The sequence below is a fragment of the Trachypithecus francoisi genome, unplaced genomic scaffold (genome assembly GCF_009764315.1).
Source record: "Trachypithecus francoisi isolate TF-2019V2 unplaced genomic scaffold, Tfra_2.0 Lachesis_group6, whole genome shotgun sequence".
NCBI lineage: Eukaryota > Metazoa > Chordata > Mammalia > Primates > Cercopithecidae > Trachypithecus > Trachypithecus francoisi.
The window spans coordinates 27,890,911-28,030,645 of record NW_022681471.1 but is presented as its reverse complement, the minus strand read 5'-3'; the positions used below and the strand labels follow the sequence as shown (position 1 = coordinate 28,030,645).

Here is a 139,735-nt window from a genome sequence, read left to right as displayed (position 1 = left end):
ACCTTGCCCAGAAGTATTTAAACTAAATTCTCAGTTTGAGGAGTTTATGGCCTATCTAGGTGTTGTAAATCCCAGCTGCAAAGCCACGTGGTGCTGGCTTGTGAGTACAAATACTCAAGAGGAGGTATTTTCCCCTCTCCCTCATGCCACGCTTGGAAATGAGCAATTCTCCTTGAGGCCTGGTGATGAAGAGGTAGTGGTCGACATTTCCAGTTCATCCTGATGATGATAACACCTTTTATGGCCCCACCTTCATGCAGATGGTGGTAAGGGGGGGTGGTTCCTTTTAGACTTCTCATTTTGCAAGTCTTGGGCCTTGTCTTCTGTCCCCATAATCCATGAGGCCATGAAAATGAAGCCCAAAGTCATCAGGGTCTGCAAATGCCCAAGGGTGACAGTTAGCCTCATTTTTGGTTACCTCTCGGAGTTCCTGCTTTGACTTCATTTTTGGACTCTGGGAATTCCTTACTTCTTTGCCATATCACTGGTGCATTAAAAAAAATGATTTTAAGGTCAGGCACGGTGGCTCATGCCTATAATCCCAGCACTTTTGGAGGCCGAGGCAGGAGGATCACTTGAGCCCAGGAGTTCGAGACCAGCCTAGGCAACAGAGTGAGACCCCCATCTCTATAAAAAATTAGCCAGGCGTGGTGGCACCTGTAGTCTCAGCTACTCGGAAGGCTGACGTGGGAGGTGGGAGGATGACTTGAGCCCAGGAGGTTAAGGCTGCAGTGAGGCAAGATCATGCCACTGCACTCCACTCTGAGCAACGGAGCCAGACTCTGTCTCAAAAAACAGAGAGATGATTTTAAAATATTTTCTTTTCTTTAGCATATTTAGTTTGTCATCTGTGTACCCGAATCTCTCATCCTAACTGATAGAAGAGAGAACCAAACAGATGTGGTCTTGTTATTTGTAATGAAAACAGAAATCAGTTTTTACCTTTTGAAATGTCACAAAACTGACATGCATGCTCACATAAAAACAACTTCTTTCTTGGTTTTCTCATTGCGAAAATCTGGATACATTCACCAAAGATGATCTCTCTCTCTCTCTCTCTCGGTTTTTGTTGAGGAGGTGGCCTTGTATTTTTCTTTCATAGATATTTTTGCAATAATAATTACACATTTATTTACATGTGTCATTAAATGACTATCCCCCCACTGATAATAACAAGACCACATCTGTTTGGTTCTCTCTTCTATCAGTTAGGATGAGACATTCGAGTACACAGATGACCAATATATATATATATGCATATGAATGGGGAGAGGGGAGAAGGGAAGGAGTCCTACAGACCTACAAGGATAGGGATTATTTGTAATAGCAAAGTACTGGAAACGACGCCACCATCCATCAGCTGGGCTTGTTGTGACCGCTGGGGCTGACCTGCGTGTTGGAATACTATGCAGCTAGAGTCAGCATGCTGCCTGGGGCGCCCCCAGCATACCAAGATACACCCAACAGTGAGGCACACAATATATGCCATTTTTTTGTATAAAAATGTGGGGATATGAATGCCATATGTTGTTTAATGAAAAATGTTTTCCATGATATAAAAAATTAGAAAGAAAGATCACTGCCATCCCCAAGAATCAAAACAAACAGAAACAGATGAACCAAACAATATAAAAGTTGGCGGCATAATCATATGTAGAAGTATTTCAAGTGTCTTGAAAACACAGTATTTTGGTTGACTGGACACGATGGCTCATACCTGTACTCCCAGCACTTTGGGAGGCCGAGGGGGCAGATCACCTGAGGTCAGGAGTTCAAAACCAACCTGACCAACATGGTGAAACCCATCTCTACTAAAAATACAAAAACTAGCTGGGTGTGGTGGTGCACACCTGTAATCCCATTTACTCAGGACCTGAGGCAGGAAAATTGCCTGACCTGGGAGGCAGAAGTTGCAGTGAACCAGATTGTACCACTGTACTCTAGCCTAGGCAACAGAGCAAGACTCTTGTCTCAGAAAAAAAAAAAAGAAAGAAAAAAGAAAGAAAAGAAAAGACGGGAAAAGCAGTATTTGTATTGTCCACACCTGGCGGGATACATGTGGTTTTTTTGAAACATGATCTTGCTTTGTCACCCAGCCTGGAGGGCAGTGGTATGATTACAGCTCACTATAGCCTTGACCTCTTGGGCTCAAGTGACCCTCTTACCTCAGCCTTCTGAGTAGCTGGGACTACAGGTGCACACCACCACACCCAGCTAATTTTTAAAAAATTTTTGTAGAGATGGGGGTTTCACTCTGTTGCCCAGGCTGATCTTGAATTCCCGGGCTCAAGTGATCCTTCCGCCTTGGCCTCCCAAAGTGCGAAGATTACAGGCATGAGCCACTGTGCCCTGCCCCTAATGGGATAAGAATGAAAAAAATTACAAAGAAATCTGAAATGGTATTCAGTAATGCCTAAGTGTGGTCTCTCTGAATACATTTCCCCTAAAAGGACCTGGGTTCCTTGGAGTGATGTGTATATGCAGGTCTGGAGTGGAGAGTGAGAAGATGAGACCAGGACATCCTGCGGGACTGCAGCAAGCGACATGGAAGCCCCCTCCAAGCACCCCACTGGCCAAGAGCACCAAGAAGAGGAGGATGGGCATGGAATAAGCATGTGACATATGCCAAAGTCAGAATAGGGATTCTTTGTTTTCTTTTGTTTTGTTGTGCTGTGTTTTGTTTTGTTTTGTTTTTTGACAAAGTCTTGTTCTGTCGCTCAGGCTGGAGTAAAGTGGTACGATCTCGGCTCACTGCAACCTCCACCTCCCAGGTTCAAGCAATTCTCCTGCCTCAGCCTCCCAAGTAGCTGGGACTATAGGCATGCACCACCACGCCTGGCTAATTTTTTTTTGTATTTTTAATAGAGACGGGGTTTCACCACGTTGGTCAGGCTGGTCTCGAACTCCTGACCTCAAATGATCTGCCCGCCTCGGCCTCCCAAAGTGCTGGAATCACAGGCATGAGCCACCGCACCCAGCCCAGAGTCAGAATATTCTTAACAATGGGTCACTTGCAGAAATTGTTGGGACTGGCCTATGACTCTGAACGGTGATGTATAGAAAGAACACTCACATGGCTATCTGGCTTTTCCTGCCTCACCTGTTTGTGGTGTGTGTGTGTGTGTGTGTGTGTGTGTGTGTGTTTTATACTTTAAGTTCTAGGGTACATGTGCACAATGTGCAGGTTTGTTACATATGTATACATGTGCCATGTTGGTGTGCTGCACCCATCAACTCGTCATTTACACTAAGTATATCTCCTAATACTATCTGTCCCCCCCCCACAATAGGACCTGTTGTGTGATGCTCCCCTTCCTGTGTCCAAGTGATCTCATTGTTCAATTCCCACCTATGAGTGAGAACATGTGGTATTTGGTTTTCTGTTCTTGTGATAGTTTGCTGAGAATGATGTTTCCAGCTGCATCCATGTCCCTACAAAGGACACGAACTCATCCTTTTTTATGGCTGCATAGTATTCCGCCTCACCTGTTTTTTTTTTTTTTTTTTTTTTTTTTTTTTTTTTTTTTTTTTTTATGGTGACCAAGCAGTCAATGAAGGAAAGCTCTTCTGTTACAGAATTCCAACTAGGAAATGCCGGAATAATTATATAATCGAAAAATCACCATTTTTAACCCTAAGTAATGGATAGGTGCTAAAAACACTGGGCAAAGGGATACTAGAGAATTCTATAAAGGCCAGATCAGGCTGACACCACCTGAATCTCCTGATCAGTCTTACCATCGTCAAGAGGTACATGAAAAGGGGGTCAGCATCACCAGCCATTAGGGAGACGCAAATCAAAACCACCGTGCAGTGCCATCACACACCTATCCCATGGCTGAACTAAACCACAGCAGATGTCGGAGTGGGTGTGGAGACACCAGTGCTCACCCATTGCTGGTGGATATGACAAACCGGGCAGCCACTCGGGAAAACAGTTGGCAGTTTCTTACAAAAACACTCATCTATAAAGGGGTAGCACAGGGGGCTTTGTGGTGAGGAAACCGTTCTGTAATTTGATTGCACTGGCAGTTACATGAATGTACACAGTGATGAAGTTGCATAGAGACGTACATACACGAATGCACGCACACAGGAGACACCTGAGCATGGACATCGCATCCGGTTCCGGTCATGCCTCGGGCGTTCAAGTAGCCAATGTCAGAGGGACCTGTGGGGAGGGGCCACAGCTTCCCAGGCACTTCTCGCCGAAGTCCTCGTGAATCTAACGGTTTAAAAAGAACAAGTTAAAAAATATTCCAGCAGAAAAAAGAAAAGTATACATGAAAAATATGGGCAAACTATTGATGCCAGTTGATGGATCCACAGGGTTTCATGAACTCTTTGTTTATGTTTGAACTTTTCCATGATAACCATTTTCTTAAGAGTCACTGCTAAACAAGTGTCTGTTGAATACATGAAGCATTCGTGAATAACTGCAGTCCAACTCTGTCCTTCCAGAGATAATGCGAGCAAGATCCCGCAAGGGGAGATGACTGCTCAAGGTCACGCGGAACAGTCAAGGCTACTGAGATCCCGTCTAGCTCTCTTAATGTGTGTTTTTAACTTTATACAAGCAGTACATTATTTTTAAAGGAAAAGTGACCATAAACTGAGGGCTGTTACATAGGAGGGGGGAAGGGCAGAGGGACACCCAGGATGCCAGCTTTGCCCAGGGGCAGGGGCAAGGCCGACAGCCTGGGGAGGTTAGAGGCTCCGCTGTGAAAGGGTTTCTGCGAGATGAAATCACTCGAACGCCGGCTGTGTTTGGACATCTTGAGAGAACATTTCCAACACGGATGGGGTCTAGGGTTGAGTTCGTGATACATGCAAACAGCAAACCCAAAGGACAATGATTAACTCCTGGGAAAACAAAATGCAGCTTGCATGGCCCCACCACGAGCGGCATTTATGTGGCCGCATAATTTCCAAGCATGGGGATGGGAAGGGGTAGAACAGCAAAGGTTTGGGGGATGGGACTCATGGAAGCCTTTGAGGAGGCCCCCAAGACGTGGGCGGACCTTTGTCTTGGCACACTCCTGCCCCCACATCCTTCGGGCCCCAGCGCTCCCTGACACCACTGCACCCGCTGCCCCCACCACTCTGCTTCCTGCCAGCCCTCCAGATGGCCTGTCCTTGCCCTCTGTGTTTGCTCCCTCCTGAGGTCAGCCCTTCTGCAAAGACACTGGCCTCTCCCCTCTGGCTAGGTTAGGTCAAGGACTTGGCCTCTCCAACGCCCACTCCTCTCATTCACAAACAGGGGCACCCCAGGCATCAACCTGTACGCAAGCTCAGCCACAGACACATCCGGGCCCCCAGAAGGGCCCTCAGCTCTCCAGAGCCAAAGCAGGCAAGGGTGACAGAGCGTGTGGCTTTGGCGGCTGGGCCGGGAGGAGGGAGGGGTCCCCACTGCAGGGCTTAGCCCTGTCACACTTCAGCAGAGAGCAGCTGCCCCGTCAGCATCCACATGCTGCTGTCCTCAGAAATGGGGTGCCTGTCAGGGTGTGCTGGTCCTCAAAAGATGTGTCCACGTTCTGGAGCCTGTGAGTGGGACCCTGTTAGGAAAGAGGGTATCTGCAGATGTGATGACAGTCAGGCTCTCGAGATAAGCTCAGTCTACATGATGGGGGCAGGGGGTGCCAAATCTCATGACAGGCATCCTTCTGAGACACAGGAGAGACAGAGAGGAGAAGGCCATGTGGAGATGGAGGCGGAAATTGGGGTGATGCAGCCATGAGCCAAGGAAGCCTGGAGCCCCCAGGAGCTGGAAGAAGCAGGAAGGATCCCCCCAGAGACTCGGCTCTGCGCACGCCTAGATCTCACACTTCTGGCTTCCAGAGCGTGAGGGAATCGATTGCTGCTGTTTGAAGTCCCAGGGTCCATGGTCATTTCTTGTGGCAACCATGGGACACTCGTTTGGTGAGAAAAAGCCCCTTGAAGGACACGAGTGGTGGGTGCCATGGATCAAGGGCCGCCAACGAGTCAAGCCCCAGGGCCACTGGCTGGGCAGACTGGACCCCACAGAACCAAGCCACATGGAACAGCCCCTGACCTGAAGGACAGGTCCCTGTCAGAACTGGCTCAGGAGGAACTCACCGACTGCGAACACCAGGCCGGGCTGGGAGGAAAGCTGGGGACACAGCCAAGGTTGGGGAGGGGCAGGCAGACTGGAGCCCCCTCCAGCTACACCCTCTTGCTCACAAGACCGCGCCTCCTAGCCAGACTGCTGGAAAGCCTGGTCCCACTTGACAGTCACCCGCCCCAACCAGGTGTCACTCCCTTCTCCTTCACCCCCTTTAGACAGTTCCCGCTGTCTCCCATGACCCTCCTCCAGGGCCTGGAGCTTCAGCTCCATGACCTCTGGCTTCAAGCAAGGGGGAGGGGCAGGAGGGACTGGGACGGCCCAGAAACCTGTTCTCAGAGGCTGGCACCGTGAGCAGGAGAAACAAAGGACAAAGCCAGGAGACACCAAATGTAGGTTAACTGCAAGGAAGGAGGGAAGGGAAGGCCATGACGGAGACATGGAGCCTGCAGACCGTGGGCCAGACATTCCGTTGTGCAGACCCACCCCACTGAAGGCTGCAGGCTGGCCAGAGCCCCAACGCCTCACAGGCCTAGGGAGCCCAGGCTCACCATGAAGCCCAGTAGCCACAGTTTCTGGGCCCCAGGGAGGTCTCATGGCTGCACAGGGACTGCCACCCAGGACCCCCCAGGTGCCACGGGACAAGAGGTTGGCGAGTCAGGAACCTGCCACAGCCATGCTCATGCTGAGGGGCTCAGAGGATGCCTGGGCCCAGGTGCACCCTGGCTTGGAATAACCTGACCTTCATTCAGGTAACCTTCCGGCTCCCCAGCTAGGTTGTCAAAGTCATGGGGACAGCCACTTGGTCGAGTCCACTCTTCTATCACCAGCACAGGTGCTTCAATATGTGTTGAATGAATGAATGAATGAATATATGAACAGGTCCAGTATTTCCTGCAGGGGGCAGAGAGTGCTCTGGGCAGCCTCTGAAATGAACGACTGTTGCTGAGGCATGACTGGTGTACCCTCCCCTCTTTGAAGGGTAGATGGGGTACCTGGGGGAAAGAGCCTTCTACTCACTGCCCTGGAGCCATATCTCTTCCTCATGGTCGGTCTTCTCACGCCACCCCTCCGGGCAATGGCCCAGAAGCCACTTGCAAAGCGGCCACTGCCCGGCAGGTCAAAAGTCCAGGGAGTGAGACAGCCCCTGGCAGAGCCAAGGGAGGAGAAAGAGCTGGAGTGTGAGGTGGGTGAGGAGGGGCTGGGGAGGAAGAGTGGGGGTCTGGGAGTGGGGAGATCCCCTCTCCTCCCTGAGTCCTCGCCACCCCCTCCCAGTCTGGCTGGGCTGGCTGCTCCCCAGCTCCAGTCTCCCATTCTCCTCTTGTCCCAGGCTGGTCCACGACAGGCAGGCGAGGTATCCGGGGCACAGGGGAGCAGTGGGAGAAGACCAGGCCAAAGGGGGCTGTGGGCCACCTTCACGGCAGGGCAGGGGCCAAGGCGGCACCTTCCCCCAGGGCTAACTGTGGAGCTACATGGTCTGAAGGAGGTAGAAGGAGAGTTGGCGGGGGGGCCCTCCTCTGCCTTGGGCTGGCTCAGCTGACCCAGCTGGCTGCGGGATCCTGGGGGCAGAGGCCTTTCCCACATGTGCATCTAGTTGAAAAAGGAGGTTCAATGAGTTTAAGTGTCCTGATCTGGAGGACAGAGACATTAGGAATCTGCATTTACCAGATGCCAGTGTCCCCTTCACATACTGAGGGCTCAGCGCTCCCATGTCCCAGCCTTGCCCACCCAGCCCTGGCTGCTGGGAGCTGAGCATGAGTTAGGAGCCCCCTCGGCCCCTGAGAAACCAGAGCTCAGGGGTTTCTTTTCGTCAGAGACCCTGGGCCCTGGCAGGAGCACTTAGCCCGCAGCAAGGATCCCTCAGCAGGCCTGTGCTCCCAGGATGAAAGCCGTCCATCCGGGGCTTAGGGGAAGGGTGGGGACACCGCTCAGGGAACCTCCGGCTGCAGGGAGCAGGGCCCCCAGGGGGCCTAGTGCAGGGACAGCTTCGGAGCCCCTTTTCCCGAGCAGAGGCAGGGAGGTGCCCAGTAGCCTTCGGCTGTGTGTCCTGGTGCCCACCAAGCTTGTCCCTTCACCAGGGCGCTGTGGCTGGGGCCTGGGCTGTTGACACGTTGTGGGGTGACTGGTAGGTGCCCCCACCAAAAGATACATCCACATCTTAACACCCGGGCCCTGTGATCAGGGCCTTATATGCAAAAAAAAGGATGTCTGCAGATGTCATTAAATTGAGGATGCGGAGATGAGAGCAACCTAGAGGATCCAGGGGGACCCAAATCCAAGGACAGTTTCCTTAGAAGAGACAGGAGAGACACAGAGAAGACCATGTGGAGGCAAAGGTGGGGAGTGCCCGGGGCCCCCAGAAGCTGGAAGAGGCGGAAGGATCCTCCCCCAGAGCCTGCGGAAGGATACTTCCCCAGAGCCCCCGGAGGAAGCGCTCGATTGTGGACTCCGGCCTCCAAAACTGGAGAGTCAATTCCTGTTGGCTGAATGAAGCCGGACAGTTTATGGTCATTTGCTGCGGCAGCCCAGGCCACTCCAACACGAGGGAATGGGCTGAGCCCAGAGTCTTCCTGGGCCGTGGAGGCGGGGGATGGGGGGACCTTCGCACCTGCATCGTCCAGTAACCTGGTGGGGGCTGGGGCGACCTTGGGAAGGCAGGCTCCCGTTGTCCTTGGCTCATTTCCAGACAGCGTGAGCGCCCAACCTTCATGGAGGCTGGGGATTGAGCCCTTAGGCCGGGGGCCCCTGGGAGTGCACCCCACTTCCACTGCAGGAGGAAGAGTCATGTGCACTGGGCTGCGGGTCCCACACAAGCCTAGAAATGGGGGAGCAGGGCCGCCGTGTGCACCATTGCCCGCACTGCGTGTGCGGACACATTGGTGGTGGAGGCAGCACTGCGGTCAGCTGAAGAGCACGATGCCTAGAGCAAGTGAAGACGACCTTGACAAGTCCGTGATCCTGTCAGGAGATCAATCTCCCTTCCAGCATGTTTTCAGTTTTTTACTGTAAAGAATTGCAAACACACGCCCAACCTACAGAGGATGACAGGGCACACCGGCCCCTCCGGCGGTCCTCACACGGCCCTCTCTCTCTCCACTCCCCTTACTGTGGCCTCGAGGCCTGGGGCCTCCTGAGAGAGGCATCTCCATCTGCCTTAAGTAGGGACAGGGCCTCCTAGGCAGCAAGCCCGGATTCAGAACCTGGACGCTTGTCTACACCAGCCAGGGCTGGAGGTTGGCCCTCTCAGCCCGGGGACTCACAGGGGTGCCCCAAACTCCAAGAATCAGCCCCCTAGACCTCCACCGGGTCGGGTCAAAGTCAGTATGGGTGGGAGGTATTCGCAAGATCGCCATGCAGGAAGTAGGGTCCCAGAGAGAGGACAGGCCCAGACAGCCATGGCCGCAGGCATCTGCCCACATGGAAAGCAAGGCGGTAAGCAGAGGCGATGGAATGTGTGTCAACACCGTGCAAAGGCCAATGTGGCCGGGGCTGGGGCAGCGAGGGCGGCAGCGGGGGCCTCAAGGGGCGGGCAAGAGGCCCGGGAGGCTGGGACTGCCAGGAAGTAAGCCAGCTGCTCAGCCTGGGGCGCCCTCCCCGAGGCCTGCCTGCTCCCTACCAGCCAGACTTCTAGCCAAGCTCCAGACCTAGGAACCCAGCTGCCCACCTAGCATCTCACGGGGATGGCCTTGCACACCACGCACCTCCACCCAAGTGTACATGCCAAGCACTTGAGCAATTTCTGATGCCGGGCTCCCCTGCCCCACCACATCTATAGTGGTTCCAGGTGCGGTTGCCTCTTCTCTTCACACCCCTCCCGGGAGCACACACGCAGGCAAGTAGGCTGTTCCGAGGGATTCTGGAAGGCTCTGGCCCTTTCTCCTTCAGCAACCCCCTAAGGGGCTGGGTGAGGGGTGAGCAGCCAACACACATACATGCATACACGCGCACACACACACACACACACACTGGTCTCTGCATTTCATGTACATGTGAAAATCGTTTGCTCCCCAATGCAGGTAACATGGGAGGCTGGGGCCTGCAGCCCTGAGGCTCTCTACACAAACAGATCCTGAGACAGGACAGCCTCAAGGGGCTTGTCAGCCTGTGGCCAAGTCAGATGGTCACGTCCTGTTTGCCCTGGGAGGTGACTGGTCCAGAAGTGGCCTCCCCGTGAGGACTCAACTGGTAGGGCCAGCAACAGGCACTGAATGCTTGTAGGCCCAGTTGTGGGCCAGGGGACCTCCCTCCCTCCCCCAGCAGGCCTGCCCCGGCAGGCTCCTCTCACTCACACTCTGGAGGGTACAGAGGGCCAGGAGCAGGGGGGAGGGGCAAGGGAAGGGATTAGTTCCAGGCAGCCAGCTAAAGAGGGGTCCAGGAGCAAGGCGGCACTGAGGGGCGCCTCCAAGGGCCAGCAGCATCAGGCTGACAAGGAAGCATACGTGAGCACACATTCAGAACACGCGGGAGTGCCTGCCTGTGTGCCTGCAGGCAGGAGTGTGCAGGAGGCCATGTGAGAGCCTGGGGAGGGCTGCGCCAGTGAACAAGGCAGGCCTGTGTGTGTGTGTGTGTGTGCGCGCGCGCTTGTGTCTGCCTACCTGTGCATGTCTGTGTCTGTGTACACACGTGAGTGCATTTGTGCATGACCCAGGGGAGCAAGTGCGCTCTGCCTCAGGGACTCCAGGAGCCGAGCTGGCATTCAGGAAGCATCTTTAGGCTCTTGAACAAAAGGGCAGCCTCTGCTGTCTCCCTCCCCGCAGCTCCCTCTTCTGATGCAGCAGCCGTGTGGCACATCCAGGCTCTTCGGCCTTCAGCCTCATTTTTATCCTGAATATCTACACACTTGCGTGCACACGCACATGAGCACACGCACAGACGCCCTGTGGTACAGTACACTCCAGGAATACTATGGACCCTCTTTCTTTCTTTCTTTTGAGATGGAGTCTTGCTCTTGTCGCCCAGGCTGGAGTGCAACGACGCGATCTTGGCTCACTGCAACCTCTGCCTCCCAGGTTCAATCAATTATCCTGACTCAGCCTCCTGAGTAGCTGCGATCACAGGCGTGCACCACTACACCTGGCTAATTTTTGTATTTTTAATAGAGACGGGGTTTTACCATGTTGGCCAGGCTTCTCTCGAACTCCTGACCTCAACTGATCCAGCCGCCTCAGCCTCCCAAAGTGCTGGGACTACAGGCGAGAGCCACCGCACCCGGCCTACGGACCCTCTTTCTAGGTCCCTGAGCAGGGGAAGCATTTCCGTGCCTCCATGCCCTTGCCCATACTGTGCCCCCAGCCTGCTATGACTTGCTTTCCAGAGCCACCTGGTGAACTCCTACTTTGAGTGGCAGCTCAGTGGCCTGCCTTCTTCCTCTGCAGAACCAGTGGCTTTCCCTGGTCCTGTCTTACCTGTGGGTCTTACAAGCTACTTGTTAAAAGTGGATCACTTGCTCCTGATACCTCAGCCACCATCCCAGTAACTATCCCAGACCTAGATTGTACCCAGAATCCAGCTGAATTGGTTCATCCATTCACTCCACAGGCACGGATTGGGAGCTTACTGCATCATGCATCTCCCTAAAGATAAGCTCTTAGTTAACATCACCAACCATCAATTACTATACCGGAATACACACTCAGGAAAAACCATAATGTAGACCAGGATTTAAAGAAATGCCATTAATTAAGAAAAAACTAAGGACCTTGTTTCAATATCAGCCATGAACTCCCACTGCTTGTTAAATATGAGTCTGCGTCAGAGGCAGAATTAACAATTCACCAAACACCTCCTTCAGGAGTTACAAGTTTCTTATCGAAACCTCCAGCCCCATTTGTGCTTCTGCTATATTGGCATTTCCAAGCGGATGAGAATGTTCACTGGTAGCTTTGTCCCTTTCCATGGTGAGGGGCAGAGGGAAGTGCAGGCTGTCCTTCCTCTTCCTCAGTCTGGGCCTAGAATAGCTAAAGAAAGCAAAACCACCTCCTCTGAGTTGAGTCGTTTTTCACTGAGACCCTCTTCTGTTGCCAGGCCCCAAATATCATGAAAACTGCAACTGGTTAAAAAAAAAATCACCTGCATAAAAATCTTTAAAATTCATTTTGACAACAAAAGTGTATATGATAAAGGGTCGTTCCAGCAAGAAAACATAGCAATCTTAAATGCATATACACCAAACAACAGAGCTACAAAATATGTGAAGCAAAAACTAAGAAAACTGGAGGGCTAGGTGCAGTGACTCATGCCTGTAACCCCAGCACTTTGGAAGACTGAGGCAGGCAGATTGCTTGGGCTTAGGAGTTCAAGACCAGCCTGGGCAACATGGCAAAACCCCATCTCTACAAAAAAAAATTTTAAAAACTAGCCGGGTGTGGTGGTGTGTACCTGTGGTCCCCAGCTACTTGGGAGGCTGAAGTGGGAGGATCACCTGGGCCTGGGAGGTTGAGGCTGCAGCGAGCTGTGATTATCCTACTGCACTCCAGTCTGGGCAACAGAACCAGATCCTGTCTCAACAACAAACAACTCTAACAAAACTGGAAGGGGAAATAGACAAATCCACAATTACAGTTGGAAATTTTAACACACTTCTCTCAAAAATTGACAAAACAACTAGACAGAAAATCAGCAAATTATAAAATAACTCAACATCACCATCTATATTGGGCACATCCCAATATAGATTATATCCCAGGCAAACCTCAACGAATTTAACAGAGCTAAAATCATACAGTGTGTTCTCTGACCACAATAGAATCAAATTCCAAATGAATCACAGAAAAATCTCCAAAAACACCAGGAAAGTAAGCAACACGCTTCTAAATAACCCATGGGTCCAAGAGGAAGTCTAAAGGAAAAACTTTTTAAATACAGCAAAATAGTCAAAAACAAAACTACAAAACAGGAAAATTTGTAAGATGCAGCTAAAGCAGTGCCTGGGGGACATTTATAGCACAAAAAGAAAGGCAATTGTTTCTCTCCCTAAAAAGGAATCAATTTCTCAGAGGCAGGTTGGTACATGGGAGAGGGTTGACTTGGACAAACACCAGGAAAGTAAGCAACATGCTTCTAAATAACCCATGGGTCCAAGAGGAAGTCTAAAGGAAAAACTTTTTAAATACAGCAAAATAGTCAAAAACAAAACTACAAAACAGGAAAATTTGTAAGATGCAGCTAAAGCAGTGCCCTGGGGGACATTTATAGCACAAAAAGAAAGGCAATTGTTTCTCTCCCTAAAAAGGAATCAATTTCTCAGAGGCAGGTTGGTACATGGGAGAGGGTTGACTTGGACAATATCTGAAGAGCCCAAAGCTTTCAAAAAACATTAAAACTTGAATATATCGGGAAGCTGGAAGATGTTAGAGCACTTACATTTACTTTCCTGGATCAGACTTCACATTGAAGAGCTGAATTGAACTCTGGGTCTACCTCCAGCTGGCTGAATTAGTCTGAACAAGTCATTCAGACGTTCAGAGTCTTCATTTCCTCATCTGTGAAATGCTAAGGCCCTCAGCTTCACAGGGATCTTTTCGAGTTAAATGATAGAGCACTTCAGAAAACTTCCTGAAACTCCCAAAGCATTGCATTCATTTGCTAGAGCTGCTGTCACAAAATCCTGCACATGGTGTGTGTGAAAACAGCACACATTTATTCTCTCCCAGCTCTGGAGGCCAGAAGTTCAAAATCAGGGTTTGGGCAGGGCTGTGGTCCCTCGAAGGCTGGAGGGAAAGGTCCGTCCAGGCCTCTCTCGTGGCTTCTGTCAGGTTGTGGCTGATCTTTGGTGCTCTCTGGCTTGTGGATCTCTGCCTCCACAGCAAGCTCTATACTAAACTATACTAAGGCTCTACTAGAAAACGTTAGCCTTGTCTCTATTGGAACCTTTGAGATACACACACACACACACACACACACACACACACACACACACGTATATAGCTCAACCTTGGTTGCGTCCTTGCCAGTCGGCCTACGTGGCTGAGAGGCATTCTGCTGTCCCTGTTCATGTGAAGGTATATGCACAGCTATGCGTGGACGCAGCGTGGCTGCTCTGGCTCTGGACAGGGCCAGCTTGGTCACTGCCTCCAGCCCCATCTCACCCAGGGCATCTGCAGTCCTGGGAGCAGCCAGGCTCTCAGCGCACATCTCGGGCCTGCCAGGAGGATTCGGGCAGTTGCCGGAGCACCTGGTCCCTCACAGAGGCGCACTCTGCCCGAATCCCTCCTCCCAGATGACGAGCACTCACACAAGACTTCGGTTTCATCAGTAACGAAGGCCTGCAGCTGACTGGTCACAGAATTCGAGGCAGAGGTGTCCCAGGGACCACCATTGTGATGACATGGCAGTTGGCCCTCCTCCTGCCCCTGCCCCCACTTATTCCTCTAGCGCATGCCTAGCCAGCGCCTGGGGGGTAGCCAGCCCGCCTCGGGCCAGGCCAGCTGAGGGAGACTGGGAGGCCTGTGGCCAGCCTGGCCCTGGCAGCCACACTCTTTGCTCTCTGAGATGGCGCACAGCCACCTGGAGCATCATGAAGCCATGAAGGGTGCCCGGGTGCCAGAAGAAGGGAGCAGGGCTAGGCCGGGACTGGGCTGGGAAGGCCGGAGGGGCCTCCGACAGAGGTCAGGGTGCATTTACAGAAGGGGAATGGCATTCCATTTAGAGAAGGGGACTCAGAAGGGACTCAGCGGGCTCCCTGGAGCGGAAGTGGGGACAGGTGGGCAGGTGAGGGACAGCGGGAGAAAAGGCTCGGTGCCCTCAAGTTTTGGGGCACACCAGTGCACAGGAGAAAGGGATTCCACAGCAGGCCCATGAGCCTCACCCGGAATTCCAGTCTTTCCAAGACAGGACAAGGCCACAGAAAGAACGAGGGCCACATGGTACACACCAAGATGAGGGTATGGGGAGGACCTGTGCAGGGAGGGGACTGTGGGGTATGCCTCGAGTGCCACCTGCGGGCATGGGCCTCTCTGGGCCCCAGTAGCCTAGCCAGGCAGAGAGCCGCCCCAGCTCGCCATGCTCCACTCAGAACTCGGTGCCCAGTGCAGTGGCTCGCACCTGCAATCCCAGCACTTTAGGAGGCCCAGGCAGGAGGATCGCTTGAGCCCAGGAGTTCCAGACCAGCCTGGACAACATAGAAAGACCCTGTCTCTACAAAAAAAAAATAATAATAATTAGCCAGTGGGTGGTGCGTACCTGTTATCCCAACTACTTGGAGGGCTGAGGTGGGAGGATCGCTTGAGCCCAGTGGGTTGAGGCTGCAGTGAACCGTGATTCATCCATTGCCTTCCAGCCTGGGTGACAGAGTGAGACCCTGTCTCAAAAATAAATAAATAATAACCCACCAGAAATCTGTGCCCAGGCCCAATGCCAGGCACACTGGTGCACAGAGGCATCTGCAGCGCCCATGCCCTCACCAGCCGGCTGATGCCACAGGGGAGGGAAGCAGGGCACCTGAGGGGCATGCCAGCACTGTAGGGCCAACGGGAAGGAGGAGAGGACCCTGCACGCAGGGAACATGGTGCCAGGACACCGAGCCAAGAAGCGACCTGCTGAGGGGGGTAAGGACCATGCCCACTGCAGGCCAAGGGGTGCCTGGAGGGAGTGGGGCATCTTGCAAAGGTGGGAGGGCCCTCTCAGGCCAGGACATGACACTAATGTGGGGTTCCGCATCTCCTCTCAGCGCGCCCCACAGCCCATCAGAGGCCATGCCCAGCTGCTCCTCCAGGCCCCAAGCCTCTCTCATCGTCATCTGTCATCGGCGGCATTCCCCTCCTCCGTGGATTCTGTGCTCATGGACAGATGCCCACTCTCTCCACCGAGAAAGCATTGGGAGAGCATGGCCGGGCTCTCAACCTGGAGGGGTTGATTTCTGCTTTGCGTGCTCACCCCCTCCCCTCCTCCTTTGGGGGGCACCCCAACCCTGCCCATCTCCATCACAGGCACCCCCTCCATGACTGTGCTATAGCCCGGCTTCCTCCTTCAGTGAAGGGTGGAGGGAGCGCAGGGAGCCAGGCAGTGGCCAGGAGCCCTGACCCACTCCCCACCCACTGCCCCATCCTACAGACACAGCCACACAGGGCCACCAGAGCAGGGAATCTCAGGCTCTTTAATTCCTTCCTTCTGGTGTCTACACACATTGCTACGGCCCCATCCCAGAGCCAGGGCGGGGGCAAAGCCCTGGAGACAGATGCCGCTCCTCCATATGTCCTGTCTGCTCCGCAGCCAAGGACACCAGTGGTCCGGGGCAAGTGGGACACAGGCATTCTGTGTTGGGTGGTCCTAGAAAGGAAAGAAAGGACTTTCACGCCAGCACCAGCGTCAGGCAGATGTGGGGGCAGCAGCACAGCAGGAGGGTGCAGGCACACAGGCACAGATGTGGGCAAATGCACTTTGCACATGTGATGGACATGAAGTGGGGGAACAGAGAGAGGACTGCAGTAGGCTAAACAGTGGCCCCCCAAAATATCTGTCCACCTGGAGCCTCAGCATGTGACCTTCGTTAGAATAAGGCAAGGGAACACGCGACATCCTGCTTCATTCTGGCAACTGCAAGGCACGAGTTGGGGCTGGAATGTGGGCCTGGAGGAAGTGGGGGAGAGGACGCTGGGGAAGGGAGCAGGAGCCAGATGGCTCAGGGCCGTGGAGCTGGACTTTGTCCTTGAGGCCACGAGGGGCCACTGAAGGGGGCTGAGAGGAGGAGTGGCCAGGCATCTGGGCAAGGACACTTCCTCCGGCCTTGACGTGGAGGATGGGTGTGAGGCTGGGGCCGTCATCCAGCCGAGAAGGGACAGGGCCTGGGTCAGGAGAAAATCTGGCAATGTGAGGGGTGATTATGGAGAGAGAGGAATCAAGGGCACCCCTGAGTTTGGGGTGTGGAGAGAAGAACTTTGGGACATCCAGGTGGCAATGGAGCTACAGTCATGGAACCCAGGAGACACTGATGTCACAGTTGTCCCCCAGAAGAGGGACATGAGAAAGAGACTTGGGACAAGTGGCAGAGTTGGGGGAAGAAAACCAGGAGGGGGTGGGTATAAGGAGGGAGGCCTTCGGAGGGGACCCGAGCAAGCAGGGGCAGGTGGTGAAAGAGCCTTAGAGGCCTTGGAGTTTGACAGGAGGCAGATGAGTCCCGTCTGGAAGCCACCACTTCTCAAGGAAGGCAATGCCAGCTGGCCTGGGCTCTGGGGAGGCGGGTGGAAGAATGCACAGCACCACCAGCTGCAGCTCAGGAGAAACCAGACCAAAGGGGGCTCTCGACTTGGAAGCCACGGGGTAGCATGGAACAATTTTGAGATACTCAGGCCTTTTAGGGAGGTCAGGATGGGCAGGCTCAAGGCTGGTGGCCAGGGGATGAGGGCCAGAGGATGGAGGACACGGGGATAGGAGGACCCTGGGGGATGGGTGGACTTGGCTAAGGAGAGGACGTTCTGGGCTCTACAGATCCCCTTTTCCTGAAGACACCTCTGGACTCTTCTCTCCCTTGCGGCCTACAGAGCCTGCCCAGGCAGAGCCGATGTGGCTGTCACTGACAGAAGAGCCCTAGGCTTGAGTCTGGGACATGTGAGTTTGAGGAGCCTGGAGGTCACCCAAGGGAACCCACCTGGGGGCAGCTGGGCCCAGGAGCCTGGGGCAGAGACCTGGTGTCACAGGCCAGTGTATGAGCACTGGAGTGACGTCAGCCAGGCGGTGGGCTAGGAGGTCCCAACACTCATCCCTCCCTCAAAACAACAATCAATAAATGACACACCCAGAGAAACAGGACAGCAGTGTGCTGAGGATCACCAGCTCCTGCTCCTACAGGTCTTCGGGCAACATGAGAAGTGTCAAGCAACAGGTAGCACTGACCCAAATTGTGAGGACACAAAAGACCCTTCAGAGGCCGAGCAAGGGCCTTCACTGTGGCTCCCTTGAGGCCCTTGAGGTCCTGGCTGGGCTGGGCCAAGAAGAGGGAAGTGAGCATGCATCAGAGATGCCGCCGGCCAGGAGATCCAGCCCAGAGCTCCCAGGCAGACCTCCCTGCCTTGCCTGTGCTGAGCTCCAAGGAAATATCCACCATCCACTGTAGGGCAATTCTGACCACAGCCAGCCAGGGAGCAGGGCCGGGAGCAGGCCAATCCTCAGATGCCAAGGAGCCAGCCTCAGCGCCAGCCATCTGTGACACCTCCTCTGGCTGGGCTCACCACTGCAGCGGGTAGCGCAAGAAAGGCAGCAGCCCTGCGGCTTCTGCTTGGGTCCTCTAGAGACGGGACGCTCACCCCTCCAGGAAGCCAGTCTCAAGCTGGCTGCCCTGCTAACTGGGAAGTCTTCCTAGGCTCATGGTCCTAGGGATCCCATCCTCAGCCTCCCCTGCTTTCCCCTTTAGGGCTGAGAAGAACAGGCAGCCATGGTCCTCATGGTTCTGGCCAGCTCTCCAACCGTGCGTCCTGAGAGCTGAGCCTTACAGGCTGACAGACTGGACCCTGGGTCACCGTCATGGTCCTAGCCCATGTCAGCCACAGCCGTTCTTCCTGGGGTTCAAGAGGCAGTGAAAAAGGAGTCTCAGGCCCTGTTCCAGGTGGTGACAGCAGTGGCCAGGACTGATGACTAACTCCCAGAGCCCCCTGTGTGCACCCTCCTTTTCTCGGTGTAACATTGACATGGCAGTGGGGATGCAGTGTGCAGTGGTAGAAGGGAGATGGCTGTGGAGATGGTTACCCTGTCGTTGCAAGCAGGGCAGTAAGAAGCCCTGGAAGGGGCTCAGTGACCTGCCACAGCCTCCCACCGGGAAGGCCAGGCTGTGTGCCTGATCCCACACAAGGAGCCTTGGCTGTCCCCTTCCCACCCATGGCATCTCTCAGGCAGAGGCCCACTGGCCCTCTCCACATGGATGCGGTTGATCCCTGGGACGTGGCTGCCACCTTCCTCACCTTCCCCCTCCTCTCCACCTTCTCTCTGCCCAGGAGCTGGTCCTGAGGTGTGAGAAGGTCACGTGGCACCGCATCTGCACTGATCTCCTCTCCGGGGCTCTCGGGACCCAAATCAGCCACTGATGGGGAAGCAGGTATTGAGGGGTAATCGCTGCTCTCTAAATTTAGATGGGAGAACTCCCCAGAGAGCTGGCAGAAATATCCTGAGCCTTCCTGTGGCGAGGCCCTCAGGCAGGAGAATGAGGAGGGGGCAGCGAGAACCCGAGGATAGGGGGCAGCAGGACTAAGAGATGGTGACAGAGGAGCAGGCCCGCACTTGGGCTAGAGTGCACATGCTCTGGACCACAGCCTTGAACTCCACTGTGGCGGGGGCGGCCCACATTCAAGGGCAGGCCAGGTCCTCTCTGCAATTCGGGTCGCACCCGTGGCTCTCCAGCACCCTTCTGCAACCAGGAGGGAGTTGCCTCCTTCCTTGCTCTGGCTGGGTGGGTGGCTTGCCCGGTGACTGAGGCCTGTGGTAGCACCTCCCCTCCTGCCTGTCCCCCAGCCTATGAGAAAGAGCCACCCAAGGGCAGAGGCAGTTCCCTGCAGAGGGGTGCTCTGGCCATGGGGCCCTGGTTGCTAGTCTGTGGACCTGAGTGCATCGCCCAGTCACCGTTCCCCTATTCCATACTTCGGCGTCCTCATCCAGAAGCAAACAAGAAGTGCAGCAAACAGCATGGCTTGTCCGCACAGTCACAGCCCCACTGGTGGGAGGGAGGAGACCCTCATCTGTCCCTGGAGCTGCTGTTACCATTACCCAAGGGGCCTGCACACAAGGTAGAAGCTTCAGGACAGCAGGCGCTTCCAAGGGTAGCCCACCCGGAGCCCCGTCCTGGAGGCTACAAGGCTCCATCAGCTGGGACTCCTTGTTTGGAAGGTGACTTGTGGCACCCACAGCTGTGATTCTGGCTCCAGCTGTGCCCCTGATCACTGCAGGGCCTTGGGCAAGTGGCAGTGGTGGGCAGGAGAGGTGCTGCGAGCTCCCAGACGCCAGAGCAGCAAGGGGCTCAGCAGCCTGAGGGTTGGGATGGGTCTGGGTGCAGGAAGCCAACAGGGCCCACCAGGCTGGGCCTTTCAGTGCTGGGAGGAGATGGGGAGTGGTGGAGGGAGGCAGCCAGACAAGCCAACAGGTGCTATGACAGAGCGCGCAGGGGCAGAGGCCCCCGAGGAGCGAGATGAGAAAAACCCACAGCCTCCAGGAGCCCCTCTCCACTCCTACAGACATCTGAGCCAGGGCAAGCGCTTGCCACAAGCCCCTGCCTGGGCCTGGCCATGGCTGCCTGTCTCGTGTCTTATCTTGTTACCTGTGATGAGACACCCTGACTGAAGAATCATGTTCCTGGCAGGGGGGCGAGGTGGGGGATGCTGAAATGTGGCCAGAAAGGCAGGGGCCTTCCTCCTGAGCCAGCGGGCAAAGCGGGGGAGGGGGGATCTGCAGTAGGGGAGCTGGGTGGACTGGGCATACCCTTGGCACCCCCATCTCCCCAGACGCATCATTTCACCCTTGGTGGTTCCCCTCTCTCCTGGTTCCCTTAGCCCTGGATGTCCCTGGCCATGTGGGAAAGTCACCTGCTGCCCTCTCTCCAGCTCTTCCCCTGCACGAGGTCTGGACAGAGGCCCCTTGTCTCCCCTCACTTCCCTTCCCCTGTCCAGCCCAGGGGTGTGGGTAGCTGGCTCTCCCGCTAAAAGGATTATATCATCTGTAATGTATATCCAGACACACGTGCACTGCTGCTCGGGAGGACTAGACAAGGAGAGGGAGCCTATGCAGCTGGCCAGAGGGGGATTGTATTGAACCTGAACCTGAGCCCTCCCTGAATGGGGGTGTTAATGCTCACCAGGTCTTGGCCCCCAGAAATCAATCGTTGCACAGGCTGACGCTCTACGCTCTGCCCCCCTCCCTTCCCTCTCACCTACCTCCTGTCCCTCCCTGATACTCACACCCCTGGGCACTCAGCTGCCCGACTGACCTGCCTTTGACCTCGTCTGCAAGTGAGATTTCAGAGCCATTTTGTTTCAAATGTCTGGGCATGGCTTCTTTGGGCGCTACTTCGGACAGGTAGGGTGCTTCTGAAGACATGGTAACTGGTAGCGGGATACATCTAGAAGATGCTGGCTGAAGCACAGGCTGGCTGGCCACAGCAGGACCCTCCCAGCTCCCCCACCATGGCTTGAAACTAGGAGGGCCCTTGAAGATCACATGGTCCCATCTCTCTCCCCAAACCTACAGGCCAGGAATGGAGACCCAGATGGGACAAGGACCTGGCTCCAGAGGCAAAGCGCTGCCCTCGTCTCAGATCTGGGAGGGGTGCAGAGGGAGGAGTCGGAGGGTTGGTGCGGGGCGGGGGGATTGTCATGTGAGCAGATGGCTTCAGCTGCAGAAGCCATGTCTGTAGGACCCAATGGCTACCCAGAAATGAAGTTTTTATGTGTGTGCACCTGGCTCCAGGGCCTCTATGTGATCCCGGTTCCATGCAGGGACACAGGCAGGGAGGACCCAGCACTCAGAGGCGGCGGCAGCAGCGCTGAGATATGCTGAGACAAGCCAACAGCAAGGCAGCCTGGGGACCCTGGGCAGGGCCCTGTGGAGGCGCTTAGCTTATGGCAGGAACATGCCTGCCCCTGTGCCAGGTGTGAGGCTTTGATGGCCATCACCTTTCCCACGGTCTCTTCCAAAACCTCATTTGCCTGGAGAGTGGCCCGGAATCGGGCCCTGAACAAACTGCCCCTTAACAGATACGGATGCCTTCAGCCAAAGCCCTCCATGTCAGAGGGTGTCAGTTGGACTGGTTGCCGGAGGCACTGCCAGGCTAAAGACCTCTCTACCCCAAGCAAAGCACAGCTCCCTGGCCCCTCCACCTTGCCAGGGGCTGGCGGTTCCTGTGGCTGCTTTCAAGATCTCTGGGGGGCACCTTTGGGATTTGGGAGGGTGTGCGGTCTGACAGGAAACAAGATGGCCACTTCCCAATGGCCATCCCCAAGGAAGGAACAGGAAGGACGGCAGTGGCCTTGGGGTTCCGGGTGGAATGGAGGGTGAGGGCTGGGGCGGCCCCGTCACCTCACCCTGAGACTCCCGTCAGCAGCAGATGGACCCAGCTGCTTCGGAGTCAGAGGCCCAGCTGTGCCCTCGGTTCTGCAAAGCAAACTTGCACTCACTCAAGTCCCCTTGGGAGCTTTCTGCATTTTCTTCCCCAGCCCTGGGGATGAGGAGGGAACCACTATTTCCTGAGACCAAGCAGGCCTGTGCCTTGAGAGCTCCCCGGGCATCTCCGGGCAGGTCTGGCCTTTGCATGCTCCTCTTCCGGCAATGGTTGGGTCTCGTTGCCTGGAGAGCAGAGGCACCAGGAAGGCTAGAGTGGGAGCTGTGTCAGGGGCGAGTGGCATTCTTTAATCCAAATGTTTCTTCCCCAGCCTCTCAGCCCTGAGTCACTAAAGCACGGAATGGTGGCGGAGGGGGGGATGTTAACCAACCTTGCTAGAAACTCCTCTGAGTCAGCTCACCCACCAAGGCTTTGCTGTGGTCAGCTGGGCACCCAGGCCATGGGCAAAGCTGTCGTCCATCCTCCCCCAACAGGAGGCGCCCTCGGTGGAGGGGGAGTGTGAAAGCCAGCCCCCTGTTTTTAGGGCACAGCTTCTACGGTATATTGATTTATTAGGAAAGGTTCTGTAACTTCAGCACATCTAGCAGTACGGGAACCCGTGGCAGCTGCATGTGCTTGCCTGTGTGGCGTGGCTAGGGTAGGTGCAAGCTCAAGTCAAGGCTGTAGGGGAGAGCCCCAGTGCAGTCCCACGAGGCCCAGCGTTCAGAGCAGCGAGAGGGTTGCAGGGCCAGAGGCCTCCTCCCAGGAGGGACTGTGCTGCTGCCAAAGCTGAAAAGGTGCAGAGGAGCAGTCAGGGCCCAGAGCAGGGTGGGCAGGCCTGGCTGGCCACAGCAGGACCCTCCAGCTCCACCGCCATGGCTTGAAACTGCAGCATAGCTAGGAGGGCCCTTGAAGATCACATGGTCCCACTCTCTCCCCAAACCTACAGGCCAGGAATGGAGACCCAGATGGGACAAGGACCTGGGCTCCAGAGGCAAAGCGCTGCCCTCGTCTCTTCCAGGGTAATGACTCAGGGGAATTCAGCGCTGCCGCAGACACAGCCAAGCGGCCAGCGGAGCTGCTGGCATCCCAGCCCTGCCTGGCCGCACCTTATCCTGCGCTCCCTGGGCGGAGAAGATGGCCCTTGATGCTCACAGCCTCCTGCCGGGTCTCAGGCAATCCCCCACTGAAGGCACGAGGCCAGGCTCATACACGGCTGGCCTGGAAGCCTCAGGAAGGCCAGGTGCACATCCCCGCGGGCTGCCCTTTGCCTCCCCTCCCCACGCAACCTTCCGCACTCACACTTGCTCAGGCTCTAGGCTTCTGAACTCAGCCAGACCAAGCCACATCCTACTCTGCCACTACACTATTGTGCCACCACCAGGGAGCCACGGCCTCAGTTTCCCTGGCTGTAGCATGGGGACAAACTCCTCAGACTTCCAGAACTGCTGTAAGGATAAAATGAGGTCCTCGATGGCAATGCGTGTGACCTTTGGTACAGAGGAGAAAGCTAACGGGACCTAGTGAAAACAGCCGCTCCCTACTCGCTCCAGCCCCCCTCCCCCACCCAAACGTCCTGGCTCCACCTCTTCCAGGCACTGAGGTTCAAATGCTATTACTATTAGCCAGAATCTGACACATGAGAATGAGAGGAGACACTGCAGGGGGACCTGGGGTGGGGGGTGGAATTGGTAGCGCTGTCAGCCGGACTTTACACCTCTCCACTGTGGTCAGAAGGTGGCTCTGGGGGACCAAGCTGTGCCCGGTCCTCAATGGGCCCCTTCGCTGGGGTGCCAGTGCAGATTCTGCGCTGTAACCGTCCCCCTAGCCCAGGCCCAGCTTAGTTCAGGGCCCCCAACCCCACTCCCGCGCCCCAAGCTCAGGAGCCCCCACTCAGTGGCGCCACTGGGGACCGGGGAGCGCAGGGCGCGTCGGACAGGACTGGCCTAGAGGGCAGAGGCTTGCAGGTGGGAGGATGGCGGGCGGGAGCGTGGGAGGTGGAGGGAGACGCCAGGCAGGCTGCGGCCCCTCCCCGCTCCCTCTCTGCGCGCCGCCAGCTACAGTGCCCCCCTGGGCAGGGGGCGGAGAAGACGGCGACGGGAGGGGAGGAGCGGCGGCAGAGGCGGAGGAGGCAGCGGCGGCGGAGGCGGGATTTGGAGTTTCCCTCCGCAGCGGCGGCGGCGGCTGCCCCTCGGCTCCAGGCGAGGCCGCCACCCGGGGTTCCGGTGGCGTTAGGCGGCAGCAGTGGCGCTTCCCGCCGCCCGAGCTTCGGAAACTTCCCGGCCGCGACGCAGGGAACCGGCGCGGAGAACCGAGCAGACCGGAGGTGAGTGGAGCACGCGGCGCCCCGGGGACCCCCACCCCACCCCCACCCACCCCCCCCCCCCACCCACCCGGCCTGGCTGCCCCGCCCCGACGTGCGCTCCTCCATCCTGCAGCCCCAAAGTCCTGACAACGCACACCCCACGAAGCCGGCGCACGCGCCCCCACGAGACCCATTCGGTGCTGCCGCCGCACACCCCCGCACCCCGCCCGTGCACCTCCCGTGTCCCCTGTCACTTACACCGGCTGCACACTCGCGCGCATACAAACCTCGCACCACAGACCCGGGTTCCTGTAGTGCACACACTAGCAGCCCCTGCCCCACCACTCACCACTGTCCCCAACTCATGCCAACCCACCGAGACCCTGCCACGCCCCAGTACACACCCAGGCGCACACGCACGCTTCCAACACATCTCTGCGATACCTGCACTAACATAGCTCCCCCTACCATGCCCCCACCACCTCGAACTCCCCATCTGCCCATTACAGACACCCCACCCACGTTCCCAGCCCAGAGACACTGCAGTCCACCCACCCCGGAGCAAGGTCCCATCAGAAACCCACATCCCAGCGGCTGACACTCCCCACGTCCCAAGCACACACCTCCAGCATCTCCAACGCGCACTCTCATCCACCCCAGCAAGCGCGCACACCTGCTGGATTCACGCTCTCCAGCACCCTGCCCCCCCCCATCACAAATAGCCTTCGACACCCCCCAGCACATCTCTGAGTCCCTCCCTTCCTCCCCCCCAACACCTGGCACGCGGGCTCTAGAGGCTGCAGCATTTGGTGGCATCCCTGCCAGGCACCTCTGGCTCTCCTTCGGCAGCGGCTCAGCAGCCTTGGGCCCCCCAGGTGCCTCCCTAAACAGACCTTGAGACTCCCCAGGGACTGGTTTGGCCTCTTCCCTAAGAGATAAAGAAGGCACTTTGGGGTCCAAGGTAGGGTACTTAGATGTGGAAGCAAGGGGCCCCGGGGAGGGGCGGGGAGGAGGCGGAGAGAGCCCGGCGCTGAAATGGAGGCGGCCCAGGTGGGACCGAAAGGGCGCCAGCTGCCCGGCAAGCACGTAGTAGGTGGGTTCCATGGGGGCTGGCGTCCGCGCGCGCTGTCTGGGTGCCTGCCTGCGTGTGTGTTACGGGGAGGGCTGTGTGTGCACGTGTGCTTGTGCGTGTCGGGGTGGGGGAGGAGTGTGTGATCGGCAGAAGGAAAAGCAGGAGCAGCTCCCTCAGGCAACAATTGGTTTCATTCATTCATGCCTTCTTTGTTAACGAGCATTTCTTCCGCGAGCGCCGGGCGCGTGCCAGGCCCTGCACTGGGGGCTGGGGCCAGCTTGGGGCCGGGCACACACCCGTTCCTGCCTTGGAGGAACTCCCAGTCCCGCGAGGAGACCGACCAGGAAAAGCAGAAAGCCATCCCCAGCAGAAAGTGGATTTGATGGAAAAGACACTGGATTTGGTAGGCTCGCTGTCGCTGGGACTTGTGCTCTTGGCCATGTGACCCGGCCGCGACAGCCGAAATCCTGCCACTCGGCCCGGCGGGAACGATGCATTTCGTGGGGGAAGGCGGCGCGGCGCCGCTCTCGGGAGGCTCCCGGGACCAGAGGGCGCACGCGGCGCGCGCGAGGCCTGCAGGCGGCGGCGTCCCCTCGGCCTCCAGGGGGCGCTGCCCGGCCCGGCGGAGGCCCAGGGCGCCCGGCGGGGGCGGGGGCGGCAGGCGCAGCGCCCACCCTGCGGCGAGCAGCGAGCGCGCGGCCTGGCTCCGCCCGCCGGAGGGGCCAGGCGAGGCCCGGGCGCGCGGCGCGGCCTCCCCCAGCACAGCGCACCCGCGAGCGGCTGTGGGCGGGGCGGCGCCCAGAGCCGGCGCTGCAGGGGGCCTGAGTCGGGGCGGCCCGGCTAGGGTCGCCGGTGAGAGGGGTGTTAGGGGGTTGGCTGCGCTCAGCCCTGCAGTGCGGAGGTGGCAACAGGTTCCCATTTGTCCTGTTGCTGGCGCTGCGGGCTCTGTGGGCCCCAAGCACTGAGCTCTGACTTTGGAAATTGAGCCCCTCGTGGCCTCCTCCCAAATGCTTTCTCCCGGTGGGAGGGCTGGCCAGCAGGGCTCCGCAGTTGGGTGCAGGGGAGTCCCTCGCCAGCATCAGGAGACGTGGACCCTTGGATCCTAGGCTTCCCCTTCCTTCCCATTGCGGGGGTTGCCTCTCCTCGTCCTCATCCCAGCCCAATTCTCTCACCTCTAGGGATCCCTCTCCAGAGAGCGCGTCTGAGCACCTCAGGAGCTCCCTCTCCAGCCAAACTGAGCCCCCACAGCAGGGCGGGCGGGGGAAGTGGCTGTCCAGCTCCCTGCTGGTCACAGCCCTGTGCCACCCCCACTATCCACAACCAGACTGGCACATGGCAGAACCTCCGTGGTGCCTTCAACCCCTGCCCACTCTTAGCTCCCACCCACAGCTACAGTGGGCCTGGAGGCAGCCCCCAGGCTGGGTGCCGGTGTCCACCTCCACCACTGTGGAGCTAGGCTGTGAGACAGGAGAAGGTAGAAGACAGAAGACAAAGTCCCTGCCCCAGGAACACACTGAGAAAGGGGGAAAGTGACCACACTAGGGAGCACAGAGGAGGGAGACTTGTGGCTCCGAGTTGGGAAGGCTGCCTGGAGGAGAGGGCCTGAAGAATGAGCAGAATCTCAGAATCTGGGCAGGGGGCATAGGAGGGAGGCCTGGGCTGAGGCCCATGCCCACTGGGCAAGAGAAGGAAGGACACAGTCCAGTTGCCCAAGGCCCTTAGATGCAGGAATTAGGACTCATGTTAGAGGCAGGGACATGGGGGTGTGGCCAGACAGCAGCCCAGTGCCAGGGTCCTGGGAGTCCCCAGTTAGCAGCCCACTGCCCGAAAGGGAGGAAGAGGGGCAAACTGGAAGCCCCTTAGAGGTGACCCACCTAGCTTCCATCACCTGCCCTCTTACCTAACCATGACCTCAGACATTTTCTCCTCTAACTCCATGGCTCCTGAAAGGAGTCTTTGGACTCGTAGTTTGCTTTGGCATTTTCCACTCGTTAGAAAAATGTTTTGTGGTGCCCATCCTTGTGTGCATAACTTTGCTTTCTTTTACTTTAGTTCCTTAGATTCCCAAAAGTGGTCAAAGGGTTGGATATTTCCTAGCTCTTGATATTGCCAGATTAATTTCCAAAGGGCCGTACCAATATATAACCCTGCAACAGTTAAACAGCACGCTGATTTCACAGCAATCTTGCCAGCACTGCGTGTTCTCAAAAATGAGAACATTTCTAAGGCGGTAGGTGGGAGGTGTTACCTCCTTGGTCGTTGTTACTTGTTTATTGGAGTTGCTTTCCTTCTACGCCTGAAGTTGAACCTTCCCCCAAATATTTGTTAGGCCACCACATTCCCTCCTTCCTGCAGTATGCAGTGTTTTCAGGTTCTTTGCCCATTTATCTACAGGGGTCTTAACCTTTTGGTTGGGTATGAGCTTTATCTTATCTATTGTACATTTTCCTTCAACACTGTTATTTGCTTTTGTTGGGCTTTAAGCAGAGAAGGGACTTTTAGCCAGATCAGCATTATGGACACCTCCCCCTGACCCTGGTCTCCTGCCTCAGTGCTCACCACACCTGAGACCTTGTCCAGTGCGCTTGCTGCCTGTGGATCTGTCCCTCCTGTTGTGCCCATGGAGGAAAGGATGGAGGCTGCCAGCCTTGGTTGAGTGGATGGCATTCTGACATTGGGCAGGGCTGGGCAGGGCAGGGTGGAGGGCAGGTCGTTGCAGGCCCAGAGGCAGGGAGACTGTTGTGCAAGACATGACAGTGACCTGGCCTAAAGCTGATGAATTTGAGCCCTTGGCTAGGGCAGGGGACAGGGGAGAGAGGCGTGGGATGTGAGAGATATTTAGGTAGAAACTACTTCTCTCCACTTTGATCAGCCGAAGGGGGGTTAAGGGAAGAAGGCAGAGGGGGGAGACAGGGTGACTCTTAGGATCAGTAATGTGATAAGACCAGAATGCCCCAGTTTAGGGCTGGGAACTCAGGGCTCCTGGGTGCTTTTGGCCTGTCCTGTGTGAGTGAAGCAGGCTGGGGTTGGGAGGTATCCAGGAGCTGCCCCTGCCTGCCTTGCCCTGCAGCAGAGCTCTGGAACAAAGCTGCACTAAGTTTCTGGTCCTGCTTCCTTCTCCCCTCCGTGATTTCAGTGGCATCCCATGTTTGCCCAAGCTGGTAGCTATGAGCCCATTACAGAGATGCGGCCACTGAGATCCAGGCAGGGGAGAAGATGGTCCAGTATCACCTAGTGAGTTGGGTTGGAGGCAGCTTCCGCGGCAGAGGGGCTGGGCTCTGGTCCCCACCCCTCCCCCTGCCTCCCGAGGCCAGGCTGGCGCCGGCCAGGGGAGCTGCAGCTGGTCCCCTGCTGGGCCCCTGACCTGCCCTTGGCCTCTGCCCCGACCCCGTCCCGCCTCGGTGGAAGCCCCAGCTCAGCCGACTCGCAGGTCCCACCCGACTGCTTCGGCTAGCACCCGTTGGCTCACCGGCCCCCCGGGCCCGCCCCCGGAGCCCCGCCCCGGCCCGCCCCTCGGAGTTGTAACTCCACGTCCGAAGGCAGTTTCCAAGGTGGAAGCTGGGTCCGGCTGCCAGGAAGCGGCCAGTGCGCGGGCTGCGCGGGGCTCGGCTTCCACGTGCAAGCCTGTACCGCCGCCCCGCCTTCTCCTGGCGGCCAGGCCTGGGGACTCCCTGCCCCGGGACGGCGCCCCGCGTTCCGCCGTGGCAGTGACCGTGGCCAGAACGTCCACGCGCGGTCGTCCACCTCCGGATCTCTCTCCAGGTCTCTCTCCTTTTGTTCTCTCCTAGGGGTGGGGGAGATGGGGGACCGGGGGCCAGGTCACCTCTGAGAGGACTCGCTGAGGCCCAGCACCTCGGCGCCTCCTCTGTTCCCCTGGCCCACCTGGCCGTGGGGGAGATCTAGGCCTCGAACTGGCACCCCTCACACGCACACCCCCAACCAGAGTCGGAAGCTCGAACTTGGGGAGCGTTCGCGAGAAGGCCGAGAGAGGAACAGAAAGGCGGTATGGAGGGAGGCGGCTGCGGCCTCAGGGATGAGCCTCGAAGGGGCAGTTAGTCGCTCAGCCCTCTTCTCGAGGACCTTCCCGGGCCGAGCTGCTGCCTGGGGGTTTTCTTGGGGCGCCTTGTTGGGAGTCCTCACGGTGGGGGACCCTGGGCTCCCGCCTTCGGGACGCGGGGCGAGCTTCAAGTCTGAGCTCCCTCGGCCCTCCGGGAGCTCACACTGCGCCTTCTCTCTCTCCGCAGCGCCCGTGGCCCGGCGTGTAGGGAGCCGATCGCCCATGGAGGGTCTGGGCCGCTCGTGCCTGTGGCTGCGCCGGGAGCTGTCGCCCCCGCGGCCGCGGCTCCTGCTCCTGGACTGCCGCAGCCGCGAGCTGTACGAGTCGGCGCGCATCGGTGGGGCGCTGAGCGTGGCCCTGCCGGCGCTGCTGCTGCGCCGCCTGCGAAGGGGCAGCCTGTCGGTGCGGGCGCTCCTGCCCGGGCCGCCGCTGCAGCCGCCCCCGCCTGCCCCCGTGCTCCTGTACGACCAGGGTGGGGGCCGGCGCCGGCGCGGGGAGGCAGAGGCCGAGGCCGAGGAGTGGGAGGCCGAGTCGGTGCTGGGCACGCTGCTGCAGAAGCTGCGAGAGGAAGGCTACCTGGCCTACTACCTTCAGGGTAGGTGCCGCGGGGCCCTCCTTCCAGGGCGTTCGGGATTCATTTGACCTTAGGCCAGCCCCACTTCTTTTTTTCCAAAGCCAGTTGAGGCCCCCCACCCCTGATGACCTGCCAGGCTGCTTTGAGAGGAGGGAAGCCTGAGTGTGACCGTGGCAAGTTCCTCACCCTCGGCAGCCCAGTCTCTGAGCCTGGAAAATGGGGAGAATGGCCTGACCTGAGCTAGTTCTCAGGATGCTCAGAGCGAAGTAGAAAGGTGGGCTCCCCAGGGTCTCGGCAAGGGTATCCCCACCTCTCCCACCTGCTCAGCAAATGCAAGGGAGGCAGAGGTCACACAGCATTGGTGCAGTCACGGCTCACTGAAGCCTCCTGGGCTCAAGCGATCCTCCCACCTTAGCCTCCTGAACAGCATATAAAGTGTCAGGTTTCCAGCCCGGGGAAATAGTATCTGTAAATAGAGATGCTGGCTTCTGGAGACTTTAGAACCATTCTGGTGGAATGTCACATTCTCCCCCAAGTTCCCCACTTCTTGGGGTCCCACTTCATCCCTGAGGGTCAGGATATGCCCAGGCAGACAACTTCCTTTTCTTTAACTGATGGCCACAGTCCTCCCTAAGGCTGGCAGTATATCTCAGCTCTGTTGAGCCCTCACACCTGCCTCAGCTTGACCCTAGGGGTGCAAGATCCTCTCTGGTGGTTCAGCGTGAGCCCAGCTTCTTGCAGCCCCAGCAGCTGCAGTGGGCACTTGCTGTCCAGAGCAGTGGCTGAGAGTGCTGAGTGAGGGTGGCTAGGGCTCCACGTGGCACCAGGACACACCAAGCTGCTGGGTTTTGTGTTCCTTTTAGGAACATTTGCAAACCCTCCGAGTTGTCTAGGGTCAGCTCCCCAGCCCCAGACAGAGGTACTTGGCTGCCCAGGAGGCCAGGTCAGCAGGCCCCATGCCCTCTCCCCCACAGGTGGCTTCAGCAGATTTCAGGCCGAGTGCCCTCACCTGTGTGAGACCAGCCTTAGTGTCCGTGCCGGCTCCAGCATGGCCCCGGTGCCCAGTCCGGTGCCTGTGGTGGGGTTGGGCAGCCTGTGCCTGGGCTCCGACTGCTCTGATGCGGAATCCGAGCTGACCGCGACCCATGAGCTGTGGCCTGGATTCGGAGGGTGCCACACCCCCACCAGTGGGGCTGCGGGCATCCTTCCCTGTCCAGATCCTGCCCAACCTCTATCTGGGCAGTGCCCGGGATTCCGCCAACTTGGAGAGCCTGGCCAAACTGGGCATCCGCTACATCCTCAATGTCACCCCCAACCTCCCAAACTTCTTCGAGAAGAATGGCGACTTTCACTACAAGCAGATCCCCATCTCCGACCACTGGAGCCAGAACCTGTCGCAGTTCTTTCCGGAGGCTATTGAGTTCATCGGTGAGTCCACCCCACCCGCCCTCCCCTCCCTCCTCCCCAAGACCTGCTCTGGCCTCCCCCTTGTGAGCACTCCTCCCAAGCCCAGCTGCCATTCCCAGAGCCAAAAGCCAGGGTGGCACTTCTAGGGGACAGGCAGAGCTAGGGTGGCCCCCAGAGGCCACCAGCGAAAACTCCAGGCCGTGGCCATCTGGCTCAGGGGGCAGGGCGGGGTCTTCAAGGGCCCTTCGGAAGGCCTCGGCCTCACACACGCTTGCCCTCGGGGTCTCCCGGGCCCTGTCCTGCCCCATCTAGATGAGGCCTTGTCCCAGAACTGCGGGGTGCTCGTCCACTGCCTGGCGGGGGTCAGCCGTTCTGTCACCGTCACTGTGGCCTACCTCATGCAGAAGCTCCACCTCTCTCTCAACGATGCCTATGACCTGGTCAAGAGGAAGAAGTCTAACATCTCCCCCAACTTCAACTTCATGGGGCAGTTGCTGGACTTCGAGCGCAGCCTGCGGCTGGAGGAGCGCCGCTCACAGGAGCAGGGCGGTGGGGGGCAGGCATCCATGGCCTCTGACCCGCCCTCCTTCTTCACCACCCCCACCAGTGATGGCGCCTTCGAGCTGGCCCCCACCTAGGGCCCCGTGGCCGGCGGGCCGGCCCCTGCCCCACCCCCACCCACGGGTGACCCTGCCCACTCGTGCGGCAAGGGAGGGGAGGGCGGGAGGGCTCGGCCTGAGCAGGGTGCTGGGGGGGAGAGCGCAATACCTCACGCGGGCTGGCGTCCTAATCAACGTGCCTACGGCAGGGCTCCTCTGAGCCTGCCTTCTGCGACTGTTACTTTTTGCTTTGCGGGATGGGGGTGGGGTTCCCTCTCCGGTGGTTGTCCAAGCCCCGGCCCCGGCCCTGGGTGCTCGGCCAGCTCGGCTGGGCCCTGCACCTCCCTGCGCTTCCCCCTTCAGGAAGGGTGTGTGCCACCTTGTTGCCACAGGGACTGGCTCCCAGTCCCTCCCCTGTCCCCAAATGGTCGCTTGGGGGAGAGGAGTTTGCCATCACTGGTGTTGTCACCTCCCTGTTTCTCCACCAAGGGCTTGGGCCTCTCGGGTTGGGGCCTCCCAGGGAATGGGGACCCAGAGGTGCAGTGGCCGCCTACATCCATGGCCTAGGAGCGACTGGGCAGGTTCCCGGCCACACATCTGGTGGGCTTTTTTTTTTTCCCTCTTCCCCCAGATGTCTTGACGGGATCACTGGGGCTCTTTGTGAGTGAGGGTGGTCAAACTGCCGCCGGAGGAGATGGGGTCTCAGAGCGAGAGCTGGGGAGGGGGAGGGGAAGAAGAAGGCCTCACTTTTGCTGCTGCGGGGCCCACACAGCCGCTGCTACTTTGGGGGTGGGGAAGGGGCCAAGCCGCAGACACACACAGTCATTCATTTCTGTCCACACCCCTGTGGGTGGCGGGTGTGCGTGTGTGTGCGCGCGTGTCGGCACTCACACACACATGCTAGCCCATGGATTCACCCAGCCCAGGGCCACGGGGCCATCTCACCCTGGAGCCTGGAGAGGAGCTATGCTTATTTGTTTTTGTAATCCATATCACAGTTGCTTTCTTTAATTATTCCTTCTGAATAAACAGTTTATTTAAGATACTGAGTAGAGAGGCAAGCTACCTCCTGAGCACCTTGGAGGGTTTGAGGGAAGGTGGGGAAGGAGGCCCTCTTGGTCTCTCTGGACTGCCCATGGTGGAAAGGGGGGTGTGTCGGGCTGGCCAGGGACTCAAGCACCACCCCACTCCCCGCCCCATGTTATCATTTCCCATATTGTGCTTACACTGCCCGCTGGCCCAAGCTCTGAGTTGCACATTCATTCACCTCCATTTGAACCCCTTGTCTGTGCCACACGCTGTCGGGGGGACTGGGTTGCAGCAGTGAGCTCTGCCTGCTCAGAGCAGAGTTTCCAGTGGGGGAAGAAATGATAAATGCAACAGTCACAGCACTGCAGTTATGCCATAGATGTCCACTGCCATGGACAGAGCAGAAAAGCGAGGACCCAGCACTCACAACTGATCCCTGAGACACCGGCCAAGTCAGCCCAGAGCCCTGCCTGGAGCCTCCTGAGGGCTGCCGCGGCTGGGTGGCATCCTGAGAGTGACAGGGAGGGGTGTGGGCAGACTGGCACATGTGACTGTTGTGGTTCTCTGGCTGTGGAATTTGGGCTGCAAAGCCAGGCTAGGGACTAGAAGAACCCCATGGAGAACATGGAGACCAACAGGCCACCTAAAGGGACAGAGGTGAACTCCACCTCTCCTCATCTTGGGACACTGCCAATGCCTTCTCCCACCGTAGCTTCCGTGTCTATAAGGCTGTGACTCTCCACCATGGAGATGTAGCAGAGGGAAAGGGCAGCTGGAGGGTGGCGGGGAGCAAGCGCAGCCCGAGAAAGCTGCGGAGACTTTGGGAGCAATGTGGCCCAGAACCCACAAGATGTTGGGGGCAATCTAAAGGCATTTGTGTGAATGGCTGAGCTGGTAGGAAAGGAAGAGCAAGGCGATGAGGTGAGAAATGATGCGAATCCTCTGGGCCAGCGGAGTCAGCCACCCTGGAGCTAGCCCAGGAGCCAGGACGCAACCCCACCAGCACCTTGACTTCAGTCCACTGAAATCTATTTTGGATGGCTGATCTCCTGAAATGGAAGATATGAAATCTGTGTTACTGTAAGCTACCAACTCTGTGGTAATTTGTTACAGCAGCCACAGAAAACTACTAGAACAGTGACCTAGGAAGATACATCCCAAAGAAAGAAGAGGGTGTGTGCTGATCTTGACCTTGGATCTGGGGGGAAGTGGAATAAAAGGAAAATGTTCCCCCTCCCCTGAGAGCTTATAGCCACAAGCTGAACTGTTCTTTTAGAGTGGTCTCAGCATAGAGTAGTGGACACTCCAGAATCTCTCTCGGAGGGACTTAGAAACAGTGGTTCAGCCAGGCACCGTGGCTCACACCTGTAATCCCAGTACTTTGGGAGGCCAAAGCAGGAGGTCACCTGAGATCGGGCGTTCAATACCAGCCTGGCCAACATGGGAAACCCTGTCTCTACTGAAAATACAAAAAAAAAAAAAAAAAAAAAAAAAACTGAGCTGGGCATGGTGGCACGTGCCTGTAATCCAAGCTACTTGGGAAGTTGAGGCACAAGAATCACTTGAACCCGGGAGGCAGAGGTTGCAGTGAGCTGGGACTGTGCCACTGCACTCCAGCCGGGTGACAGAGTGAGAGAATGATGAGAGAGTGGAGTGAGGCCCTGTCTCAAAACAAAGAAACAAAACAAAACAAAAACAGTGATCTGGCTGCTGGAGAAGGCTCCTGGATTTGTCTCGAAGCTGTATTCGACTATCTTACATACAGGTTTTACTTAGATTGTGACAGCCCAATAAAAATAGCAGTTTAAAACATTAATAAAATATACTTTTAAAGTTTTTTATTTTAGAAACAAGGTCTCAATATAGAACTTAAATAGGCCAGGTGCAGTGCCTCGGCCTCCCAAAGTGCTGAGATTACAGGCATGAGCCACCGCACCTGGCCTATTTAAGTTTTAAATGAAATGGTTCAGAGGTCACATTGCTCCAGAGTGACCAGCAGAAGCAAGCACAAATCCTCTGTGGAGGGAGGGATGTCCTTTAAACACAGGCCTCAAAGCACTCCTATAGAAAATTCCAAAATACGTAATTTTTTTAAATCCTAAAATGTACAAGGAAACAAGCCACCATGAGTTATAGAAACATTTAACATGTGAATTCAAGTATCAGTCCTGCAAAGAGCAGCTTTTGAAATTTATGACAAAGGCTATAAGTATAATTAATATGCTTAAAGAAATAAAAGGAAGTATTGAACTGTAAAAAAAAAAAAAAAAGAGAATATAAAATGACTAGATACACTTGAAAGAAAACCAAAAAAGAGCTCCTAGAAATGAAAAATATGACAATCGAAATTGGACATTTAAGTTTAAACAGCATATTAAACATAGCTGAAGAAAGAAATAGTGAATTGGAAGATGGATTTAAGGAAATTACCCAGAATGCAGCACAGAGAGACAATAAGATAGACAGGTCACATGTATATTTAGTTGGATTTCTAGAAGACAAAAAGGAGAATAGGGAATATAAAATATTTTAATAAACAATGCCTGAGAATTTTCCAAAACTGATGAAAGACACTGTGGAAGAGACTACTAAGTGTCCCTCAGTATCCATTCTCTGCTTCTCCTTTTTAGAAGTAAAACGTCCAAAGGTTAATAGTGTATATGGCTTCACAGCTAGAAACTTTATTTCCCATCCTCCCTTGCGGCTAATTGTGGCCATGTTTTTGCATATTGTCTCCTATTTCCATTACAGCCCTTAGCATTTTAATCATAGTTATTTTAAACTTCTGGTCTGATCGTTCCAACACCCCTGTCATAGCTGAGCCTGCTTCTGGTACTGGCTCTATCTTTTTGAACTGTGTTTTTTGGCCTTTCCCTGCCTTGTTTTTTTTTTTTTTTTTTTTTTGGTCAAAAACCTGGACATGTACTGGGTAAAAGGACCTGCTACGAATAGGCGGCGTAGCAATATATCAGAATGTGGAGGGAGGAAAGCATTCAGTCCTGTGATTAGGTTTCTGTCTTTGGGCGTGCCTGTGCCTCTGGACTGTGAATTTCACCAGTGCTTCTCAGATTGTGCCCTGCTTAGATGGGCCAGAATGGCTACAAAAGACTGAGTTGGGTATTTCGCTTCCCTCAGTTCAGTTAGGCTCCAGCAAAACCCTAAGAGGTTGGGCCTGGTAAGGGTTACTCTTGAGGGCAGGCCTAGTTAAGAACAGAATGCCCTGGGCCTCTTTCAAAATGACCACTTTCCCCTCCCCTGCAGAAGCAGATGAGATTTTTCTCCTGAACCAGGAGGTCGAGGCTGCAGTGAGCCATGATTGTGCCACTGCACTCCAGCCTGGGTGACAAAATGAGACCCTGTCTGGAAGAGAAAGGCAGGACCTCCAGCTATGGCCAATGCAGATATCAGCAAATAACCTCCCCCAAAAAGTAACTTTATATAAAGCTGGACAAACTTGACAAAAACAAGCTTTTTGATCTGGAAGTAACGGACGATGTCTCACAATCTCAGCGCTGGATTTTGAATAAGAACATCAGGAGTCTGTGGCATTCTGGCCCAGGACTGCTCCCATCCCTCCTGGCTTGCTGGGCATGGAGGCTGTGCCAAGGCAGGGAAGGCCATGAAGCTTCTCCCCATAGGCTTGAAGGGCGCTCGCTCATTTGGATTGGTGGGCAACACCTGTGCCCAGCAGTATGCTCAGTGGAAATGACTTCTTGGAGGCAGGCTGGCAGGGAAGATTTTTTCCATTTAAAAATATATATTCTACTTAAAAATGTGAAGCCTGGTTTCCTAGGGGCTACCCTGTATCTGCCTAGCTTGGTGGTCAGCCAATGATTGGATAGAAGCTGTGCTCAAACATCTCAAGCCAGTAAGGCTTGTGCCCTCTGTAGATGGGTCTGGGTGTGGGTAGGGGAGCTTATTCAATGTTCAGGCTACTTTCAGGTCTTCTGGGCTTTCCTTTCCACCGGGCCCTCTCACATCTCTTATATACACGTGCATAGTCCCAGGGCAGTCCAGGAGAGCGTGAGTAGCGTGGGAACCCTCCAGTCTCTGGTCAGCTAGAAATATACTGCCACAAGCACATCCATAGCCTCAGTTGAGTAGAGCTGATCTGTTTGCCCTTCCTGGCCCGCCCACCTCCAAGAAGTCACTTCCACCGATGACACCACTGGGCACAGGTGTTGCCCACCAATCCAAATGAGCGAGCGCAACAGGAGGGATGGGAGCAGCCCTGGGCCAGAATGCCACAGACTCCCGCTGTTCTTATTCAAAATCCAGCCGCTTGGATTATGAGATATCTTCGTTGGCTTCCAGATCAAAAAGCTTGTTTTTGTCATTTGGTCCAGCTTTATGGTTACTATCTTGGGGAGGTTGTTTGCTGATATCCACATTTGGCCACAGCTGGAGGTCCCCGCTTTCTTTTCTTTCTCTCTATTTTTTTTTTTTTTTTTTTTCAGACAGGGTCTCACTCAGTCACCCAGGCTGGAGTACAGTGGCAAAATCACGCTCACAGCAGCCTCAACCTCCTGGTTCAAGTGATCCTCCTGCCTCAGTCTCCCAAGTAGTTGGGACCACAGGTTCGCACCACCATGCCCAACTAAATTTTTTATTTTTTTGTGGAGATGGGGATCTCAGTATGTTGCCTAAACTGGTCTCAAACTCCTGGGCTCAAGTGATCTTCCCGCCTTGGCCTCCCCAAGTGCTGGGATTTCAGGCATGAGCCAGCACTGTGCCCAGCCAGTCCTGCCCTTTCAGCCTTTTTCAGCCCTTTTCAGCCCTATTCTTTTATATGTATCTCTTACAAACAGCTTATAGCTGGATTTTTTTTAAATCCTAACTGGATAATTTAATCTATTTATTTTGCTTAATGCTTTTTGGATCTATTTTTAACATATTATGTTATACTTTCTACTTATTCCAATGTTTCCGTTTCTTTTTTTTTTTTTTTTTTTTTTTTTTTTTTGAGACAGAGTCTCGCTCTGTCGCCCAGGCTGGAGTAGAGTGGCATTATCTCAGCTCACTGCAAGCTCTGCCTCCCGGATTCATGCCATTCTCCTGCCTCAGCCTCCCGAGTAGCTGGGACTACAGGCGCCCGCCACCACGCCCGGCTAATTTTTTTGCATTTTTAGTAGAGACAGGGTTTCACCATATTAGTCAGGATAGTCTCGATCTCCTGACTTCATGATCTGCCCACCTCGGCCTCCCAAAATGCTGGGATTACAGGCACGAGCCACCAGGCCCAGCCTGTTTCCATTTCTTTATTTCCCTTACTTGACCTTTACTTGATTAACTGATATTTTCCTTCATTATCTGCTATTTTCTTCTACTAGTTTGGAAGTAGTACATCCTACTTATATTCTAGTTACTCTAAAAAATGTAACATGCATATTTGTCTTAACAAAACATAAAGCCACTCAGTATCAATACGGCCATGAGGAAATAAGAGGGTCCAGAATTACTGTCTCACCATAAACAGCTAGAAACTGGGCAAAATATATGAAAATCCATTGTTTTCAGATGGGGGACAGTAATCAGTGAAGGACTGTGGTCCCTGAGAGAAAGGAGACAGACTAGGAGAGCTCTACGTCCCGGCTTTCTGACTCAGGTAGAAGAGACATAAAAATGTGACCCATATGGATTGCTTTAGCCCAGGAGTTCAAGACCACTCTGGAAAGTATGGCAAAACCCCATGTCTACAAAAAAAGGATCTACAAAAAAAGGATCTCTACAAAAAACACAAAAAATTAGCCAAGTGTGGTGGTGCACACCTATAGTCCCAGCTACTCGGGAGGCTGCATCAGGAAGATTGCTTATTGCTTGAGCTCAGGAGGTGGAGGTTGTAGTGAGCCGTGATCACAATAGTGCACTCCAGCCTGGGTGACAGAGACTCAAATGATCTGCCTGCCTCAGCCTCCCAAAGTGCTGAGATTACAGGTGTGAACTACTGCACGTAGCCCCCAAACTTTATATCTAGCAAAACTATGCTTTAAAAATTGAAGGTTTAGGCCGGGCGCGGTGGCTCAAGCTGTAATCCCAGCCATTGGGAGGCCGAGACGGGCGGATCACGAGGTCAGGAGATCGAGACCATCCTGGAAACACGGTTGGAAACCCCATCTCTACTTAAAAAACAAAAAAAACTAGCCGGGCGATGAGGCGGGCGCCTGTAGTCCCAGCTACTCGGGAGGCTGAGGCAGGAGAATGGCGTAAACCCGGAGGTGGAGCTTGCAGTGAGCTGAGATCCGGCCACTGCACTCCAGCCTGGTGGCAGAGCGAGACTCCGTCTCAAAAAAAAAAAAAAAAAAAATGAAGGTTTAGCTGGGTGTGGTGGCTCACGCCTGTAATCTCAACACTTGGGAGGCCAAGGCAGCAGGCGGATCACCTTAGGTCAAGAGTTTGAGACCAACCTGACCAACATGGTGAAACCCCGTCTCTACTAAAAATACAGTAATTAGCCAGACGTGGTGGCATGCACCTGTAATCCCAGCTACTCGGGACACTGAGGCACAAGAATCACTTGAACCTGGGAGGCAGAGGTTGCAGTGAGCTGAGATCACGCCACTGCACTCCAGCTGGGGGCGACAGAGAGAGACTCCATCTCAAAAAAAAAAAAAAAAAATTGAAGGTTTCAAAAAGACATTCCCAGATAAACAAAGGCTGACGTAGTTCATTGCTAACATGCCTCCTTACAAGAATACTCAAGGAAGTCCTGCAGGCTGAAAGGAATGACACCAGTTAGTAACTGGAATTCCAAGTAAGAAATGGAAAGCAGCAAAAATGGTTAACAAGTGAGCTAATATAAAAGTCGCTCAACATATTTTTATTCATTTACTTTCTTTTAAAAACATAAGATTGCATTTAAAAAAGGTATTACACTGTATTTCAGGGTTTATAACCTATATAGATGTAATATACATGGCATTACTAGCTCAAAAGAAGTGGGAAAGAATGTAGCCATACTTTGGCAAAGTCTCCATATTCCACCAAAATTAAGTGAGTATTCACCTGAGGTGGATTGTGATTAGTTAAGACTCATAATGTGATCGCTAGAGAAAACCCTAAGAAAATAACTCAAACCTGGAGTGAATGAATGCCTATTTATGTCTAAATTTCTGCTTCAATGTAATTAAAAATCAACAGAGGAAAATTGGCCAGCGCAGTGGCTCACGTCTGTAATCCCAGCACTTTGTGAGGCCAAGGTGGGCAGATCACTTGAGGTCAGGAGTTGGAGACCAGCCTGGCCAACATGGGGAAATCCCGTCTCTACTAAAAATACAAAAGAAAATTCAAATATAACAGATGGACATTTCAATGCTCTATTTTCAATAGTTGATAGGACTAGAAAGAAAAAACGGAAAGGATATATAAAATCTGAACAATACTATCAACAAATTTGACCTAACTGATACCTATAGAACACACCATTCAACAATTGCCAAGTACACACTTTTTTCAAGTGCACATGAAACATTCTCCAGGATAGACCATAACCTAGGTCATAAAACAAGTCTCAATATGTTTAAAGGAACTTAAATAATATAAAATATGTTCTCTGACCGCGACAGAATTAAATTATAAATCCAAAAAGATAGAAACCTAGGCAGTCCAAAATACTTGGAAATTATGCAACACTCTTCTAAATAACTGGCAAGTCAAAGAAAAAAACAAAGGAAATTAGAAAAGCCTGAAGAGAATGAAATGAAAACACAACATAGCCAAATGCATGGATGCAGCTAAAGCAGTACTCAGAGGGAACTTACAGCTTTAAAGGCCTACACCAGCAAAAAAAGAAAGATCTCAAATTAATAACCTTGCATCTACTTGACAAACTAGAAAAAGAAGAGAGAGCATACTAAATCCAAAGCAAGCAGAAGGAAGGAAATAAAGATTAGCACAGAAACTAATGGAATTGAAAACAGGAAAACAATAGAGAAAAATCAATGAAAACAAAAGTCAGCTCTTGGAAAAATCAGCAAAATTGATCTTGGCTAGAGTGACCAAAAAGAAAAGAGAATCAAATTACCAAGATCAAGAAGAGAAAAGGGGGGCATTACTACTGACCTATAGAAATTTAAAGGATTATAAGAGAATGCTTTGATGACTTCATGCCAAAAAAATTGGACAACTCAGATGAAATGGAGAAATTCCTAGAAAGACACATGACCAAAACTGACTTTAAAATAAATTAAAAATCTGAATAGACTCATACCAAGCAAATAAATTGAATTAGTAATTGAAAATATTCCCACAAAGAAAATCCAAGCCCAGATGGCTTCACTGGTGAATTCTATCAAATAACTGAAGAATGATGAACGCCAATCCTTCACAGACTCTTTCAGAAAATAGAGGAGTAGGAACACTTCCTATCTCATTCTATCAGCCCAGTATTACCCTCATACCAAGGATATCACAAGGAAACAACTACATCTCAATATGCTTCATGAACTCCTGGATGCAAAAATCTTTAGCACAATATTTAAAAACTAAATCTAGCAGCATAAGGATTAGACACCATCATCAAGTGGGATTTATACCAAGAATACAAGCTTGATTTAACATCTGAAGCTCAGCGTAATACAACACACTAACAGAAAAAGGACAAAAACCACATGATCCTCTCAATAGGTGCATAAAAAGATTCGACAGAATCTAACATCCATTCATGACTTAAAACAGTCCTTTTGCGGGTGGCGGCGAACGCAGAGGACGCCATGAAGGTCCTAGCGCACTACTAGAGTACAAGGTGTGGGTCGCTGCCTGCCACCCAAATGCCACCACCGCTTCTCTACCGCATGCGAATCTTTGCGCCTAATCATGTCGTTGCCAAGTCCCCCTTCCGGCACTTCGTATCTCAGTTAAAGAAGTTGAAGAAGTCTTCAGGGGAGACTGTCTACTGTGGGCAGGTGGTTGAGAAGCGCCCCCTGCGGGTGTAGAACTTCGGCATCTCGCTGCGCTATGACTCCCGGAGCGGCACCCACAACATGTACCGGAAATACAGGGACCTGACCACTGCGGGGCTGTCACCCAGTGCTACTGAGACATGGGCGCCCGGCACGGCGCCCGGGTCCACTCCATCCAGATCATGAAGGTGAGGGAGATCGCAGCCAGCAAGTGCCGCTGGTCGGCCATTAAGCAGTTCCTCGACTCCAAGATCAAGTTCCCGCTGCCCCACCGGGTCCTGCGCCGTCAGCACAAATCAGGCTTCATCACCAAGAGGCTCAACACCTTCCCTTTCTACAAAGTAGGAACAGGAACAGATGGAAGTTACTCATGACAAAGGGCATCTATGAAAATCCACAGCTAACATGACACTTAATGATGAAAGACTAAATGTTTTCCCTCTAAGATTAGGAACAAGGAAAGGATTCTTTTACCACTTGTATTTAATGTAGTATTGGAGGTTCTTGGTAGTGCAATAAGCGGGAGAAACAAAAAGAAAAAAGAGAGAAAAGGAAGGGAACAAGGAAATAAGCATCCCAATTGGAAAGACTAAGTAAAATTCTCCTTACTTGCAGATGACACGTGCTGTGGTAGAAAATCACAAGAATCCACACAATAAAACCTATTAGAACTAATAAAAAGGACCAGGCATGGTGGCTTATGCCTATAATCCCAGTGCTTTGGGAGGCTGAGGCAGGAGGATTACTTGAGCCCAGGAGTTCAACACCAGCGTGTGCAGCATAGCGAGACTCCATCTCTAAAAATAAAATAAAATAAAGTAAATTAGAACCTAACATGGTGGCCTGCTCCTGTAGTCCCAGCTACTCTGGAGGCTGAGAAGGGAGGATTTGCTTGAGCCTAGGAGTTCAAGACTGCAGTGAGCTGTGATTGCACCACTGCACTCCGGCCTCTAGCCTGGGTGACAGAGCAAGACCCCGGTCCCCCGCCAAAAGAGAGAGACAGAGCAAGAATAAAAAGTTTAGGAAGCCACAGAATACAAGATCAATATATTTTTTAAAATCAATGGTTATTTCTATACACTTTTAATGAACAATTCAAAAATGAAATCATGAAAACAATTCTGTGTACAAGAGCATACAAAGAATAAAATTCACAAATAAATTTAACAACAAAAGAAGTGCGAAATGTGGCCGGGCGCAGTGGCTCAAGCTTGTAATCCCAGCACTTTGGGAGGCCGAGACGGGCGGATCACAAGGTCAGGAGATCAAGACCATCCTGGCTAACATGGTGAAACCCCGTCTCTACTAAAAAATACAAAAAACTAGCCAGGCGAGGTGGCGGGCGCCTGTAGTCCCAGCTACTCGGGAGGCTGAGGCAGGAGAATGGCGGGAACCCGGGAGGCGGAGCTTGCCGTGAGCTGAGATCGCGCCACAGCACTCCAGCCTGGGCGACAGAGCGAGACTGCGTCTCAAAAAAAAAAAAAAAAAAAGAAGTGCGAAATGTATACACTGAAAACTGTAAAACATCATTTAAAAATTAAAGAACAAAATAAGTGGAATGATATTCTGTGTTCATGGATTGGAAAACAATATTGTTTTAGCATAGCAACACTCTCTGGCTGGGCACCGTGGCTCACGCCTGTAACCCCAGCACTTTGGGAGGCTGAGACGGGCAAATCATCTGAGGTCAGAAGTTCGAGACCAGCCTGGCCAACATGGTGAAACCCCGTCTCTACTAAAAATACAAAAAAATTAGCCAGCCATGGTGGCAGGCACCTGCAATCCCAGCTACTTGGGAGACTGAGACAGGAGAATCACTTGAACCCAAGAGGCGAAGGTTGCAGTGAGCCAAGATCGTGCCATTGCACTCCAGCCTGGGTGACAACAATGAAACCCCGTCTCAAAAAAAAACAAAAAAAACAAAAAACAAACAAACAAAAAACCCCATGTGCATCAAAAGACACTATCAAAGAGTGAAAAGATAATCCACAGAATGGGAGAAAATATTTACAAATCGTATGTCTGATAAGGATCTAATATCCAGAATACATAAAGAACCCTTACAGCTCAACAATGAAAAGACGAATTATCCAATTAAAAAATGAACAGAAGTTTTGAATGAACATTTTTCCAAATAAGATATACAAATGACTAATAAGTACATGAAAAGAGGCTCAATATCATTGGTCATTAGAGCAATACAAATCAAAACCACAATGAGATACCATTTCACACACACTAGGATGGCTATTTAAAAATCACACACAATAGCAAGTGTTTGACAAGGATGGAGAGAAATTTGAACCTCGTGCATTGCTGGTGGAATGTAAAATGGTGCTGTTGCTTTGGAAAACGGCTTGGCATTTCCTTCAAAAGTTAAACATGGAGTTATCATATGGCCCAACAATTCTACTCCTAGGTATATGCTCAAGACAATTGAAAATACACATCCACACAAAAACTTGCACACAATTGTTCATAGCAGCATTATTCACAATAGCTAAAAGTGGAAACAACCCAAATGTCCATCAGTGATTAATAAAGTGTGGTCTATCCATACCGTAAAACATTCTTCAGCTGTAAAAAGGAATGAAGTACTGATCCATGCTACAATATGGATGAACCCTGAAAACATCATAGTAAGGGTAAGCCAGACACAAAAGTCCACGTATGATATGATTTCATTAATTTGAAATATTGAAATAAGCAAATCCACAGATAGAAAGTCAATTAGTGGTTGCCAAGCACTGGGTCGGGGGGGGGGTGTAAATGGGGAGCTACTGCAAATGCGTACAGAGTTTCCTTTCGGGGTGATGAAAATGTTCTGGAATTAGATAGTGGTGATGGCTGCAAAACACTGTAAATACACTAAAAACTGCTGAATTGTACATTTTACAGGGTGAATTTTATGGTACGTGAATTGTACCTCAATAAAAAACAAATTTTTAATTTGAACGGAAAAAGGATTAAAAAAATATACAAGTCAAATATTAACCAAAAAAAGTTATAGTTGCTATGTTAATATCAGACCAAGTAGACTAGAAGGGAAAATCATTGCTAGTATTAATGTATATCACTATATTTTGATCAAATATTCCACTTACCTAAAATATATACCAATTCTAAACTCATATATACTGAATAACATAACTTATAAATACATAAAGCAATAATTGAAAGAACTACAAGGAGAAACTGGCAAAAAGCAGTTGAGCCTCTACTCAGGGCATCATGTGAGGAAAGACTTGACTCCCTGGGGTGAGGGAAACTATGGAAATCTCCATGGGGTGTGAGGGAGGAGCTCTGGAGAGATGGGCATGAGCTTTTGGTTTTTCGAAGACCAGCGTGATAGTAAGCCTGGGCTTTTTCTATTTCTCAAAAGGGGGGCAGATAATAGGGTTGAAAAATACTGAAAAGGCCGGGCGCGGTGGCTCAAGCCTGTAATCCCAGCACTTGGGAGGCGAGAGGGGTGGATCACGAGGTCAGGAGATCGAGACCATCCTGGCTAACATGGTGAAACCCCGTCTCTACTAAAAAATACAAAAAACTAGCCGGGCGAGTGGTGCGGGGGGCGCCTGTAGTCCCAGCTACTCGGGAGGCTGAGGCAGGAGAATGGCGGGAACCGGGAGGCGGAGCTTGCAGTGAGCTGAGATCGGCCACTGCACTCCAGCCTGGGCAACAGAATGAGACTCTGTCTCAAAAAAAAGAAAAAAGAAAAGAAAAATACTGAAAAATTCTCTTAAAGCAAAAATCAGATCCTGTCACTTGTTCTGTTTAAAACGTCAGTGGCTCCCAGTGCCCTCTTGAGAAAGTTCACTTTCCAGGCTGATCTCTACCCACCTCCTCTCATAACCTCCCTCAACCAGACAGGATTCTTTGTTATTTCTGAAACATTCCGTACTTCTCATCTTGCCCACCTGGTGTTGGGCTGGTGATAGGGATCCCTGAATGAAGCTGGAGTGGGGTGGAGAACATGGTCACCACATGCCCAGACAGTGCCTGGCAGGAAGAAACATGTGGCTTGTAGTGCCAACTCGGCCACCGCCTGGCCAGGGGGCCTGACTTGGTCACTTCGTCTCTTCAACAGACCTACTGCTCTCCTGGGTTCCCTGGTAGCATCCTCAACTCCCTCACAACTCCCCCCTCCCACTCCCATTGACTCCATGACCAAGCTCCATCCTTCCAGTAGTCCCACGTCTCTTGCCTTGTCCTATACATGGTTCAGGCTTGTCTCCCAGCCACCAGCCCTGCCCTGCCCCACTTCCAGGCCATTGCTCACACCGAACTCCAAAGGGATCTTTGTAGGGCCCAGCTCCCATGCCCCATTTCCACCACTGTGAAAAGACCTCCCTGGTTCCCACTTAACAGGACATAAAATTGAGGCACAGAGGACCTTAAAGGCAACACAAGCCAGGTGGCATGGTGGCTCACACCTGTAGTCCTAGCTACTCGGGAGGTTGAGCATCACTTGAACCCAGGAGTTCTGGGCTGTAGTGTGCTATGTCCATCAGGTGTCCATACTAAGTTCAGCACCAATATTCTGGGAGCAGAGGACCACTAGGTTGCCTATGGAGGGGTGAACCAGCCCAGGTTGGGAACAGCGTAGGTCAAAACTCGTGTGCTGATCAGTAGTAGGATCACACTTGTGAAGTGAATAGCCACTGCACTCCATCCTGGGCAACATAGTGAGACTCCATCTCATAAAAAAAAATTTAAAAATAAAAGAATTTTTTAAAAAAAGGCAACACAAACCATGTGCAAGACCCAAACTCAAATCCAAGGTGGGGTCCCCCAGCCCAGGGTTCTCTTTCCTTCAGACACACAGAGTTTGCATTCACAAAGAGAAGTGGCGAATGAATGCCGCCTTGTTTTCTTCAATTCCCCACACAATTATGTCCCAAGCAAGACCTCACTTGCATGGATGCAAGCAAGAGGATGCAGTGGGAGAGCGTGGGTTCAAATCCTCACTCTGCCATAAGCTGTGTAACTTTGGCTCGCTTAGCCTCTATGCCTCAGTTTCTCCATGTGTGAAGTGGGGATGATGATCATGATAGCAGCTATCTCACAGGTAAGGTTCAAGTTAATACATGGGAAGCTCTTCAATAAAGAGTCGTTACTAGCTTTTTTTTTTCTTTTTTTCTTTTTTTTTTGTAGAGACAGGTTCTCTCCATCTTACCCAGGCTAGTCTCAAACTCCTGGGGTCAAGGGATCAGTGTTCTTTTTATTAAAAGGAATAAACCTTTCAGAACTACTAGATACAATGCTAGACACATATTTGCAAAGAGAAGGGTGAAAAGTAAGTCTACTTTCATACCCCTCAGGCAACTCGAACTCACCACATCCAGAATCAATCTCATCACTCCTCCCCCAAAGTGATGCCCATTGAACTCTTCTTGATGAATGTTCTGCTGCCAGAACCATGACCTACCTGGATCCTCTCGCTTCATTCCCCACTTGCAACCCATCACCAAGACCAGTCCACGTGACTCCCAAAGAGCTCCTAGGACCACCTGCATGTCTCCCTGTCCCTAGGGTGGACCCACAGGTTGAGCTTCCCTTGAAACTCTGCTACCTACAGTTTTGCTTCAAGATAGAGCACGTGACCGACCCTGTGTGGCCCAGAACAGCAGAGACAGCTTCCTTTTGTGATGCCCACCAGGGTCCCCCGACCCTTGATTCTGGTCTGGTTCCAGACACTCCAATTCCCAGCAGCCAGCCCCAGCTCAGCACCTAACCCACACTGGACAAGAATGCTCTCTGGCTAAAAACCCCTTCGATGGCTCCCCACTGCTCCTAGACTACAGCTCCAGCTCCTTCCCCTGCCAGGATTGGTCTGGCCCATTCCTCTTGCTGCCAGCCTCAGCAACGGCCCTGAGCCTGAGAAGCCCTCACAGGGTCCAGCGCAGCTCCCTTGCCATCATTTCACACACACACCACTTTTGCCTTTGGCTAAACCAATCCTTTCTCTCTCCTTGGCTGCCATCCCACTGCCTAAGGGACCCAAACTGCCTTTCTCATATGGGGTCTTGGAGGGATGAAGGAGGGGTGCCACCTCTGCTTGACCTGGGGGTTCCCCCTCTCGCCCCTATCACAGATGGGCAGGACCTCTCCCCCAAGGTTGGACTTCCCCAGGGCAGGATTTGCAGGGTGTGGGGTGGGGGCAGTGGCGGAGAGGAACGGGTTTGAGACGCTGCCCAGGTGCTGAAGGAACTAGGGGAGGCTAATGGACGTCTAAAGATGGGGCCGTGGCTCCCCCTGCTGACGGGAGGCCATATTGCACCCTGTGTCAAGGCAGCCCAGAGCTGGCTTGAGCTCCAAGGGGAAGCGATCTGGCCACGTGCCTGGACTGGAAGAGCTGGCTGTTGCTGAGCAAGTGCCGGTTTCTTCTGGAAGGTTGGCTCTGGCACTCCTGCTCACGCTTCCCAGATCCACAAAGATCATTTTTATCATCCCCGTAAAACCACCCCTCCAATAGAGGGCGTCCTCCTGGAGGGCAGGCACCTATTCAGCGCCCAGCACCTGACACAGAGTAGAGGCTCAGTCAACATCTGACCAACACAAGAGCAAGTAGGTATCGTGGGAGTCCAGTGTGAACAACGGAGAAGATGGGAAGGGGGACCCGCAGCAGGGGTGCCCGCAGGGAACAAGGCCCCGGGTAGGGGTGAGGGCAAGTGGGACAGGTCTTGGAGGTGAGGAGGCCATGGTACTGGCTGACTGAGGCCCCTGTGGGGCCTAGAGCCTGAAGCGAAGGATGGCCTGGGAGTGGCTGTGGGGATGGAGGAGGAGGCTGCCCACCCACCTCCAGCCTGTTCTCCCTGGTGGAAGCCAGGTCCCCTGGCTCCAACCCTGAACCCCACTCCAGCCTTTACCCACAAGGCCCAGGCCAGCCTTGGTTTGACCCTCACCGCCTCCCTTTGGGGCCCAAAGTTCAACAGGGAGAGTAATCTTCTCTACCATTCTCGCCAGTCCAGCCGTGGGTCATCAGGCTTACACTCTGGGGGCTGGCACGGAGCAAGGGTCTCAGAGGGTAGGGAGGGGTGACCAGCTTGCCTGGAACTCTGGCTGGGGCCAAGGAGTGGCTCTAGAGGTCTTCCCCTGATGGGCCCAAGAGAAAGGGCTAGAGGGGCCAGCAGAGGTTTGGGACCCAGCAAGGCAGGGCTCTGGAGCCCTGGCTGCTCCAGAATGGAGGTTGGTGGACCTGGGGCCACTCAGACCAGAGGACAGGCCACGGCTCTTAACTTCAGAAGCCACTGCCAAGCTGCCACTGCTCCCAGAGCCCCAGCTTCCAGCCCAGGTCTACCCCAGCCTGGAGCCTGAGGGTTCCAAAGTCCCCCACACAGCAGAAGGGAAGAGGGCCCCGTGTGGCCCTCTCTTGGACAAGGAGCTCCTCTCACCCCCTAACCCTGGGGTTCCCTATTCTTCTGCTTGACAAGACGGCCTCTGGCCATCAAGAAAGGGAAGGGAGGGAGGGATGGAAGGTGACAGTTCTGGGCTCTGGTCGCCCTCCATGCACCTGTGAGCCCTTCCCAGTCCCAGGCACCTGGCTGAGGCACCCCAGGCCCGGCCCTGCATGGCAGGGGCACTGCAGCCCATCCCTGGGGGTCTGGAGCCAGCACTCAGCCTCCTGCCAGCGCCCCCTGCTGGCAGCCCAGCAGGTGTGTGCTGCCTCCATTTTGTCCCAGGACCCCAAGGCTGGGCAGTTACACCTCTGGGGTAGCAGAGCTGCCTGGCCACACTGCCACTTGTTGGTGCTTTGTGGGGAGGGGACAGGAAGTTTTTGGGCAGTTGGAAACTTGGCTGCCATGATGAGAGGGAGCAGAGGTTCAGGTGGCAGTGGGTAAAGCCGTGTGGGAGGGTCTCATTGGTTTCCTGCCCACAAGTGACCAGGTCCCCTCCACACTCGCCGCACCCCCAGTTCACCACTGGCCCATTGCTGTATCTTTCTTTATTGGGTTGGGGGAAACTGGAGGGGGCTGGAAGGCCATGACCATGACACAAGCAAGACCACCCCTACTCAGCGAAGCACAGAACAGCCGTGCAGGAAAGACAGCCCCGAGACCCGCCTGCCGCACCTCCTCGGCTTTTGGTGGGGTGGGGGGCAGGGGCGGGAGAGGCAACAGGGGAGGGGATCCACTGCCCCCAGGCAGGGCAGAGCCTGAGGACAGACTTGGGGGTGCTCCATTCCAACCCCAGCACCATGCGCCACACCCTCGAATCTCAAACTCCAGCAGAGGCCCCAGGGGTGAAGGGTGGGGGAGGGACCAAAAGCATCCAAGGGAAGGAAATCCAGGGGTCAGTCCACTTGGCCTTGGCATCTGCCTGAGAGGGAGAAGCAGAGGGAAAGGGGATAGTTAGGAGCCGACCTGCCAGCCCTGTGCCCCCACCTCCCACCTCGGTCAAATCCCGGATTTCTTAGAGGCCCTCTCCCCCTCCACTCCCTTGCCCAATCTCGGGCACCCACAGGCCCTCCCTGTCCTTCCACCTCTCCTGGGGCCCTGGCTCCTCCCTCTGCCCTCAGTCCTCTGGCCTGTGGGGGCCACCCCACTTAGCTCTTGGCCACATGGAGTGCCACCACCCCCTAAGCTCTTCAAGGAGCCAGCTCCCGGGGGTGCAGGGTCCACCCAAACACACCTGGAGATCACCACTTGGGGGGCTGGACAGCATGGAGGCCTGAGTGGCTGTGGCGGGCCAGGCCCTGCTCAGAGGCCCCCTCAGCCTCTGGGCTCTGCCCCAGCTTCCGGATGTGGCGCAGGAATGAGGTGGCATTGAAGGCTCGCTGCCAGAAGAGAGGGAGATCAGGCCAGGCCTGGGCCAGGCCCCAGCCCCAAGACTGTGAGGACCGCAGTGGCCACTGGGAAGTCACAGCGATCAGGCTACAGCTGGGACGCGGCGGGTGACCACACTGGGTCTGTCTCCACACTGACCTTCCAGTGCATCCGAGCAAAGTTCTTCTGGATCTGCTCACTGACAGAGCCTAAGATGTCCCTGTCGAAGGCTGTGTCCCCAGAGATCCTGGGGAAAGGCTGAAGGTCGGGGGGGGGCCTCTCTGCAGGTGCAGTCCCCCTGGCCCTGGGGCAGCTCAGCAGGGCTCCCACTCACCAAAGATGCTGCAAGGCCTGCTGGCAGGTGAACCTTTTCTGGGGGTCTCGCTCCAGAAGGTGCCGGATGAAGTCTTTGGCTGGAACAGGGAGGCTGGGTCAGCCCATCGGGTCCCCACTCCCTTGCATCACCCCCAAGCACGGGCCAGCCTGAAGCTCACCTGATTCTGAGATGTCATCCCAGAAAGGAGAGTCAAACTCATAGCTGGCCCTCAGGATCTGGTTGAAGAGTTCAGGGTCGCTCTCGTCGTAGAAAGGGGGATACCCACACAGCCTGGCACCCACAGATGAATCACCCAGCTGTCCCACCCTCCCCAACCCAGCGGGGGCAGGCAGGCAGGAGACAAGCCTTCCCAGCAGTCACTCACAGGATGTAGGAGATGACGCCCAGTGCCCACACATCTACGGCCTTCCCGTAGGGTTTCTGCTCCAAGAGCTCTGGGGCTGGGGGCCAGAGACAGACAGACGCACGCACAGGCATACACGCAGCCATGCCGCTCAGTGTCGCTGGCTCAGCCTACTCAAGCCCAGGAATGGCCCACACAAAGGCAACGGGCACAACAGCCTTCCCGGCTATCTAGGGTCCCCCAGGCCACCCCACTCCCAGCAAGCCTCACCCACATATCCGGGGGTCCCACAGGCGGTGCCTAGCATGTTGCCAGCCTGGATTTTGGAGAGTCCAAAGTCAGAGACCATGATCTTTGAGTCCTCAAAGGGCGTGGCATACAGGAGGTTTTCGGGCTGTGACACACGGACACCGGGAAAAGGGCCAGGTCAGTCCTGATGTGGTGCCGGTGCTGGGACAGGATGAGGACTACACGCTCTCAGGTTCCCCAGAGCCTTGGTGGAGAGGGAGATCAAGAAAGGCCCCAGCCGTGCTCCCGGGAAAACAAAGGCAGGGCCAGGTGGGCAAATGGGAGGGTGGGGCGCAGAGGCCGCAGCCAGGCACCTTGAGGTCCCGGTGCACGATCCCCAGGCTGTGCAGGTATGAGACGGCGCCGAGGACCTGACCCACCAGATGGCTGGCATCCTTCTCTGTGTAGGAGCCGCGCTCCATGATGCGGTCAAACAGCTCGCCACCCGTCACCCTGGGGGTGCCAGGGGTTTGGCTGACCCAGGCACTCAGCCTGGCCTTCAGCCCCACTCACTGCTCAGCCCCTCCCCGGCTCCCACAGCCTGCCCAGGCCCTCCTCACAGTTCCATGGCCAGGTAGAGGTGGGAAGGGCTCTCGTGGACATCTTCCAGAGCGACAATGTTGGGGTGACTGATCCTGCAACGGCAAGGAAGCGCCTGTGGGCCAACAGAGTCAAGGGGTGCTCTGTCCTGAGGCCCTGGGAAAAGCCTCCTCCCTCTTCTCTTCCTCCCACCTCTGTTCCCCATTCCCTACCACATGCCACCCCTGCCGGGTCCAGGAAGACGCAGCTCCAGCCTGAGCCCTGGCCTTCCTTCCAAAGCCCATTTGAAAAGCACACATCAATATCCACTAGCTCCCTCTGGCTGCCACAGGGACGTGCAGGCCCAGAGAGAGCACTGCCCCAGGCTTCCCAAAGGTTGGTGGCCAGGCCTAGACTAGAGCCAGGGACTCCTTGCACCCCTCATCGACCTATGCCACATTCCAGGGCCCCGCGAGGTGCGCACCTACGGAGCACTGCGATCTCGTTCTCCACCAGGGCCTCCTTGCCCCGGAGGGCCTTCTTGGGGATGCACTTGAGGGCCACGAGGTGTGCGGAGCCCCGCTCCTGGGCCAGCACCACCTCGGAGAAGGCACCCCTGCCGCAGACACGAGCGGTGGGAGGTGGGAAGGAAGTGGGAAGAGAAGAGAGGCAGGAGGGAGAGAGAGGGGAGCGGGGAGGGCCTCCTGTGAAGGAGATGGGGAGGACCTACCTGGCCCTGTGCCACCCCCCACGGAACTCAACACATGCCCTCTCACAGACACACTCACATTCACACACCCCTACATATTCACACACACATCATCTCACACCCACTCGCGTAGTCACACACACATGCCATCTCACACGGGCATACACACACACGATCACACGCGCGCACACTCACGAGCCGAGCCTCTCGCGGATCTCATAGACGCTGCTGATGTCCTCCGTGTGTTTCTTCAGCAGCAGCATGTCTGGAGGGGCAGGGGAGAGGTGATGGGGGTCCCTCCTCCCTCCCCCGCACCGGGGGCGAGGGCAGCTTCCTCCTCCACCCCTGTCAGGCAGGCCTCAGCCGTTGCCGCTGCGCTCGATCCTCCCCTCCCCCGTCCAGGTCCACACCCCCAGACGGACGCCTCCCAGCGAGGCCACCGCATACCCGCCTCCACATCCCAGGCCTACAGCTGCCATCCCACGCCCCCACACCCTGCACCCCGGCAGCGACCAGCGCCTGGATGCTGCCTCTCTGCCTCCACACATCCGGCCGCTTTCCAGAAGGCTCCATGCTCACCCACGCCGGTCCCTCCCCCATCCACACATCCACAGCGCCCACGCCCCCACCCCCGCCTAGACCCGCTACCCATGGCACAGCGCCCACAGGCACCCGCTGCCCAAGCCACCAAGCCGCCCGAGATGCACCTGCGATCCCCGCGCGCAGCCACCTGCCAAGACCGCGGCCACCCACGCGGCCGCAGACGCAGCCCGGCCCTCGGCGCCGCGGAGTAGGGGGACCTGGCAGCCTGGGCCGCCCGCGTCCCGAGCTGCGTGGACCGAGCGCGAGCGGGCAGGGGGCGCGCCAGGCGTGACAGGTGTGCTGCGGGCGCGCAGGGCTGTGGCGGCCGTGGGCCGGACCTGGTGCGCCCCCGCCTCTCGCGTCCCCGCGCCCCGAAGCAGGTGTGGACCTGGAGCGGGTGCCGCAGCGTGGTTCCGTGCAGTGGCCGCCTCGCCAAGCCCCCCGCCCGCTTCCCGCCGGCCCCGCCCCCTCCGCGCACGCCCCCGCCGGCCGCCCAAGCACGCAGTGGCCAAGCGCGGCCGCGGCGCCGCAGGGCACCTTGTAAGGCAATCGCCGGGCTCCGACTCGGGCGCCGGCCGCCACCGCCCGGCCCACTGCTCTCTCGCGCCGCCTCCCGGAGCTGCGGCCCGGCTGGGCCGACCCCAGGACCTTTGCACCACCGGTGGCTGTCTCCCAGAGAGCTCTCTTCGGTCACAGGTCGGCAAGGCTCTCTGCCTTCCAGTCTCTGCTTTCACCGCCTCTCCGAGGACAGGCCGACCAGGCCACTTGCCCAAAAACAGCCTCCATCCCTAGCTCCAGGACCCTGCAACCCTGCACCACAGCTCTGCCACCCTGGGCTCCCGGCACTCACTGGGCTCCCTCTGGCTCCACCATTAATCCCTCACCCTCACTCTCTTCTCTACCCAGCAGCCAGAGCATTCCTTTTATTGAGATCATGTCACCGTCCCGCAGCTCTCTATGTCAATCCAAGTCAAAGCATGAGTCCTTAGGGGGTGGCCTAATGACTGCTCTGGCCCCTCCCCACCTTTCCCGGCCACTGGCCTCCTGACTGGCCCTAACCCGCACCACAGTTGCAGCTGCGTCCCAGCCTTTGCTCCCCTGCCTGGAATGTTCTTCGCTCAGATATCTGCCTGGCTTGGCTCCTCACTCCATCAGATCTCAGCTCAAATGTCCCCTCCTCAAACCGGCCTCCCCGGCTCTGCCTCTCCCAATTCTCCCCGCATACCCCGGCCCTGTCTTTAGAACGTCCAACAGCAAAAATCACCTTCTTCGCCTGGTCTTCCTCACCAAAGCGTCTGCTCCCAGAGAGTGTATCTCCGCAAACCCAGCCAAGACTAGCATAGGAAATAAGTGCGGGTGACTGAATTCAATTCTGCATCCAACAGTTACTGGACCCCCCTCGCTGCCCGCCATCCAGTCCCATGAGGTTCTGGTACCCTCCCCAGGGTCTGTGCTCCACATCCCCGCAGGTCAGCATCACAGGGGTTCCATCAAGTGGCAGGGTCCAGTCGTCACAGTGACCCATGGGCCCTGGTATGACACAGTCTTCAAGAGAGTCTGCGGGGCAGGAAGAGTTTTTTTAAAAATCATTTTTCCAGACCTCAACTCCCATATATACTCTGTGTAAAAACTGGGAAATCTGAGAAGGCCCCTGGCAGCTCTTGCCCCCTGGCCTTTCCCAGTCACCCCTCCCAGGGCACTGCAGAAGGCTCCAGGGACCCCGGCACTCAGAAGCTCCAGTCCTACCTGCTCATCTATGTGAACAGGGTTTCCTGGGACCGACATCTAAAACAGAAAAAAAACAGGAATGGAACTGATGCTGAGCCCCTTCTCATGACAGCAGGAAGTGCAATTTGTTCACAGATACCCACAGATAATTCCCCAGAATGTCTAATACACCAATGGTGCTTTGCTCAAGCCAGAAGAAGCGTTAGCAGAGTTCTACAACATGGTCCCGGGTTATAAAAAGAAATAGAAATACACATATTTCTGTGTCCCAGAGAAATATGGTGGTGTAATAAAAAACTGCCCACGTGGACAGAGATGGCACAAAGAGACCTCTCTGAGGGGCAGCAGATGGAAACTGGAGGCCAGAAGGAAAGCATCCACCTCCAAAGTGGGCCTGGGAAAGAAGAGCCAGCGGGCAGGTATGGGTCCACGAGGTGACTCAGATGCCCCTGGCCTCATGTAAAAACTGATGGCACAATTTTTGTTTTAAATCATTGTATCATGGGGTTTTTTGGTTTATTGTTGTTGTTGTTGTTGTCGTTGTTTGAGACAGAGTCTCACTCTGTCGCCCAGCCTGGAGTGCAGTGGTGCAATCTCAGCTCACTACAACCTCTGCCTCCTGGGTTCAAGCAATTCCCCTGCCTCAGCCTCCTGAGTAGGCTGGGACTACAGGTGCACGCCACCACGCCCAGCTAATTTTTGTATTTTTAGTAGAGGCAGGGTTTCACCATGTTGGCCAGGCTGGTCTCGAACTCCTGACCTCAGGTGATCTGCCCGCCTCAGCCTCCCAAAGTGCTGGGACTACAAGTGTGAGCCACTGCACTAGGCCTGTATCATGTGTTACAAGAGAAATTACACCTTCTGGCCTGGCAAGGTGGCTCATACTTGTAATCCCAGCACTTCGGGAGGCTGAGGCTGGAGGATCACTTGAGCCCAGGAGTTCCAGCCTAGCCTGGGCAATATAGCAAGACCCCACTTTCTTTTTTTCTTTTTTGAGATGGAGTATAGAAAGTAAAAAGTTCCTCTTCAAAGTTTCCCTTCTTATTAAAAAATAAATCGTAAGTGTTAGAAATAATAGTTTCTTTTAAAGACTAACTTCCTTCAAGCCTCCTTGCTTGTGCTAGTAACTCTTTGTTAAGCCCTATCCTATGTAGCTGTTAAACATGCTTACAGGCACGTAGTACATTCTATGTCCTTGTACTTTAACCAAGATATCTGTGCTGGACGTGCTCACAGGCATGTCCCAGCTCGCAGCCTATGTCCCTTTCCTGTTTGGGAATATTATTACTTTTCTAAGTCATTTCGTAAGCAACTTCCTCTTTTCCTTTATCCTTCCATTGCTTTTACCTATTTTTAAAAGTTTTAAACTATTAGCCAATCAGGTTTTAGTTTAGATTGTGAGGTCTGGCTCCAGCCAATGGAAACAGGACACAGTAGCACGGACAAACTGCGTAGGGGATAAAAATTGCTTCCCTCCTTTGTTTGGTGCACTTGCGTGGCAAAACTGCTGGCGAGTGTACCCTTTCCGCAGAAAGTTAAAAAACGGCCTTGCTAAGAAAATTAAACTTATGCCAGGTGTGGTGGCTCACGCCTGTAATCCCAGCAGTTTGGGAGGCCGAGGCAGGCAGATCACCTGAGGTCAGGAGTTCAAGACCAGCCGGGCCAACATGGTGAAACCCTGTCTCTACTAAAAATACAAAAATTAGCTGGGCATGGTGATGGGTGCCTGTAATCCCAGCTACTCGGGAGGCTGACGCAGGAGAATCGCTTGAACCCAGGAGGCAGAGGTTGCACTGAGCCGAGATTGTACCACTGCACTCCAGCCTGGGCAACAGAATAAGACTGTGTCTCAAAAAAAGAGAAAAGAAAAGACAAGACAAGACCCAACTCAATAAGAAAACAACCCAGGCCGGGCGCGGGGGCTCAAGCCTGTCATCCCAGCACTTTGGGAGGCCGAGATGGGCGGATCACAAGGTCAGGAGATCGAAACCATCCTGGCTAACCCGGTGAAACCCTGTCTCTATTAAAAAATACAAAAAACTAGCCGGGCGAGGTGGTGGGCGCCTGTAGTCCCAGCTACTCAGGAGGCTGAGGCAGGAGAATGGCGTAAACCCGGGAGGCGGAGCTTGCAGTGAGCTGAGATCCGGCCACTGCACTCCAGCCTGGGTGACAGAGCGAGACTCCGTCTCAAAAAAAAAAAAAAAAGAAAACAACCCAATTTAAAAATGAGCAAAAGATCTGAACAGATGGCCTGGCGCGGTGGCTCATGCCTGTAATCACAGCACTTTGGGAGGCCGAGGTGGGTGGATCACGAGGTCAGGAGATCGAGACCATCCTGGTTAACACGGTGAAACCCCATCTCTACTACAAATACAAAAAATTAGCCGGGTGAGGTGGCGGGCGCCTGTAGTCCCAGCTACTTGGGAGGCTGAGGCAGGTGAATGGCGTGAACCCAGGAGGTGGAGCTTGCAGTGAACCGAGATTGTGCCACTGCACTCCAGTCTGGGTGACAGAGCAAAACTCCGTCTAAAAAAAAAAAAAAAGATCTGAACAGATGCCTCTCCAAAGAAGAAATACCAATGGCAAGTAAGCATATCAGAAGATGTTTAACATCATACATCATTAGGGAATTGCAAATTAAAACCACAAGGAGATACCGCTGCATACCTACTAGATAGCCAAAATCCCAAACACTGACAACCCTAATGCTGGCAAGGACCTGGAGCAGCAGCAAGAACTCCCATTCATTGCTGGTGAGAATGCAACAAGGTACAGCCACCCTGAAAAACGGCTGGCAGTTCCTTCCGAAGCTAAGTATACTCTTACCCTACAATTCAGCAATCATACTCCTTGGTATTTACCCAAATGATTTGAAAACTTATGTCCACACAAAAATCACCACACACATATTTATAGCAGCCTTTTTTTCCTAAAAGACCAATGTGATAGCATTAGCAACTTTATTCGTAATTGGCGAAAACTGGAAGCATTTAAGATGTTCCTCGGTAGGTGAACAAATAAAATGTGGTATATCTGGACAATGGAATACTAGTCAGTGATAAAGAGGGAAAAGCTGTGAACCCATGCAAAGAAATAAGTGAATCTTAAATACATATTGCAGAGTAAAAAGCCTGACAAAGCTGCCTACTCTATGACTCCATTTACCTGACATGACATTCCCGCAAAAGCAAAATAGACGAAAAAAAGACAGAAAACAGATCCACGGTTGCCAGGGGTCTGAGAGAGGGGATCATGCTTGACTAGGGGCAGCACAGGGATCCTGTAGGGCAGGGAAACTTCTGTATGATGCTGTAATGATGGACACGTGACACTCTGAATATGTCAAAACCCACAGAACTTTACGGCAGACAGAGGGAACTTAAATAGGCACCTTTTAAAATAATCTTTTAGAAGGTTGGGAGATCACAAGACGGAATGCAGACTGTGACAAAAGGCAATTAGAAATGTACAGAACAAACAAAAAAGGAACAGAAATGTACAAAACAGCCTTACTGAAGGGGGTCAGGGAGAAAGGGGCTGATCTCAGTCACTCTGGAAATGAGTGGCATCTGTCAGACTAAAAGCAAAAGGAAGCACACATAAGTGCTGTACTCTGATAAGATCACTCCCCACCAGGGTAGGGGTGAATGATCCTGAAACCTCTTCACCTTTATACCACAATTCAAGAACTGTGGCAACGGATGGAAGACGGTGGGAGCCAGGTTTCTCACTTTAATTTGAATTTTTTATTTTATTTTTAGAGACAGGATCTTGCTGTGTAGCCCAGGCTGGAGTGCAGTGGCACAATCATGGCTCACTGCAGTCTTGACCTCCTAGGCTCAAGAGATCCTCCCAACTCAGCCTCCCGAGTAGCTGGGACCACAGGCATGCACCACCATGCCTGGCTAATTTTTCATATTTTTGGTAGATTTGGGGTTTCACCATGTTGGCCAGGCTGGTCTTGAACTCCTGACCTCAGATGACTCACCGGCCTCCACCTCCCAAAGTGCTGGGATTACAGGTATGAGCCACCGTGCCTGGCCTGGGTTTCTCACTTTTAGAGTGGGAGGTTATAGACAAGCAAGGGCAGACAGCTAGAATGACCCAGGTGGTGATGGATTAGAGTTGGAGACATCAGTGTGCACTCGTGTTGAGTTTAATATAGATACTGATGCGCATATGTATCTGTTTATAGATGTTATGCTAGTAACATAACATGAGCTAGTATATATATAAAATGGGTTAGTATATATATGGGTTTATATATATCTCTCTATCTATAGTATATGGGTTAGCATGCATATATATATATATGTTCTTGCTGTCAGCAGAGAGGGCCTAGAAGCAGCAATACTCCAGGAACAATGGGCACACCTAGAGCCCAGATCTTCGTCTCCAACACCATTCTCTCAAAAATGGCTCCTTGGAGAAAATGGCTGGTTCTAGGACTGGTTCAGGAAATGTAAGGGATGAGCACAGAGCCAGAAAGTAAGGAAGTGCTCACACAGACAGCCACAGCCACACCCACACAGGCATGCAGACACACAAGCAGTGATGAAGGGACGTCCAAAGGACATAGGTGGCCGGGTGCAGTGGCTCACTCCTGTAATCCCAGCACTTTGGGAGGCCGAGGAGGGTGGATCATCTGAGGTCAGGAGTTCGAGATCAGCCTGGCCAACATGGAGAAACTCTCTCTACCAAAAAAATACAAAACTGAGCTGGGCGTGGTGGCGGGCGCCTGTAGTCCCAGCTACTTGGGAGGCTGAAGTGGGAGAACCGCTTGAGCCCAGGAGGCGGAGGTTGCAGTGAGCAGAGATCACACAACTGCCCACCAGCCTGGATGACAGAGTGAGAACCTGTCTCAAAAAAAAAAAAAAAAAAAGGGACACAGGAGCCAACTGAAAGAGACCCCAACAGTCCAAGATGGAAATTCTGAGCAAGAAAATAAAGAGTTGTGCTAGATTAAAACCAAATACAAGGTACACATGTACGAGTGCATACGGGTATAAATAAATGATTACATAAATAAATGTGGGAGAACAGACGAAATTCCTGTGCAGAACTCCACATCACTTGTGTAGATATTCCCCCTCCAGGAGGTGGCCCCGCTCCCTAACTGGGCCACACGGAGTAGCTTCCTTCCCAAGAGCACGGTATGGAAAGGGGGAACAATCACTTCCCAGTGGAGAAACCCGACAAACAGGACCCCAGCCGGTCGTTCCAGGTCCACATGGCCCCCGATGAGGCGCCTCGTCCCCGTGGTCTTCCTCCTGATCACCCCGAGAGCCTCCTCGAAGCTGTCAGGGCCACCAAGAACTGTCACAGCCAAGAGGAGCCTCAGGAGACAGGATGACTAAATGCAACATGTGATCCTGACAGAAAAAGGACATTAGGGAAAAGCCAAGAAAACCTGAATAAACTATGGGCTTTAGTTACTGACAATGTTGATTCATTATTTGCAATAACTGATGTTGATTCATTAATTGCAATAAATGAGCTGTCCTACTAAGGTGGGAGATGGGGGTGGGCTGTATGGGAATTCTTGACACCTCTTCACAGTTTGTCTATACATCTAAAACTAGTCTAGAAGGCGAAGGCTGTAAAATTACCTACTGGGTACACGTTCACTATTCAGGTTGTAACCACCTAATGGGTTCATTTTGCCCGCTGCCCAGATAGATAGAGCCGATTTATCAAGGCAGGGTAATTACAAAAAGGAAAGTTTTGTTTTTTTGAGACAGAGTCTCGCGCTGTCACCCAGGCTGGAGTGCAGTGGCGCGAGCTCAGCTCACTGCAACCTCCGCCTCCCAGGTTCAAATGATTCTCCAGCCCCAGCCTCCTGAGTAGCTGGGACTACAGGCGTACACCATCGTGTCCGGCTAATTTTTGTATTTTTAGTAGGGACAGGGTTTCACCATGTTGGCAAGGCTGGTCTCAAACTCCTGACCTCAGGTGATCTGCCTGCCTCGGCCTCCCAAAGTGCTGGGATGACAGGTGTGAGCCCCCGTGCCCGGCCTGTTTTGTTTTGTTTTGAGGCAGGGTGTTGCTCTCTCAGGCTGGAGTGCAGTGGCACAATCACGGCTCACTGCACCCTTCACCTCTTGAGCTCCTCTTGCCTCAGCCTCCCCAGTAGCTGAGACCACAGGTGCATGTCACCACCCCAGCTAATTTTTAAATTTTTTGTAGAGACAATGTCTCGCTATGTTGCCCAGGCTGGTCTCGAACCCCTGGGATCAAGTGATCTGTGTGAGGCCTCTGAGCCCAAGCTAAGCCACCATATCCCCTGTGACCTGCACGTAGACATCCAGATGGCCTGGAGCAACGGAAGATCCATAAAATAAGTGAAAATAGCCTTCACTGATGACCTTCCAGCATTGTAATTTGTTTCTGCCCCACCCTAACTGATCAATGTACTTTGTAATCTCCCCTACTCTTGAGAAGGTTCTTTGGAATTCTCCCCACCCTTGAGAATGTACTTTGTGAGATCTGCCAAACATTGCTCCTAACTCCACCGCCTATCCCAAAACCTATAGCACTAATGATAATCCCATCACCCTTTGCTGACTCTCTTTTCGGACTCAGCCCACCTGCACCCAGGTGAAATAAACAGCCTTGTTGCTCACACAGAGCCTGTTTGGTGGTCTCTTCACATGGACGCGTGAGACAACTGCCCACCTGGTCCTCCCAAAATGCTGGGATCAGAGTTTAATACACGTAGAGGAGACTGGAGTTTTATTATTACTCAAATCAGCTGCCCTGAAATTTTGAAGGCTATGATTTTTTTTTTTTTTTTGAGACGGAGTCTCGCTCTGTCACCCAGGCTGGAGTGCAGTGGCATGATCTGGGCTCACTGCAACCTCCGCCTCCCCCAGGTTCAAGCGATTCTCCTGCCTCAGCCTCCTGAGTAGCTGGAATTACAGGCTCGTGCCACCACACCTGGTTAATTTTTTGTATTTTGTTTGTTTGTTTGTTTTTAGTAGAGACGGGGCTTCACCATGTTAGCCAGGATGGTCTTGATCTTCTGACCTCATGATCCACCCATGTCAGCCTCCAAAGTGTTGGGATTACGGCATGAGCCACCGTGCCCAGCCCCGAAGGCTAGGTTTTTTTTTTTTTTTTTTTTTTTTTGAGACGGAGTGTCACTCTGTTGCCCAGGCTGGAGTGCAGTGGTACAATCTTGGCTCACTGCAACCTCCGCCTCCCGGGTTCAAGCGATTTCTGGCTAACTTTTGTATTTTTAGTAGAGACAGGGGTTTCACCATGTTGGCCAGGCTGCTCTTGAACTCCTGACCTCAGGTGACCTGCCCGCCTCGGCCTCCCAAAGTGCTAGGATTACAGGTGTGAGCCACCCTGCCCAGCCCGAAAGCTAGGATTTTTTAAAGCTAGTTTGGCAGACGGGACTAGGGAATGGGTGCCACTGACTGGTTGGGGGGGGTGATTCTTGTGTGCTGAACTGAGTCTGCTTTTAGATGGGGCCACAGGACTTTGAGTCATCGGTCTATGTGGTCCGGGTGGAGCCATCTGGTAGTGAGAAATGCAAAAATCTGCAAAGACCTCTCCAAAAGCCAACCTTAGGTTCTACAATAGTGATAGTATCTACAGGAGTAATCGGAGAAGTTACAAATCTCTTGACCTCTGAACAATGGCTGGTCATCATTACTGCTTACATCTTAGCAGAATTCAGGCCCCTCTCATCCTCCTAACCTGCTGGTCTTTCATTAGTTTTTCATCTTGGGAAGGTCTATTATCATTTAAACTATAAACTAAATTTCTCCCAAAGTTAGCTTGGCCCATGTCCGGGAAAGACCAAGAGCAGTTTGGAGGGTAAATGCAGATAGGGTTGGTTAGCTCAGATTTCTCACTGGCGTAATTTTGTTACTGTTAGATAGTTTTTGCAAGGCGGCTTTAGGGTGATGGGTCTGCTGAAAGCTTAGACTTCACCACCACGAAATACATGCATGTAACAAAACCACACTTGTACCCTCTCAATCTATAAAACGAATAAAACCAGTCTAATAAAAGTTTATATAAAACGTAAAAAAACCAAAGCCTCCTTTCTGCGGGTCTGTGTAAACGAGCACAGCTGGTGGGAAGGGCGGAGGTGGGGGTTCTGCTGCCCCCCATCCCCTCCCTGCTGCAGGCCCTCGCCCCCAGCCCCATTCTTTCTGTTCTCCGCTTGGCTGCAGCCGCACGTCGGCCCCCTCCCCAGGAGCTGGAAGTACAAAGCCCTTCCAGGTGGACTCTGGCTCCCTCTTTGTTCCCAGCTTATTCTAATTCCGAAGCTCATTGTGCCCGGCTCGCCTCCAGAAGAGGAGGCGCCCCCACCCTGTCTCCAGCTGTCCGTCCTCCCAGGATAACCAGTCACCCCAGGACCGGGTGGCCCCCCCACCCAGCCCCTCCCTTGTCCGCAGCTGCCCCAGACTTGAGTGGGCGCTGGCTCCGATTCCAGGCCTCCCCCAACAACGGGAGCATTCCGGCTAGCCCCCCTCCCCTGCCCTCCCTCCAGCTCCCCTCTCCTCTCTCTCCCTCCTCCAGCTCCTACTCCAACCTCCAGCCCCAGCTGGGGCCTGAAAGGCCGCCCGCTCCCTGGGACACCGTAGGGGGAGGGCGCAGCTCTCCTTCGTCGCCTCTGCCCCCAGAGAACAGTTTGCTTCTCACCCAGGAGCCACCATAAGAGCTCTGGGCTGGGCACAGGTCGCAGGGCACCTCCACCCCCTCCTGCACATGCTTGGAACCCCCTTTCGGTGAGTAGAACACAAGGGCTTGGCAAGACAGGCGGAGGCTTGGACAGGGCTGGTGCGGGAGAGCCACCTGGCCCTCAGCTGGGGGCCTGGAGAGCCCACCCTGCCCCTCCCCAGCAGCTGCTGCCCCCAGGCCGAGCCTGACGTGCCTTGACAAAGCCCGAGAATGCTTTGAAGCCTTCAGACGTGGGAGAGGACCCAGCCAGGGCTGGAAATCGCTTTGGCTTTGTTCCCCCAACTGCTCAGCAGCTCATGGGAGCAGCCTCAGAAGACCCTGTCACTGGCCGCCCAGGTCAGAGCCTGTGACAGAGACCAGAGCTCTGTCCTGGGTTCCCCGGAAACTCCAGCCTCACCAGCCTGAACTTCATGCACTGCTCAAAGAGGCCCAGCTCTCCCTGGCTGGGCAGGGGCGGCTCCCAGGGTAGCTGATGTGGGGAGGATTCCTGAACCTCCCTCAGGAGCCTCCTGGGACAGAGTCCTGGAGGTCAGCAGAGAAAGGGAAGCCCAGGCTGTGGGTCCCGAGTGGAGGGAAAACTCAGGGGGAATGCCCTGAGGCTGGGAGGCCACAGCCCCATCACACTCCATCTTGTAGTGTTGGAGAAAAATGTAGTTCTACCTCCAGGGCACAGAAAAGCCCGAAGGGATGAGACAAAGGAGGGCTGCTTAGATTTGTGCTTCAGGAGGGTTCCTCTGGCTGCTCAGAGAATGCGGTTTGGGGTCTGGCCCAGGCCGTGAAGAGGAGTTCAGTCACTACCAGGTCCAGACCAGCTGGAGGCGGGGAGGCGAGGACCTGGCCCAGGGGCTGGTAGTGGGTGCACCCCAGGCTGGGCTGGCAGGGGGTGGGGAAGAAGGTGGGTGTGGGAAGGGGTGGCTGCCCGGAGAAGAGCCCAGTTCCAGGAGGTAGAGGGAGTCAGGTATGGGGGCCCACTGAACCTCCCCTCAGATGTGGGGGCCCCCACTCCGAGGGTCCATGAAGCAGTGGCAGCCATTCTGGGCAGCCTCTCACCTTTCACTTCTGTCTCCAGTATCCTCCAGCCTGGCCACCTCGCCCTCTGCCTCGGCCACCTCTGATCTCACAGAGGCAGCAGCAGTCAGGGGTGGCAACTTCTCATGATCCTGCCCCTGGCCTCGGAACCCACCAGAGGAGGAACTGCAGCAGTGGTCACTTCCCCAAAGTGCCATCGGCTCTCCTACATCCTTCTCGAGCCTCCACTCTCTCTCCCTTCCACCCCCACCCTCGGACAAGCAAAATCTGAAAGTCTCCCCTGCCCGCGGCTCCCAGAGCTGTCTGGCGGTGGCCTGCGCTCTCCCTCAAAGCGGCCCTCCCCCAGGTCGCTATCCTCCCTTTGCTGACATCAAGCGCCCACCCCGCACTCCTGCTGGGCTGAGGCCCCCTGAGCCTACTTCACTGGGTCCTCTTCTCAGTTCTCTCAAAGGCCATGGGGTTTGCCTGCAGTCCAGCTGGGTCAGCCCTCTTCCCTCTGTCCTGGGTCCTTGAGTGGCCCCGCTTCTTTAGGGCATCTATGAGTCACTTCTCTAACGCCCCTGTCTCCAGACCAGCTTCAGTCAAAAGCTGGGCCAGAGAAGACCCTAGTGAGAAACTTCAGATGAGCAGTGTGACCCTGCCACCTCAGAGGTGCCCACCCACCACCCCTGGTCTAAGCATAGGTAACACCGCCTGTCTCCCCCAATCACACACACCCCTTGAGGCTCCTCCTCCAAGCCTGGGTGGGGACATTGCCCCTCCCTCACCCAGCAAGCTCAATCTGGCTTGGGCCGGAACTGCTTTTCTTCCTAAAGCTGGCCGGATGGCCTCGGGCTTAGCTTAACGGGATGAGCCATCTGGGGACTGCAGTGTCCACGATCAGATCAGGGAGCTTGAGGTTGAGGGGGGCACACCTTACCTCCCAGGCCAGGACAATGACCCCTTCCTTCCCCACCCCACCCCCAGGCTACTCTTAGCCCTAGAAAGTTCTAAACAAGCTGCTCAGCTGGCAGCGGAGAGCAGCCCAACAAGCTGACTCTTGCTGGGGAGGCCTTGAGGGTCCTGGGAGAGGAACACGGGGTGGGTGGGGGGCGGGCAGCCAAGACCTCAGGGCTGAGGCTTTTGGGGAAGGGTCTGTGCACCCACTAGGCACCAGGGGGCAGCCTTGCCTTATTCCCGCTCCAGTCCCCTCAAGTCCGAAGCCCCTACCCACTCTCACGCCAGGCAAGGGGTGGGGGCCGCCGGGGTCATTTACCCAAGCCCCTTCTCTGCCTTGGTGACAAAGTCGAGCCTTGCTCATCAGCCAGGCAGGCTCGCCTCTGCCCACTGTGGAGACACAGAGGCCTGTCACCTGAAGAGCTGGTCCCGACCTCCAGATCCAGGGTAGCCGGGAAGCTTTAGCCCCCAATGGGGCAGCCTTGGACGGAGCTCGAGGAAGGAGGGGACACGAGGCGGAGACGGCTGCAGCCTGCCAGGGGCGGGGAGAAAGGGAGAAAGGGGGAGGCGGAGGGCTGAGGGGGCTCGGGGGACGTCTTCCTGGGCTGGGAGGGGCCGGCCGGCCGGCCGGGAAGCCTGGGCCGCACTAGGGACCGGCGACCCTGGGGCGAGGGGCGGCCCTGGGCCCTGCGGGAGGCGCTGCCGGCCGCCCTAGGTAGCAACCATCCTGCCTCCGGCTGGAGCAGCGTCTCCTCCCAGGGAGGAGGTGGGCGGAGTGTGACGAGGAGGGCGGGAGGGAGGGATGCGGGAGGGGGAGGGGGCCGGCCGGCCGTTGGGGTGGGGCGATAGTGACATCACCCCGGAGTCGGTTTTTAAGCGGCGGCCGGCCGGGGACGGGGAAGAGACGGACAGTCGGAGCGCGGTGGCGTGTTGCTGAGCCCGCCGCGGCCCCGATAGCGGCTGCAGCCGCCGCCGCCGGGAAGGAGGGGGCGAGGCGCGCCCGAGCCGCCGTAGCTGTCGCCGCCGCCGCCGCCGCCGCCGCCACCGGAGTCGCGGGCAAGCCGGGCAGCCGCTGTGGGCCCCGGCCGGGGCGGGGGGCGCGGGCCGCAGGCCCCTGCTCCGGCCGCCGCTTGCAGACCGCCGGCGCCGATGTCGCCCGCGCCCCGCTAGGGTGAGCCTCTGGTGGGGCGAGGAGCCGCCGCAGCCGCCGCCGCCCGAGCCGCGGGCAGGAGCCTCGGGACCGCCGCCGCCGCCGCCCGGCCGGGCCCCGCCGCCGCCCGCGCGCCCCCGGGCCTCCGACACACATGAGATTCTTCAGGCTCACTTTCAAGTGCTTCGTGGACTGCTTCTGACTGCGCCGCCTGCGCCCCACACCCCGCCGCCCGCCCGCCGCCCCGTCCCCCGGCCCGGCCGCCCCCCGGCCCCCGGCGGGCCCGCGCCCTCGGGGTCCTCCCCGGTGCCGCCGGCGCCCCCGCCTGACCGCCGCCCCCCGCGAGGCGCCGCGACCCCGGCCCGGCCGTGCGGCCCGCCGGGGCCATGGCGAAGAAGAGCGCCGAGAACGGCATCTATAGCGTGTCCGGCGACGAGAAGAAGGGCCCCCTCATCGCGCCCGGGCCCGACGGGGCCCCGGCCAAGGGCGACGGCACCGCGGGCCTGGGGACACCCGGCGGCCGCCTGGCTGTGCCGCCGCGCGAGACCTGGACGCGCCAGATGGACTTCATCATGTCGTGCGTGGGCTTCGCCGTGGGCCTGGGCAACGTGTGGCGCTTCCCCTACCTGTGCTACAAGAACGGCGGAGGTGAGCGCCCCCGCCCGCCGCGGCCCCCTCCCCCAGCAGGCCGCCGGCCCCCAAAGCCCGACCCCCCGGGCCGCCGCGGAGAGGTGAAGTCCGAGCAGCGGGTGGCCCCCAGGCACGCGGGGGTCGGGGCCGCCCCTCGTCCGCCGCTGCCGCTTGGTGGCCGGGCCGGGCGCCTCCACCCCCCTAGCAGTCATGTGCCTGGCAGGGTGGGGGGAGGGGGCCGGCGATGCCCGCGGGGCTGCCCCCCAGACTCCCGGGCTGGGAGGAGCGATTGGCCACCGAGGTGGGAAACCAGGCCCGCGCCTTGGGGTCTACGCGAGGTAAGGAGCCCTGGCTGCCCCCGCGGGTCGGGCACACAAGCGGCATATTGTGTGGGCCCCCCACGTGTGCACACACTCGAACACACACACACACAATGGGCCACTCTGTCCCTCCCCTGCCCTCCCCACCCCTCGCGGCCCTCCCGCCCCTCCCGCCCTCCTCTGGCCCGGGCCTGGAACACTGGGTGCCCGAGCCAGGCTGGGAAGCCTGCGGCCTGGCCCGCCTGGCGCCGCCACTGGACAGACTGCATGCACGTCCCATGCCCGCCCGCCCGCCGGGCCCAGCTTAGCAACAGCGATGGGCACGCGTGTGTCCTGTGACTACAAAACAGCACTAGGGTTGCTGGAAGCTGAAGTGACCCGCTGATGGGTGGGAAACAGAGGTCCAGAGCAAAGGCCTTTGCCCAAGGTCAGGAGAAGGATGCTGGGACCTGGAGTCAGGCAAGTTGCAGCCAAGCTCAGCCTCTGAGTAGTGGAGGGAGCCCAGCCAGGGCAAGGGTAGGAGGCCTAGAGAGAAGGGGGCGGTGGCACCCGGCTCTCCCTGCCCTTCTGCCACCCTCACCCCAGCCTGCTGGCCAGGGCCTGTGTCTGGCCTTGCCCATATGCCTATCTCCTGCAGAGCCTGACTACCTGGGCTTGCTAAGGCCGGCCTGGCCCCTCTTCCCACACCTGTCTCCCTCTGTCCTTGCACATCGCCATCCCACCAGCAGGAGACTGCGAGCCACCCATCCTCTGCCTTGGACCTCACATTTGCAGGCAGGCGTCCAAGTGCAGGACAGTCACGCTCCCTGCCTTTGGACAAGCCCCCAGGCCTGATCACCCATCCTTGGCGCACATACCCCACTGTGCTGCCTGAAACTGGGAACTGCGGCACCAGGGACAGCCTGCGTGTCTGAGCGTGTGTCCTCCATGGCCATCGCCCCAAGTGACCATGGGGTTGGAAGCCCTGTGGGCCTAGAGCCCCTCTGCCACCCAGGGAATAGGGCTCCAATGGCTCAGGGGCTACTGTAGCCCCTCTTCAACACACTCAACCCACCCCCACAAGACTCCACCTGGGGCCTGAGTCAGTGGCCACCCCTACACTGACTCACCCAGTGGGAAGTTGTGATGGGGCCTTCGGAGTCTGGGCTGGCCCGCTGGGCCTGGGCAGCCTGGCTGGGGGCCACCCTGAGTCCACCCTGTCCCTCCACCCCCAGGTGTGTTCCTTATTCCCTACGTCCTGATCGCCCTGGTCGGAGGAATCCCCATTTTCTTCTTGGAGATCTCGCTGGGCCAGTTCATGAAGGCCGGCAGCATCAATGTCTGGAACATCTGTCCCCTGTTCAAAGGTGAGCAGCCCTTGCCAGCCTCAGGGACTGCCCCCTTCCCGCTGGCTTCCACTTGAGATATCTTTTTCCTGTCCTGAGTACCAGGCCTGGGGCCACGTGATGGCGCCCCAGTCTCAAGTGGGGAGCCTGGAGATGTTCAGGGGGAAGCGGGGACTAGAGGGGGCATAGGCAGCTCCACAAGGCAAGGCCAGGCCAGGCATATCCGGGCTGGGGGCGGACCCGCCCAGCACACTTGGCTCTCTAGGTAGGCCCTACTATTACTATCCCCAAGGACGCGGGGGCACAGAGAGGTGGAGCAACGCACCGAGGTTGCCCACTGCAGGGGCAACTGTCTCCAACACTACCTTAGGCTACTAGAAACCGCCCCCCGCCACCAACCACCACCACCAGCTGCTGTGGACTGGAGGCTACTGGGTGGCTAGGCAGAGGCTTGGACCTCCTGGAACCGCCATGGTGGCAGTGGGACCCGCAGAAAGGGGCCAGGTGTTGTGAGGCCGGAGACTCAACAGTACTTGGTCAGATGGGGACAGGAGGAGAGGGGCTCGCTCTGCCTTGGGTTTGGGGGGCGGCTGGAGGAGAGGAAACAGGCTGGGGAGTCAGCCCAGTGTTGGAGCTCACACAAGGGGGATTCCAGGGGAGTCAGGAGCACCACAGAGAAGGCTCCAGGAGGACAGACGTTGGGAGCATTGCCAGCCCGGGTCGGGAGATAAAGGGGTGGTGGGGGGAGGTGGCCAGGAAAGAATTCACATGGCAAGGACTTCCCGGCCCCAGGCCTGGGCTACGCCTCCATGGTGATCGTCTTCTACTGCAACACTTACTACATCATGGTGCTGGCCTGGGGCTTCTATTACCTGGTCAAGTCCTTCACCACCACGCTGCCCTGGGCCACATGTGGCCACACCTGGAACACTCCTGACTGTGTGGAGATCTTCCGCCATGAAGATTGTGCCAATGCCAGCCTGGCCAACCTCACCTGTGACCAGCTTGCTGACCGCCGGTCCCCTGTCATTGAGTTCTGGGAGTGAGTCCGGCACCTCTGGGCCAAGCCCATCCCATCCCCTAGGTCTCCCTCATATGGCCTGGCTCCAGGGGAATGGCCCTGGCGGGGGGGCCAGGGTGTTGCCTGGCAGTCCAACCTGGACCCTGCCTGCCCTCAGAGAGTCCTGGGGCCAGCCCCAGGGGCTGGGCCAGGTTGGGCCTCGCTCTTGGGTTCGGCAGCCTATCACTGTCCTGGTCACTCCCACCTGATGGGGGAGCTGGGGCTGCATGTGGGGTGGGATGGGAGTGGTCTCCCAATGGCCAGGGGCTCCTGGGCTCCAGGCCCAGCCCAGATGGACAAAGAGGGACCCGCTGAACCCTGGGCTGTAGGAGAGAAAGGAGCCACGACTCCTGGGGGTGGACCCTGTGGCTCCATCCTCTGCTGGCACAGGCCTCAAGGGACCTCCCTCCCTCCCCTAGGAACAAAGTCTTGAGGCTGTCTGGGGGACTGGAGGTGCCAGGGGCCCTCAACTGGGAGGTGACCCTTTGTCTGCTGGCCTGCTGGGTGCTGGTCTACTTCTGTGTCTGGAAGGGGGTCAAATCCACAGGAAAGGTACCACTAGAGGCATGCAGGGGGGAGGGTGGCTCAGCCCTGGGAGCTGGATGTCTGTGCCAGGCACACCTGTGGCAACAGGAGGTGACCAGACAGGGTCTAGCCCTAAGGAAGGGGGAGGTACTGAAAGCCAGGCAACGTTCCCCACCCTCCACATCCAGGGCCCGGCAGGTACTGCCCCTTCCCTGTGCCCATCACCCCCACCGGTGCCCTCCTGCCAGTCTCTGACTCTTGTGACAGTCTGGGTGGACCTGGTCTGACCATCTGTTACCTGCTTGTCTTGCCTTGGGGACCCAGAGCGGAGTCTGGCCACATCCCCTGGGGGCTCCCGGTCAGGCTGAGTCTTCACCTGAACAAAGAAGACAGTGTCTAGAGCTGTGGGACATGGCCAGGTCCCTGGGGGACAAGGTCCCCAGAGCAGCATGTGGGAAGAGGGGGCAGACGGTGTGGTGGCCGCGTCTTGCCTGCCTCTGCCTGGCCCAGTTCCACTCTCCACCTGCTCAGCCCCCACCTCTCTCTAGAAGAGGAGGGGACCCGGCCCTGATCCAATACCCCGCTCCCTGCCTGGGCCTCCCACACCTGCACTGCCCACACACGCACACAGCCCTCACTCCCCACATGCTCCACACCTCCTGTCCCCACTGAGGAGAGCTCCCAGAGGCTCACCTGCTCCCGAACGACATGTGTCCTACAGACAAGGTGCCCAGAGAGCTTCCCCCCGCAATTGCCAGGGCTGCCAGGGCCCACCCTTGCCCCTAGCTTCCTCTGGTGGGAGCCATGGCTCCGAGGAGAATGGGGACCTCTGAACATACGTGTCCGCAAGGGGGACCGGGGGCGCCGGGAGTGGGGATGTGAGGGAGGTGGTGCCATGGCGCCCACTGAGCAGCCGGGCCCCCCAGATCGTGTACTTCACTGCTACATTCCCCTACGTGGTCCTGGTCGTGCTGCTGGTGCGTGGAGTGCTGCTGCCTGGCGCCCTGGACGGCATCATTTACTATCTCAAGCCTGACTGGTCAAAGCTGGGGTCCCCTCAGGTGAGCTGGAGGTGGGGAGGCTGCAGCAGGGTGCTGCAGGGGAGCCCTACAGGCCCCTCATGCCTGCTCTCGCCGTACCTCCTCTAGGTGTGGATAGATGCGGGGACCCAGATTTTCTTTTCTTACGCCATTGGCCTGGGGGCCCTCACAGCCCTGGGCAGCTACAACCGCTTCAACAACAACTGCTACAAGTAAGCACCACTGCCCTGCTACTGGTGCCCTGCCCCGCCCTGCCCCGCCCTGCCCAGCAGCCTAACCCGTCCACTCTGGCCCCTCCACCCCTCAGGGATGCCATCATCCTGGCTCTCATCAACAGCGGGACCAGCTTCTTTGCTGGCTTCGTGGTCTTCTCCATCCTGGGCTTCATGGCTGCAGAGCAGGGTGTGCACATCTCCAAGGTGGCAGAGTCAGGTAGGGCCCTACCCCCAGCCCCGCCTCCGGAGCAGCAACTGCTACCCAGATGCATGATGTACACGCACACACAATATAAATGCTGAAAAGTGACAAGGATTCAAACAGAACTTGTCAGATTGTGGGCCTGCGGGGGCAGGTCCTGGGATTTGTCAATGTTGACAGAGGGAGAAAGGACCTCCCAGCCCCTGCTGCACGACCCAGGGTTCACAGCTCCTGTGGCAGGAGAGGGCATGGGCGCGAGTGTTGCAGGCAGGGCTCAGGTGTGCGCAGGGCAGGACGTCAGCTGCAAGGTCTAGAGCCTGCACCTTTCCCACAGGGCCGGGCCTGGCCTTCATCGCCTACCCGCGGGCTGTCACACTGATGCCAGTGGCCCCACTCTGGGCTGCCCTGTTCTTCTTCATGCTGTTGCTGCTTGGTCTCGACAGCCAGGTTTGCATGGAGCTCTGGGACAGGGAGCCAGGAGGGAGGCAGGGTGAGGGCTGCAGGCAAGGAAAGGGGTGGGAGGGTGGTGCGGGGCTCGGCCTGAGCTGCCCTGGCCACAGTTTGTAGGTGTGGAAGGCTTCATCACCGGCCTCCTCGACCTCCTCCCGGCCTCCTACTACTTCCGTTTCCAAAGGGAGATCTCTGTGGCCCTCTGTTGTGCCCTCTGCTTTGTCATCGATCTCTCCATGGTGACTGATGTGAGTGGGGTGGGGGGGTCTGCCTGTGACCTCTGGTGGCCATCCGCCATCTCGTTCTCTTGAGAGAATGAGATTTCTGCTTGTATATTTCTATATACTGACTGGGCTCTGTCCCCCAGGGCGGGATGTACGTCTTCCAGCTGTTTGACTACTACTCGGCCAGTGGCACCACCCTGCTCTGGCAAGCATTTTGGGAGTGCGTGGTGGTGGCCTGGGTGTATGGTAGGTCATGGCTGAGGGCTGGGCTGGGGGATGGTGGCAGGAAGGCAGGTCTCCAGCTCAGCCCTCCCGCCTCGCCTGTCGCAGGAGCGGACCGCTTCATGGACGACATTGCCTGTATGATCGGGTACCGACCTTGCCCCTGGATGAAATGGTGCTGGTCCTTCTTCACCCGCTGGTCTGCATGGTAAGGGCTAGGGGAGGTGGGGTGGGGTGGGGGGCGAGGCAGGGCGGGGTGGGGGCCCCATTAACCGCAGCATTCTGGTCCATAGGGCATCTTCATCTTCAACGTTGTGTACTACGAGCCGCTGGTCTACAACAACACCTATGTGTACCCGTGGTGGGGCGAGGCCATGGGCTGGGCCTTCGCGCTGTCCTCCATGCTGTGTGTGCCGCTGCACCTCCTGGGCTGCCTCCTCAGGGCCAAGGGCACCATAGCCGAGGTAAGGCTCCCGCCCAGCCTGCCCTCCCCTCCCCTGCTGTGAACATTCAACCCGGCCTGCTTCCTAGCCAGGGAGTGGCCCCAACTAGGGTGGCAGGCAGTGGGAACTGGAAAGAGGCAGAGGAAGTCAATGACCCTGGGGGCTTCAGCATGTCCTCCTCTCCTGCAGCGCTGGCAGCACCTGACCCAGCCCATCTGGGGCCTCCACCACTTGGAGTACCGAGCTCAGGATGCGGATGTCAGGGGCCTGACCACCCTGACCCCCGTGTCCGAGAGCAGCAAGGTCGTCGTGGTGGAGAGTGTCATGTGACAGCCCAGCTCACATCACCAGCTCACCTCTGGTAGCCATAGCAGCCCCTGCTTCAGCCCCACTCACCCCATCCCTCCAGGGGACCTGCCTTTCCCTGACACTTTTGGGGTCTGCCTGGGGGAGGAGGGGAGAAAGCACCATGAGTGCTCACTAAAACAACTTTTTCCATTTTTAATAAAACGCCAAAAATATCACAGCCCACCAAAAATAGATGCCTCTCCCCCTCCAGCCCTAGCCAAGCTGGTCCTAGGCCCTGCCTAGTGCCCCACCCCCAACCCACAGTGCTGCACTTCTCCTGCCCCTGCCATGCCCACCCCCTGCCCACCTCTCCAGCCTCTGCTCTGCAGCACACCCTTGGGTGACCCCTCACCCCAGAAGCAGCAGTGGCAGCTTGGGAAATGTGAGGAAGGGAAGGAGGGAGAGATGGGAGGGGGGAGAGAGAGGAGAAGGGAGGCAAGGGAGGGGCAGCAGAACCAAGGCAAATATTTCAGCTGGGCTACACCCCTCTCCCCATCCCTGTTATAGAAGCTTAGAGAGCCAGCCAGCAATGGAACCTTCTGGTTCCTGCGCCAATCGCCACCAATATCAATTGTGTGAGCTTGGGTGCGAGTGCACGCGTGCGTGAGTACGTAGAGTATATATAGATCTCTATCTCTTAGCAAAGGTGAATACCAGATGTAAATGGTGCCTCTGGGCAATGGAGGCTTGTATTTTGCACATTTTATAAAAACTTGAGAGAATGAGATTTCTGCTTGTATATTTCTAAAAAGAGGAAGGAGCCCAAACCATCCTCTCCTTACCACTCCCATCCCTGTGAGCCCCACCTTACCCCTCTGCCCCTAGCCAAGGAGTGTGAATTTATAGATCTAACTTTCATAGGCAAAACAAAAGCTTTGAGCTGTTGCGTGTGTGTCTGTTGTGTGGATGTGCGTGTGTAGTCCCCAGCCCCAGATTGGATTGGAAAAGTGCATGGTGGGGGTCTTGGGGCTGTCCCCTTGCCCACAAGTCTGTGGGGCAAGAGACTGCAATTCTCCGTCCTGGGTGTCTGGGCTGCTCACCTGGCCTGTTCAGGCTTCCCACCCCGTGCCCTGGGCTGGGCACGCCCCCCGGAAGGGACCCCGGACACGGCTCCCACATCCAGGCTTAAGGTGGATGCACTTCCCGCACCTCCAGTCTTCTGTGTAGCAGCTTTAACCCACGTACATCTGTCACGTCCAGTCCCAAGACGGCTGAGTGACCCCAAGAAAAGCTTCCCCGACACCCGGACAGAGGCTGGAGGGCTGGGGCTGGGTGAGGGTGGCGGGCCTGCAGGGACATTCTTACTGTGCTAAAAAGCCACTGCAAACATAGCAATAAAAACATTGTCATTTTCCAAAGCAGGCTCCTGCTTCCGCCTCTGCTGCTCTAAGAAGGGGTTGGGGTACAGGAGGTAGGGGGAACCTCCTCCAACTGGAGTTGCTGCGGTGGGCAAGGCTCTGCTCTGGAGGCCTCTGAGGTCGGCACCCTTCTAGGGAATGGGAAGGGAGTAGGGAAGGCAGCAGCCCAGGGAAAGCCTCATCCACGTGGAGCCTGGGCACTTGGGGAGAGCAGCCACACCCGCAGGGAAGGGTGAGTGTAAAGCTATGGGTGCTGAAATTTTCAAAATGTTGCCCCAAGAATTTGTCACTGAACAGGTGCCTTGTGTCACTTGGGCTGGGCTGGTAGCAGCAGAGAAGATAAGTCTTTGCATCAGGGATCAATTTTGAAGGTGGAGCCAATAGGGGCTGTGCATGACCAGGATGCAGGGCTCAAAGAATTTGGCCCGAGCAAGAGGAAAGATGGAGCTGCCAGGTCCTGCAACGGGGAGGCAAGGAGAGAATGGTCCGGAGTCAGCCTTGGGTGTGTCATGCAGGAAGTGTCATCCAAGCGGAGATGTCTAGTTGGCAGGTGGACACAGAAGTTCCAGAAAGGACTGGAGATGGAACTTTGCAAGTTCTTACCACATAGAGATGACACTGAAAGCCTTGAGCCTGGGTGAGCTCACAGGGACGCCACAAGTCCGGAGACACAATGAGAGGGGCAGAGGGGAGACGCAGCAGCGATGGGGGAGGATGCCTGAGAGCTGGTGGGGTCCCTTCACAGGTCAGGGAGGAGCAGTGGCTGGCTCCATCTGTCCAGTGCTGCTGCTGCTGCTGCTGGTGAAGGACAGTGACCTGCAGAATGCTCATTGGGTCTGGCAAGGGGGCCTGGCGAGGGTGGCTTGCGTGAGGGGGTGCGTGTGAAAGGCTGGTTGTGCGATTGAGAAAAGGGGTGGCGGCAGCCCAGTGTCATCTGCAGACAAAGGGAGAGACACGATGCAGTTCATCCAGACAAGGAAATATGAGCCGACCTAGAAAAGGAAGGAACTCCAACACAAGATAACATGGCTGACCCTGGAGAACATCTGTGAAACGAGCCATCATAAAGGGACACTTGCGGTAGGGTTCTGCTCCTGTGAGACAGGGCCTTACATGAGAGGAGGGAGATCCACAGAGACAGAGGGCAAGTGTGGGTACCAGGGGCTGGGGACAGGGTGAGGAGTGTTGAGTGGGGACAGAGTGTCAGTTTGAGAAAATAAATTCTAGAGGTGGATGGAAGTGGTGGCTGCGCAACACAGTGACTGCACTTAATGCCACTGAACTGCACACTTAACGATGGTGAAAATGGCTCATTACATATACATCGATGACACTATATATATGTATGATATATATGCATTTTACCATGAGAAGAAGAGGCAGAGAGGAATTGGAGACAGTGAGTACAGACAGGTCCTTTGAGGGACGGGACCCCATGCACAAGATGAGCATGTGGCACCCCACCCTGAAAGGGCTGGGCGCCGTGGTGGGGCAGAGCAGGCGAGGCAGTGGGCGGCTCAGGCAGGCACAGAGAGCATCAGGGATTGGAGCCTGTGAAGGGAGAGCAGGTGGCCCCACAGAGCAAAGTGACAGCTTGGGCTGCTCCGTTTGCGTCCTGCCCAGGACTGCTATCATGCTATGGGAGAACACCCAGAGGCCCTGCTCCTCAGCAGGCAGCACCCCCTCTGGAAGGGCTTTACCCCTAAACTTCTGGAGCCAGGGGAGGGACCTGGCTTGGAATACGGCCAAGAAGAGCCTGGGTGAGAATACATGGACCGGGCAGGGAGCAGAGAAAAGAGTGGTAGCGCAGTCCCACCCTAGCTCAGCCAGGGGCTCTGGAGCCTGTCCTGCGGTCCCCAGGCCCCATCTCTTCAGCACTGTTGTTTCCAGTTTTCTTTCTCTTCCTGCGAAGCCTCTCCTCTCACCATGCCTGCACCTTCGAGAACCCTGCCTGCTGGCAGCTCCCAAATCTCCAGCCTGGCCCTCCTTAGCTGCAAAGGTGCTTCCAAACGTCAAGACCTCTCCCCAGGGTGCCCCAGGCCCTCACACAGCCCCTGCCCCCAACCAACTCCAACTGTCCTGCAGCCCACGGTCACCCTCAGGACCCCTTGAGCTCAGGCCAACTGCTTTATACACTGTCAGCCAGGTCTCTCTGCCTGGATGACAATCACCCTCTGCTAATTGTTCTCTGCAACTCCAGGCCAAATGCCCTCCAAGTCACCTCATGTACCACAATGACACCAAACACCCAGAAAAAAGACATTGAAGAAAGGAAACTTCACAGAGGCGTGTCATTTAAAGTGGGTCCTGAAAGAGACACCATTTCCTCAGGACTTAGCTCCTGCATCAGGGGTTAGGACACAGAGATCAACAAGCAGCAGGCTTTGCCCTCAAGCAGCTCGCAGTCTAGCGGAAGATGGGTAAGAAAACAGATCAGGACGGCCACAGGTGCAGATGCCCTGGAACAGAAGCTGATCCAGGAAAACGTGAGCCTGCAGGTCGCCCTCCAGTCTAGGCTGGGCAAGCGCCTCAATTTCCGTCTCTAAGAGCCTGTGCCCCCTCCTCCCCCCGCCCAGTTGTTGTTCCATCACTCCACTAGAAAGGGCACTCCAGAAGCTGGCCCCGTGAAGCTTTCTGTCTGCTGCTGGCCTAGACAGAAGAGCGGAAAAGGCCGTCAGGGCTGGTGAGGGAAGCACCCATTTGGACTTTAGCCTTTCAAAGCTCAGAGAAGGGTGAGCTCAGGGAGGTCCAAGGTAGCAGAGAACATTTCCTGGAAAAGTGGGATCAGCCTTCGGCCTTGGCACCGCAACCAGAGGGCATTGCCCACGTGTCCCCTACTCCCTCAGATACCACCTCTCAGACCGCCTGGAAAGGGACAGAACTCATCATGAGGCAGCTGTGCTCTGAGCACAGGGAAGGGTAACAGGATGCTAGAGAAGGGAACCACTGGCGTGGGCCCGGACAGGACAGGCAGAAGTGAGCATGCACAGCAGGCCTTCAGCTACCCTGCCAGCATCAACATCCTTCAGAGGTCCCCCGCCCCCGGTTCTAGGAGACAGACCTCTAACCTGTTCCCCTGACCCTTCCGCCCAGTCCTCATGCAGACACCAGGCATGGCAGAGGCCCTGCAGGGTGGGAGCACTGTGCTACGGGCGGGGGCTGCCTTCCTCATGTGCTACTAGAGAGCAGCACAGCGCAGAGGCCTAGGCACTGGCACCAAGCAGCAAGCCCCGGTTCTGGCCTGGCTTGCTGTGGGCCTGGAAGACACAGCTCTGAGGGAGCCACGGGAGGGACACCCTGGAGCCAGCACAGCACTCTGGTGGCAGGCACACACCCAACACGTTCTCAGGGCCGGGGGCCCCAGCCCATTCCCAGCCCCTTTCTGCCTAGCTCTGCCCTGGGCCAGCTCCAGGTCACTGCCAAGGACAAGTCTCCTCTCCCAGCTGGCATTAGTCAGAGGTCATCCTGCAAACCTTCAGGAGGGGGTGGGGCAGGGAGTGACTAGTGGCGTTCTGCCACGTTCTGTCTGTCCCAAATGTGACGAACAGGAACCCAGAGAAGGCAAGTGAGTTCCCTACCCAGAAGCCCCGCCGCTTTACTGAGCCTCCCAAGCTGCCCACACCCAGGGAGGCAGACAGGACACACACTCGGCGGGTGGCCCTGAAGTGAGGCCTGGCCCAGTCCAGGGAGCAAGAGGGCAGACAGGGCAGGGCCTTTGAGAACAGGTGTGAGCCTGGCCTTCAGTAGGGGAAACAGGTTGAAGGGCTGTGGCCGCTTGGGGGCTCCAGGCAGGAGAGGAAGCAGAGCCCTCCCCACGGCCGCAGTCACACACCACACCACGTACACACCATGACAACATTTATTGCCCTCAAGAGAAACTCCAGTCCACCTGCTCCACCCACCCTCCTGCGGGACCAAAGAAAACACCCAGAGGGCAAAACTAAAAGGGCTCAAACCAACAGGAAGTCAGCCCCACCGCAAGCCAGACTACAACTAACTCGTGCCCTCCACGCTCAGGCGTGGAAGCCAGGGCTGCGCCAGGCCTGGCCAGGCCAAGCCAAACAGGATGACAGCAAATGCATTCTGAACGTGTAGCAATCAGGTCCCCTGTAATGTGCTGGGAGAGTGTGGACGGGCCGAGATGACGAGCTATGAGCTGTGGAAGGGAATGGGGGAAGCAGAAGGGCACAAACAGAAGTACCGGAGGAAGAGGCTGGGCTCTCAGGAAGCAGCAGGCACGTGCCAGGTGGAAGCCAGCTGCAGGCAGGGGAGGAAGGAGGCCCTTACTCTGCCTTCTTGTCCATGGGACCATCTACTGCAGCCTGGAAAGGGACAGAAATCCCACAGCAGTAGGTTGGTTGGGTCCACTCCTCCCCTGCCACCTCCAGCCCCATGCCCCAGCGGTCCAGCTCAGTTCTCTTCTCTCCTAACGACAGCTGAATTCAATTAAGCAAGGGCCCCCCCCCCCCCTCCTCAGCTGTACCCAAAGGCCTGCCAGGGTGGGAGCGTCCCTAGAGGAAAGCCCTGGACCTAACGCCAGCCAGGGAGGACTGCCAGGACCTCACTGGGGGCTGAGTCCTGGCTGCAGGGAACAGCAAGGCATCCAGTCCCCTTGAAGACCTGATCAGGCCCTTCCCACTCTGCACACCTTTGACAGGTGCCCTTGAAGCCCAAGTCCCGTTCGCCAAGCCTGCCCCATACAGAGGGCATGGGTGCCCCCTTTGAGGCTGGACCCTTCCTCCCCACCTGCTGTGGTGCCCAAACTTGGGCCACCAAGCACTGATGCCAGGTGTCCAAAGTTGGGAGTATTTACGTGGCCCTCACTCCCAATGTCAAGACCTCCTGGGCTTCCAGATGCGGCCCGGTGCACCCAAGCTAATCTGAGGACTCGGATCAGGCCTAGGTCAGCAGGCGATGGCAACAACTAGCGCCTGCTGGGGGAGGTGTCTTTTTGACACCTTATGCCCTCACTTGCCCAGGGATGTTTGCCCCACGTCACCCCCCCCAGTACTCTAGGAAAGAAGGCCAGCAGTGGGTCCTAGAGTTTCACCTGCTTCTGTGTTCTTGACGGGGCCCCAAACCATGGACTGAACCTGAGCACAAAGGTAGGAAGACTCAGAGCCTAGTGAGCCAGTGCCACTCCTGAGGGCCGCCTCGGCAAGTGCCTACATCTGCTGCCAGGCCACCCTCTCCTGTCCGGTGAAGGGTCCCACTCAGCAGGGCAGACGTGGCCGGGGGAGTGGGGGAGAGGGCAGCCGGCCCCTCGGCCCCTGGAAGGTTCCCTCCCCACCCGTGGGGCTGCCTCACTTGTTCCGTCCTGGGCACAGCGACATAAGAGTGCTGACCTGCAGCTTTGCGTGCTCCTCCAGCAGGCGGTCGTACTCCTTGGTGAGGCCCTCAGACTGCTTCCGCATGGCCAGAACCTGGTTTTCAGCTTTCTCTAGTTCTTGAAATGATGTAAATGACCAAGAAAACAGAAATGAAAAGACCGGAATTAGGGGGAAAAAAAACAACTGCTACAGACACAAGAACTGGCCCAAATCCATCTCAAAGGAGGTTATACAGGAGACTACTTTTCAAAGCCCCTCTGCTTTTGCAGGTCCCCAAAGTAGAGGGAAGGGCTGACAAAAAAGCTAGATAAAGCAAAAGAAATACAGAGGACGTCCCCCAGTCCCTTTCATGGAGGGGACTCTAGTGGCTCTCTGCAGGGGTAACCTCCAGGGAGGTTGAGAGTGGGAAACAGGGAGCAAGATCCCAGCCTGAAAGCGAGACCCAATGACAACCATGTCTTGCAGACAGCAGCAGCAGGCGACGCCTGTGATGTTGGGGGAAAACGCCCCAGACTTAGTCTATGCATGGGAGACCAAAGACAGGCAGGCCACTTGGGAGCCGCCCACTCCCCTCCTGAACGCCACTCACACACGCCCCTCATTCTCAGCCCCCAGGCATGCTGGGGCTACCGTGCCACACTGTGGACAGGAAAACCCCAGTGTGCACTGCTCTAGCATGGGGCATTGAGGCCCACCAGCTGCAGCCTGGTTCCTCCTGAGCCCCATTCAAACCACTTAGCCTCACTGGCCTGAGGGTTAAGCATGACTGCATTGGGGTTGGAGGCACAGGGTGCTATTTGTTTGTTTTCAGGCAGCCCTCGAGCGTGCGTGCAAGGCTTGTTACTAATAGTTTGGCACAAAATGGGCAGCAGCGGGCAGAGGAGGCTCCTCTGGACTTCCCTCCGGGTAAGGACACAAGGTCGAGCCTCACTTTGCTTAGTGCTGGCCAGCTCGTCATTTAGCTTCTGCAGGTCAGCCTTCAGGCTCCTGTTCTCTTCCTCCAACTTCACCTCAGCATTCCCGACATCCAACTTGCCTCCGTCAACAGCAGCTCCCTGGGAAAAGTGCCAAAGGCCAGGGTTACTCAGGAGGGAGGGAGGGAGAGGCTCCAGCCCCATCCTCCCCACCGAGCTGCGGTTCCTCAAGCTGCCCTGGCGACTCGCCCCTTCGGAAATGTCAACGCAGAACCGAGCCACCACTTGCTCCCAGCTCCTAGGCAAAGGCCAGGGCGTGGCTGCCAGCCGAGGGAAAGAGAAGCGCCAGCGAGGCCACCTGCTGCAGCTCGCCAGGCACGCCTTGTCTGCCCTGGCCCCTGGCCCTGCCTCCTTCCTGAGCAGCAGGGCTCACCAGCTCCATGGTGCTCACCAACCCCTCCATGGATGATGGTGCCTTCTGCTCCCCACGTGGTGCCACTCGCTGCAGTAAGGAGCCCGCTGTCTGCCTGGCCAGCTCTATCTCACTTCTGCATCCACATCCCTCCGAGCTTGGCTCACAGCTCGCCTCCTGACAGGATGTCTAGGACTGGCCAACCACTCTGCCCCCACCTCCTCTCCAGCACTGAGGGATGCCACAGACCCCATGTTCCAGAGGGGGTGCGGCAATCTTGCAGGGAACAAGGACCTAGCTGAGGGCCTTCAGTTCACACAGAGGGCCTGGCTCACTGAGGGGCCGTTTTTCTCAGGGAAGGGTCTGACTGGAAGCAGTGGATGGAAACGAGAGCAGCAACACCCTCCTCCTCACCCGACCCTCGTACACAGATGCCTCCAGTGGGCATACCTCCCCACCAAGGACTTCCCCTCTGCGCCTCCACCCAACTCTGGTTTTTCAGGCAGTGGAAGTTTCATACATTTCCCAGCGTGACAGGCTAGCAGTGGCCACTGAGGCCCTAAAGAACGTGGCTCCCACGGTGTAACACCAGGGCACCCCATGGCGGGTCGGGAAGCTGGGCTCACCTTCTTGAGCTGGTCATTCTCCTCCATGTACTTCTTGGCCGCCTCACTAGCACTCTCTGCCTGCTTTTTAAAGGCTTCATTGGAGGCCAGCAGTGTGGCCTGCTGCGAGATGAGAGTCACCAGACGTCTAAGCAGGCTGCAATTATTTACAAAAAGAAGGGAGAAGTGAGAAAAAAGAGCATGAAGGGCTGGCAGGAGCACCTCCTGGTTGCTCCCACCCCACACCTGGTTTCAGCCTGGGCCTGCCTTCTTGCCAAGGCAGCCGAGCGAGAAGCCGCCAACCTGGTGCTGGCAGCGGGTGGGAAAAGGTGGGGCTCAGAGGCTGTCCTCTTCCGCTGTGCCCAACAGCCACCCTCAGCTCTGGGAGGGGCTGGAAGCAGGAGCCTGGGGGGTTGGGAAGAGCCTTGCTACAGCATGAGGACCCAGAAGGCGGCACTTTCCAGGTCGGGGCCTAAACGTGCCAGACAAGCCACAGCACCACCTTCCTCCCTGCGAGGCCGGGCTTGCCTCGGTGAGGTAACAAGAGAAGCTAATCGATTCGGGCACTTCCAACATGCCGGGCCGCATCCTCACATCTACCTGATGAGGAAGTTACTATCACTGCCCCAGCTTATAGAGAAGGAAACTGAAGTTTAGCAGAGTAAATCACATACCCAAGGCCAAAAACCAAAATGGACATGGCTAGAATCCCAACTTATGTCTGCCTGACTCCGGAACCTGAGCTCAGAACCACTATACTCTCTAAACTAACAGAGAACAGCTCCCAGGTCCCAACGTAAGATAGAACTCTATACTCTGGCCAGCCTCCATCCCAACCCATCGTGCAGGCTGCGCTGGAACATATCCGTTATGTAACAGCACCCTGAATGAGGTCTTCTTGGGCTGGAGGGTGTAGAGGAATCAGGACACAGGCGCACGCTGTCTATCTGAAGCAGCCAGGAGAGACAGGCAAACAGGTGGCAGCTGGAGGCAGATGCTGGTCCCTAAGCAGAGGTTAGAATGGCCACTTCATTTCCCTTGTCACCCCTGCCCCGAGATGTTAGCTGGCAAGAAAAGAGGAGGGAAGGACTCGTTCAAACAGTCAAAACAAGGCAAGGGGTACCTTTCTCACACACTTCAGAAGGTAAGGGACACACAGGGCATGGGAGAAGGAAGAGACAAATCTGCTTAGTTTAGGGTGCTTCAACAACAGCTTACTCAGAAGAGTCGAAGTGGCCTCCTACCCCAGCCAGGCCTTCACACTTCACAGCCTCTGCTCATGGCCAGGGGCAGCCCGGAAGGGCTGGAGAAAGTAGAGAGCAGACAAGGTGAGCTACCTCCCTGGCCCAAGCCATGGCTGTCCAGGGCCTCAGCAGAGCCCCTTTCCAGACGTACTCAGCAGAGAAAGGACCCACCCAGGCCAGGAGACGCCCCTGAGGTTCCTGGTTTGGGGAGAGGCTCCCAGGGGCCCCTGGCGGCACCAGGAGAGCCAGGCCATTGATTCCTGGCAGAGAAGGAGAGTTTCCAGTGACATGTGCTTTCTAAAATTAGCGGCCCAGGACCTCGTGGCCTAGGGCTCAGGTTTCCTGCCTCAGCCCCCAGCTGCCCACCAGCCTGCCTCCAACTGGGCTGGAGCCTGAAGGTAGAGGAAGCTACTGAGCACCCTAGGAGCCAGAGAGAAACAACGTGTCTGACTCACATCGGCATGGCCAGAAGTCACTGGGGAGGCCTAGAAAGAAAGGCAAGTCTGACTAAGACCCAGCCCCCTGGCAAAGAGCTGCCCAGCCCCAGAGCAGATCCCAGTGAGGTAGAAAGAGGAAGAAGACTGCTCCTCCCAGCTGGAATTGAGGGGTGGGGGTCATGCCACCTGGTGGTAGAGACAGGACCAAGCAAGACTAAAGGCTATACTCCCCGCCACCAGGCCAGGCAAGTGGCTGCTGGTGAGTGCCCATGGCTATCACCCCAGTACCCAGGGAGACAGCTAACACGAATGCTTCCGCGGCAGTGCAGGAGAGGCCCAGCTCTTTTCCGACCGTCCCAGGCCTTTCCCGGCTATTGAGAACCAGGGCTTCCAAGATAAGCCAGGGCACACACAATGTGCGGCACAAAATCCACGCCGTGTCTGCCCGAAAGCTGGCCCTGCTCAGCCCCAGCCCGGGCCTTCAGTTCCCAGCCTTGAGACAGTCTGGGCTCCCCTGTACCAGGTCCAGTTCCCCTTCCTCTTGCCAACCCTCACAGGTGCTCCCCACCCCCACAGCACCCTGGGCTAATCCTCCACTGCACCCCCAGCCGACAGTTCTTTTTCACACCTTCTAGGTCCTCTCTCTTCCTGCTGAATGGCCCGGGATCATTCTCCCCAGGAACCTCGTCTTCAACTGCCTCCTTCCTGGAGTCACCCTGACTAAGTCCCTGGTCTTTTCCTTCACATATATTCCTCAACCTAGCTGGCAAGGCCTGCCCCTTCCAAGCCAGCAGCAGGGCCACCAGTGGCCTCCTAACCCCCAGTCCAGGAGGCACCCTGAACCCTTGCTCTGCTGCTAAGTTACCCTTCTGAGGTTCCCTCGCAACACCCTCCTCCCACGGTTATTCTGCTCCCTCTGGAGCCTGCACTCTTCAGCTGACACCCTTCCTCCCAGCCACTCTCATCCTGAAAGGGTTTTCTCTGCAGCCCAGACTCATACCTAACCTCCTGCTAAACGTTGGCTCCTGGATTGTCCCCAGAGACATTCCAGACTCAGCTTGTCCAAAACAGGCCTTCCCTTGCCCTGCCTGACCTGACCACCTCATGTAGCCCCTGCTGTAGTGGTGGACAGGCAAACCGCCTTAGACTCGGCCCTCTTGGCCCCTTAGCCGAGCCACAACCCAGTACTTTTCATGTCAACTGCAAACACGCCCGCCATCATCCCCACTGCCGGCGCCTCTTCCCTATCTGCACCATACGGCTTTCTCATCCACCTCCCAGAGCAGGCAAATCCAACCACGTCAGCCCTCTGCTAAGCCACCTGCTGCCAGCACGCAGGCCCTCAGTGAGCTCTCCTCCCTCACTAACCACGTGGTCCCCCTGCTCTAGTAACACCTAACCCCTCACCATTCCTGGAACATGCCTGGCTCTGTGTGGCAGTCCTCCAGGCTGGAATGTCCTCTTGACCCAGCTCGATCCTCACATCCCCGAAGAAACCCTTTCGGATCTCCCACCCCATGAGAGGGACGCCTTCTGGGGGCTCCTGCAGCAGCCCCCTAGGAACCCACATGTAACTACCTCATTTTCTGTTCTCTCGTGGCTGCCATCGTTATTATGGCTGCCTACCAGGCTATGAAAGTCTTTAGGCTGGGCACTGTGACTCCATCTCTGCACTCCCATACCTGGCACACTGACAAGGGGTCTTCCGCCCACTACAGCAAATATAGCTAAAAAAAGGCTGGGCTTCCAGATGACCCGATTTCACTCCCAGAAGAAGAAGTGCTCCCTGACAGGTGAGGGGACAGGTTTGAGGCTGCACGTCAGGCTGGACAGAATCTCCCTGGGCCTAGACTGCACCTGTGTTCACCTGGGAGCCTGGCACCAAGAGGGGCAGAGGCAGACACAGAGCTGCTCAGTCTAGCAACTGAAGAGACAGAAGACAGTGGGAAGGAGCTGTCTCAGACCCGTGCTGATGAGCAAGCCAGGCTCATGGCCGCAGGGGGAAAAACCATTCACTGCCGCGAGCTGAAGGCATAACCCAGAGCTCCAGCCTCTGCATCCTCGCACCCTCAGCCCCCACCCAGGGCCCCAGCAATGCAGACCAGGCCCCCTCTGATCACTGGCATTTTTCAGCCTAGGAGCCAACCTTCTAGAACATTTTCCTGCTCCCTCACACTGGGTCACTCAGGAACATTAACGTGTGCTTCTGTCTGTTCCCTTGTAGCTTCCCAGGCCCCCAGGAGAGGGCACAGAACATGGCCTTTACCTTCTGCCTCTATTGGATCTCCCAAGTAGTCTTACTTGGGAGAATCACTGTTCTTAGCTATTCATTTCCGGAAAACAGGCAAGAACCTAAGAGCCAAAGGCATCTCTACAGATACAGGGTGGTCACCAAGAGAATGGCCCGGGGTCCAAGAAAAGGCCAGTGAACGAAACTTAACAGAATCCAGATGTGGCCTTGGCAGACACATGGCAGCTCCAAATGCCTCAATGTGACTGGGCTTTCTTGATAGAATGTTCTTGGACACTAAGCAGGGCTATCGTGCTTTTATAAAAGTTGAGTAAACCAGAGAAGGCAGGAGAAACAGAACCTCTCCACAGACTCTAGAGAAACAGGGCCAACCATATCAAGTAGGGAGGCCATGACTCATCAAGTGCTTTTTCGGCAGCCCTGTCTTCCCCCATGAGCAAGGGGAAGAGGACATGGGCTTAATAGGAAATGGGGAAAGAGCAAATCCTGACCAAAAGATTCCATGCTGTGGCTCCTCCCGCCACCCCCCGGGCCCACCCTGCTGATGGGTTTCAGGTGAGTCAAGTCATTCAACCCCCAGCCCCTGCATACACACAGTGTTCACACAAACTCACTCCTCTGCCCCCAGCCGGCAGAAAGCCTGTGTCCCAGCGCCACCTGCTGACTTTCCAGGCCTATCGCAGGGTGGCCAATAGACTGGGTGACCACGCCCCACCTGTGGAAGAAAAAAATGAGGCAGCGCCCAGGCAAGGAACCAAGTCAGGCGACGCCTCGGAAGGCTTCAGTGAGGAGAATGACTAACACGAGGGCTCCCACTGTCCGAGCGACTCTCACCCACCACGTCTGGAATCAGGAAGACAGTTACAACTGGGAGAGTCACCTAGAGCAGACCCGAGAAGGCCGCCCGGAAGGGCTGACCAAGTCCATTTTGGTACAGCTGCTTCGCCTTCCCTGTAGCCTCCCAGCACACAGATGCTGGAGAAGACGGGAAGAGGAGGGCTAGAGCTGGGGGAAATGGAGGCCATTTCAAATGAGAACATGCCTTGTGGCAGCTCCAGCCCACAACCCAGATGGAGCTCGCCTGTCCTGAGGACAGTGCAGCAAGCACAAGGCAAAGGGGCAGGTGTGGGTCTGGCCTGTCCTCCCTTCTTCTTGAGAACAAGCGACATGGACCAACTGGGTTTCTGGGGTTTTGCTGTGTATCTTTTTTTAAAACCAGCTATCTGAGGGGTTTGGGGTAAGCTGGAGGCAGAGAGCGACCGAGTGAGGTAAGACAACTTAGGCAAAGGTAGCTGTGATTAGATGACTCAACCTAAAAAAGAAGAAAAAGGAGCTGAGCAGAGAGAAGCACGGGCAGCTCCATCTGGGCTAATGGCAGCGATGGGATTCTGCACTGGAGGGTAAGGAGAAAACAAAGATGCCTGTGGATCAAGTTCAGGTCAGCAAAAATCCAGGGGGCCCCACACAAACAGGGGCCTTCCTGCGCCTGGCTGCTATCCAGCACTTTGGGCTAACCTTGACCGCCGTTGAAGTTGAATAAGGCACAGAAGGCAGTGCAGGTCCTCTGAACACACAAATCCAGCCCAGAGGGAGCTGCTGTCCCCACACACTCCAAGACTCAGAGGCCTCTAGCTAGCGTGCCCCCGAAGCGCAAGGTTGGCAGGAAGGAACAGGAGCAACTGCCAGAGTCTTCCCCAAGTGGAAACCAGTGGCTCATCCAGTGTGGTCCCCTGGAGGTGGCCCCGATGCATCCATCTTCACAAACTGTCATAGCTCCTAAGACCTGAAAAGCTGGGCTTCTCATCTAAAAAGCCTGACAAATTCGACCCAGAAACGCACCTAAAGCTGTCGCCATCATCCCAGGACAGCCCATTCAGTCACCAAAGGTTTCAGCAGCCCTTCACACATGCCAGGCCCTTGGCACTGAGCTCAACAGTCTAAAGGGCATGAGCCCAGGTTTTCCATGATGGGCAACCCTGCCAAGTGCCACGCCTCAAGAGCTGCATGTGCAGCTGCCCTGGGACCTAAGGACAGCACTATGGGTCAGCCAGGGACATGGTGTGGGCCCTCAGAACAGGCTCCACAGGGAAGCCTCAGAGATTCACGAAGAGGAGGTGCTGGCTAGGCCGGCAGCAGGAGTGGGTGTTCCACACAGAGGCCCCCAAAATGCTCAGAATCAAGTGGGGGAGAGCATGTGTTACATGAGGCTCTCCCATGAGGCCTACATGACTGCTTCATGGCAGGGGGAGGTCGAAGCAGAGACTGTGGGGGAGCCACATCCTGGAGGATCCATGTAATAGCAAGCCACTGGAAGCAGGGTACACAGGCCAAAGAGGGGAAGACAGGTGGAGGGAGCCTGCTTGGTCTATACGTGATGGTGGTGGCCCCACCACAGCAGTGGTCCCAAGGGTTGTGAGAGAGAGGCTTAGGAGGTGACATCTACAGGCTGTTTCATGGGTGGAGTCCAGCTCTGCAGGGTGAAGACTTCTGGAGGTTGGCTACTTGACAATGTAAAAGTGCCTCAGCCTGCTGGGCCGCACACTGAGAAATGGTCACGATGGTTGGGCAGTCACATGGGACAAGAAGAAAGGGCAGAGCAGCCCCAGGCTCCTGGGTCAAGTGACAGGATTTAGACAGTAGTGGCAGAGGCAGGACAAAAGCTCAGAAGGCTTTGGCTGGGAAGCTGGGACTCTCCCACTGCTGTCCCAGGGAGCAGCAGCAGACTATGGGGGCAAGGGGTACAGGCTTGCTTCTAGTGTGATGCTTCCATTCAGGCCAGGCCCCCTTTCCCAATTACAAGGGCTACTCGGGGGTTCTCAGGCTAACGTCCTGTATGTCCTGAGCCCAGTGCCGCTGAAAAGTAGTGCCAAGCAGCAGGCTTTCTCCGGAATGCGCTCCCCTCCTTGGCCACTAACCTGCTCACACCCTCCTTCTTGATGTTGCTTCCCTCTTCCTTCTGCTCCCCGATCTTCTATCGCTCTACTAGAGGCTGCAGTCCATCCTGCCAGCACATTCCCTTTGCCCCGGCCTCAACATCTCTGCAAAGCCAGCAACCCAACTTCCACTGCCCGGAAGCACTCTATCCTGTTCATCTGCCAGGTCTCCCTGCTCAACCCTGCTTTCCTGTCCCCAGGTCTGGCCAGAAGTCCCACTCTGCAACCAGCCCTCATGCTAGCGTGGTAGTGTTAACCCATGGGCAGCCAGAGCTCCTTTCCAGCAGGGGCTGGGTCCTCGCATTCCGCAAGTCCAGAGCAAAACCAATATCATCTCAGACTCCCAGAGACTGGAAAAGCCTGCTGATTCAACTCCACCTGGGCCCCTCGGGTCTGTCCCCTCCACCCACTCCTGCTATCACGGCCTCCGTTCAGGTTCCCAGCAAGTCTCACTGACAACCTCCAATTGGTCTCCCCACCTCAGGTTCTCCTGCTCCACTCCATCCCATATACCCTTCAAAAATATTAATCCACACAGGTGACCGCATCCCAGCAGTACTGGAATACCCACTAGGCAGGCTCTCTACCACTCAGGAAAGTTGCATCCAAAGTCTGGAACCCTTTACTCCTAACCATCTAACCTGCTCGGGTCACGAGTACCTGCTCACGTTCAAGAACTGAGCCTCTCAGTGGGACGTAAAGAACGTAAAGAACATGGAAAGAAAGAGAGGTGGGCACGGTGGCTCACGCCTGTACTCCCAGTGCTTTGGGAGGCCGAGGTGGACGGATCACATGAGGCCAGGAGTTGGAGACCAGGCTGGCCAACATGGCGAAACCCTGTCTCTACTAAAAATACAAAATTAGCCAGCTGTGGCGGCATGTGCCTGTAGTCCTAGCTACTCGGGAGGCTGAGGCATGAGAACTGCTTGAACCCAGGAGGCAGAGTTGCAGTAAGCCAAGAGTGTGCCAATGCACTCCGGCCTCGGCAACAGAGTGAGACTCTGTCTCAAAAAAAAAAGGAAGAAAAGAAAAGAAAAAAAAAATCAACAACAACAAAAAAGAGAGAGACAGATAACAGGAGTGGCACAGGTGCTCCAAAGAGGATCAGGAGGCCGAAAGAAAGCTGACTAGCTGAGGCCACTGTTTATGACGTCACAAACAGAGCTGCGGGATCAACGTCCACCAAAGAGGAATTGGGTAGACACTCAAGAACGCTCAAAAACGCTGGAGAGGCCAGGCATGGTGGCTCATGCCTGTAATCCTAGCACTTTGGGAGGATGAGGTGGGAGGATCGCTTGAGTCCAGTAGTTTGAGATCAGCTTGGGCAACAGAGCAAGACTCTGTCTCTAAAACATTAGCAGGACGTGGTGGCACATGCCTGTAGTCTCAGCTACTCGGGAGGCTGAGGCAAAAGGGCAGGGCTGCAGTGAGCCATGATCACACCAATGCACTCCAGTCTGGGTGACAGAGCGAGACCCTGTCTCAAAAAAAAAATAAAAAAATAAAAAAATAAAAAAAAAATGCTGGAAACAGGTCAGTTGTCCCAGAAAAGCATTCATGATAAACTGAGTAGAACATTCAAGTCACCAAGGGGCATTTAAAGCATGTGGTGCTTTAAAGCCCCGTGGTTAACTTTTTTAAACACGGAAATGTTTTTTAAAAAGCATGTGGAGGCTGGGTGTGCTGGCTCACGCCTGCAATCCCAGCACTTTGGGAGGCTGAGGTGGGTGGATCACCTGCGGTCAGGAGTTCAAGACCAGTCTGACCAATATGATGAAACCCCGTCTCTACTAAAAATGCAAAAATTAGCCAGGCGTGGTGGCATGTGCTGTAATCCCAGCTACTCAGGAGGCTAAGGCAGAAGAATTGCCTGAACCTGGGAGGCAGAGAAGCCAAGATTGCACCACTGCACTCCAGCCTGGGCAACAGAGTGAGACTCCGTCTCAAAAAACAAACAAACAACAAAAAAAAAAAGAACCCATCTTCTCATCGGCAGGCCTGGGCCAGCCCAAGCATCTGCATTTCTGAGAAGCCCAGGTCCTGCCAAGGTTGCTGGGCTCTGGCCACACTTAGAGTATCAAGGTGCAGCAGAGCAGGTGTCAGTTACTCCAGTTCCAATGATTAAGATGGGAAAAAGAAGAAAAGGAACACAGTGTGCAGAAAGCGCAGACGAGAAACCATGGATGTGGGACACTGGTTGTTTATTAATAAAAATTGCAGCTGGGCGCGGTGGCTCACACTGGTAATCCTGGTACTTTGGGAGGTCAAGGTGGGCAAATCGCTTGAACCCATATGTTCAAGGCCAGCCTGGGCAACATGGCAAGACTCCACCTGTACCAAAAAAAAGGTTAGCCAGGGTTGGTGGTACACGCCTGTAGTCCCAGCAACTCGGGAGGCTGAGGAGGGTGAGGCTGCAATAAGCCACCTCACTCCAGACTAAGTGTCACAGTGAGACCCCATCACAAAATAAATAAATAAATAAATAAATAAATCGATGGTGCAAAAAGGCTGGAGTAAAATAGAAAAAAAAGATTTCAAACCAGGTCACACATCTCTGAGTAGGGAACTGGTTAAACCCCAACAATCCCTTCCAACAACAGAACACTGCACAACGACTGAGGATGAGGGCGGTCTGTGTGAAGAATGTGGACCAATTGCTAAGATGTGCTGTTGGGTGGTAAGGGCTAGTCAAAACAGTGCAAAAGCAGCCCTGGCACTTGTAAGGAGAAAGTCATCCAAACATGGAAAAATTTACTGAACAGTTCAGAAACACACCAACCATTACCAGCCACTATCTCTGGGGATGGGGCCACAGGGGAGCTCACCTGACACTTCTCTATTATGTAAAGTTATTTTTTTGGGGGGGCGGGGGGGTTGTTTTACAATGAGCAGGTATAACTTTCGTAATGGAAATATGAAGAGGACAGCTTTGTTTGTTTTGTTTTGTTTGAGATGGGAAGTTTAGTTCTTGTCACCCAGGCTGGAGTACGACGGTGCCATCTTGGCTCACTGCAACCTCCGCCTCCTGGGTTCAAGTGATTCTCCTACCTCAGCCTCCAGAGTACCTGGGATTATAGGCGCCACCACCACACCCAGCTAATTTTTATATTTTTAGTAGAGACGCGGCTTTACCATGTTGGCCAGGCTGGTCTCAAACTCCTGAGCTCAGGTGATCCGCCCACCTCAGCCTCCAAAGTGCTGGGATCACAGGCGTGAGCCACCGCGCCCGGCACCTGCTTTGTTTTTTAAGTGTTTTCTGCAAGCTGCAAATGAGCTGCGTGGCCCTAAGGCTGGACGAGAGCATCACACAGAAAGCCAAGTTCGTCTAGGATCACAGCCAGCACCTTAGATTTAACTCTTAGACTAGCAAAGAATATATATTTCTGCCAAAATTCCAGAAATGATTAACTAGATCATTTATGGGCAACTGGTGAATCCACACTGATCCCTGGGATCACCGTTTCCTTTTCTAAGAAGTCACGCAAGACCAACCTCATGGCTTTTTTGGAACAGGCTACTGGATGGGAGCACGGGAGGGTGCGGCAGCCACACCAAGGAAGCTGGCACACAGCTTACAGCCAAGATGTGGGCAAGATGTGTGTGGCTGCTTGAACCATCTGGTTGAGAAAGTAGTAGAGCCACTCGCTTGTCAGACTTGTTCAACAGTGAGTTAGGTGAGGCTTCACATGCGTGTCAAAGGGAATGGTAACAGAAAAGTGACACAGGATATAGACATCAGAGAGCAGATCAGGACTGTGAGAGCAGGTTGCAACAGCAGGCCAAAGTGAACTCTGCACTCTAGCCTCCAGGCATCACTTTGGGAGTAAACTGGAGGGTCTCATGAGAACTGCCTTTACCAGAAGCCATGCATTCATGGTAGAAAGGAAAGTACAAGCTGTTCTGCATCCTGATTGTGGTGGTGATTAACGGATGCTCTGCATGTCAAACACTCACAACTGTATGCCAGAAAGTTAATTTTACTATATGTCAAGTTTTTAAAATGTCGACTGTAGGAATAACCTGGAACATCCTAACTTCACACTAAGGCACACGGAGAGGACTACACTGAGCGTAACACATTCGTCTAGTAGCCTAGCTACCCCAAAGCCACAGAGGGAGGTGACCATTCCACTGTCCTCTGGCATGGTGAGACAATACCCGTAGTGCCCAATCTGGAGTTGTCCTAGAAACAAGATCATGAAAGCAGAATGGAATCAGGAGAGCAAAGGACTTATTACTAAAAACCATCTGTGGGGAACCAGCGCTGGCATACCTGCTACCACTATTAACAGCTTCTGAGGCAGCAATCTGCTCTCAAAAAGTTGGCCCTTGAATGCAACCCTCCAGATACCACAGAAATGGCAGCAAGCCTGACAGGGCCAGCACCTCCCTCCTAGTAGCTCCAGCCTTCACTCAAGGGTGCTAACAGCTCATTAACTTTTGCAGTAGCTCTGCCACTAACTCAAACTGAGTTGCAGTAAGCTCCAACCCCCAAGTCTTTGAGCTCCTGGGTAGCCCAGTCCTCCCTGCCCTTTACGAACCTACATGCATGCTTATAATAATGCCTCCCCATTGAAAACTCAAGTCTCATTAAAGTTGTTCTGATCAGGAAGCCCATCTAGATAGCTGACCTCAGCATCCATTTCTCCCTACTTCTGCTCACCATGACAATGTCCTCGTGCAGATAAATACTGAGCAAGGCAGATGTAAAGAGTGAGCCCCCTGGCCAGGCGCGGGGGCTCACACCTGTAATCCCAGCACTCTGGGAGGCCGAGGCGGGCAGATCACGAGGTCAGGAGATCAAGACCATCTTGGATAACACGGTGAAACCCCATCTCTACTGAAAATACAAAAAATTAGCCGGGCGTGGTGGCAGGTGCCTATAGTCCCAGCTACTCAGGGGGCTGAGGCAGGAGAATGACATGAACCCGGGAGGCGGAGCTTGCAGTGAGCCGAGATCGTGCCACTGCACTCCAGCCTGGGCGACAGAGTGAGACTCTGTCTCAAAAAAAAAGTGAGCCCCCTAAGGCTTCTATGTGGATGTGTTGATGGAGCCAATCCACAAGGCAGCCACTCATGTAGGTCAGGACCACATCTAACTACACTGTTCTGCCGGCACCTTCCCCACACTTTGGCATCCGGTCCTTAAGAACAGACTCAGACTGGCAAGCGTCATGCTAAAAATCCATCTACACACTCATCTATAGAAGGCTGACAGAACTTCTCCAGGAATTCATAGCAGTCACAATAATCCCACTCTTCTTTCCGAAAGCATAAAAGCTATTCTTTTTTTTTTTTTTTTTTTTTTGAGACGGAGTCTCGCTCTGTCGCCCGGGCTGGAGTGCAGTGGCCGGATCTCAGCTCACGGCAAGCTCCGCCTCCCGGGTTTACGCCATTCTCCTGCCTCAGGCTCCCGAGTAGCTGGGACTACAGGCGTCCGCCACCTCGCCCGGCTAGTTTTTTGTATTTTTTAGTAGAGACGGGGTTTCACGGTGTTAGCCAGGATGGTCTCGATCTCCTGACCTCGTGATCCACGCGTCTCGGCCTCCCAAAGTGCTGGGATTACAGGCTTGAGCCACCGCGCCCGGCCAAAAGCTATTCTTTCTAGAGCATGGTTGGAGATCAGAGTCAACCCTCCCCAGGTCAATTCCTTGTCTACCTTCTCCCTTCGGAAATTGGGATGTTTGCCAGGCTGCAGTCTGCCAGTATCTCTCCCACTCTGCAAATCCTCAAGCACCGTGGCAATTTCATCTGCAGATGATCTCAACAGCTTCTGGACATAATCTCATCAAGTCTAAATGCAAAGTACATCATTTAGGGATGCTACTCTTGCCCACTGTAATTTCCATTTTCTCATCCCAGTGTTTCCTTTGCCCTTGACTACCTACCCTCCATCTCCTTCCTTACACAGACACACAAAAGGGACTGCCTTCTCCCCACTTCTCCGTATCTTTCATGATTCAGAGCTCCCGGCAGGTTTTTACCTTCAGAATACTATTCCTTTTTTTTGATACTATTCCTTTTTTTGAGGCAGAGTCTCGCTCTGTTGCCCAGGCTGGAGTGCAGTGGTGCGATCTCGGCTCACTGCAACCTCTGCCTCCCGGATTCAAGAAATTCTCCTGCCTCAGCCTCCAGAGTAGCTGGGATTACAGGCACCTACCACCAAGCCTGGCTAATTTTTTTTTTTTGTATTTTTAGTAGAGACAGAGTGTCACCATGTTGGCCAGGCTGGTCTCAAACTCCTGGCCTCAGGTGATCTGCCTGCCTCAGCCTCCCAAAGTGCTGGGGTTACAGGCGTAAGTAACCGTGCCCAGCCCACCCCCTCCCCCATACTATTCTTAAAGCTCTAGATGCTTTTCTGGTAGATGGCCTAGTTTCCTCTCTTTCCCTCCTAACTGTGGTCTTTTTTCCTCATTTTGCTGACTATGATACTCAGAATTCTGGTTTTGAGACTCAGTCTTCCAGATCTGCTTCCCTTTCAGCCTCAGACCGCAAGGTAATATTTGTTTGGAACTTCCTGAAAAATCTAGGGTATGTGTCTCATTCCTCCCAGCCTTCTCATTTCCTGACTTTCCTAAGTTTGAAGATAACAAGCTTGTTGATCAAATCTGTGATCAAACCCATCATCTTGAAAAAATGTGTTTGCCTTTTCTACCTCCACCCCTCTTCCCAACTTGGTCGCAGAGAGTACAAGATCATCTAAACGACAGACTTTAAGACAAGTCTAGTGCCTGGTAAAGCACGACACACCAGGTGACTAGAGAGCAAGAATCTCCTAGGCATGGAGATTCTTGAGTCTCGCAGCACAAAACCAACTGGGGAATAACTGTCCGTAAGCCTGAGAATCACTTGGTGCTATTGTCTGAGTGCCTTTCAAACTTCATGTGTTGGAATTTCATCCCCACTACGGTAGCATTAAGAGGTGGGGCCTTTTGAGAAGTGATTAAGTCATGAGAGCTCCACCCTCAAAGCAAGCACCTTTCCAATGCCTTCATACACCCTTGGTCTGAGCTCCCATCCACTTCTCAGCCAGGCCCTGCTGATCAGAACGGCTGTGTGAAGCAGGAGGCAGCAAACAGGGCCCTAGGCTCAAATTGGCACTTCATAGTTGTCTAGTTTTGCCCAACTAGTTACCCTTGGCCCTGATCAAGGCACTTAGTTTTAGCAAAAACATCACCAGAAATACTCTGGCTGCCATGGAACGTAACACGCCCTCATGAGTTTCACGTGGGGAAGGCCCTGAGGTGAGGTGAGGAGAGGCCTAGCCTCTTCGTGTCACTTCTACCTGCTGTCCCTAGGTCAGCAGCCCAGACACAAAGAGCCCCCCATTCAATCGCTCCCTTGTGAGCTGGACTCTGAAGGTCCTCTCCCAGAGGAGGGCAAAGCCTTGCCGTTACACCTCACTCTCCATGCAAACAGAGTGTGAGATAGTAATCTGTTTGCCTCAGAGTGTGTGGTGTATGAGGGTCTTCTGGTTATTTCGGGCAGCCTTCTCCTATCCTCCACGCAGCCTTGGAGGTCAGGAGAAAACTATGTGGCTTCCCTAACACAGACAGGGCTTTGGGATCCAGGCCACAGACTGAGGAGGAATCAAAGTCACAGGGGGAGACTGAGCCCACTGAGCTCCGTGTCCCTGGCTAGCCCATGGCTCCTTTCACAGCACCTGCCCCCTCAAACCCCACTCACAAGGACAGCAGCAAGGAAAAGCCAGCAATGTAGAGATTCCTCTGGGCACGGAAAAGCTTCATGTGGAAGTGTTCCATGGCCCCAGGATTGTTCTGGAGGTTCACCTTTTCGGTTACATCATCATACTTCCGAATTTCGCGCACGGCATCTGTGGTGGAGCAGAGAGGAGACAGGCATTTAGTGGACGCTAGGGCAAGATAAGGCCATACCAGACAGACAGGCGGCATGAAACAGGTCAGATTCACTTCCCTCAAATCGGCCTCCCCAGTTCTTCCCACTTATACGCACACACACCCCTCATGGGATGCTGTTTGTCAGAAGCTACCACCCTCAGGCCAGGCGCAGTGGCTCACGCCTATAATCTCAGCACTTTGGGAGGCAGAGGCAGGCAGATCACCTGAGGTGAGGAGTCCGAGACAAGCCTGGCCAACATGGCAAAACCCCATTTCTACTAAAAATACAAAAAAAAAAAAAAAAAAAAATAGCTCAGCGTGGTGGTGGGCGCCTGTAATCCCAGCTACTCGGGAGGCTGAGGCAAAAGAATCATTTGAACCCAGGAGGCAGAGGCTGCAGTGAGCCAAGATCACGCCATTGCACTCCAGCCTGGGGGACAACAGCGAAACTCCATCTCAAAAAAAAAAAGGAAGCTCCCACCCTCAGACCCACTCCTTCCTCCAGCTTTTCAACCCCTGGCCCCATTCGACACAGGCCCCAAGCTTGCTCTGCAGTTCAAGATGCAAACCAAGCCTAAAGATTGTTTCTGGAAATGGGGGTGGCTTCCTTTTCCCATGGTGCCCCCAACCACGTCTTGTTCTGCTCATCTCAAGTTGGCCCAGAGGTACCTCCCTGCCATGATAAGCCAGGTTGAACCTGGTGATGGAAATGCCTGCTCAGGGGATCTAAGGTGCTTAAGAGTCAAGACTCAGGCCAGATGTGGTGGCTCACGCCTATAATCCCAACACTTTGGGAGGCCAAGGCGGGAAGACTGCTTGAGGCCAAGAGTTCAAGACCAGCCTGGGCAACACAGGGAGACCATGTCTCTACAAGAAAAAATTTTTGGCCGGGCGCAGTGGCTCAAGCCTGTAATCCCAGCACTTTGGGAGGCCGAGACGGGCGGATCACGAGGTCAGGAGATGGAGACCATCCTGGCTAACCCGTCTCTACTAAAAAATACAAAAAACTAGCCGGGCGACGAGGCGGGCGCCTGTAGTCCCAGCTACTCGGGAGGCTGAGACAGGAGAATGGCGTGAACCCGGGAGGCGGAGCTTGCAGTGAGCTGAGAGCCGGCCACTGCACTCCAGCCTGGGCGGCAGAGCAAGACTCCGTCTCAAAAAAAAAAAAAAAAAAAAAGAAAAATTTTTTTGGCCGGGCGCGGTGGCTCAAGCCTGTAATCCCAGCACTTTGGGAGGCCGAGACGGGCGGATCACGAGGTCAGGAGATGGAGACCATCCTGGCTAACCCGGTGAAACTCCGTCTCTACTAAAAAAAATACAAAAAAAAACTAGCCGGGCGAGTGGCGGGTGCCTGTAGTCCCAGCTACTCGGAGGCTGAGGCAGGAGAATGGCGTGAACCCAGGAGGCAGAGCTTGCAGTGAGCTGAGATCCGGCCGCTGCACTCCAGCCGGGAGACAGACTCCGTCTCAAAAAAAAAAAAAAAAAAAAAAAATTTTTTTTTTTTAAATAGCTGGGCATGGTGGTGCACACCTGCAGTCCAACTACTCAGGAGGCTAAGACAGGAAGATCGCTTAAGCCCAGAGGTCAAGGCTGCCGTGAGTTATGATCACACCATTGCATTCCAGCCTGGGCGACAGAGCGAGACTCTGTCTCAAAAAAACCAAAACAAAACAAGCAAACAAACAAACAAAAAAACAGGAGTCAAGACCTGCAGGATGCCAGCTAGCGGTCAAGGGTTTCATTTCAAAGCTTTACAATGGGTTTTATTATTTATAATGTTTTATTCTGGTTACAAAAGGAATTCAACACTCATCGAAAGTTCAAACACACCCAAAATATAGAAGGGGAAAGGATCCCATAACATAATCACCTCCAGCAGTATATACAATAAAAATGTGGCCACCTCATCTAAAGTCATTTTTAGTCACATTACGCTATGTTACCTGCTTCGTAATAGACACTCATCTCCGAAATTATCTTAAACACATTTTTGGGGTCCATCTCTCCCAAACTAGACTACAAACTTCATAAGAGCAGAAATCTTTTATACTATATCCCAGGGCCTGGGATAGTTTTGGGTGCAGAGTGGGCACTGAAATAATTGCTGAGTCAGTGAGCAGCCTCTGCTCCTGAAAGAGCTGCTGTTACACATAGAGCTCCAGTTAAAAATATATTTACATTTGTCTCTAATGTAGAAATTGAGCCACACCAAACCTACTGCTTTTCCCCATGCATCCTGAGACATCGTTTTAAGTCAATACACTAAGATCTACCTAAAGCATGCTCTTAGTAACTCCCATATGAGAGGCAAGGTATCACTGTATGGGTATCAAGGTTTTTTTAGGGTGGGTTACAGGGTATCACTCTGTCACCCAGGCTGGAGTGCAATGGCATGATCCCGGCTCACTGCAGCCTCTACCTCTCAGCCTCCCCAGTAGCTGGGACCACAAGTGTGTGCTACCACACTCAGCTAATCTTTTCTTTTTCTATTTTTGGTAGAGACAGGGTTTCGCCAAGTTGCCCAGGCTGGTTTCAAACTCCTGAGCTCAAGCAACTGCCTGGCCTCACAAAGTGTGGGGATACAGGTGTGAGTCAGGGCACCGGCCTCATGGGGTTCTTATTTCTGGTTTAGGTTGCTTGGTTTTTATGTTGATCTTGCATTATAAAAATCTGCCCATCCTTGGTACCACGAAGCGACTACTCTCAAATGCTGTTAGCAGGGGGAAAGACAGCACACCTGTATAAAATGCAAAACGTTCAAACCTTGGGTTCAACAATCCACCTCTGAATTTATCCCACAGAAGTATTTGCATAAATTTGCAATGATTCGAGGATGCTTACAAAGAATTAATTATGGCACAACCACGAGAGAACACTACATGATTTTTTTTTTTTTTTTTTGAGACAGAGTCTCGCTCTGTTGCCCAGGCTGGAGTGCAGTGGCCGGATCTCAGCTCACTGCAAGCTCCGCCTCCCAGGTTTACGCCATTCTCCTGCCTCAACCTCCCGAGTAGCTGGAAATACAGGCGCCTGCCACCTCGCCCGGCTAGTTTTTTGTATTTTTTAGTAGAGACGGGGTTTCACCGTGTTAGCCAAGATGGTCTTGATCTCTGACCTCGTGATCTGCCCGTCTCGGCCTCCCAAAGTGCTGGGATTACAGGCACAAGCCACCACACCCGGCCTACATGATCTTTAAGAAGAATGAGATTGCTATAAAAAGATGTCAGCCAGGCACAGTGGCTCACATCTGTCATCCCAACACTTTGGGAGGCCAAGGTGGGGCAGATTCACTTGAGGCCAGGAGTTCAAGACCACCCTGGCCAACATGGTGAAATCTCGTATCCACTAAAAATACAAAAAATTAGCTAGGCATGGTGGCGGGCGCCTGTAATCCGCAGCTACTCGGAAGCTGAGGCAGGAGAATCACTTGAACCTGGGAGGTGGAGGTTGCAGTGAGGTAAGATGGCGCCACCGCACTCCAGTCTGGGCAAGAGTGAGACTCCATCTCAAAAAAAAAAAAAAATGTTTAAGGTGCAGTAAGTAGAAAAAGCACAATCCAAAGTATTGGCTGGGCTCTGCTATGGACAGCAGTCTTGTCTCAGAGCTGTGCTGCCTGCTTAGGTGTGGAATGCTCCTCCTGCCATGTCCCAGCAGGAATGTGGAAGGAAACAAATACTTTGTGAGTATGATCCCACTGCTGTAGACATTTTATTAAGATGTCAGTATAGAAAACGCCTGTGGAAATGCAAAACAAAATATTCATGATGGTTACCTGTGGGACATGGAATTATGGGGAGTTTAACTTTCTTTTTTACTTACTTACTTACTTACTTACTTATTTATTTTTTGAGATGGAGTCTCGCTCTGTCGCCCAGGCTGGAGTGCAGTGGCGCAATCTCGGCTCACTGCAAGCTCCGCCTCCCGGGTTCATGCCATTCTCCTGCCTCAGTATCCTGAGTAGCTGGGACTACAGGAGCTCACCACAGCGCCGGCTAATTTTTTTTGTATTTTTAGTGGAGAAGGGGTTTCACCGTGTTAGCCAGGATGGTCTCGATCTCCTGACCTCGTGATCCGCCCGCCTTGGCCTCCCAAAGTGCTGGGATTACAGGCGTGAGCCACCGTGCCCGGCCAGGAGATTAACTTTCTAAATTCAATTTTTGAGTTTTCCATTATTTTTGTAATCAGAGAAACAAGATAAACATGTTTCCTTACACTGTCACCTGCATCCAGGAATCCCACCATCCTAAGGACCACCTTGGCCAACGACCATGAGTGGGGATGGAGACTGAGCAACACTAACCCAGTCCCACAGTAGAACCCGGCCTCCCTGTCTCCGGCCTCAGCCCAGGTGGGAAGATCCGTCAGCAACTCCACCCTCCAGATGGATCTTCTCAACCCTCCCCGTCCCCAAGCAAGGCCACAGCTCTAGCTAGTTACGCCTGTTACCCTTCACTAGTACCTGTGACTAACACTTCTATTTGAAGAAGGCTCTGCAGATCTTTCTAGATTATGCTTAACATGAGAGTAGGAAGTAGCCAGCCATCATGGCCATATGTGCCTCTAGAACTTCCAAGCAGTTCCCTGATCCCAAAAAAGAACGAAGGCTTTGTCAACTACTGGATTCCGCAAAGGATCTCTCAGCTCACTCAGCTGCTCTAGGAAAGAAACATACTCCTTCTGGTTTAGGGAAGGGGCAAGGCCCTGAGGGAATCATCCTCAGCGTGGTCCCTCCCTTCCCCAGTTCTTATCCCCACCCCAGACCCAAAAGCCAAAACACACATGCTCAGTTCAAAAACTCAGTAGCCTGGGGACGACACATACATTCCCTACCTACTCCTGGCTTGGAGGCTGCTCAAGGAGAGAATCCTGGTTAGAAAGAGCTACCTCTTGGGGCCTTGCCAAGTATTTCAAGAACACTGAGGTACTCGGGCAGCTGGCACCTACCCTATGTGGTTGGAAGCTGTCAGGTCACACTTGGCCTGTTTAGAGGCAGTCCTGCCTGAACATATCCTATCAGGCTCTGAGACATCAGGAAGGAGAAATGCCTAATGCTGAAGCTGGTGGGTGAGGCTTTGCACATTCCCTGAACCACAGCCCCTCACCCACTCAGTGTTTCTGCTGGGACTCAGTGGGAGGAGTGTTCCACACCTAGGCAGGCACCACAGCTCTGAGACAAAAGAGTGGTGTCCACAGCAGAGCCAAGCCAATATTTTGGAACCCGAACAGGGAAACATATCGATCACTTACCACAGCAAAACAACAAACATCTAACAGTCAGACAAGAGCTTTATTGATTCTTGTCTCCAGATGGTCACCCCACCACCTCATTGCAAAATGTCTGCCTTTCATCTTAACACCACCTGGCCTGGCCTTATCCCTGAGCTTGCTTGCCCTTGGACCAGTTTATCTTTCAAGCACCTGCTGGTGTGCACCTCAATGTCAGAGTCTACAGAATTACAGAGCTGGAAGGACCTGGGAAAACCTCAAGTCTAGCCCAGATGCAGAGAGGTCTAGGATCTCTCCCCAAGATACGCTGCCACACATTTCTGTGTCCTCCTCCTACTACTACAGGGAACAGCAGGACTTCCCTTCCCAGCTAGCTCATTGTGTGCTTAGTTGCTCAGTCCCCCATTAAAGGTCCTGCTCCAGGCAACTCTGCTGTTTAAGTGACTGGTGAGCAGCACTACTCAGACCGAGGTCACAGGCCAGTTAGCTTCCCTTGGCTTCAGTTCTAGAGTGACCTGAGGAGCAGCCTCAGAAACCTAAGGCGTCCCTTCTCCCAAGGTCCTGAAAAAAAGCAATGTAAGGTGGCCATCATAAGGCTGCACACAAACTGCTTTGGTATAAGCCCACACCCACTGCTAGAGGGGCCTCTTTTTTTTTGAGATGGAGTTTCGCTCTTGTTGCCCAGGCTGGAGTGCAATGGAGCGATTTAGGCTCACTGCAAACTCTGCCTCCTGGGTTCAAGCGATTCTCCTGCCTGAGTCTCCCAAGTAGCTGGGATTACAGGCTCCCGCCACCATGCCCAGATAATTTTGTATTTTTCGTAGAGATGGGGTTTCACCATGTTGGCCAGGATGATCTTGAACTCCTCATCTCAGGTGATCCACCCACCTCGGCCTCCCAAAGTGCTGGGATTACAGGCATGAGCCACCATGCCCGGCCTAGGGGGGCTTCAAAGTGAAGAACCTACTAGAGGTCAGCAGCATAGGCAAAGGGAGCCTCTTCCTTCTCACAAGAGAAAGACACAGCATTTCATTGGTCTATCTCCCAGCAGCCAAAACTGGATGCTACACATCAAAAGCGGCAAAGGGTTTTGCAGCAGAGACCAGGGTCTAGGTCATGTAGCTGCCCTCAGCCACAGCTCACTCACCGATGACCAACAGCACAAGGATGACAATGAGAACCACAAAGAAGGTGTTGCCATAGGACACTACCAACTCCACCAGCCGGGACTTGAAAATCTTCTGCCATCTGTGAAGACGACAAAAAAGACAGGAGCTGAAGAGAAAGCACACACATGGGCTCTAGGGCCCTGAGCAAAATGGAAATCCAGCTTTGCACTCTTCTCCAATGGCCGAATAGCCCACACAAAGTCAGCCTCAGTGGCTTGCAATTCTCTAATGTGATATTCATTCAAGAGTGTTGGAAAAAAGGCCAGGTGCAGTGGCTCACACCTGTAATCACAGCATTTTGGGAGACCAGGGTGGGTGGATCACTTGAGGCCAGGAGTGCAAGACCAACCTGGCCAACATGGTGAAACCCCGTCTCTACAAATAAAGTACAAAAATTAGCCAGGCGTGGTGGTGGGCGCCTGTAATCCCAGCTACTCAGGAGGCTGAAGCAGGAGAATCACTTGAACCTGGGAAGCGGAAGTTGCAGTGAGCCAAGATCGCGCCACTGCACTCAAGTCTGGGCGACAGAGCGAGACCCTGTCTCAAAAAAAAAAAAAAGATGCTGGTCCACGTGCAGATAGAAATGTCTAGAAAACTAACCTTTTTTTTATTTTGAGACAGTCTCGCTCCGTCACCCAGGTTGGAGTGCAGTGGCATGATCTCGGCTCACTGCAAGCTCCGCCTCCTGGGTTCATGCCATTCTCCTGCCCCAGCCTCCCAAGTAGCTGGGACTACAGGCGCCCGCCACCACGCCCGGCTAAATGGGGTTTCACTGTGTTACCCAGGATGGTCTCGATCTCCTGACCTCGTGATCCGCCTGCCTCGGCCTCCCAAAGTGCTGGGATTACAGATGTGAGCCACTGCGCCTGGCCTGGAAAACTAATCTTAAACACGGGTAGCTGGCTGGGAACAGTGGCTCACGTCTGGAAACCCCATCTCTACCAAAAAAAAAAATATATATATATATATATATACAAAAAAAATTAGCTGGGCATGGTGGCAGGCGCCTGTAGTCCCAGCTACTCAGGAGGCTGAGGCAGGAGAATCACTTGAACCTGGTAGGTGGAGGTTGCTGTCGGCACTCCAGCCTGGGTGACAGAGCAAGACTCTGTCTCAAAATAAAAATAAAAAAAAAAAAACAAAGAAACCACAGCAACAAAAAGAAAACACACTGATAGTCTCTGAAAAGGGAAACTTACTTTTCATTGTTCTCCCCTTTGTAATATTCAAAATGTCTGCCCCATACACGTTATTTCTTTAAGCTGCCTTTCCACATGATAAACCTTGGTTTGTCTATATCCCCCCCATCCTGGGTTATGATGAGATGGACCCTAGACCTCACATCATTTCCCTCCACAAATGCTTTGGGATGCAGCTCTAAGAAGAGACTTCAGAAGTGTTTACATATTGTTCAAACCAACAAGAAGCCGTCATCATCAGGGCTAGAGATGAAAATGCCAATCACTGTCGGCAACAGTATTTGTTTGAATCTGGACCCAACAAGGTACCGATTTGGCATTTGGTGGATAAATGTCTTAAATCCCTCTTATTCTGGAAGCTCCCCCTTCCCTCCCGTCTTTCATTTGCTTTTCCAATTTGCTTTGTGTAGAAATCAGATTGTCTGTCCTCTAAAGCTTCCCAGATTAAAGCTCCCCGGGGCCCTCTATCTCTGCATGTCTTGTCAACTGTACGAAGGTTTGGTTTTCTGCAAGAATCCTCCTCAGGCAGCGCTGCATACTTTCTATGGTATCACCTCAGGGATAATTTTTCATGAAAAAACAGTTTTTAAAAATACCTGTGGAGATTTGGCCTTATTTGTAATATCTGAATTTAAATAGGGACGTGTTCAGGTATTACACATAATTACAAATTAATTTCCAATTCACTTTTAACAGGTCCTCTGTTCATTAAAAGGGAATATGGCTTCATCCTCCACAGGCTGAGTAATGTTCATGCAGCCACTGCACAATGCCAGTGAGACTAGTTAGGACAAGAGTCACCAAATCAGCAACAACGTGACCCAGTGGTGCAAGTCTTCCGAATCCCACGCTGCCATCCCAGGACCCCAGAGGCCAAGAGTAGGCAGGAGGGCATCATTTCCAGAACTGTAACATGGATCTTCCTGCCTCTTGGGGGCATTCTGAAGACCAGAAGGCAGGGGACACAGGAAAAGGAACTGAGCAAGTCATGACGAAGCAGAACCCTGGGGAGGGTTGGCAATAACAAACACAACCCCTGCCACCCCCACCCCTGACAGGTTCTACCTGTTCCATGGGGTTCCAATTCCAGAGTCCACCAGCTGCACACACCAGTCCCAGGGCTAGGGCACAGGGACCCTCCCGCCTAACTCGCCTGCTTGCTGCACAAGCCATACCTTTTAGGAGAAATGAAGGGAATGCAGAGAAGCAACACAACAAAGACCTCCGCATAGAGGAAGGTGGCAACTGCAGTCCACTGCAGACTCATCCTGCTGCTAGAAGGTTTCCCACAGGGAGATGTGAGCTTGTTTCCTGGCAGGGCACAGAAGGAACAGGATTTGTAAGCGCTGGGCAGCCAAGACCATCCAGTTCAGTTACCATGCGAGGCTGGGGCCGCCACTCTGCACTCGACCCCCTGCACTTTGCTTCCCAGTCTCTGACGCGCTGGCGGAAGCAGGGCTCCACTAGGCAGGGCCGCTTGGCCAGCAGCGTTCACAGGCCCCACGAACTTCCGTTCGCTGGTCAGTTACCCGCCCCCTCCAGCACGTGTGTCAACACGTCCAGAGCGGCCTCTCCCGACGATCCCTGTCCCAGGGAGCCCGAGATTTCCGACGCCCGTTTTACTGAAAGGCGTTCTTCGGGAAGAGCAGTGCCAGAGCGCCAAGAGGACGCCTCGGCACCCACTGGACGCTCCCTTCCCCGCCGGGCAGCACTCAGCCGTAGAGGCGAGCGCTCTGCTGGCCCAAATCCCCGCTACCAGGCGGGCCTAAGGCCGCACCTAGTCCAAGCACTGCCGACGCCCCCGCCTCCCACCGTCCCCACGGCGCCCGCGGATAGAAACCGGCACCTCCCTCGAGGCTCAAGCGGCCTTCCGCCCGGGGCCGCTTCGCCTCCGGTGGGCTGGAGGCCCGCAAGAGCGACTCCTAGAGGGCAGGATTCGGGACCAAGCGCAAAAGCAGGTCTCGACCAAGCACCTCAAGGCCCCATACGGGGTAAGTTCTAGAAGCAGTCTCCTCAGAAGCCAGGGGTCCTTCCAGTAGCCCAGGAGGGCCACAGCGCCCACCCAGAGCGAGAGCCGACTGTGCGCACCGGGGGCCCCGCCGACATGACCCCGGCCTGGCACCCCGTTCCCGAGGCCCAGCCCGGCCGCTCCTCCAGGTGGGGCTTCACCGCCCCCCACCCCGCCCCCGAGCCCAGCTTCTAGAGGCACCGCCCGTTTTCCCCTCTCCACTGCCCCTCACACCCAGGTAGGCTGCGGGCCCCGAGATTCCCCGGCCCCCGGGCCTCCCCGCGCCGCTCGCCTCTCTCCCTCGTCGAGGGGCCAGGGAGCCTCGGTGGTCCCGGAGCTCAGCCTGGCGCGCGGAGCCCGCTCACCGAGTTTCCCACAGTCAGCGTGCAGGCCCCGCCGCAGCAGCCGAACTCTCCCACAGCAGCCCCGGCCCCGCCCCTCATCCCGCGGCCGGAAACCGGAAGCGCCCGACGGGCACCGCCCACCAGCCCTCGCGAGGCCCCGGAGGCTCCGCCCACGGCCGCTTCCCGCCCCGCCCCCGAGCGGAGGGCCGACGCCCCGAACGCGAAAGGAAGCGGCGCCTGGGGCTCCGGGCGCGCGGGGAGGGGTGGAGCGAGCACGCGGGCAGGGCGGGGCTTTGGCGGGCCTGCGAGGGCCGCTTATCTAGTCCGCGCGGCCGTATCACGTCTCTGTTGTGCGGAGGGGCCCTGCCCAGGGGCGAGAACGGGGTCGTGGGGACGGGCCTCGCCGAGGGTCAAGAACAGGGTGGGGCTCCCGCGCCCGGACTCCGCCCCTCGCCCCTCCTCCGCCTCCTCCCCTTCCCCCGACTCGCCCCTGGGAGGGTGGGTGGGGATTCTGGGCCGGTGGCGGAGTCACTGTCGCTTCGGCCAGGCTGCGGAGCGGACGGACGCGCCTGGTGCCCCGGGGAGGGGCGCCACCAGGGGAGGAGGAGGAGAAGGTGGAGAGAAGAGACGCCCCCTCTGCCTCGAGGATCTCTCCAGGCCCTGACCTCAGGGGCCAGGGCACTGACAGGACAGGAGAGCCAAGTTTCTCCACTTGGGCTGCCCGAAGAGGCCGCGACCCTGGAGGGCCCTGAGCCCACCGCACCAGGGGCCCCAGCAGCACCCCGGGGGCCTAAAGCGACAGTCTCAAGGGCCACCGCAAGGTTTCCAGTTGCCTAGACAACAGGCCCGGGGTCAGAACAACAACCCTTCCAGCCACCTGCCTCAACTGCTGCCCCAGGCACCAGCCCCAGTCCCTGCGCGCCAGCCAGCCCAGGTGACATGCCGGTGCTCTCCAGGCCCCGGCCCTGGCGGGGGAGCACGCTGAAGCGCACGGCCGTGCTCCTGGCCCTCGCGGCCTATGGAGCCCACAAAGTCTACCCCTTGGTGCGCCAATGCCTGGCCCCGGCCAGGGGTTCTCAGGCGCCCGCCAGGGACCCCACGCAGGAGGCCTCCGGGGCCGCGGCGGCCAAGGCCGGCGTGAACCGGGTATTCTTGCAGCGGCTTCTGTGGCTCCTGCGGCTGCTGTTCCCCCGGGTCCTGTGCCGGAGACGGGGCTGCTGGCCCTGCACTCGGCCGCCCTGGTGAGCCGCACCTTCCTGTCGGTGTATGTGGCCCGTCTGGACGGAAGGCTGGCCCGCTGCATCGTGCGCAAGGACCCGCGGGCCTTTGGCTGGCAGCTGCTGCAATGGCTCCTCATCGCCCTCCCTGCTACCTTCGTCAACAGTGCCATCCGCTACCTGGAGGGCCAGCTGGCCCTGTCGTTCCGCAGCCGTCTGGTGGCCCACGCCTACCGCCTCTACTTCTCCCAGCAGACCTACTACCGGGTCAGCAACATGGACGGGCGGCTTCGCAACCCTGACCAGTCTCTGACAGAGGACGTGGTGGCCTTTGCGGCCTCTGTGGCCCACCTCTACTCCAACCTGACCAAGCCACTCCTGGACGTGGCCGTGACTTCCTACACCCTGCTTCAGGCGGCCCGTTCCCGTGGGGCCGGCACAGCCTGGCCCTCAGCCATTGCCGGCCTCGTGGTGTTCCTCACGGCCAACGTGCTGCGGGCCTTCTCGCCCAAGTTTGGGGAGCTGGTGGCAGAGGAGGCGCGGCGGAAGGGGGAGCTGCGCTACATGCACTCGCGTGTAGTGGCCAACTCGGAGGAGATCGCCTTCTATGGGGGCCATGAGGTGGGGCAGGTTGGGACGCTGGGCACGGAGGGGAAGCGTGTGTCAGGGAGGCCCAGGGGCGGGCAACCGTGAGCAGTGGGGACAGTCCAGGGCGGGCTGGGGCTGATGCCAAAGGTGTGGGCAGGCCATGGGAGAGCAGGGCTGGGGTGGGCAGGGTCTTGGGCAGCCGTGGACTCGGGCGCGGCAGTGGAGAGGCAGGAAGGCTGGGTGGGGACTGTCCTGTGCTGGTTGCCTGCACGCTCCTGGCCACTTCTGCTTCCTCTCCTCCTCAAGGAGGTTGTCCCAGCCTTAGAGCTGCGATCCTAGCAGTTTGAGCCTTGAGAGGAGACGCCTGCCATTCGGGAGCGGGGACCAAGGGACGTGACCTGCTGCCTAGCCCCTCCTGGGCCCTTGGGCCCTTTGAAGGCCGGCGTCCAGCAGAGCTGGCTGGCCAAGCAGGCGGGCATTATGGGCATGACTCAGCCCAAGCGAGGTTAATGAGCAGTGCCCAGCACAGCAGTGGGACTTGGGGTCAAGGCCACCCCCGCCTGAGCCCACAGGCCTGCCCAGCTACCAACTGGCTCAGCTGCCTTCCGGGGCCCCCAGACCAGAGATGCTGGGTCCAGGCTGCCACTGCGGAGGGACACACTTCCTGCTCCTGGCGTGGCCGCCCTTCCGCCCGGTCTGTCTCCTGGTTCCCTGGTGGGCCCCGGGGCGGACGGGCCAGGCAGGCGCTGGGAAAGGTTACTCCAGGTCAGTGCTCCTTTATCTCGCCTCAGCCCCTCCCCTTCCTTGTGCCTGGGGTTGCAGTTGCCTTGGGCCCTGCTCTCTGCGACTCAGTTTCCGTTCCCCAGTGCTTCTTGGGAGGAGGGGCACAATGGCATCCATCCCCCAAAGGCCTGTGTGTGCTCCCTGGGTCAGGTGGCCCCTTGCCCTGGGACCTTGTCTCACTGTGCACCAGCAGAGAAGCAGGCTTGTCCCCGAACTCCACAGAGAGGGGCATCCCGGGTGTGGGCCAGACTGCAGATTCAGAGAAAAGGCCCCTGGACTTCAGCCACCACTCCAGCTTCCCTCTCCTCTTTACCCGCATGCTGGGCTGCAGGGCCTTGGCAAGCAGCCGCAGCCTTGGGCGAGGCGCTTGGCACATTCCCCGCAGCTACATTGTCAGCCTTGGCTGGCACCCCTGCCAGCTCCCAGCACGAGTCTGGATTGCCGGGGTGCTTGCTTCAGGAATGGGAGATCGGGCTTGCAGGGAGCTCAGCTGTGCAGGCCGACCTGGGTGGCGGGGGCAGAAGAGAGATCACTGGTTCTTTGAAGGCCTTCGTCCAGGCTAGCTTCAGGAAGTAGATTACTGGTTCTTTGAAGGACTCCATCCGGGCTAGCTTCAGGAAGTAGCACGTTGGCCAGGAGGGTTTGTTGGCTAGGGCAGGAGGGCCCGGTGTGCATTCACGGCCTGTCTGCATAGGCCTCAGCTGGAAAGCTGTGTGGGGTAGGAAAGCTGTGTGATAGGACCCCTCGGGTGGCATGTGGCCCGTGGCAGTCCCACTGGCTGATGTCCCCGTGGACACTGGCCTAGGCTCGGATCAGGGCAGAAGCAGCTGACTGGCTGGAGGGCACACAGCAGAGTATTCTGTCCTTCCTGGGATTGCCATGAGGAGGCTTATTGAAATGCACATGCACATGATCTCTTGCTTGAGAACAAAGTAAAGCTTTCTTGATAAGTCTAAGCATCATTTACAAGAAAGTGGTTCTCCTGGCAGCTCTGCCAGTGTGGTTCAAATTCTCACACTGGTTGCCACCGTCAGGCTGTGTGGACTTGGGCAGGTCACTTTGCCTCCCTGGGCTTCAGTGTTCTGTGTACAATGGGCACTTGAATACACATGCAATGGGACGTGGTGAGAATCAGATGCAGAGACGTGAAAGCACTTGGCAAACAGTGCCAAGCTGGGCAGCTGTCATCAGATGGCTGTGGGGAGGCAAGGCTGGGGCGCGTGCCCCTGGACTGAGCCCAGAAATTCACAACCCCTTGGCTACCTTGCTGGGAGCACTTCCCGACACCTCTCACTTCCCCCACCTGTCTGACTGCTGCTGCCACCTCTTCTCTGTAGATGTCCCTTTCCCCACCTGCTGGTGTCCTGACGTAGTGATGGTCAGTGCAAGAAGGGGAACAGAAGGACAGGGGAGGCCTACCCATTGCTGAGGGAGCGAGGTCCAGGCTCAGCAGTGGGGACATACACTGGGGCGAGTCCTGTAGGGCCCAGCTCAGCAGCACATCTGCAAATTTCTCACCAAAAGGAACTGTGGGAAAGTTGAGGGGAGAGGGGGCCTAAATAGGCCAAGACTATTGAACTGAGTTTTTCAGAACCAAGAGACAGGGTCTCACTGTGCTGCCCAGGCTGGGGTGCAGTAGTGCCATCACTGCAGCTTCAAACTCCAGGGCTCCAGTGATCCTCCCACCTCAGCCTCGCGAGTAGCTGGGACTACCCGTGTGTGCCACCACGCCTGGCTAATTTTTTTTTTTTTTTAATTATTTTTCGTAGAGACAGCATCTCGCCATATTGGCCAGGCTGGTCTCCAACTCCTGGGCTCAGACAGCCTCTCAAAGTGCTGGGATTGCAGGTGTGAGCTACTGCACTCAGCCCAAGAGACACTGCCTTTTGCTGTCCTGCGCTGCTCTTTGCTTAGTTTAGTGGGGGAAAAATTAGAGCTGATGGATGATCTCTCTGGGTCAGGAGGAGGGGCTAGCAGGGAGCCCAAAGAAATGGGCTCAGCAGAGGACAGAAACAAGGTGATTAGAGAGGGAGTAGAGAGGGGACGGCAGCCGCACTGTGACATCAGCCAGTCCCTTATACCCCGTCACACCTTGAGTTTGAGACCTGGCCCCACCCAATCGTAACCTCTGGCTCTCGGCCTTCTGATGGCCACCATGGCACAGCGTGTGTGAGTGGCACTCGGAGACTCTGACCATTGCCCCCATGGGAGCTGCCACTGTGCATGGCCACAAAGCCTGTCTGTGTCTGTCACCCCCTCAGGTGGAGCTGGCCCTGCTACAGCACTCCTACCAGGACCTGGCCTCGCAGATCAACCTCATCCTTCTGGAACGCCTGTGGTATGTCATGCTGGAGCAGTTCCTCATGAAGTATGTGTGGAGCGCCTCAGGCCTGCTCATGGTGGCTGTCCCCATCATCACTGCCACTGGCTACTCAGAGTCAGGTGAGACCCCGGGCTCTAAGAGGATCCAGGCCAGGGACGTGTCCCCCATACCGCTGGGTGCTGGGCTCACGAGGGCCCAGCTCAGCCGGCCCGCCTCCCACTTCTGCTGCCAGGGCTGCCGAGGCCCTGCAGCCACCCTTGATGCTCTCAGAGGTTGGGCTTGCCTTGCCCCTCCTTGTTGCCTTTTGCTCTGCGTGCACCTCACATCCTTTGGTACCACTCAGCCAAGCCCAGGACTGCAAGTCAAGAACACAACGTATCACTTCTCCAGGCACAGATACCCTTACCCACCTGTCCCTGTCCTCAACCCAACTGTGACTTAGAGGTGGGAGGATGTGCGGAGTACCTCGAGTGAGCCCCTTTATCACTCTAGCCTTGGTTTCCTCGCCCTGAAACAGCTCTTGTAGGTTGCAAAGGGGAAAGACCTCCACCCTAAGGCGTTTTAGAGGCGTGGAAGCCTGTTCTACCTGTTATTTTAGTGATAAGATTAAAGATTCAGGTTTTCTGCATTCCTGTTGATTTTGTTTGTTTGTTTTATTTTCTTTTTGGTTTTTGAAACAGGAGTCTGATGTCGCCCAGGCTGGAGTGCAGTGGCACGACCTTGGCTTACTGCAGCCTTGAGCTCCCAGGCTCAAGTGATCCTCCTACTTCAGCCTCCCCAGTAGCTGGGACTACAGGCGCAAGCCACCATACCTGGCTAATTTTCATATTTTTTGTAGAGACAGGGTTTCACCATGTTGCCCAGACTGATCTGGAACTCCTGGTCAGGTGATCCTCCTGCCTCAGCCTCCCAAAGTGCTGGGATTACAGGCGTGAGCCACCGCGCCCAGCCTGCATTCCTGTTTTGTTTCTCTACTGGATTGCAACTTCTGCATTTGATTTTTTAGTCCATTAGTGGTTACCCTTTAAAGGATCAACACGTGGCCGGGCGCGGTGGCTCACGCCTGTAATCCCAGCACTTTGGGAGGCTGAGGCAGGCAGATCACGAGGTCAGGAGATCGAGACCATCCTGGCTAACACGGTGAAACCCCGTCTCTAGTGAAAATACAAAAAATTAGCCAGGCGCGGTGGCGGGCGCCTATAGTCCCAGCTACTCCGGAGGCTGAGGCAGGAGAATGGTGTGAACCTGGGGGGCGGAGCTTGCAGTGTGCCAGGATGACGCCACTGCACTCCAGCCGAGGCAACAGAGTGAGACTCCGTCTCAAATAAAAATAAAAGTTAAAAGATCAACACGCATACTTGTTAGGTTAATCAATAGCTCCACCTCCTCCTGGACCTTAGAACACAGAAGAGCCCCGTGGGGCATGGCGTCATAGCCCAGCCAAGAGTTGGATTTGTACCTAGTTTTTCCTCTTTGCTATCGCCTTATCCACACATGATAAAACTGGCTCACACGTTTGCTGAGTTCTATGGTCACCATTTCGCTCCTACATCTCAATTTCTCTTCTATGTTCTGTTGTCTTCCTCCAGATAGACACGTTTTTAGTTTTTGTTTGTTTGTTTGTTTGTTTTTTAACTCACAACTATACTCAGGACAAAGAGTCATCAGTGCTTCTAATTCTTGATTATTTTATTGTAATTCTTTGTGTTGTTTTGTTTTTTGTTTGTTTGTTTGTTTTTTGTAGAGGCAGGTTCTTGCTATGTTGCCCAGGCTACTGTGGAACTCCTGGGCTCAAGCGGTCCTCCCGCATCGACCTCTCGAAGTGCTGGGATGACAGATGTGAGCCACCGCACCTGGCCTGTTGTAATTCTTGATTATTTTTGTTGCAAATGTTTCTATTTCACCCTTATTCCGAAGCTAAAGTTGAGTTGCGCAATGGAGTCTAGGTGGACAGTTCTTTTCTCTCAGCCCTTTCACAATGTCTTACTGTCTCCCTGCTGCTTCTGTAGCTGCTGACAAATCAATTGTCCTCCCTGAGTACGCTGTGTTTTTTCTCTGGGTACTTCGATCATTTTCTTTCTTTTTGGCATTCTGCAGTTTCACTATGACGTGTTTAGATGTCAGTTTTTGTTGATTCTGCTTGAGACTTGTTATATGTCCTTTGAATATTCAGGTTTTTCAATCATTCTGGAAGATTCTCAGCTATTAGCTTTTGAGATATTGTCTGACTCTCATTCTTTTATCCCGTTCTTCTAGAACTGGCAGCCAGCGCTGGACTTCTGACTCTCTTCGTTGTGTCTTTTGGTTTCTGTTTACTGTTTCCCATCTCACACTGTGCTGAATTCTGGGGATGCCCTCAGGCTTTCTTCCTTCTTGCTCATTTGCCAGTTCACCAGTTTTCTTTTCGGCCATGTCTAATTGGAATTTTGTTCACATTTCAGTGGCTGTTTCTGTAAGTTCTATTTCATTCTATTTCAAATAGAAATTTGAAAATGGATATTTCCTTTTTCAAGTAGAAATGTCAGGCTGTTTCTGTGTCTTATTTGCTTATCTTTTTGACTGCTCCTTTTATGCTGTGTATCATGTTAGTCATACTTACCCCACCATCTCTATCCGATGGTTTGGTTCGCTTCAGTTCTTGGGAGTCTCATTCACCTGTCTTCTGTCTGCTGGTCCTCACTCATGGTGGATCATTTCCTTGTGGGTTTTGCAGCAGAACTTCTATGGGGATTGGTATGACCTCAATGGAGGGTGTAAGTCCATATTTCCTTCTGTTTTGGCCAAGCACTCCAGGGTAAGCAGTTGGAGGCCGTTAGTTAGTGTGGAGGGGATGGTTCCTGAAATGAGAGGTGGTTTCATTTGAATTCATTTGAACTCCAGGCACATTGTTACAAATTCTTAGAGGAGGCTTTTTGTTCATTGCTCATAGAGCCCAGGCTAAGCAAAGAAAGCTTCCTGGTCTTTGCCCTGCCTGCCTCTGGGGCTTTCAAAGGATCACCTGGCTGCCTGCTTCTCTTTGCTCCCAGGAGTTTCCCTTGCTTTCCATCAAGCTTGGCTCTGCTTGAAATAGTTTGTACCCAGTTTGGTGGGAAGAGGGTTTTCAATTTATCAACAGAATCTGATTCTCTCCCTGTTTCTGTTTCCACCTCGGGGCTTCCATGCCCTCAGCTGTCTGTGTCGTCCTCTGGGTGACTCACCAAGAGGAAGGATCTAATTCGGGGACTGCACATCAAGGGCAGCCTTGATGCCGGCGTGGGTGCCCGGCCCAGTCAGCGCACCTAGCCCCGGGCACTGAGGCAGCACACGAAACAGCACCTGCAGCCGCTTCGCTCCATGGCTGCCACTGATTGCATCAGGCTGCTCCCTGCCCTGAAGGCCTAGGACTTTTCTGAGCCTCTGCTGTGCCAGGCTTTGTGGGCTCCTGGCCCTGCTCTGCTGGCCCTCAGAGCCAGCAGCCTTTGAAGGCTGTGAAGCGCTCCCTTTCCCCTGGCTTGATTGGTTCTGTCCTGTGGCCTTCCATTTTTTGGGGGGGGGGGTTTTGAGATGGAGTCTCACTCTGTCTCCCAGGCTGGAGTGCAGTGGCACGATCTCGGCTCACTGCAACCTCCGCCTCCTAGGTTCAAGCAATTCTCCTGCCTCAGCCTCCCAAGTAGCTGGGACTACAGGTACACACCACCATGCCTGGCTAATTTTTGCATTTTTAGTAGAGATGGGATTTCGCCATATTGGCCAGGCTGGTCTTGAACTCCTGACCTCAAGTGATCCATCTGCCTTGGCCTCCCAAAGTGCTGGGATTACAGGCGTGAGCCACTGTGCCTGGTCCTATGGCCTTCTTATTTCCCCAAATGCCAGGCCTGCTCTGTCTTGGGGCCTGTGCCAGGAGCACTCTTTACTCTGCTGCCCTGTGGCACAGCCCACCTAGGCAAGGCCCGGCCTGCCCACCACCACCTTTCCTGCCTCCTTCCCTGCCTCATTGCTCTCCCAAGCACTGAACACCCCGTCAGTGGCGCTTTTCTCTCTCCCTGCCATGGACTGTAAGCCCCATGGAGGGCAGGGATTTTTTTCTGTTTTGTCCCTGCTATGTCCCCTGCACCGGGTGGCTAGTGAGGGCTCCGAGTGCTTCAAGGAGGTGCAGTGTGCTGGTTGGGGAAGATTTAGATAAGCTTTGCTGGGCTGGCATGCAAGGCAGGTGGGCTTAGGAGATGGGCAGGGCCTGTGGCTCCCATTCCAGCCCAGAGGCCTTGCTCTGTCCAGCTCCAGGGCCCTGGCCTTAGTCGCCCAAGGCTCCAAGAGAACCTGCAGAGGGCAGCTGGTTCTGCGCCAGGATGCTCTAGGCACAAAGACTTGCAGACCCTTCCTTTTGTCCACAGAGACTGTCCAGCTCTCAGAATACCTGGGGAGGAGGGCTGTGTCCTTAAGAGCACGGTGGGAAGGAAGGTCCAAGGCCTTCAACCTTTAGGATTAACGTCCCCGCCCTGCCAGCCCAATCTAGTTCCCTGGTTTCCCAGGCCAGGCCCCTTTCCACCCTGCATGGCCCTGAGCTGACTCTACGTTTCATGTCCTCCCCCAGCCCCCAGCCAGTGATCCCTGAGGCTTCCCCCTCAGGATCACACACGCCCCTGGATAGAGTCCTCGGGTCCTTTACAGGACCTTCCCACCACCTCAGCCACACCCCAGCACCCTCAGAGGCAGCCTTCACCCTTGCTCCCCACCTCTGCTCCTGTGGGGACTCTAAGGATCCAGAAACTGAGAGTCAAGGCCATTGATGAGGGTCAAGGGTGCTGCCACGGGGCCCTAGAGTGTGACAGAAAAGCAAGTTAAGACAGGAGCAGCTCCTGGGAGAAACAGACACCAAACAATATGGCTGCTGGCCCAGAGGTCAAAAACCATGGTGTAGAGGTCAGGAAGTGGGACATTAGGCTGGGCGTGGTGGCCCACGCCTGTAATCCCAGCATCTTGGGAGGCCAAGGCGAGCGGATCACCTAAGGTCAGGAGACCAGCCTGGCCAACATGGTGAGACCCCATCTCTACTAAAAATACAAAAAAATTACCTGGGCTTGGTGGCAGGCGCCTGTAATCCCAGCTACTCGGGAGGCTGAGGCATAAGAGTCACTTGAACCTGGGAGGCAGAGGTTGCAGTGAGCCAAGATCACACCACTGCACTCCAGCCTGGGCAACAGAGCAAGACTCTGTCTCAAAAAAAAAAAGAAAGAAAGAAAGAAAAAAAAGAAAGTTGGTGTTTCAAAGCTAAACAGCCCTGGGCGTTGGATGACAAAGTTCAGACGTTCCCCAGGAGGGGTGACATCAGTGGTGCAGGACAGAGGGCAGGTGGAAGGAGCTGGTTGTACCCAGAAACAAAGCGAGATGCCTGCTGGTGCATTTTAAAAATCAATGTTATTGAGATGTAATTAACATACCATACAATTCATCCTTTTCCATGTACAATTTAAATTCATTCACAGAGTTGTGCAGCCATCACCACTAACTCCAGAATGTTTTATTTTTATTTTATCCCCCAAAGAAACCCCAGACCCATGAATAGTCACTCCTCATTCCCTCTCTCCAGCCCCTGGCACCCACTCATCTGCTTCCTGTCTCTGTGGATTTGCCTATCTGGACATGTCCTAGAAATGGAATCATGTGCTCTGTGGCCTTTTGTGACTACCTTCCTTCACTGAGTATCATGGTTTCAATATTCGTCCATGTCATAAGATGAATCAGTCCTTCATTCCTTTTCATAGCTGAATAATATTCTATTGTGTACATAGACCACAATTTCTTTTTTTTTTTTTTTTTTTTTTTGAGACGGAGTCTCGCTCTGTCGCCCGGGCTAGAGTGCAGTGGCCGGATCTCAGCTCACTGCAAGCTCCGCCTCCCGGGTTTACGCCATTCTCCTGCCTCAGCCTCTGGAGTAGCTGGGACTACAGGCGCCCACCACCTCGCCCGGCTAGATTTTTTGTATTTTTTTTTAGTAGAGACGGGGTTTCACCGTGTTAGCCAGGATGGTCTCGATCTCCTGACCTCGTGATCCGCCCGTCTCGGCCTCCCAAAGTGCTGGGATTACAGGCTTGAGCCACCGCGCCCGGCCAGACCACAATTTCTTTATCCATTCATCCATTGATGGACATTTTGTGTTTCTTCATGTTTTGGCTGTTGTGAATAACACTGCTGTGAACATCCATGGACAGGTCTCTATGTGCACAGATATTCTCGTTTCTCCTAGGTGTATAGCTAGGAGTGGAATTGCCAGGTCACACAGTAACTGGACAGTTCACTTTTTGAGGAGCTGCGAAACTGTTCTCCACAGTGGCTGCCCCATTTTACCTTTCCGCCAGCAGTGTTGGAGGGTTCCACCGTTTCATCCTGGTTAGCACTGGCTGTCATCCCCTTTGTGTTCTAGCCACCTAGTGGGTGGGAGGTGGTATCTCTTGGTGGTTTTGATTTGCATTTCCCTGATGACTGATGACGCTGAGCCGCTTTTGATGTGCTGAGTGGCCGTTTGTATGTCTTCTTTGGAGAAATGTCTGTTCACGTCCTTCGCCCATGTGTGATCGGGTTATCTCTGTCGTTGAGTTGTAAAAGCTCTTTGTATATTCCGGATACTGCACCCTCATCAGATGTGTGGTTCACCAGTCCAGAGTTTTCTCCCAGTCTGTAGGTTGTCTTTTTCACTGTCTCGATGTTGTCCTTTGGTGCACAAAAGTGTTGAGTTGGATGAGGTTCAGTTGATGTGTTTTTCTCTTGTTGCTCATGCTTTTGGTGTCCTAGTGAAGGAACTGTTGCCGTATCCAAGGTCATGAAGCTTTATCCCATTTTCTTCTAAGAGTTTCATAGTTTGGGCTACGCTACACATCAGCCTGTGATGTGCTCTGGGTTGGTTTGTATGTATGGTGTGAGGAGTCCCTCTCTTGCACATGGAGAGAAAGAGAGAGAGATCTGATTGCCTTGGCACCATCTGCAGAAGAGCCTGGCCTTTCTCTCCAGCAGCTCATTTTTAACTTTCCACTGTCTCTGCCCCTCCCCGCCCTGCCACCCACCCCTCTGGGGCTTTGCAGATGCAGAGGCCGTGAAGAAGGCAGCCTTGGAAAAGAAGGAGGAGGAGCTGGTGAGCGAGCGCACAGAAGCCTTCACTATTGCTCGCAACCTCCTGACAGCGGCTGCAGATGCCATTGAGCGGATCATGTCGTCGTACAAGGAGGTACCTCTGGCCCAGCCCCACCCTTGCCATCCTTGCCATGCTCCTCTCCCTGCAACTGGCAAGGGCTGAGCCAGGGTCACCCTCCCTCAGGTGACGGAGCTTGCTGGCTACACAGCCCGGGTGCACGAGATGTTCCAGGTGTTTGAAGATGTTCAGCGCTGTCACTTCAAGAGGCCCAGGGAGCTGGAGGACGCTCAGGCGGGGTCTGGGACCATAGGCCAGTCTGGTGTCCATGTGGAGGGCCCCCTGAAGATCCGAGGTAAGGCTGTCCCCTCCCTATGAGTGACCCCGCCCCTGCTGCTACTGCAGATGCTGACCTGCTGCCCCAGCTCCTCCCATTCCTGCTCCCTCACTCAGGGACCTCCGTGCGCTTCTGGCCCATCCCAGTCCACCCAGGACGGGAGGGCTGCCCAGCAGGGTCTTTGAGGACTTCGGCCTGGTCGAGCTGGGCCCCTGGAGGGTTTCCTGGGGAGAGGTGCTAGTCCGACCACCTTCCTTCCCAGACAGTAGCTGCCAACCACCCTAGTGACTCGCCTTTTGAGGGCCCCAGCCTGGATTATTCATTCAAAACAAGGGGGATGTGGTCCCCTCACCCATGCAGGACAGCAAGAGAAAGTTCCAGTCAGTGTGCCAGCCGCTGGCTGCCGTGGGAGGCAGGTGCTGCAGAAGTAGGTGGCGGCCCAGGGCACCGTACTGGACACTGAGGGAAGAGTTCAGCTTGTTGGAAGACCTGGCTGTGTTCCCTAGGGGCCCTGGACCACAGGCTACTGGTGGGGAACCAGCTGGCATGCTGCCGGGGACACACAGACCCCCCCCCGAGAATGCAGAGGGGTTGCCACCACTCCTTCCCCTCCCCACCCCCCGCTGTGCTCTCTCTGCAGGCCAGGTGGTGGATGTGGAGCAGGGGATCATCTGCGAGAACATCCCCATCATCACGCCCTCAGGAGAGGTGGTGGTGGCCAGCCTCAACATCAGGGTAGGTGCAGCGGGGAGGGCGCCAGCCATGCACATATGCAAGCCTCAGCCCTTGGTTCCCGCCTGTCTGTGCTGGCAACAGCCGTTGTCCCTAGATCTACGTGGCAGGTGGGCCAAGGTCAAGGTGAGAGACCAACGTGTCTCTGACTGTTCATCCTGGGGCAACAGAGGCTGATAAGAGAGACCAGTGATACCAGGATTGGCCAAGGTTCGCCCCGGCGTTCCTGGCCCTATCATCTGATGCCAGTTCCCCATACTCCTAAGAAAGCCAAGACCCGGGCGGGGGCTCTGCTTCAAACCTTGCCACTCAACCTCCCTGGGAAGGCCACAGTTTACCTGTGTCCCCAGCCAGGGGTTTAGATGGGGCTGGGGAGCAATGGAGTGAGGGGAGACGGGGGTGGAAGGGCAGGTAGAGAAGTGACAAGGAATCACTCATTCATTCATTCATTCATTCACTCATTCATTTAACCAATGTGCCCTGAACTCTGAGCTGGGCACCAGAAACCTGAGGTAATCAGGAGCCCTGCACTCAGGGAGTCCTCACTGTGGAGGGGCACTAAAGTGTTACAAACGTCTCCAGGTAGACAGCTGTTCAAGGGACAGTGGGGATCACAAGAAGAGTGGTCAAAGTCCCTTGGGGTGGTGGGGGTGGGATGAAGCCTTGCCCAGGAGTCGCTGCGAGCAAGTGGGCAGGCAGCTGACGATAGAGGCCGTGGGCCTGAGGGGCAGCTCACACAGGAGGGGCATGCCAGGGAGGAGGGGCGTGCCAGGGAGGAGGGGCGTGCCAGGGAGGAGGGGCCAGCACAGGTGGTTACCCCTCACCGCCGGCAGTGGCCACTCCTAGGATATCCGGGGAGCTGATCACCAGTGAGTCTGAGGAGGGTGGTTTCCAGGCTAGCCCCGGGCAGCACAAGCAGGCAGGGGCAGCAGGCAAGCTCACAGGGCCCCTGCACGCTGAGCCACAGCTGCTCAGGGAGCCAGGTGTGCAAGATGGGGCAAGGCCCAGGCCCAGCCCCTCAGGAGGGGACAGTCAGGTGGCTGCATTAGCATCCTGTGGCTGTGGTCACAAAGCGATACAAACTTTGAGTGGCTTTCCCAGCAGAGGCGGCCTCTCTCCCGGCTGGGGAACGGCAGTCCGAGAGGAAGGTGCAGGCGGGGCGGGCTCCTGCTGAGTACCCAGAAGGCGCCTCCGCTCGGGGCCTCTGTCCCAGCTTCTGCTCTGCTGACCATCTGCGGGCTTCCTTGACTTCTGCCACGGCAGGTTGGCCTCAGCCTCTGTCTCCACACAGCACTCTCCCTCTGGGTGTGTCCGTGTCTCCGTCTGCCCTTTCTGTCGTGACATGGGTCACATTGCATTTGGGCCCACCCTTCTGCAGAATGACCTCATCCAAACCTAACTCATCACGTCCACAACGATCCTGTTTCCAAATCAGCTCACACTCCAAGGTAGTGGGGATTAGGGTTCCCACATAGGACTTTCAGAGGACACAGTTCCGTCCATGACACTTCCTGAGGTAAGCTAAAGACCACGCCCTCAAGTCTTCCCAGGAGCCCTGTGTAGCGGTGTTGTTACCGTGGGCTTCACGGACTCCAGGCCCCCGGCCTCCTCCCTGCACACAGCCCGCCCCAGCCTGGCTGGCATTTTCCCAAAGTAGGCGTTTCCTAGCTCCAGTGAGGACCATGGAATCAGTGAATTGAGGAGCCTGGGATCCATGATGCAGAGCCCAGGGGCCACTGTGGCATCTCTGGGTCACTCTGGCACCTGGGAAGGCAGTGGGTCTGTACTGTCAGTCTAGAGCCATAAAGAAAGTACCTTTTGGGCCGGGTGTGGTGGCTCACGCCTGTCATCCCAGCACTTTGGGAGGCCGAGGTAGGCAGATTGCTTGAGCCCAGGAGTTCAAGACCAGCCTGGGCAACATGGCAAACACTGTCTCTACAAAAAGTTTTCAAAATACAAAAATACGCCCAGTGTGGTGGCCGTGCCTGTAGTTCTAGCTACTTGAAAAGCTAAAGTGAGAGGATCTCTTGAGCCCAGTAGGTTGAGCCTGCAGTGAGCCATGATCCCACCACAAGGCCCTGTCTCAAAAAGAAAAGAAAGAAACTGCCTTTTGTCCCCAGTGACTCAGGAGGCCAAGGTGAGAGAATTGCTTGAGTCCAAGAGTTTGAGACCAGCCTGTGCGACATAGCAAGACCCCGTCTCTAAAAAAGCATTTAAAACTTAGCCAGGCATGGTGGCGTGCATCTGTAGGCCCAGCTGCTCAGGAGGCTGAGGTGGGAGGATGACTTGAGCCCAGGAGTTGGAGACGGCAGTAAGCTGTGGTCACACCACTGCACTCCAGCCTGGGCGACACTGAGATCTCGTCTCTTGAAAACAAAGTGCTTTTCAGGGCAGTTCCTTAAAGTGGGCTGAGAGTTGACCCTGCACTTGGATTCCTGGTGAAGTGGAAGTTGGATGGGACTGAGGATGGCACTGGCTGTGTTGAAACACACCTACTCGTTCAGCTGTGGCAGAATAGGCCCTTCTTCTTGTGCTGGACCCACGTTCTCTGGGCATGTCAGGGCCTGAGGACAGGGCCAGGTCGTGTCCATTCCTGTGTCCTGGGCCAGGCATTTAGTGAGAGCTAAATTTAGCTAGGGCCGTGGATGCTGGACCCCATCCCCCAGGCCCTGCTGTCCTTTATCAACAGATCAAGAATGGCCCGCCTGCTGGCCTCGGGCATTGGGAGCCTCTCAAGGCTGGGCAGGAGGCCATAGGGTACGGGAAGGAGCCTGCGCTCTCTGGCGTCAGTGGCTGTTGCCCCTGCAGGTGGAGGAAGGCATGCATCTGCTCATCACGGGCCCCAACGGCTGCGGCAAGAGCTCCCTGTTCCGGATCCTGGGTGGGCTCTGGCCCACGTACGGCGGTGTGCTCTACAAGCCCCCACCCCAGCGCATGTTCTACATCCCGCAGAGGTGAGGAAGCCCATGCATCTCTCCTGCACCTCTTCCTGCCTGTGCGCTCACACATGGCTTCCTGCAGAGGCCCAGGAAGTGCTGAAGAGTCAGCACCTCAGGAGAGGACACCAAGGCACTGTCCCCAGAGCCAGAGACAGGCTATGGTTCCTGCTCCCTCCAAACCCACCCAATCCACTGCCCTGTTTTGGATCTGTGTGGGGTGTGTGCACGGGCGGCGACGTGAGCGTGTGGGTGCGTGTGAGTGTGGCACGTGGACACTGCCTGGGAGGCGCAGAGTATCTTGGGAGAGGCAGGGCCAGCCCTTCCCTCTATGGACACCCAGCTTTCCCACAGGCCCTATATGTCTGTGGGCTCCCTGCGTGACCAGGTGATCTACCCGGACTCAGTGGAGGACATGCGAAGGAAGGGCTACTCAGAGCAGGACCTGGAAGCCATCCTGGACATCGTGCATCTGCACCACATCCTGCAGCGGGAGGGAGGTAGGAGGCCTGGGGCTGGCAGCCACCTTTTGTCCCACTGTGGCCTCTCCCTTGGCCTCCACGGAGTGAAGATTATCTCAACATCCAGGAGTCTAAAGTGCCAGGTGCCACAGGGGCGGGGCAGAGGGTGCTGCCTCTAAGGCCTGCCTACCAGGGAGGACCAGCACCACACAGATGGCCCCAGGTGGCATGGGTTCTCTAGGGAAGGGGGCACCTAACAGGGATGTGCACCTCACTGGGGGACCGAGGATACCCTCTCCCAGAGAAAAGAGGTCTGAGCTGAGCCCTGCAGAATGCTGAGTGGTTACCCTGTCGGGGAGCCAGGGACAGCAGGGCGGAGTGCGGCCCGCAGGCTTGGTGGCGCGAGAGGCTAGCTCACAGAGTCCCCTCCGGACCAGGCGGGAGCCTAGGCTTTCCCTGAGCAGGATCAGACGCTCTTGGAAGGACCATGGGGCGGTGGGCAGGGGCAGCCTGGGAGGGGCAGGCACATGTGTGCAGTGATGGCTACTGTCAGGAGGTTTGTGCAGACGCTTGCAGGGGGCTGGGGCAGCAGAGTCGGGTGGATTCTGAGATGAGTTCAACATGAGAAGTGGCTCCTGCAGGAAATGGCTGGGGTGTTGTGACCTGCCTGTGACCTGCCTGAGCACGTGGCCCCTCCCGCCTCTGTGGCAGCCTGAATGCCTAGGGCCTATGGCCAGCCAGCATGAGCCGTTAGGATGGAGTTGAGCTGTGAGGAACAGAACCGGCCTCCCTGCACTAGTGGCTAAGATCGTTTGTGAGTTTATTGTACAGAGCCAGGCCACAGTTGCCGGGGCTGGCCCTGCTCTCTGAAGGTCCCAGGGCTCTAGGCTTTTCTACCAGGTCACTCTGCTGTGTGTGGCCTCCATTTCCAAAGTCACCTCATGATACAGGGGGGCTGCTGCAGCCCTCACATCATGTCCCAGGCTGTAGGATGGAGGAAGTAGAAGGGCAGGGGCAAAAGGTATGTGCCTTCTATCTTTTAAGGAAAGTTCCAGAAGCCGCCATATTGAATACTTACAGTTACATCTCATTGGCCACAACTTAGTCTCATGCTCACACCTCACCACAAGGCCACCTGGGAAGCGTAATCTCTATTCTGGTGGCCATACACCCTGTCGCCACTTCCAGTCCTGGGCCGCAGGGGAAGGCAGCATGCCTGAGAATACAGGAGGGACCACTTCTGCCGCAGTGCCCCGGCCCAATGGAGCAGCCAACTCACCTGCTCGTTCAAGCAGCCCACTCGAGCCTTGCCAAAGTGCTGGCACAGGGCAGTAACAGGAGGCCCAACCCCTGTGGGTGGTGACAAGCCCCTGGTCTGGGGAGAGCACTGTGGCAGCTCTGGGGCTCTGTGCCAGGGAACTGTGTGGGTGCCCTGGGGCTGCCATAAACCGCAGGGGTGGGTCGTCTCCTGGATCCAGCAGCCTGAGCTCCAGCTGCCAGCAGGGTGGGCTGCTTCTGGGTGTCGTGACAGAAGGATGTGTTCCAGGCCTCTGTCCTTGGCTCGCAGATGGCCCACTTCTCCCTGTATATCTTCACCTCGTGTTCCCTCTATGCACGTCCTCTGCCCGCATACCCCCTTTTTATGAGGACACAGTCATATTGAATTAGGGTCTACTCTGATGACCTCATCTTAGTGTGATCACCTCCATGAAGGCCCTGTCTCCAAATAAGGTCACACTGAAGTGCTGGGGCTGGGACTCCACCATATCTCTTCTAGGAGAAAGCATGATTCCAGTCCCCACTCCTCCATGATTAATGCCTGGCAGATGGACAAGGACACAGAGGCACAGTGGCCCTGTCATCACAGCCAGCTCATTCCCACAGCTCCCCCAGCTCCCCGGCCGGCCCCCAGGGCTGGGTGCTGGTGGAACTGAGCCAAGACCCTTGTCCCCGCCCAGGTTGGGAGGCTATGTGTGACTGGAAGGACGTCCTGTCGGGTGGCGAGAAGCAAAGAATCGGCATGGCCCGCATGTTCTACCACAGGTGAGCACTCTGGGCTCCCTAGGGTCCCCTGGAAGGGGAAGTCGCAGCCATGGGGAGGCCTGGGCTCAGTGGAGCCTGAGCTGGGCTGAGGTACTGGGCCCTGGAGGGTGCACAGACTCTCCTCTCGGCCCGGACCCCCAGGCCCAAGTACGCCCTCCTGGATGAATGCACCAGTGCCGTGAGCATCGATGTGGAGGGCAAGATCTTCCAGGCAGCCAAGGACGCGGGTATCGCTCTGCTCTCCATCACCCACCGGCCCTCCCTGTGGTAGGTGCCCTCTCTCCCTGCCTGGGGTCGCTGGGAGTGGCAGCCTGAGGGGAGGACGTGGCCTGGTGAGCCCAGCAGCAGCAGGCGGCTCTCATCAGCAGCCCTCGTGCCGTGCCCCTGACCCTGTCCCTCTCCTGGCCAGGAAGTACCACACACACTTGCTACAGTTCGACGGGGAGGGCGGCTGGAAGTTCGAGAAGCTGGACTCGGCTGCTCGCCTGAGCCTGACGGAGGAGAAGCAGCGGCTGGAGCAGCAGCTGGCAGGCATTCCCAAGATGCAGCGGCGCCTCCAAGAGCTCTGCCAGATCCTGGGCGAGGCCATGGCCCCAGCACAGGTGCCGGCACCTAGCCCACAAGACCCTGGCGGCCTCCAGGGTGCCTCCACCTGACTCAGCCCTCCCCGGCCCCTGCCCCACCCCCAAGCTCAGATCACCTGAAGGAGACAGCAGCACCCACCTGCGCACGCACCCTGCTCCTGCATGCCTGGCCCCTCCTAGAAGACCCTTCCCGCCCTTGGGAAAGTAGATATGGAGGGTGACGCCCTGCATAACCCCCGCCCTGTCCCTCCCACTCCCTGGGGGGGCTGTTCCACAGTGACTGGGCCCTGTCCAGGGCAGTGAGTCCTCTACTTTGCTCCGCGGAGGAAGCTGGGGCACAGGGGGCCCAGTGCTAGCCACAGCAGCGCAGCCGAGCCCCAGGAGCCACTCAGGCCACAGCCCCTGGTGCTGCAGGTGGCCTCCCTCCGGAGACTCGAGTCCCCATGATTCCCTCCTCGTCAGTCTCTCAAAGACCCCATGATCCAGCCCCTGAGGGTGGCCAGCCAAGGCTCCTGTCCCATAGGATGCCATAAAAGCCACCCAGTGGGACCCATGGTCACACAGAGCCCCTCACCTGCATCCTCTCCCCCACAAGAGCCCTGAAGAGCCCACGGGAGAGGGACGCACAGCACTGCCTGCCGAGCGAGAATGTAGCCCCAGCCCCCTCGGCCCCTCACCTCTTCTTTCTACAGCCTAATTTATTGGATTCCCTATTCGTAGCCCCTCCATGGCCAATGTGACTACCCTGCAGCAGCGGGGGTGGCCCAGCCTCTGAGTCCCATGGGGCCCTGGCTCCCACCGGTGCCAAACCCAGCCCCTGCGGCCGTCACCCCGCCAGCCTACACTGCCAGCCGCCACCGGGACACATGGGCCTCTGCTTGCCAGCCGGGAGTGCGGGCACCATGTTCCCAGCTCAGTGCCAAAGAGGGGCCACCAGGAGGAGCTGTCTGTAGAGCCAGCGCCTGCCCAAGAGACCCCACCGCCACCGTGTGCCTTTCCCAGGCCCTCAGCCCTTGGGCCGGGCACCACCCCCAGTCCCCCCAGTAAAAGCCTCCATTGCAAATGCAGTCCTTCCTCCCTGCCTCAGAGTCTGGTGGTGTCTGCTGCGGGTCTCGGGGAGAGATGGAGGAGAGGCAGTGGGTTGCCTGTGGGGAAAGAGTGAGTTTGGGAAAGGAGTGGCCTGACCCCCAAGCCCTTCTGCGGTGGAAAGTCACCAGGAGACACCGTCCAACATATCCTCTGCCAAGCCTCACACCAATGCTCTTAGGGTTCCCATGATGGTGGGGGGCAGAACCTGCACAACACACATTGCACAGAAATACTGGCTGAGCCCAAATAGGACTAGGGGAGGGGATCATGCTGGTCCCTGTGGGAGGAGCACGAAGGCAAGAGAAGGGATGTCTAAGCTGCCACACAGGGTGCTGCTGGCTCTTCTAGGGAGAGGGGGCAATTTGTGCAGGGACCTGGGGGGAACCAGGAGCACAGCACAGGGTGTTCGTGCTGCATGCATGCAGGGGAAGGGAGGGCTGCGGCCGGCGGGCCTTGGAGGCCACACTACAGAGGCAGGACTTAGCCCAGAGGCCACCGAGGTGCTGTCAGCAACAGAGAAGCAGTGTCGAGTTCTGCAGGCTGCATGTGAGGGTGGCCGGTGGGAATGGGGTGCAGCAGCCCACCTGACCTCAGAGGCACTAGAACTGAGAACAGCTGTACGGCCATACCTTTATGCATGGATGGCCGTAGCCTCCCAAAGGTGGGGCAGCCTGAGTGCTCGTCACAGACAAATGGACAAACAGCCTGTCCATAAGCGCAGTGCCATTCCGCCATAACATGACGGATAGACCTCGAGAGTTCGTGCTGGATGAAAGAAGCCAGACACAAACGTCCAGAATAGGCTCATCGGGACAGAAAGCAGACAAGTGGGTGTCAAGGGCTGGGGCAGGGGAAGGAAAATGGGGCGGGGGTCCTTTTTAAAAATATATATATATAGTGTGTATTTTTTATTTTTTAATGAGACAGGATCTCACCCTGTCACCCAGGCTGGAGTGCAGTGGTGCAGTCATAACTCACTGCAGCCTTGATCTCCCCGGCTCAAGCAATCCTCCTGCCCCAGCCTCCTGAGTAGCTGGAACTACAGGCGTGTGCCACCATACCCTGCTAATTTTGTGATTTCTTTTGTAGGCAGGATCTCACTATGTTGCCCAGGCTGGTCTCAAACTGCTGAGCTCAAGCGATCGTCCTGCCTCAGCCTCCCACAGTGCTGGATTATAGGCATGAGCCACCCCACCCAGCCTCAGATTTCTTTTTATTGTGAAGAAAATGTTCTGGAACTATAGAGCATACTAAATGCCACTGAATTGTGCACTTTAAGGGATTGATTGTATATTTTGTGAATATCACCTCAAAAGCAGATAGATGGTAGAGATTGATGGATAAATTGATACATAGATATATACATGTATAGACCTGATTGATAGAGATGATTGATAGATGAGGATGATTGATGGGTGATAAGTGATAGATAAAAAATAATACATGATAGATACATGGATAGATAGATGAATAGAGAGAGATGATAGATGATTTAAATTTTTTTTTAGAGATGAGATCTCACTATGTTGCCCAGTCTGGACTCGATGCGCTAGCATCAAGCAGTCCTCCTGCCTCAGCCTCTGAGTTGCTGAGACTAAAGCCACATGCTAGTGTGCCTGGTGATAGATAAATGATTGAAAGATAGACATGATAGAGGCAATAAATGATAGACAGATGGATAGACATGATAACAGGTAGATAGGAAGATACATGGGATAGATCAATGATTGATTATATAGGAAAATGATATAGATTGATAGATTATTCATTATAGACTGATAGGTGGATAGTTGATTGATAGATGATCGATTGGTTGATTGATTGATGGAGAGAGAGAAGCAAGCATAGCCATTGCAGCCACCCAGACAAGACATGCTGAGGCCTGAAGTTCCAGAAGTTTCGAGCAGTTGGAAGAACTCGACAGGCATGGGGGCAGCTTCTTCGGGAGTGGAGGGGGCAGCAAGGTGCCACTGGGTTCTGGTTTGGAAGGTTAGGTGAGTGACAGCACCTTGGTGGACAGAGGCAGCTCCAAAGGAGGGGCAGACTGGGGAGCAGGTGCAGCCTGAGGGGATGGTGCACAGGCGGTTGGTTCAGAGCTTGGTGCTCCTCAGTGGGACATGGGTCAGCAGGGAGGCCAGTGGTCGTTGAAGTTGGATGGAGACAGCCTGGTTGAGGGGAGGGGCATGCTTGGCATCTCATTTAGGGACAGGAAGTAGACTGTTTACCTGCATTTTGAGATTAGGATTTATTATTCCTGATCCCAGGAGGTGGCCGATTCGGAGGGCTGGAAGTTGTTCCTCCATTTCTTCTGACGATTGTGTAAGTCGCCCATGCTTGATCATAAACCCCTTTTGTTTATTTTGACACATAGCTGGAATGGCTCTAATTGCTACAGATAGAAGGAGACACATCTGGCAAAGACCATGCAAAGGAAGCTAGTGGAGAGAAGCTCATATCGTACAAACTAGGCTCCAGGGCAAAATCATTATTAGGATAAAAGAGGTTGCAGCATACTGATGAGTATTCATTCCAAAGCATTCACTGGCGGGGGAGGGGTGGGGGAAATAATAAATACATAAATAAGTAAATTATTTTAAAAGAAGTATTAGCGGCTAGGCGTGGTGGCTCACGCCTGTAATCCCAGCATTTTGGGAGGCCAAGGCGGGCAGATCACCTGAGGTGAGGAGATCGAGACCAGCCTGACCAACATGGTGACACCCCATCTCTACTGCAGTACAAAATTAGCCAGGCATGGTGGCTCATACCTGTAGTCCCAGCTACTTGGGAGACTGAGGCAGAACTGCTTGAACCTGGGAGGAGAAGGTTGCAGTGAGCCAAGATCACGCCATTGCACTTCAGCTTGGGTGACAGGAAAAAAAAAAAGCATTAGCCATTCTGATCTTGTGTGCCTGCATAATGATAGAGCCTCAAATGACTACAAAACAAGAAAAGGAAAAATAATAAATAAGCACATTCTCCACGCAGGAAATTATACCACCTCTCACTGGAACTGTGGTCTAAGCAGACTCAATTAGTAAGAATGTAGAAAAATTAGGCCAGGCATAGCATCTCATGCTTGTAATCCCAACACTTGGGAGGCGAAGGCAGGCAGATTACTTGAGGTCGGGAGTTCGAGACCAGCTTGGCCAACATGCTGAAACTAAAATAAAAAATATAAAAATGAGCCAGATGTGGTGGCTCGTGCCTGTAATCCCAGCTACTCAGGTGGCTAAGGCAGGAGAATCACTTGAACTTGAGGTTTCAGTGAGCTGAGATCGTGCCCCTGTACTCCAGCCTGGGCAACAGAGCGAGACTCTGTCAAAAAAAAAAAAAAGAATATGGAAAAGTTGAACAAGCTTAATTTAGTGGACACCCAAAAACTACAGACCACACATTGTTTTTAAGTTCACCTTGGACATTTACTAACACTCACCATGTTCTAGGCTGCAAAACAAGATTCAGCAAATAGCAAAAGAACTCACATCACACCAGCCATGTTCTTGATGCAATAGAATAAAGGCAGAAATTGGCAGCCATACTAAAGCTAAGGGCTCCCCTATGTTTGGAAATTTAAAGATACACTACTGGCCAGACATGGTGCCTCACACCTATAATCCCAGAATTTTGGGAGGCCAAGGCCGGAGGATCGCTTGAGCCCAGGAGTTCAAGACCAGCCTGGGCAACATAGTGAGACCCCCCCCATCTCTATAAAAATAAATTAGTTTTTAAATTAAAAAAAATTAAAACTAATGCACTGGTCTGAGAAGAATTATAATGAAAATCTAAAAGCATTTAGAACCGAACAATGAAAACTATGTACAAAAGCGTAAGCCATGTAGCCCAAGCAGTACTATGAGGAAATTTAAAAAAAAGAAAAGAAAAAAAGTGTGGCCAGGCGCGGTGGCTCACGCCTCTAATCCCAGCACCTTGGGAGGCCAAGGTGAGTGGATCACCTGAGGTCAGGAGTTCGAGACCATCCTGGCCAACATGACGAAACCCCGTCTCTACTAAAAATACAAAAATTAGCTGGGCGTGGTGGCAGGCACCTGTAATCTCAGCTTCCTGGGAGGCTGAGGCAGGAGAATCACTTGAAACTGGAAGGCAGAGGTTGCATTGAGCCGAGATCCTACTGCTGCACTCCAGCCTGGGTGACAAGAGCAAAACTCCATCTCAAAAAAAAAAAAAAAGTAAAAATAGAAATGATATTATGAACTACAGAGGGATCTCCCTCCAGGCACCACTGGGAGCTGAAACATCAGGGGCACCTGGGGCGAAAGACATGAGTGGGAACAACTTCAGCCCTTGCTTCTCCTCCAAACGCCACTAAAAGGAATGCAAAGGGATGCAGATGTAAAAAGGGAAGAGTTCACAGCAGAGAGTGAGAGGAACGCCTGCCAGGAACATCACAGAAGCTGGAAAACAAGCGGGGGAGTGATAACTGATTCAAGGGATCAGAGTGAACTTGGAAAAAAGTGATGGGAGGCACCAAGGGCACGTGCCCACAGAGGAAAGGCCACGTGAGGCCACCACCCAGAAGAGAGGCCTTGGAAGAAACCCACCCTGCTGGCACCATGATCCTGGACTTCCAGCCTGCAGGACTGTCAGACCATTACAGTGTTGGACCGACACTGTAAAGAAAGAGTAGTGATAGCAGGCATGGTTGTCTCGCTCCAGTTCTAAAAGGGGGAAGGATGCCAGGCGCGATGGTCTCCACAAGGCCCTTCCATGTTTCTCTGTGGCACCTGCAGTGCCTGGATGTCAGCACTGGGAGAAACCACCTCCAGATTCATCTGTAAAATCCAAGCATCAGTGAGCTCAACTCTCCCGCTTTCTCAGCTCTCTGTTTCCACTGGATTTGGTTGAACTGGACCAGGGCCAGCATCAGAGGCAAACCCAAAGCTGCTCTCTGCGGACTGACTTCTTCTCCCTTCTCTTACGTGTTTGCCATGTCCGCTAGCCTGTGAGCTTCAGGGACAAAGGAGCATGTTTCTCCTTCCTGACACCCTCAAAACTTGCACAGTACATGCTATAAAATGCATGAGGGCTCTTTGCATTACAATTTTGAAAAAGAATCATGAACTATGATTTAGCGTCTCTTCCCATCAGACCCCAGGCCTACAGCAATTGCCTCTACCTGTGACGCACACCTCCTACCTGTCCTCCCCTGAACCTGGCATCCCTGTCCTGCAGACCAGACACAAAACTCACTGCCATCCCTCTTCAACCTGGCTTCCTTTCTGACTTTCCTTCAGGTGCCCCAGGCAGAACCGTGGGGATCATCTGACCCTCTGTCTCCGTCATCCTTCCCTATTCCACTAGCCTGTGTCCTATTGACTCAGTCCCCAAGTCCCTCTCGCTCCCCACCGGATCCTCAGTGTCTGGTAGTACAGTGCCTGGCGTGGAGGTACATAGCAACCGCTAGGTGAATACAGAATGATGTGATTGAGGGTGTCTGCGGTCTCATATGCTGCCCATGCTCGGTGACGCAGTGAATCATCATCTTTTGGAACAGTCTTAAGTCTCCAGCCAGAAAGGAGGGAGAAAGCCCATGTGACCCTGCATGTCCCTTGCCAGTGCTCTGATTTGACGTTCTAGAAGAGTAGTCTTTATACTGGGGCACATGCTCCCCTGAGGATTATGAAGCCTGTCCAGGAGGGGCTTGGCATGGATGGTCCCAAGGAGCCAATGTCCCACCTCAGCTTGCACAGGGGCTCTAACCTGACGGTGCCCAGTGCCTTTCCCAGGAACCTGACTCCAGTTGACAAGAGCAGGGTGTTGCACCATGATATGCCGTGGGGTCAAAGGCTACCAGGCACCAGGAAAAGAAGCCATTTGAATACTACCTCCTTTCACCAACCTGACATCTCCACCTCTGCGTTTCAGGAAAAGAAACTCTGTCTCTACTAAACACATAAAAATTAGCCAGGTGTGGTGGCGTGCACCTGTAATCCCAGCTACTCGGAAAGCTGAGGCAGGAGAATCGCTTGAACCCGGGAGGCAGAGGTTGCAGTGAGCTGAGATTGTGCCACTGCACTCCAGCCTGGGTGATAGAGTGAGACTCCACCTCAAAAAAAAAAAAAAAAGGTGGCCGGGCGCGGTGGCTCACGCCTGTATCCCAGCACTTTGGGAGGCTGAGGCGGGTGGATCACGAGGTCAGGAGATCAAGACCATCCTGGGTAACACAGTGAAACCCCGTCTCTACTAAAAATAAAAAAAATTAGCCGGGCATGGTGGTGGGCGCCTTTAGTCCCAGCTACTTGGAGGCTGAGGCAGGAGAATGGCATGAACCCGGAGGTGGAGCTCATAGTGAGCCGAGATCGCACCACTGCACTCTAGCCTGGGCGACTGAGTGAGACTCTGCCAAAAAAAAAAAAAAAAAAAAAAAAAAGATATTTTACTGTGGCTTTAATTTGCATCTCCACAGTAAAAAGTAGTGGGAGGCGGCCGGGCGCAGTGGCTCAAGCCTGTAAACCCCAGCACTTTGGGAGGCCGAGACGGCGGATCACGAGGTCAGGAGATCGAGACCATCCTGGCTAACACGGTGAAACCCCGTCTCTACTAAAAAATACAAAAAACTAGCCGGGCGATGTGGCGGGCGCCTGTAGTCCCAGCTACTTGGGAGGCTGAGGCAGGAGAATGGCGTGAACCCGGGAGGCGGAGCTTGCAGTGAGCTGAGATCCAGCCACTGCACTCCAGCCTGGGCGACAGAGCGAGACTCCGCCTCAAAAAAAAAAAAAACAAAAAAAAAAAAAAAAAAAAACAAATTCAAGAAGATCAAATCACATTAAGCATCTTTCCCAACCACAAAAGAGAAATCACTAACAGAAAGCAAACTGGAAAACTCACAGATATGTGGAAATACACAACACCCTCCTGAACAACTGATGGGTCAAAGAAGAAACCAAAAGGGAAACCAAAAAAAATCTCTTGAGACAAATGAACGTGGAAACACAACATACAAAATGCGGTGTGCAGCAAAGCAATTCCAAGAGGGAAGTTTAGAGTCTTAAATGCCTCCATTAAGAAATAAGAAAGAAGCTGGGCATAGTGGCTCACACCTATAATCCCAGCACTTTGGAAGGCCAAGGTTGGTGGGTCACTTGAAGCCATCAGTTCAAGACCAGCCTGAGCAACATGGTGAAAACCCGTCTCTACTAAAAATACAAAAATTAGTGGGCGTGGTGGCACATGCCTGTAGTCCCAGCTACTTGGGAGGCTGAGGCACAAGAGTCACTGGAAAAAAAAAAAGAAAAGAAAATAGAAGTAAGAAAGATTTCAAACAACCTAACTTTACACATCAAGGAACTAGAAAAGGAAGAACAAAATAAGCCCAAAGTCAGCAGAAAGAAGGAAACAACAAAGATCAAAGCAGAAATATATGAAATAGAGACTAGAAAAATAACAGAAAAGATCAATGAAACCAAGAGTTGGGATTTTTTTTAAAGATAAAATCAATAAACCTCTAGCTAGACCAAGTAAGAAGAGATAAGACTCGAATAAATCAATCAGAAATGAGACATTATAACCAATACCACAGAAATGCAAAGGATCATAAGAAACTACTACGAATAGGCCGGGCGCAGTGGTTCACGCCTGTAATCCCAGCACTTTGGGAGGCCAAGGCGGGTGGATCATGAGGTCAGGAGATCAAGACCAGCCTGGCTAACACGGTGAAACCCTGTCTCCACTAAAAATACAAAAAATTAGGTGGGTATGGTGGCACATGCCTGTAATCTCAGCTACTCGGGAGGCTGAGGCAGGAGAATGGCGTGAACCCAGGAGGTGGAGCTTGCAGTGAGCCAAGATTGTGCCACTGCACTCCAGCCTGGGCAACAGAGTGAGACTCCATCTCCAAAAAAAAAAAAAAAAAAAAAAAAAAAAAAGAGAGAGAAAAGAAACTACTATGAATAATTATACTCCAATAAATTGGGTATCCTAGAAGAAATGGATACACTCCTAGACACATCCAACCTACCAAGACTGACTTAAGAAGAAATAGAAAATCTGAACAGACCAATAATGAGTAAGGAGATTGGACAAGTAATAAAGAGTCTCTCATCAAAGAAAAGCCCAGGACCTGATGGCTCATTGATAAATTCTACCAAACATCTAAAGAACTAATACCAATCCTTCTTAAACTTCCAAAAAACTAGAGGAGGGAACACTTCCAAACTCATTTTATGAGGTCAGAAAATTCCCTGATATCAAAGCCAGACAAGAACACTAAAAGAAAAAAAGCTACAGGCCAATATCCCTGATGAACACAGGTGCAAAAATCTTCAACAAAATACTAGCAAACCGAATTCAATAGCAGATTAAAAGGATCATTCACCGTGAGCAAGTAGAATTTATCCCTGGGATGCAAGGGTGGTTCAATATATGCAAACCAATAAATGTGATGCACCACATTAACAGAATGGAGAATAAAATCATTTCTCGAATGATGCAGAAAAAGCATTTGACAAAATCCAACATTCTTTCATGATTTTAAAAAACAAAATTAGCTCTTGGCCTGGTGCAGTGGCTCACACCTGTAATCTCAGCACTTTGGGATGCTGAGGCAGGAGGATCTCTTGAGCCCAGGAGTTCAGACCAGCCTGGGCAACATAGCAAGACACGTCTACAAAAAAATAAATAAATAAATAAATAAATAAATAATAAATAAATAAATAAAAATTAACCAGGCATGGTGATAGTGCCTGTAGTCCCAGCTACTCTGGAGGCTTGAGCCCTAGAGTTCCAGGCTGCTGTGAGCCAGGATCATATCAGTACACTCCAGTTTGGGTGACAGAGCAACACCGTGTCTCAAAAAACAAACAAATACAAATTAGCCAGGTACAATGGTGCGTGCCTGTAGTTCTAGCACTTTGGGAGGCCAAGGCAGGAGGATCACTTGGGCCCAGGAGTTCAAGACCAGCCTGGGCAACATAGAGAGGCCCTGTCTCTACAAAAAAAAAAAAAAAAAAACAAAATTAAAAAGAAACTCTCAACAAATTAGGTATAGAAGGAATATACCTCAACATCATAAAGGCCATATATGACAAGGCCACAACTAACATCATACTCAATGGGAAAAGCTGAAAACTTTCCTTTGAGATCAGGAGTAAGACAAGGATGCCCACTCTCACCACTTCTACTCAGCATAGTCCTGGAAGGCCTAGCCAGAGCAATGAGGCAAGAAAAAAAAAATTCAAATCAGGCCAGGCTCAGTGGCTCATATTGTAATCCCAGCACTTTAGGAGGCCGAGGTGGGCAGATCACCTGAGGTCAGGAGTTCGAGACCAGCCTGGCTAACATAGTGAAACCCTATCTCTACTAAAAATACAATAATTAGGCGGGTGTGGTGGCGCATGCCTGTAATCCCAGCTACTCGAGAGGTTGAGGCAGGAGAATCACTTGAACTTGAGAGGCGGAGGTTGCAGTGAGCCGAGATCACGCTACTGCACTCCAGCCTGGACAACAGAGTGACGCTCGTCTAAAAAAGAAGAGAGAGAGAGAGAGAGAGAGAGAGAGATTAAGTTGTCTCTGTTTGCAGATCACATAATCCTGTATATAGAAAACCCTAAAGACTCCACCGAAAAGCTATTAGAATTCAGTCAAGGTGCAGTATACAAAATCAGCATACAAAAATTAATAGCATTTCTTTCTTTTCTTTCTTTTTCTTTTTTTTTTTTTTTTTTTTTGAGACAGAATCTTGCTCTGTCACTCCACCTGGAGTACAGTGGCTAGATCACAGTTCACTGCAGGCTTGACCTCCTGGGCTCCTCCCACCTCAGCTTCCTGAGTAGCTGGGACTACAAATGTGCACCATCATGCCTGGCTAATTACTATCTTATTCTTCTTATTATTATTACTATTATTGAGACAGGGTCTGGTTTGGTTGCCTGGGCTGGTCTTGAATTTCTGGGCTCAAGTGATCCTCCTGCCTTGGCCTCCCAAAGTGCTGGGATTACAGGTGTGAGCATCATGTCCCACTAGTAGCATTTCTTATGCTAACAATGCACTTTCTAAAAAAGAAATCATCAAAGAAGATTTATTTTGTTATCCAAAAAGGAAATCAACACAACAATCTCATTTATAATAGCTATAAAAATAAAATACTTAGGAATAAGCTTAATCAAGGAGGTGAAAGACCTATACACTGAAAACTGTAAACCACTGATGAAAGAAACTGAAGACAACACAAATAAATGGAAAGATATCCTGTGTTCATGGATTGGGATAATTAACATTGTTAAATGTCTATACTACCCAAAGTGATCTACACATTCAATGTAATCCCTATCAACATTCCCATGAGATTTTTCACAGAACTAGAAAAAGCAATTCTAAAATGTATATGAAACCACAAGTGACCCCAAACAGCCAAAGCAATCTTGAACAAAAGAACAAAACTGGAAGACTCATGCTATCTGATCTCAAAATATATACAAAGTTATAGTAACCAAAAGAGCATGGTGCTGGCATGAAAACAGACACATACCAATGTAACAGAATAGAGAACCCAGAAATAAATCTATGCATTTACAATGGATTGATCTTTGACAAAGGTGCCAATAACACATGATAGACAAAAGACAGTCTTGTCAACAAATGGTGTTGGGAAAACTGGATATTCACTTGCAGAATAATGAAATTGGACCCTTATCTCACACAATGCACAAAGATCAACTCAAAATGGACTAAAGATTCAAATATGAGACCCGAAACTAGAAAACTACTAGAAGAAACTTAGGGGAAAAACTTCTTGGCACTGGTCTGGGAAATAAGTTTTTCAATATGACACCAAAAGTACAGGCAACAAAACAAAAACAGACAAATGAGTTTGCATCAAACTAAAAAGCTTCTGCACAGCAGAGGAAACAATCAACAGAGTGAAGAGACAACCTGCGGAATGGAAGAACATAGTTGTAAACCATCCGATACAAGGTTAATACACAGAACACATAAGGAACTCAAACAACTCAATAGCAAGCAAACGTATTTTCTAACCAAGTTAAAATAACCCAGTTACACCTACTATGTACTCCTAAAAATTAAAAATTGAAAATTGAAAAAATAAACACCAGAAATAAATAACCCAATTTAAAATGGGCAAAGGACCTGAACAGGCATTTCTCAAAAGAAGACATACAAATGGTGAATAGGTCTATTTTAAAAAATGCTCATAAGGCCGGGCGCGGTGGCTCAACCCTGTAATCCCAGCACTTTCAGAGGCCGAGACGGGCGGATCACGAGGTCAGGAGATCGAGACCATCCTGGCTAACATGGTGAAACCCCGTCTCTACTAAAAAATACAAAAAACTAGGCAGGCGAGGTGGCGGGCACCTGTAGTCCCAGCTACTCGGGAGGCTGAGGCAGGAGAATGGCATAAACCCGGGAGGCGGAGCTTGCAGTGAACTGAGATCTGGCCACTGCACTCCAGCCTGGGCGACAGAGCGAGACTCCGTCTCAAAAAGAAGAAAAAAATGCTCAACATCAGCTGGGTGCAGTGGCTTATGCCTGTAATCCTAGCACTTTGGGAGGCCAAGGTGGGTAGATCACCTGAGGTCAAGAGTTCGGGACCAGCTGGCCAACATGGTGAAACCCTGTCTCTACTAAAAAATACAAAAATTAGCCAGGTGTGGTGGCATGTGCCTGTAATCCCAGCTATTCCAGAGGCTGAGGCAGGAGAATCGCTTGAATCCGGGGGGCAGAGGTTGTGGTGAGCCGAGATCGCACCACTGCACTCCAGCCTGGGTGAAAGAGCAAAACTCCATCTCAAACAAAAAAAAAAAAAGAAAGAAAGAAAGAAAGAAAGAAAAACAATGCTCGACATCACCAATCATCAGGGAAATGCAACTCAAAACCACAATGAGACACCACCTCGCTCAAATTAGAATAACTGTTTTAAAAAACACAAAAGAAGACAAACTTTGGTGAGGGGGTGGAGAAAAGGGAACATTTCCACACTGTTGGTGGGATTGGAAACTAGTACAGCCAGTATGGAAAATGGTATGCATGGTGGTTCCTCAAAATATTTAAAATGAGAATGACCATACAGTCCAGCAATCCCATTTCTGGGTATGTATCCAAAGGAAATGAAATCGGTATATCAAAGCAATATCTACACTTGCATGTCCATTGCAGC

The 139,735-nt window shown here is 54.6% G+C and overlaps 5 protein-coding genes and 1 pseudogene across 11 annotated transcripts; 4 read left to right on the top strand and 2 right to left on the bottom strand.

The window, feature by feature from the left end:
- Positions 1-24,212: 24,212 nt before the first annotated feature.
- DUSP9 (dual specificity phosphatase 9) lies at positions 24,213-33,157 on the top strand. The gene is given in 5 exon segments (XM_033201677.1): positions 24,213-24,420; positions 29,716-30,123; positions 31,077-31,242; positions 31,244-31,530; positions 31,822-33,157. Coding segments are annotated over 4 exon segments (1,152 nt in total). The 5' UTR covers positions 24,213-24,420; positions 29,716-29,750; the 3' UTR covers positions 32,148-33,157.
- Positions 33,158-34,053: 896 nt separating this feature from the next.
- LOC117078474 lies at positions 34,054-46,193 on the top strand (annotated as a pseudogene).
- Positions 46,194-49,964: 3,771 nt separating this feature from the next.
- On the bottom strand, positions 49,965-54,078 carry PNCK (pregnancy up-regulated nonubiquitous CaM kinase). 4 transcript variants are annotated; one of them, XM_033201673.1, is made up of 12 exons: positions 53,966-54,078; positions 53,191-53,260; positions 52,771-52,902; positions 52,328-52,402; positions 52,082-52,220; positions 51,750-51,873; positions 51,501-51,576; positions 51,294-51,406; positions 51,134-51,212; positions 50,959-51,046; positions 50,666-50,810; positions 49,965-50,353 (listed from the first exon to the last, which is right to left on the bottom strand). In XM_033201673.1, the coding sequence occupies exons 2-11, from the start codon at positions 53,256-53,258 to the stop codon at positions 50,673-50,675; spliced, it is 1,032 nt and encodes a 343-aa protein (XP_033057564.1). In that variant the 5' UTR covers positions 53,259-53,260; positions 53,966-54,078; the 3' UTR covers positions 49,965-50,353; positions 50,666-50,672. The 4 variants fall into 4 exon arrangements, with proteins under 4 accessions (XP_033057564.1, XP_033057567.1, XP_033057565.1 ...); XM_033201676.1 differs by having other exon boundaries at positions 53,916-53,983; XM_033201674.1 differs by lacking the exon at positions 53,966-54,078 and adding an exon at positions 53,703-53,865.
- A 12,772-nt stretch (positions 54,079-66,850) lies between these two features.
- Positions 66,851-75,483, top strand: SLC6A8 (solute carrier family 6 member 8). The gene is given in 14 exon segments (XM_033201667.1): positions 66,851-67,765; positions 69,282-69,413; positions 70,185-70,434; positions 70,872-71,004; positions 71,904-72,038; positions 72,126-72,229; positions 72,325-72,449; positions 72,769-72,881; positions 72,995-73,132; positions 73,252-73,354; positions 73,439-73,519; positions 73,522-73,538; positions 73,624-73,794; positions 73,963-75,483. Coding segments are annotated over 14 exon segments (1,905 nt in total). The 5' UTR covers positions 66,851-67,503; the 3' UTR covers positions 74,104-75,483.
- A 3,837-nt stretch (positions 75,484-79,320) lies between these two features.
- Positions 79,321-107,828, bottom strand: BCAP31 (B cell receptor associated protein 31). Of its 4 annotated transcripts, none has more exons than XM_033201668.1 (8): positions 107,432-107,828; positions 106,234-106,369; positions 103,838-103,938; positions 97,292-97,439; positions 82,762-82,897; positions 81,741-81,864; positions 80,825-80,925; positions 79,321-79,801 (listed from the first exon to the last, which is right to left on the bottom strand). In XM_033201668.1, the coding sequence occupies exons 2-8, from the start codon at positions 106,323-106,325 to the stop codon at positions 79,763-79,765; spliced, it is 741 nt and encodes a 246-aa protein (XP_033057559.1). In that variant the 5' UTR covers positions 106,326-106,369; positions 107,432-107,828; the 3' UTR covers positions 79,321-79,762. The 4 variants fall into 4 exon arrangements, with proteins under 4 accessions (XP_033057559.1, XP_033057560.1, XP_033057563.1 ...); XM_033201669.1 differs by having other exon boundaries at positions 107,342-107,484; XM_033201672.1 differs by having other exon boundaries at positions 107,359-107,468.
- Positions 107,829-107,936: 108 nt separating this feature from the next.
- ABCD1 (ATP binding cassette subfamily D member 1) lies at positions 107,937-127,591 on the top strand. The gene is given in 12 exon segments (XM_033201666.1): positions 107,937-108,608; positions 108,611-109,248; positions 112,260-112,440; positions 119,377-119,519; positions 119,610-119,778; positions 120,401-120,495; positions 123,301-123,446; positions 123,783-123,928; positions 125,848-125,932; positions 126,074-126,199; positions 126,342-126,534; positions 127,237-127,591. Coding segments are annotated over 12 exon segments (2,508 nt in total). The 5' UTR covers positions 107,937-108,349; the 3' UTR covers positions 127,564-127,591.
- The last annotated feature ends 12,144 nt before the right edge of the window (positions 127,592-139,735 follow it).

What these genes read in the sequence shown, in the direction of transcription:
- PNCK (XM_033201673.1), bottom strand. Translation starts at nt 53,258, where the DNA reads ATGCTGCTGCTGAAGAAACACACGGAGGACATCAGCAGCGTCTATGAG. An exon ending in ATCCGCGAGAGGCTCGGCTC is followed by an intron (nt 52,903 to 53,190) that starts GTGAGTGTGCGC and finishes TGTCTGCGGCAG; the next exon opens with GGGTGCCTTCTCCGAGGTGG. An exon ending in CAGGCCTTGCAGCATCTTTG is followed by an intron (nt 51,047 to 51,133) that starts GTGAGTGGGAGC and finishes GCCTTTCCCCAG; the next exon opens with GATCTCTGGGGACACAGCCT.
- BCAP31 (XM_033201668.1), bottom strand. Translation starts at nt 106,325, where the DNA reads ATGAGTCTGCAGTGGACTGCAGTTGCCACCTTCCTCTATGCGGAGGTC. An exon ending in TTTTCCTTGCTGCTGTCCTT is followed by an intron (nt 82,898 to 97,291) that starts GTGAGTGGGGTT and finishes AAATAATTGCAG; the next exon opens with CCTGCTTAGACGTCTGGTGA. An exon ending in AGGAGCACGCAAAGCTGCAG is followed by an intron (nt 79,802 to 80,824) that starts GTCAGCACTCTT and finishes GTCCCTTTCCAG; the next exon opens with GCTGCAGTAGATGGTCCCAT.